At 33.5% G+C, this 144,179-nt stretch overlaps 14 protein-coding genes and 1 long non-coding RNA gene across 20 annotated transcripts in view; 12 read left to right on the forward strand and 3 right to left on the reverse strand.

Moving 5' to 3' along the window:
• Nucleotides 1-502: 502 nt before the first annotated feature.
• On the reverse strand, nucleotides 503-2,577 carry LOC134279120 (uncharacterized). Its single transcript, XM_062761472.1, has 2 exons — nucleotides 2,463-2,577; nucleotides 503-2,015 (listed from the first exon to the last, which is right to left on the reverse strand). The coding sequence occupies exons 1-2, from the start codon at nucleotides 2,575-2,577 to the stop codon at nucleotides 592-594; spliced, it is 1,539 nt and encodes a 512-aa protein (XP_062617456.1). The 3' UTR covers nucleotides 503-591.
• A 3,657-nt stretch (nucleotides 2,578-6,234) lies between these two features.
• Nucleotides 6,235-8,730, forward strand: LOC134279121 (LHFPL tetraspan subfamily member 6 protein-like). The gene is made up of 4 exons (XM_062761473.1): nucleotides 6,235-6,604; nucleotides 7,339-7,791; nucleotides 8,184-8,342; nucleotides 8,558-8,730. Exons 2-4 carry the CDS (start codon nucleotides 7,347-7,349, stop codon nucleotides 8,725-8,727), a joined length of 774 nt encoding a protein of 257 aa, XP_062617457.1. The 5' UTR covers nucleotides 6,235-6,604; nucleotides 7,339-7,346; the 3' UTR covers nucleotides 8,728-8,730.
• Nucleotides 8,731-12,786: 4,056 nt separating this feature from the next.
• Nucleotides 12,787-14,198, forward strand: LOC134279122 (uncharacterized). Its single transcript, XM_062761474.1, has 3 exons — nucleotides 12,787-13,275; nucleotides 13,384-13,542; nucleotides 13,769-14,198. Exons 1-3 carry the CDS (start codon nucleotides 13,059-13,061, stop codon nucleotides 13,960-13,962), a joined length of 570 nt encoding a protein of 189 aa, XP_062617458.1. The 5' UTR covers nucleotides 12,787-13,058; the 3' UTR covers nucleotides 13,963-14,198.
• Nucleotides 14,199-14,945: 747 nt separating this feature from the next.
• LOC134279127 (mRNA-capping enzyme-like) lies at nucleotides 14,946-27,336 on the reverse strand. The gene is made up of 18 exons (XM_062761478.1): nucleotides 27,136-27,336; nucleotides 26,402-26,500; nucleotides 25,875-25,984; nucleotides 25,605-25,711; nucleotides 25,365-25,453; nucleotides 25,081-25,156; nucleotides 24,710-24,849; nucleotides 22,484-22,572; nucleotides 21,976-22,079; nucleotides 21,547-21,648; nucleotides 19,370-19,505; nucleotides 18,867-18,938; nucleotides 18,575-18,739; nucleotides 18,251-18,322; nucleotides 16,298-16,398; nucleotides 16,139-16,205; nucleotides 15,806-15,929; nucleotides 14,946-15,361 (listed from the first exon to the last, which is right to left on the reverse strand). Exons 2-18 carry the CDS (start codon nucleotides 26,472-26,474, stop codon nucleotides 15,222-15,224), a joined length of 1,767 nt encoding a protein of 588 aa, XP_062617462.1. The 5' UTR covers nucleotides 26,475-26,500; nucleotides 27,136-27,336; the 3' UTR covers nucleotides 14,946-15,221.
• Nucleotides 27,337-27,578: 242 nt separating this feature from the next.
• Nucleotides 27,579-39,524, forward strand: LOC134279129 (ATP-dependent RNA helicase DDX54-like). Its single transcript, XM_062761479.1, has 20 exons — nucleotides 27,579-27,930; nucleotides 30,742-30,850; nucleotides 31,565-31,635; nucleotides 32,055-32,243; nucleotides 32,513-32,562; nucleotides 32,704-32,745; nucleotides 32,846-32,941; nucleotides 33,264-33,447; nucleotides 33,582-33,713; nucleotides 33,821-34,031; nucleotides 34,375-34,509; nucleotides 34,664-34,755; nucleotides 35,830-35,965; nucleotides 36,241-36,314; nucleotides 36,572-36,757; nucleotides 37,182-37,330; nucleotides 37,567-37,665; nucleotides 37,767-37,873; nucleotides 38,180-38,317; nucleotides 39,288-39,524. Exons 1-20 carry the CDS (start codon nucleotides 27,655-27,657, stop codon nucleotides 39,467-39,469), a joined length of 2,658 nt encoding a protein of 885 aa, XP_062617463.1. The 5' UTR covers nucleotides 27,579-27,654; the 3' UTR covers nucleotides 39,470-39,524.
• A 1,692-nt stretch (nucleotides 39,525-41,216) lies between these two features.
• LOC134279130 (methyl-CpG-binding domain protein 5-like) lies at nucleotides 41,217-51,326 on the forward strand. Its single transcript, XM_062761480.1, is given in 8 exon segments — nucleotides 41,217-41,361; nucleotides 41,746-42,820; nucleotides 43,514-43,812; nucleotides 43,998-46,150; nucleotides 46,152-47,547; nucleotides 47,779-47,930; nucleotides 48,915-49,021; nucleotides 49,316-51,326. Coding segments are annotated over 7 exon segments (5,241 nt in total). The 5' UTR covers nucleotides 41,217-41,361; nucleotides 41,746-41,810; the 3' UTR covers nucleotides 49,440-51,326.
• Nucleotides 51,327-58,709: 7,383 nt separating this feature from the next.
• On the forward strand, nucleotides 58,710-59,030 carry LOC134279140 (doublecortin domain-containing protein 2-like). The gene has a single exon (XM_062761504.1). It carries the CDS (start codon nucleotides 58,710-58,712, stop codon nucleotides 59,028-59,030), a length of 321 nt encoding a protein of 106 aa, XP_062617488.1.
• Nucleotides 59,031-72,117: 13,087 nt separating this feature from the next.
• On the forward strand, nucleotides 72,118-72,504 carry LOC134279114 (protein rpi-1-like). The gene has a single exon (XM_062761466.1). The coding sequence runs from the start codon at nucleotides 72,118-72,120 to the stop codon at nucleotides 72,502-72,504; it is 387 nt and encodes a 128-aa protein (XP_062617450.1).
• An 8,068-nt stretch (nucleotides 72,505-80,572) lies between these two features.
• Nucleotides 80,573-114,235, forward strand: LOC134279134 (uncharacterized). Its single transcript, XM_062761490.1, has 12 exons — nucleotides 80,573-81,051; nucleotides 85,581-85,641; nucleotides 94,290-94,381; nucleotides 94,534-94,671; nucleotides 95,030-95,191; nucleotides 102,025-102,099; nucleotides 102,268-102,365; nucleotides 102,587-102,711; nucleotides 104,214-104,246; nucleotides 105,295-105,354; nucleotides 107,729-107,971; nucleotides 108,248-114,235. The coding sequence occupies exons 1-12, from the start codon at nucleotides 80,744-80,746 to the stop codon at nucleotides 113,924-113,926; spliced, it is 7,074 nt and encodes a 2,357-aa protein (XP_062617474.1). The 5' UTR covers nucleotides 80,573-80,743; the 3' UTR covers nucleotides 113,927-114,235.
• A 105-nt stretch (nucleotides 114,236-114,340) lies between these two features.
• Nucleotides 114,341-115,949, forward strand: LOC134279115 (serine-rich 25 kDa antigen protein-like). The gene is made up of 2 exons (XM_062761467.1): nucleotides 114,341-114,349; nucleotides 115,536-115,949. The coding sequence occupies exons 1-2, from the start codon at nucleotides 114,341-114,343 to the stop codon at nucleotides 115,947-115,949; spliced, it is 423 nt and encodes a 140-aa protein (XP_062617451.1).
• Nucleotides 115,950-120,051: 4,102 nt separating this feature from the next.
• LOC134279131 (uncharacterized) lies at nucleotides 120,052-130,029 on the forward strand. Of its 4 annotated transcripts, XM_062761483.1 has the most exons (4): nucleotides 120,052-120,096; nucleotides 120,396-120,530; nucleotides 121,943-122,059; nucleotides 128,522-130,029. In XM_062761483.1, exons 2-4 carry the CDS (start codon nucleotides 120,407-120,409, stop codon nucleotides 129,841-129,843), a joined length of 1,563 nt encoding a protein of 520 aa, XP_062617467.1. In that variant the 5' UTR covers nucleotides 120,052-120,096; nucleotides 120,396-120,406; the 3' UTR covers nucleotides 129,844-130,029. The 4 variants fall into 4 exon arrangements, with proteins under 4 accessions (XP_062617467.1, XP_062617465.1, XP_062617468.1 ...); XM_062761481.1 differs by lacking the exon at nucleotides 128,522-130,029 and having other exon boundaries at nucleotides 121,943-123,612; XM_062761484.1 differs by lacking the exon at nucleotides 128,522-130,029 and having other exon boundaries at nucleotides 120,396-120,458; nucleotides 121,943-123,612.
• On the forward strand, nucleotides 127,047-128,491 carry LOC134279123 (uncharacterized). Its single transcript, XR_009994575.1, has 3 exons — nucleotides 127,047-127,262; nucleotides 127,454-127,588; nucleotides 128,396-128,491. It is a non-coding gene; the product is annotated as an uncharacterized LOC134279123 (long non-coding RNA).
• Nucleotides 130,030-130,431: 402 nt separating the features above from the next.
• On the forward strand, nucleotides 130,432-133,633 carry LOC134279132 (uncharacterized). 3 transcript variants are annotated; one of them, XM_062761486.1, is made up of 3 exons: nucleotides 130,432-130,545; nucleotides 130,793-130,926; nucleotides 131,849-133,633. In XM_062761486.1, the coding sequence occupies exons 2-3, from the start codon at nucleotides 130,803-130,805 to the stop codon at nucleotides 133,291-133,293; spliced, it is 1,569 nt and encodes a 522-aa protein (XP_062617470.1). In that variant the 5' UTR covers nucleotides 130,432-130,545; nucleotides 130,793-130,802; the 3' UTR covers nucleotides 133,294-133,633. The 3 variants fall into 3 exon arrangements, with proteins under 3 accessions (XP_062617470.1, XP_062617471.1, XP_062617472.1); XM_062761487.1 differs by having other exon boundaries at nucleotides 130,432-130,530; XM_062761488.1 differs by having other exon boundaries at nucleotides 130,433-130,571; nucleotides 130,802-130,926.
• A 2,891-nt stretch (nucleotides 133,634-136,524) lies between these two features.
• On the reverse strand, nucleotides 136,525-140,835 carry LOC134279133 (isocitrate dehydrogenase [NADP], mitochondrial-like). Its single transcript, XM_062761489.1, has 11 exons — nucleotides 140,683-140,835; nucleotides 140,187-140,278; nucleotides 139,805-139,970; nucleotides 139,535-139,695; nucleotides 139,127-139,270; nucleotides 138,830-138,969; nucleotides 138,549-138,700; nucleotides 138,109-138,221; nucleotides 137,661-137,758; nucleotides 137,360-137,452; nucleotides 136,525-137,170 (listed from the first exon to the last, which is right to left on the reverse strand). Exons 1-11 carry the CDS (start codon nucleotides 140,786-140,788, stop codon nucleotides 137,098-137,100), a joined length of 1,338 nt encoding a protein of 445 aa, XP_062617473.1. The 5' UTR covers nucleotides 140,789-140,835; the 3' UTR covers nucleotides 136,525-137,097.
• Nucleotides 140,836-141,065: 230 nt separating this feature from the next.
• Nucleotides 141,066-144,179, forward strand: part of LOC134279136 (NAD(P) transhydrogenase, mitochondrial-like) — a 13,762-nt gene continuing 10,648 nt past the window's right edge. Inside the window, exons 1-4 of the mRNA XM_062761491.1 lie at nucleotides 141,066-141,191; nucleotides 142,145-142,297; nucleotides 143,036-143,528; nucleotides 144,019-144,179. The exon at nucleotides 144,019-144,179 is cut by the window's right edge and continues 27 nt beyond it. Coding sequence (XP_062617475.1) covers nucleotides 142,172-142,297; nucleotides 143,036-143,528; nucleotides 144,019-144,179 — 780 coding nt within the window. The 5' untranslated portion in view covers nucleotides 141,066-141,191; nucleotides 142,145-142,171. The remainder of the gene's footprint in view (nucleotides 141,192-142,144; nucleotides 142,298-143,035; nucleotides 143,529-144,018) is intronic.

The raw sequence follows: 144,179 nt of genomic DNA on the forward strand, positions 1-144,179 counted from the left end.
CACTCCTCCATGACACCTGATCCCACCTCTGATGTTTTAGAGACCCGTGTTTGCTTTGCTTCTGATTTTGTTTAAATGGATTTTTGAGCTCCATTACCGCTCGTTATCTAAAAAATTCCACACCTTTACCTGAAAATGATTTTTAGAAAAAATACGAACTCAGTATTTGAAAAAGTATGAACTAAATTGTCCAAGGTTATGGTGTTCTATAGAAGAAAAGAAAACTGTGTTTATAAGGATGTACAAGAAAAATATGTATATTTATAGAAAACAGAAAGATGCAATAATTTATTATCTACATCTACTTCCGTACTTTGACTAAATATATATTTTTTTTTTGCGAAATAGATAAATTATTCAGTAATGAGGTTTTTGTTATAAATCAACTAAGCTCACTGCTACACAAAAATTCAATTAAGGAAATATTTTACACTTCATATCAACTAATCACTATGTTACCGCAATAGTAAATTAAGATTTTTCTTTTCCATATTTCCATATTCCAGTTTTCCTTGTTGTACGTCAAACTCTTTAATTCAACTTCCTTTCCAATAATGTTTGTCCTTTAAAACATTAACTCAGTGGAATTAGTTATTTAAGGTATTTTGTAGAATAGAGCTTTCCAGATCTGGTACCGAACCACAATTGATTTTGTTTATCAACAGCTGTTGAAATAATATCTTCAGATGTACCAGTAGCTATTTCATGCATGTAATCCAAATTTGAATTTATGATGAAGAGGGAAGCGTTTGATGCCATGATAACGTTCCCAAATCTGTCCACTGAGGCACTCGCAGAGTATAAGGTTATGTTTGCTTTGTTCATCTTTCTTGATGAAATGTGATCAGCTTCCAAAGGCATAAAACCGTCAGAGTTTATGCGAATGGCAACTATTTGACCATTTAGAGAAATAATCTGATTTATATTTCCTGACGGCTGTTGTGTGTGATAAACGCATTCAACTTCTCCATTCATATTAAGTTTGATAATAAAATAATTGTTATCTTTTGCAGCAACAACGTATATTCTCTCATCTTGACACAAAATTCCACAAAGATGTGAAGCGTACGAAGAAAGATCAGCAAGAGCTTTGACATCTCCTTCTCTTGATATAAAACTTATAGTAGGTTTGGCATTGACACCATATCCCTCTGTTACAAGAATATCACCAGAGGGTGTGCAACAATTGAATACGGGTTTGAAGTCTAATTCAAAAGTTCTGATCACCTCACCTGTTGTACTTCGAAGCTGTACAGTATTTTTCAAATGGTTCACCCATACTAGATTGTCTTCAGATACACTGATTCCATGTATGTTGGCTTCCATTTGATCTAATGTATGGTGCTTTTTTACCGTAATTTTATTTAAAAACAAGTTGGAAAAAGATTTTGCATCTGATACAGTATTTTGTACTTTCTGAACGTACTTTCTGATACGTTTATTTTTCGGCAAAGTTTGATTGATCGTCTTTGCTTTTGACTTTTTAAAGCTTTCAGCTTTAGAATTCAGGCGACTTTTTGATCTTGATTGTTCTTCCTTCTTTGAAATTGGTTTTCTATTATGGGCCGAACCTCTTACTATTGATTTCGTGGTCTTTTTCTGCGTACTTTGGGTTTTAAATTTTTCAGACAGATTTCTACGTTGAACGTCTCTCTTTTTATCCCCGGTTTTCTTTAATCCTAACCTCTGTTTAGAATAAGACTGCTTGTTTACATTTCCTTTCTCTTCTTTGGTGTGGTAAATTGAAGACCGAAGCACTCGCTTAGCAATCTTCGTTTTAAATCCTACATCAGAACGGACACATTCTTTCGATTTTTTCCCGCGTTTTCTTTTCAATGACTCCTTTGCACTGACATCCTGAAGCAGTGCCTCTTGATCCTTTCCTTGACCTACATCTTTAGGATGACGTTTACGTTTTCCAGCTGATGACGTGACCTTTATTTCAGTTCTTTGATCACTATGGTCTGTCTGGACCCGTCTCCGTTTGGCGTTTTGGACTTCTGTCGAATTAACATCTGAAAAAAAAAACACCCAACATTTTCTATCACTGTTAAATATGTAGAGATAAAAGAAATTTACAATTAAACAAAGATATTCAATTAAATTTTTTTTGCGTTAAAAAAATCAATATATTAATTTAAATGTGTATTTATATGCTTTACTTTTGGCAACCTTCTGAAATCTGTTGAATGCTAATTAAACTTACAAGAATTGATATTGTTAAATGACAAAATGTTGAAAAATAGTAAAGCACTTAAGCTAGCCTTGAATAATACATATAACGCTTTTTAAAAAGAGTTTTCAATTATCAATTGTGAATACATAGAAAACAAATTGAACTTTTACTCAAGACGACTTTATATAATATAAAAGAAATTTCTAGGCAAAACATTAGATTCTTTATGCATCCACAACAGAATTAAGTAGTTGACTATTCAATGATAATGATTTGTTTGACATACCTTTTCCACATTCATACTTTCGTTTCCGGAGGCTATAGGTTTTCCTGGGTTCCGTCTCTTTGCCTACAGACTTGTCTCTGAAAGCAGCTTTATTTTGTCTTTGACGTTTCTTCATTCTATTTATCTACAAATCACACATACATGTACTTTACATGGATCAAAATGTTTCTCATTCAGACATTGACAAGCATTAATTTCCTTAGTCAAGATATATTATAGTAATGAAAATTAATGTTATGGTTACTGACATATGATATATTTTACATTTACAGTCTTCTTTATTTTGGAAGAACATCGTTAGTACATGTAAGTAGAATTTATCAAAATTTTCTTCAGTTACACTTCTGTGATGTCTTTAAATAGTATTGAATTCATTCTTATTAAGAACATATTTCTATTATAAGTAACAGTGTTTTTTAAACCAAAAATTTTGTATAACCTATTTTGTGTTACACGTTAATATATGTATGTCTCATAATTTTGTATTTCTTATGTTAATGTGTTATTTATCATACCGATTTATGTAACGCATTTTTGCATTCCCTATGTTTATGTGTTATTTGTCATAGATTTATGTCACAAATTTTTGCATTTCCTATTTTTTGTGAGTTTCATATCATAAATGTATGTCACATTCCTTAAAGGATGCCAATCTGCTTGACTTTATGTAGTACCGTCAAAGCTGCATTGCAGCATGCAAGTTTATCAAACAATACAGTATAAAGTAATTATATACAGGTTTTAAATGTTGAAAACAATACATCGGTACCAATTAAATTCAATGTATGGATATGTTTAGAAATGACAAATCCAATGCAAAAAGTACATTAAATGGCATAATAGATTTGGATATTTAAAACCTGTACATTGAATGCTGGACGTGGTACGTACATTATGAATGTTGACAAAATATATCAACAGCAATTAGATTTTAATCGACAGAAAAAGATTATTTCCAATGAAATGTACAATTATGCAATGCAGGTAACTTAATATACAGGTTTTAAATGTTGAAAACAATACATAATTAAAATAGGCAATTAAATTTTTAATTTAATGCACAATATCCAAATTTGGTACAAATATTTTAACAAATATTCAAACAATTGTATAAAAAATGGAATGTACCTTCATATATTAAAATCTTTGGAAATGACAAATCCAATGCAAAAAAGATTTTTACAAGTGTAAATCCTGAATAAATGGAACTGAAACGAAATAAAATTTACATGTTTAAATTTTTGTTGTATTAATTAAAATGAAATCAGGTTACAAATTTTAACTTTTCATACACTTGCAAAAAATCATCTGAATCCTTTACATTCAGCTTCTTCTATTAAAAAATCCCATGTAAAGAAACATTATTCCATGTGTTAGAAATCTGTAATTTAAATAATTTGAAAACAATAACAATCTTATTCAAGCTATATTTGTATAAACTAGGTGTTAATTGTTGTGGATATGTGTTTTGAATGGAGAAGACACTACAGAATGTGTTTGAAATTAAAAAAAAACATACTTTTTGTCAACGTTCTTGTTGACGTTAAATTTTAACCGAATTGGTAACAAAACATGTTGCTTTAAATTTTGGCTAACATTAGTTCTATTTAATCAAAATTTCGACAAAAAAAATATATATTTTGTATTGATCTATAATCTTGTAATAATCATATGACGAGGAGAAGCATTGTCTACGTATTTTTTGAATGAATTTCATGAATTAAATGTTACCTCAAACGTCATAAAAGGGGGTCGCCGTTGTTGTTCTCAAAGAATGTTTCGTATCACAGTGTCCCTTAAATCCTGATTGTTAACAAAAATTTGCGATAGTTTTTGTCAAATCTTGAATACCAACTTCAGAATCTGCAAACCTACAAGCTTCTGCTTGTGTCTACCTACTATAGAGTATTTACCACCCTTTGGCCCGTATTTTGGAGAAATATGTATTACTTTCTCCATCCGATGAGGACATCCTCACTCATGAAGCTGGGAAGTGGTCAGAAATCAAGTGAGCTATCATTTAAATCTAAATTTTCCTGGCACTGTCCATTAAGTTAAACAATACAGCTATTGTTTTCACCCCCACTCTCTGGACAATCAAGTGTGTTGCGTAATCATAGCAAATACATAACCATCACCTGGGACAGTTTATTAAGTTATCAATAGACAAAATGTTTTAAGTAGGATAAAGTCCTCAAACTGTCCATTCTGTAAGAGAAAAAACTATTCTCAGCCCTTCGGGCCTCGAACAGTTCTTTCTCTCACAGAATGGACAGTTTTTGGACTTTCTCCTTTACATAAACATTAGGATCCAATATCCTGGGAAATAAACATACACAAAATGGTTACAACATAAGTCGTGACTTCAGCTAGTATATTATATAACATCTAATTTTGAAAAATGAACGATTAGATTCTTGCAAAAGTTGCTGATTAAGTTAAACCTTATTAGTGTTTTGCAAGTTAAATCGTCATTTAATTAGTAAAAATTACCTGACAGTGTTCGGTCTTTCAACGTCTTTAGCATGAATATACATGTTCATCAAACGCCCTGATTTAACAATGAACGATAACTCGGGATCGAAACATAGGCACTCAGAACGTTTAATTTGTGTACTGAGTATTTAAAGTTCATTCTTTAAAATGAAAAATAGCTAAGATAAGCATTTTTTAAAGATGTTATATTTCTGTATAAAGCAATATGACATCTTTTAATAATTCTCATTTTTTATTGCATATTTATACAGAAAAATATACAGTCAACACATTAAATACTCAATCCAGAAACCAAACCTTTTTGGATAAAAATTGTGTGCATTAATTCTTATTTTGAAATTTTGCTGAAGGATCAATTGCAAAATCTCTCTCTCTCTCTCTCTCGTATAGTATTTTGGTAGATGAAATGATTTACTGAATTTTTTATATAGAGAAATCTATCAATCCATCAATCATTCATGTATAGAAAAAATATGCCACATACATATATACGGAATAATAAACTGAATATTCATATGAATTGAAAAGAAAATGAATAATTAATGTTCTCCATATCATGATGATGGAAAACATCATATATCAAAAACATTAATGTTCATACAGCATTTAAGTTTTCAAAAATGTATAGCATAATTTTTCTTATAAATACCCATCGGTACTTTTAGATTGGTATTTATAAGAAAGTCCCCATAGTCAAATTTCGTTTTTACATGCGTTTTTGCTTGTAGCGTAAAATGAACGAGTTTAATCGGTGCTTTTAGATTAAACTCGTTCAATTTAATTATGTTACAAGCAAAAAAAGCTTGAAAACACAAAATTTGGCCAAGTCACTGCAAGTGATCATGGGACAAGACTAGACTTTCTTGAACAAATGTAATATTTTTCTTGACATTATATATTACTACTGATAAATGAAATTTTGGTAACTATACATGTATGCAATACTTTTTTCAAGTCAATTGATTATTAAGCAGTCCATTGAATTTTTCACGTAATATTGTATTTATTTGTAGATGGCCATGTACATGAAACCAGAAAGTAATACATGTATAGGACAAAAATCAAATGCATCTCCTGAATACGTCGTGCGTTGGAGAGGAGGAAAGATGTACTTTATAAACTTAAAATACCCAGACAAGCACAATGATATGAACATAATTAGGAATTATTCATATTATGTTCTGTCGGATTTATTTTTCTTAATCATTATGTGATTTGTAATGAGATTATTTGATAGATATAAAAAAGAATAAATTTATGAGGTCAATGAATTGAAACCTGTATGTTATAGAATTATAGAATCTTAACTTTTGTTCGCGGGATATCAAGTTATAGAATTTACTATTTGTACTACTCTTTCACACAGTACAAAAGAATCCCTGTTTATTGAAAACTGAAAAGTTGAAGTATTGTATGTAAAAATTGGTTAGCCATGCGCGCTGTGATGTGGGGAACTGTTAATTTTAAAGGGGTATAGCGTAATTATATAATCAATGCAAACGTGAAATAAAATTTAAATCACATTCGATCAGTAAGGAGAAAAACACTTTATATGCGGTTTTATCATTTCGACACTTACGAAGAAGGTTTGGTTCCAGAAATCGTCAATACAAAATGAGGAAACAAAAGTGATATTTCATATTGAGGTAGGAAAAAATAATTATATATTACTTACTTTTGCTTGAAAAATGATGTGACGAAATATGATGATTTTTTTTCATATTTTCCCATTCGTATTTTACTTACTATGATAGTTTTTTAAAAACATGAAAAAGACATCAATTTTGAATAATTTTAAGTTTAATTATCAAAAGAACTTGTTAATGTTAAGAAAATGTTTTTTATGTAAGCATTGATGCATTTAAGATAAATTTGTTTGTTATGTAAATTTTTATTGGATCATTTAAACTATGCTGTTAAAAACACTTTATTCAAATATGCACATGCTAAAAAGATCAAATATTTGGAAAATATACTTCTTGTAAATTTTCCAAATATTTATTCTTTTTCATACTGTATTTTGTGGTAAAAAAGGGTACGTATATTTGTTTTCTTTTTAAAATTGAAATTAAAATTAACTTTTTCATAAGTGGAAATTGAATTTTAAAACATTCTTGAATAAAGAAAGAGGGTATGGTATGTGCGTGGTATTTTATTCAGATAAATCATAAAGTTATAATAAATAGATTGATATTTTCAATTTTCCGTTATTTACATAAAGTTATTATACAGGTTTTAATAATTTTATTCATTTTAAATAAAAATATTTAAAAATCTATGTCCATATGAACCTAATGAAATGATTAAGTTTAAAGTTGTTTATTAATTTGACATTACACAATAATAAATTTACTTAAAAAATATTGCTTTTAATTTTCAGATTTAAAGATGTCAAACAAGATCGGTGACCCAAACTTTTCTAATAATAAGAAACTCAACAAGATAAACTTTGTAACACCGTTCACCAAATCCTACCACCTAAACCATAAATGGGATCTTAAAAATGGTTACACCGTGCGGCCTCAAGAATCCTACTTAAAAAAAGACAACTTCTTGTACATAGACGATGATGTCAGTGAATATGATGACGAGGAACCTACAAAATCGTCAGACGGAAGGACGACGGACGATTTAGGTACATGTGTCACAGCTATCGGCATCATATGTGTCATTTTCCTGCCGGTTTGTGCTATTTTAGTCGCCGTTGGAGCGTCCACGCCGTATTGGTATGACACGGCGGGAACACACAGTATGGGCTTGTTTCAGAGGTGCGACCTGTCGACGTCAACATGTGAATACATTGATACCTATCTCTCAACCGCATCTTCATATAGTAAGTATTAAAAAAAGTTGTTGCTATTCTTTTCCAAAGCATTCAACGAATAATGTTAATGTACATGTTGGACTGTTTGATATTTGAGAAAGAAATTTTGGACATTAAACCGATCGGCAGGGGATGCTCACTCCTCCATGGCACCTGATCTACCTTTGATATTTCGGAGGTCCGGTTTGCTCCGCTCCTATTTTATAACGTTAAATGGACTTTCGAGCTCGAATACTGTTCATTATAGATCTGCAAAATATTTCAATAGTACTTTAATTTTATTAAACCAGTATCATTATATAGTGGGTACAATCTCCTATGGATATATAGTATATATAGTAAAATATTTTTTCAACGAAGAGAAACTCAAAAGATAACTAAAACCATTTAATATTTTGCAGTGGATTTTACTTGGAAATTAGTGACAGGTTTGGAACTATCAGGGGCCTGTCTTTTGTTGCTGGCTTCTCTATTTTCCTGCTGTTATCTGGCGTGTAAAGAAATTGACTTTTCCAAAACCAGCTATGGTATTCTCATCTCCATTATAATCATGCTAGGAGGTTAGTTTTCTATGTAAAGAAATATTGTTTATTCCTATTTTGCAAGGAAATGAAGTAATTTTCTTTTCGGAAAACGTACAAGTAGAATAGTAAGAAAGAAAGACTGTTGAAAGTATAACTTTGAAGTTACTATCACTAAATATTAAGAAAGGACAAGAGGTGCAGACAGTATAAAACTAATAAATATATTAAAGCATATCAATTTATATTTTCAGCGGGGTGTGCAGTTAGTGGCACAGTTTTGATGACGTCATATTACATCACCAATCTACAGACGTGGACATTGGATTGGTCATTTTACACAGCTGCTGTGGGGTCGGGCATTTCATTCCTTGTTTTCTGTCTCTATATTTTATATGTGTTTTTATTAACTTTTGCTGATTAAAATATTTACAACATTAGCGTGTTTTGATATCAAATGCTGTTCCTTCATGTTGTCATTTGCAACCATCACGCAGGTTGCTAATGAAATGAAGAATTCTTAAAAATGAAAAGTGCTTGCTATGACAAGATATAAATTTTAGTATACGAGTAAATCTATATGAAGAACAGAAAATACTATTTATATGTACGAAGTGCAAATCATCACGAAAGCTTTGTAGAAACACCTATTCCGTTACTGTCTTAAATCTATACACGGGAAATAAGGAACACAACACTTTTCTTTATAAATTTCTGAATTTAAAATCGTCAAACTAAAAAAAAATCGTTTTAAAGTAATTGAATGAATTATCTAGTTACCGGAATGTCAAAAAATCTTAAAGTGGACCAAAGTAACATGTTACGATTTCAGCACGTCTGTAGTGGTCTGAATTGAGGACAAATTCCTTGCTCCAAGCTTAATAAAGATATACATGTAATTAAGTCCACAGATAGGTGGTCTGGCGGTGTGCAGATTTAATGATACAGTCCTTGGCAGAAAGGAAACTTACGTTTTTTAATGATTCAAGGTTTTATTCATTATTAAATAAATGTATCAATTCCAAACCCAACATGACAGACCGATGTAAAGGTTTAATATCTTTCATGTTTTATCTGCGCTGGCAATCAAAATTAAAGTCTATGTATATTTCTAAAAGGTACTCTAGTGTTCTTACCTTTTAGAAACGGCAAAATGAAATAGGAATAGAAAAAGGGATTCAAATACGTTTGAGCGATAAAGTCTTACCAATTTAAAAAAAAAAATCACTGCATTTACATATTATACTAGTATAATTATGTTCCCCAAACGAAGTTGGGGAACATATTGTTTTTACTCTGTTTCTTATTATTATTATTTTTCTTCTTCCTGGGTACTTTTTTGTCCGGGAGTGATCTTGTAAACTACACATCCGACTTAGGTAAAATCTTTTAGGGTCAGTAGGCATGTTATGTAGATTTGCGGAACGAAGGTCATTTTGCGCGCACGTGCTTGCAAGAGCGTGCACGTGCAATACGTGAAATGACCGATTTAATTGATATTGCCGTAACTTTTCACATTTTTGATGAAATGCTTTGAAACTCATAATATAAGGATATATTAGTAGCATAGACAATATGACATGGTCAAAATAGCAAGATCTCACGCGCATGCACGTGCGCTTCGCTATGATTGGCTGAAACTAAAGTCTCAATATCTTTCTTGTTTATTGACGAAATCCTTTGAAATTTTTATCATAGTCATGCATTTGGATATCCTACAACAAGATATATAGCAATTGTCATGAAAACACGTGCATGCACGTGCGCTGCAATTTGATTGGCTTAAACTTTAAATAGCTATAACTCCCTTGATTTTCAACCAAACAGGATGGGGTTTGGAACAAAGATAGATATAATGGACCTCTACAAGACGGTATGGTCACCATGCACATGCATACACGTGCATGTACATGTGCTGCAATCTCATTGGCTGAAACTTTAAACAGCTATAACTCCCTTGGTTTTCAACCAAACGGGTGGGATTTAGAACATAGATAGATGCAATGGACTTCTATAAGAAGAAGTGGTCACCATGCTGATGTATGCACGTGCGTGCACGTAAAATGAGTAAAATCAAAATACACTTGAATTAGCGTATTTTTTAATACTTTTGGATTAAATACTTTAATATTTAGTATATTTAAATATATAGATTGTTAAAACAAGATGATATGGTCATTACGCACATGCATTCACATGCGCACGCGTGCAATGCTAAAATTTGAATGAACTTGGTACACTTCTGGGTAAACGTTGTTAAAGTCTCAAATACATAGAGTTTGTCTTATTTAATGAAGCTTACAGGGGATATGGCACCAAAAGGGAGTTGGGGAGCGTTTGGGGAACATCTGTAACGGTCCCCGTTACAATTAGCACTAGTTATTATTCTTATTCTTATTATTTTTCTTCCTGGGAAAATTTTGTCCGCGAGTGATCTTGTAAACTACACATCCGACTTAGGTGAAACCTTTTTAGGGTAAGAAGGCATGTTATGTAGATTTGCGGAATCAAGGTCATTTTGCGCGCACGTGCTTGCAAGAGCGCGCACGTGCAAAACTTCAAATGACCAATATATAATGGATATAACCGTAACTTCTCTATTTTGTGACGAAATGTTTTGAAACTTATAATGTAAGGATATATTAGTAGTATGCACAAGATGACATGGTCAAAATAGCAAGATCGCACGCGCATGCACGTGTGCTTCGCTCTGATTGGCTGAAACTAAAGTCTCAATATCTTTTTTGTTTTTTTATAAAATCATTTGAAATTTTGAACATAGTCATACATTAGGGAGATCTACAGCCTGTAATATAAGATTTTTCATGAAAGCATGTGCATGCACATGTGCTTGCAATAGCTCGCACGTGCAACACGAGAAATGTCCAATATAATTGATACAGACGTAACTATTAAAATTATTGATGAAATGCTTTGAAACTCATTTTATAAGTATATATTAGTAGTATGCACAAGATGACATGGTCAAAATAGCAAGATCGCACGCGCATGCACGTGTGCTTCGCTCTGATTGGCTGAAACTAAAGTCTCAATATCTTTCTTGTTTCTTGTCATAATCCTTTGAAATTTTGAACATAGACCTACATTATGAAGATCTACAGCATGATATATAAGAATTTTCATCAAAGCATGCGCATGACCGCGTCCTGAAATCTGATTGGCTGAAACTTTAAATGGCTATATCTACTTTGTTTTTTGACGAAATGCTTTGAAATTTAAAAATAGTCATGCATTAGGACATCCTACAATATGATATAGAAAAAAATAATGAAATCACGCGCATGCACGTGTGCTGCAATCTGATTGGCTTAAACTTTGAAATGGCTATAACTCCCTTGTTTTTCAACCAAACAGGATGGGATTTAGAATATAGATAGATGTAAGGGACTCCAACAAGAAGGTATGGTCATCATGCACGTGCACGCACGTGCGTGCATTTGGAGCGAGTGAAATGAAAAATACACTTGAAAGAGTGATTTTTCATACTTTTGGACTGAATGCTTTAATATATTGTATATAAAAATATGTAGATAGTGTAGACAAGATGATATGATCATAACGGACATGCATTCACATGCGCACGGGTGCAATGCTAAAATTTGAATATAATTGGTATCCTTCTGAGAAAACGTTGTTAAAGTAAAAATGCACAGAGTTTGTCTATTTAATGAAGCTTACAGGGAATATGGCACCAAAAAAGGAGTTGGGGAGCGTTTGGGGAACATCTGTAACGGTCCCCGTTACAATTAGCACTAGTTATGTTTGTGTTTCTTGTCCCGCCAATGTACCATTGTTTTCCCTAGCTAGAAGATGGAGAATCATATATGTTCGGTATTATGAAGGTCCATATAAGTTTTTGGATTTATCAGAGATAATTTGTGGGAACATCTGATTTTCATTAATTATACAATGATAAGAAATTTCACTTGACGATTCAGGATGATATGAAGAGACATATCATCCTCCATACACTATTTAGGAGAGGAAAAGGGGAGAAACAAATTTATTTCTTTCTAAGTTCGCATTTAGTAAAGCTTTTCTCATACGAAGAGTTCATTGTTGGTCTCAGTATTTATTCGTTAATTAACAATAAATGTTATTGAAGGGTTCAAACCATACAAGGGAACAAAACGAAATATAGTTGGTCATGTAAATGTGTATATAGGTATAAATGTTTCTGAGTAGAGATGCAATTTGTATGAAGAGAGGTTCCGGTAGGTAAAAATAAATATTTACACTGTTTAAGAGTACAGAATGGTATTATGACCGTTGTTAAAGCCCTTTGTAGTTTCGTTTGTTCTTTTGAGGACGAATTCGATCTCTATCATAAAAGATTTCTCTTATGATCTACATAGAGCATTGAGCGCTTCATCGCATCGCTGAATGCTAAAAGAAAGCCCCAAGAAAGAAATATAAATTGACGTAATGGTGAGATTTTCCCCTTTATTGAACATAATTGAATATTTTAGTGCCATTTAGGTAGAATTTTTAGGTACATTAAGACATTTGTTCATTTCCCGAAACATGGTAATGGTGACGCCAACAAATGATATATTCCATATTTGAGTCATGAAATAAATCAAGGATATAAGAAGGAAATATTGATAAATACAGACCAAGGAAAGTGATAATGTGACGTATGTTCTGTCATACCTGATCAAAGACTTTCAACGAATAAGCAGAAGTTGAATAAAAGTAACCAGTGTTTTCAAAGAGGACCATTGTGACGTCATAATGTTTGGAACCTATGACGTTCCACCTGGTGCACAGGTGCTTGGAATGTTATGTCCATTGTTTCTGACCATATCTTTAGTTTTGATTCTGGTTGGAATAGGACTACCATACTGGCTGATCTTCGGGGGAACCTCTTACGGAATTTTTCAGATTTGCACGTCATCAGTGACATCGTGTTCTTTTTCAGTTACAGAGCTCTCTTCTTCCCACCCAGACAGTAAGTTAAAGCAAAACCAAAATATTTATTAATATTTCATCTTTGATTTTCTTTTTAAGAATAAAGTCTTGATAGAAAACTCAAACTGTGTTTTATTTCCTTCTACAGGCGTGACGTTCTGGAACATCATGATCTCGTTGGCTGTGTTTGGGGGACTCTTTATGTTCCTTTCAGAAATCTTGATATTTATCTATCCTTGTAAAAAAGTGATAAGCCACAGTAAACTTGGTATCGGGGCCGTGGCTTGCTTCTTTTGCATTGTGGGAGGTGAGAAAACGCTTTAAACACCAAACTTCTGACTTTGTAAATTTAAAATAAAGAGATAAAAATATCGTGACATGAAAATATACACATACATGTAACGTCAAGTACTTGTGGATCAGGGAACTTGAATTTGAAAGAGGACGATATTCATTACTTTTGGAGATGGGAAGGTTTAAACAAAAAAAAAGAGTTTTAAAAAATTAATGACAAACATTTGATTTTTTTTCAGCGACATTAATCTTGGCAGTGGTTGGTTTAATGATTGGTGCAGCGAGTGTTTCCGTCACTGACGTCACTCACGTTTCCTTGGCAACCACAGACTATCTTGGCTGGTGTTTATACGTCTCTGGTTCCGGGGCAATCCTTGCTTTGTTTACAGGGATATTGTTTGCAATTCATTTATTCCTGGCTTGTTATTACTGAGAGGAAAAGGTCGTGAAGATGAAAATAAGAGAGTTTAATGCGTCTACCCTCACTTTAACCAGGTAGCACCTATGGACTGATACAACCTTGTTTGAGCAATAATTTATTGCTCTTTATATTAATCCTTTTTGATGTTTTATTCATGCAAGCATGTGCCAAATATTTATTGTGCTTTTTATTTTCATATTTAAATTCTTTGTACTTGAAAGCTGAATATGTCTGTAAGTTGTGTGCTTTTAAATAAAAGTCAACATTCACTACAAATGAATTCAGCATGACAGTTTTATTTTTGTTGTCAATGTAATGGCAAATTATTGTTATGCATCATATAACATTGCTTTTAAAGAGTTGTGATTACTCAATGCAATTAAATTCTGCATGTCATTGCTGTAATTTCAATAGTATTTTTTATTCATTATTTGGAATTGCTGTGGAAAATGATTTCAAAATGAAGAGCATGAATGTCTTCCAATCTCTGCATTCCATGGATTTTTTTTCTCTCTAATTTACACAGGGGTAATCAGTTCAAGATTCAGAGGATGGATATTATGGAGTGTTCACAAACAAAGTCTAGAAATGCATACATTATTCAACAGATTCAAGTTCATTTTGTACATTAAAGAAAATCATCTTAGATCTCATTTGCAAGAAATGCCCCCTGCTGTCACCAGAAACGGTTGTGTATTTAAGCTGTTTTGTCAAATTGTAACAGAGAGATTTTATTGCATTTTAAAAGTGTTGCTTTTTCACATCTATTTCTATATCTGCTAACCTTTTAAATATACATCCTGTTACTTTAAATAAAGGTACTGAAAAAAATCATTAATTTAATCCTACATTCAATACATGTATAAGGAAGAGAAATCAACAAGCTGAATTATTATTCTAGAACCTTTTTTTCCTTTTCAATACATATACCTCTATTCAATACATTTTAACTTTTAATTTTTTTTAACAAAGAGACAATTAAAACAAACACACACTAAGGATAAAACTGAAGCTTTTTTTAAGTAAGCACTGGAACTTACAATAACATTAGATGGCTGCATGAGATCACACTAGATTCTTGTTTGTCTACACAAAAAGAATGCCATAAATGAGCCTCCACTAAGAAAATCATTTTTTTTTATATCCATGGATGAATTCATACATCAAAAGATGAACATGTCACAAGTTTTGATCTTGGCACAGTTTCAATGATGATAAAATGATAGGGAAATGTTTAGGTTGATGTAGATGAAATTTGGTAGGTAGAGCTGTCAGCGTTTAGGTATTTTAGCTGGCGGTGGCATCAGGTCTTTATTTTGCTGTGGTCGGGGAGGAGGATTATAACGTTCATGTTCAGCCACATGAAATAAGATCTCCTTGGTTACAGGTGAACGAATACTCTCCCACACACCTACCAAAATCAAAACAAGCCAGATGAATAGAAAGATAAATGCTTTGATTCATAAAATATTGTTATTGCTGAATGCTGCTGCATGTATAAGTATTTATTTAATATCAAATTCAAACACTTGTGTTGCAATAAAAACTTATTTCCAGAGCTCAATTTCAATTTTTTTCAATTTTTTACATTAATAATAAAGTTAACATACAACATTAAGTTGGGATTTTTTTCAGAATTTGTGTTGGTAAGAAAACCAACAAAAATCTTGGCATTTCAGTTTCAAAACATTCCAAATTTAACCCTTATCATTTTAGTAACTCAAATTTGTGATCAGATTGCTTACAAGTAGATCTAACAATAAAAATTTTTGAAGTACAGGTAACATATCAATATTGCTGTTTATGCCGAGTCAGCAATATTTAAAATATTGATCAGCATAATCAATAAGCCAACCTTGAGCTGTGGCTATGCTGTTGGGGAATGATTTATCCGTTCTCTGCCTCATAAAGACCCAGTCCTTTCCATTGTAAGAACACTCTATAATTTTACCATCCAATTCCTTCAGCTCTTTTGTCACCTGTTTGAAGCAGTAATTAAATTTTAATCTCAGATACAGGTACAAATAACTCTGAATTTAAAACTGGACAAAATCCTTTTCCAGTGAGAAATGATGAGAAAAAAACATGGGCAAAGATAACCCTGTATATAGTATCATTTTTGCAAAATATGAGTTTTTGAAAGCACATTTATTTATCCATTTTTTTTTATCTGAGTTTCAGCCCTTACCTTCATCTGTGCCAATGGGGCTTGTTGATGTAACACATACAAGTAGCCCTTGGTGGTGGGTAACATTCTGTAAAAAGATGGAAATAACATAATGAGGACATGCATCACTGTCTCTGATGGTGTAAATCAGAGAAAGACCATAAATTTAATTCTACTCACCCCTCTCCACATTCCTTGACTATCTGAAGTTTAAAGTCAATGGAATTCATCTCTGGAGGTTTCCATTTCAGTACATTCATACATCTTCCAGGTTCATAAGGCTGAAGGAAAAGAAATACTCAAAGAATCTTATTTAAAAACTAGAACTGTCCAAACGGGACAAAATACCCCCCGCTGGGTTTTTCAGAAGTAAGTTTTTCCATAATAAAGATATGTATCAAACACGAATTATGAAATTTTTATTTCAGTGACTTGAACTTCCCCAAATAACCTTGGGTCAAGGTCATGACACACCCTTGGGTCATGGGCAATCTTTCAGTGAAATGAGAACCTACCAAGTTTATCCATTTAAAGATAACCGGATTGAATTAAAATTTTTATTTCAGTGACCTTGAACTTCCCCAAATAACCTTGGGTCAAGGTCATGACACATCCTTGGGTCATGGGCAATCTTTCAGTGAAATGAGAACCTACCAAGTTTATCCATAAGAAAGATAAGGACCGGACTTGAATTATGAAATTTTTCTTCCAGTGACCTTGAACTTCCCCAGATGACCTTGGTCAAGGTCATGACACACCCTTAGGTCATGGGCAATCTTTATGTGAAATGAGAACCTACCAAGTTTATCCGTAAGAAAGATATGGACCGGACACGAATTATGAAATTTTTTCTATCAGTGACCTTGAACTTCTCCAAATGACCTTGGGTCAAGGTCATGACACACTCTTGGGTCATGGGCAATCTTTGTGTGAAATGAGAACCTACCAAGTTTATCCCTAAGAAAGATATGGACCGGACACGAATTATGATATTTTTCTTCCAGTGACCTTGAACTTCCCCAAATGACCTCAGGTCAAGGTCATGACACATCCTTGGGTCATGGGCAATCTTTGTTTGAAATGAGAACCTACCAAGTTTATCCATAAAAGATATGTATCAAACATGATTTATGAAAATTTTCTTCCAGTGACCTTGAACTTTCCCAAATGACCTTGGATAACAAGACACACCCTTGGGTCATGGGCAATCTTTGTGTGAAATGAGAACCTACCAAGTTTATCCATAAGAAAGATATGGAACACGAATTATGAAATTTTTCTTTCAGTGACCTTGAACTTCCCCAAATGACCTTGGGTCAAGGTCATGACACACCCTTAGGTCATGAGCAATCTTAGTGTGGAGTAGTAGATTCTAATGTCCCTCTGTAAGAAAGAAATGGACCGGACACGATTGCACAGACAGACGGACAGACGGACAAGGTGATTCCTATATACCCCCCCCCCAAACTTCATTTGCGGGGGGTATAACTATTTTAAAAATCTTCAATTTGTCCTTAAAAATGGGTATTTTATTTTTAGAGATAAAAAATTTTAGCGATTTTAAAATACTCACTAAAGAAGCTATTACAAATAGAACGCAATTACTTTTTAGCGACATTCAATTTTAGCGATCTCAACACCCTCGCTAATAATGCCAAATTTAAATCCTTGCTAAAAATTCTGCTTATGCGGTATTATTTCAGTGAATTACAATCTTCTTTGATTTCAAAAGGTGGTATATCTCATTTTTTTCCTTGCAACGTAAAGTCTTGTAAATTAGCAACTAAATGTCAATGAATTTTTAAGACAGTCAGATCTGATATTAATATCAGATTTGAAATTTAATCAGTAAGTAATGTTGAGAGTGGCTAGTGGGATTCTCTTACAATTTAAGCATATTTGTTAACAATGAAGATTGAAAACAGAGCTTATAGATGTGAGCAAAAGTCTGCTGTATTCTCCATTTGTACCCACTGATTCAAAAAGGCTTTCGTTTTTTTTTTTTAAATAATATGTATCTTAATATTTAGAAAATTTTTGTGCACATCTGTAATTAAGAAATATAACTTCTACTGATTCAGATATAGTTTTTGCTTGCAAACCCTATAGTTAAACATTGATACATGTACTTACATCTGGCACTGGTTGAAAAATAAGACCATCCACTTCATGACTCACTTGACTGGCAAAACTGCCATCTAAAATCTAAAATATTATAGTTGTTTTAAAATTGACACTATTTTCATCTTGCAATTATCCAATTTAACTCTCTTCTGAAAATTTTTTGTGAAAAAAAAAGTACTTATTCATATTTGTTGGAGGAACATAATAAATAGATAGGGTTTTTTTGTCATTTCTTTACCACAAAAAATTTGAGAAAAAGAAAGAAATTATCTGTGTTCACACTCAAGCCCTGTCCCAAATCATCACACAAACTCTCCCCCCAAAAGTACTCACTTTCCTACAGACGGAAACGTCCCAGAAAGGTTTGATCCTGACACTGAATGGTTCCTTGGTCTTGTCAAACAAGCCCTGTGTGATCGCGGCATGTCTAGCTCCTATAATCTCTTTCTCTATACAAACCAAGCGGGTGTTAAAGTCAACTTTACCCACCTCTTTTCCCTGTTAAAAAAAGGAATTTCCCCATCAACTAGGGTTTACATGTACAGGGTACTACAAAATTCTTACACTTGGAAAATAATTGTAGCCGTATTTAATGCATATGTACATGTACTTGTAAATAACTAACCTCAAACCTAACAATGTCGTATACCAGATACCGGGGGACTGTTTTGCCTTCTACCACATCTAGAATCATCTCCTGAAATAAATAAATATTGTTCAGAAGTGGAGGAACAAAAAATTAACTTTCTAAACTGCTTTGAATCTAGACTCTCATGTTATATACAAGTATTATAAGGAATAATATCTAAATGGGGTAAAGATTTGGATGGTTAATACTGAGCAAGTTTAATATTTTGCAAATTCAATATTCCTGTCCAAGCTTATTTATCTGTCAAAAACTTTTAATACATGTACATTAACCATTCAAGATACAGTTAACTTATAGATATATCAATACATGAGTATACATGTATATCAGACTGAGATTGTAATCAATTCATCTGATAAATATAAATTCCCTCAAAAGCTAAATCTGGAACAAGTAAGCAGACAATAGTACATGCAGTACTGTTTTGTTTAGAAACAAATATTACTCTATGGGGATGAATTCTTAAATGTTCCGTTTACCCCATCCAGCAGTGTGTCTCGTAGATGTGCACCGAGTTCTTTCCTCCGTCTGAAGTTCAGTCCAGGGATGTGAAATACCGTGTTATCTCGGTCAATCATGTAAACTTCATTTGGACCATCTACCAGTGTCATGTACCTTAAATAGAATTCATAAAAATGATTTTTATACCTGACAATGAGCAATAAATAGCTTATGTATTTCACAAATGTTAAACAAAATCTGTCAGAAATCACACTTGTAAGAAAGATTTATAATCAAATGGAAAGATTTTTTGGAAATACATAATATATTCTGTAATATATACATTTGTGGTATCTCTCCATTATATAAACATACAGAAAGAAAATATCTTCAATTCTGTATGAAGTTTGTCAGAGGTCAGAGGTCAATACGTGACCTAATCACACGGCGCAATAATATCTACCGGTACATAAATTATAAAATGACCTGCTCTACTTGCTTTTCGTGTATAAAAATGAATAAAATAAGCAAGTAAAATGATAATTATTTTATTTTAAATGTAAACAAGTATTTCATACAGTTTTTGGCTACCGATTCAACCTGTGTACATAGAGAAAACTAGGAGCCTAGCGTTTGTACATTTTTCTTCACTTTTGTCAGCTGCACAGTCTCTAACGTTCATCCTTATTTTTTGGATAGACCTTTGGTTAAATTTTCATGATAAACTTTTATTTTATCTTTAAATTTTACTCACGATAAATGTGTAAATCTGTTGGAAAATATCTTTGCAATGAACAGCTGGCAAACACCTCGGTGTTTTCGTAGTTCAATATAAAGCTGTCGCCAGTGTCTCCGTGTTCATCAGTGTTTTACGATAAGTATGCCTTTAGTTACTGAAACCGTGGAATATTTTTGATTAAATTGCAAATTAACTGGCTCGGACAAGTGTCTCAGTCCATCGGATCCATCCATCCCTTTCCAGCAACCGAAATTCCTCCAACTTTTTATCGTCAAACTTCGGACGTGTTTCTTGTGTCTTTTCAGCGTCGATTATCATTTTCACAAATAAAATATTCCCAGACAACAATCTGTTCACTATTACTGATCACAAGTAGCCTTTCACAAAATATTCCTTTCGAAATAGATTCCTTAGCCTAATGAATTTGAAGCGTAACCGCCATGCAAGCCGATTTACACCTTGCGTCATTTTTCAAAATCTACGACGGACGGTTAGTGCAATAATTTAAATTCGAAAATATTCAATTGTCTGTCTCAAATGTATATATAAGTAATAAATAACAAGTTTATTCGGTACGTGATCAAATCTTCTGAGAAGGTCTTCGGCCTTCACAGGATTTGATCACGTGACCGACCCACTTCAATTCCCATTGAAGTTTATAAACTTGTTATTTATTTCTTAAATAAATATGTAGGACTCCAGAGTGCGATGGTCACGCCAAAGTCCAATGGTCTGCGCCAAACCCCGATGGTTTGACATGCCAAACCCCGATGATGCTGAAAACAATTAACGTTTATGACGTCATAGTACTAAATCGTCAAACTAAAATGCAGCACCAAGCCAAGGTTTTAAATAAGTATTAATAATTATCATTATGCGAAAACTATAGCCCTTATATCTCAGATAGGTGCGAAACTAACCTTAATCACTCTAAAAGTGTGTAGGCCTAACAACTATAATAGATATCTAGATATCTTGTGATAGGACATACTGATAACACGACAATTTTGCAAGGACTAACCCTAAATCAAAACGACTTAAAAGGACTAACCCTAATCATTCGAATGGTGTGCAGGGATTAATCCTAATATCTCTGAAACATGTAAGCAATGTGCAAAAGAAATAAAAGATTTCTATGCAAAGATAAATTTGGAAATGATGGCATTTGAATGCAGGAAAACGCCGTCAAGGATCGACATCGAATTATTGTGACGTCATAAATGTCGATTTTTTTCTCCACACCATTGGACTTTGGCGTGTCAGACCATCGCACTTAGGTCAGCGTGTCTCAAAGGAAACTAGCCATCGGAATTTGGCGAAAGTACCGAAAACAAACCATCGGGGTTTGGCGCAGACCATGACTTTGGCATCACCATCAGACCTTGGCCTCTTACAAATATAAACAGAAAAACAAAAACTCTTATGCCACCTTTCTGCCGTTTTCAGACATTGAAACATTAGACAATGCCAGATTACCTCGTTCCGTCTGCCTTCCAGCTGACCTTGTACGGCTTCTGTTTCAGAAAATTCAGATTATTGATATCCATGGAAACAGGCTGAGAGCCTGGAAAGCCAGATCTAGGAAGAGAATTTTCATGACCATTCATAACTTTGAAAAAAATTATTTTGCTCCCAAAATTCATAAATATATTTTGCAAAGAAATTTACATTTTAATCGAATAAATGCAATTTTTAATTCATTGATTTGGTTCAGTTCCCCAATTTAGATTTCCAACTAATTTTTTTTCAACTTTCTTTCCATAAACCATTTATAAGGTAGTAAGATGCCATGAAACAAATCATACATGTATTTACAAAGACAAGAGTATTCACATGGATGTGAAATCTGTAAAATTCTTCTATCCATGCCGTATGAAATTGAATATGATCTTGTAATTGCCTTACTTTTTCCATTCACACATGTGCTGTACTTTCCTCTGAATTTCTGACAGTTTTGGTTGAAGTGTTAGTTGACTCACTCCCTTGACACCAGTCATAAACTTGGCATCCTACAACATAAGGATGTTTTGTCATAATATAAATTGCAAAAACTGATCAGCAAGGGATACCTTATTACTTATATTTACATTTGTGACTGATTTATTTAAAATAGTCAGGCACTGAAGTTTAAAATCCATAAGAGATTTACATTTTTTCAAAACTCAACGGTATAATTTGAATGCGTTGAGCACGTCGATCAATTATGACATCACTATGAATTTATGTAGATCGCTTATGACTAAACAATCAATTTATGGTCACATGACGAACGTGTTTTACCGAGATGTAAAAATGCCTTGTTCAAATAGTGTTATATAAGGGCAACCATTTGCAAATGTAAATATTTGTTATTAAGTTAATTTGTATACAATGTTACCAATGTGTTTTCACAATAATTTCACGTTCGACAGACCTTTTTATGAAACTCCTTTTTTCTGTTCTGCTGAGGTTCACCATTTGTGTGTGATAAAGATCTCCCATCATCATCTACTGTTTCTTCCTCTGTATTAAATTTTTTTAAACATAGGTAATCAGAGATTACAGAGCTCACCTCAATGTTGTCTTTAAGTACGGCAAAGTCACACAATTAACCAGCAAAAAGTGTACATCCAAAAATGCAAAATTTATGCAATTTTGATTTTATACTTTGGAATAGACCTATATAAAAACTTCAAACTAGTTCTCCATCATGAAAACGTAATTAAAATCCAGCATCTGAAGCAAGTTTGAGAGTTTTCATCCCTTGATGCATCATTTGTGCAAGTTTGGCTTATATAAGCCTTATAGTTTCTTGGTAATAGACCTGCATCCATAACTTTTACGAGGTGTCCATTATCTGGAAAATGTATGTCAAATTCAGCATCTGAAGCAAGTCCATTAGTGTGCATCCTAAGATGTACCATCCATGCAAGTTTGGTCATTATAGTGCTCATAGTAATGAGACCTGCATAAAAAACATAAACCTGTTCACTCATGCGGAAAATGTAGGTAAGATTCAGCATCCGAAGCAAGTCTGGTACTATGCATCCTAAGATGTACCATCCATGCAAGTTTGGTCATTATAGGGCTCATAGTAACTTGGAAATGAAACCTGCACCCAAAACTTTAACCTGTTCACTCAACCAGAAAATGTAGGTCAGATTCAGCATCAGAAGCAAGTCTGGTAGTATGCATCCTTAGATTTATTATCCATGCAAGTTTGGTCACTATAGTGCTCATAGTTACTTGGAAATGAGACCTGCACCAAAAACATAAACCTGTTCACTCATGCGAAAAATGTAGGTAAGATTCAGCATCTGAAGCAAGCCTGGGGCCCACTCGATTGGGAATAATTAAATTTTCACCTTATGTGTTTTTATACTGTATGCATTTACGAAATATAAATATTCCCTGCTAAATTCTTTGTTTCCATGGGTCCACTCGATTGGGACCCTTCTTATTCCAGAATTATAACCATTCTGTCTGCTCGATTGGTTTGGTAGGGTAGACATAGAAGGCCTTCTCAGCCTTCCACGTCAGAGATGGAAGGATAGCTGAAGGATAGCATTCTAATATGGCGTCAAGCAGTTTGGTGAAAACGGGGGATTTTTATTATTGTAAATAAACCTAACTTAAAACAAAATACAGTTGCAAAATGTATTTTTATCATGTATGAAGGGTACGTCTGTTAAGAAGCATTTTTTCTGTTATGTAATTGCAGTAAAATCAACCATTGAACACAGTTTCATAATATGGGGTGCAGATTTGAGCCATAAATAGGACCCTGATTTGACCATGATTGTTTTATTTTTTTTACATGCTCTTTAATATTCTTCTGTCTCAGACACTTGATGTTTTAAATCTTTCTTTAAATAAATAAAAAAAAAATTCCCAATACTACTATATTAAATTAATTTTTCCACTCTTAATTATCTCAAGTTTCCCTTTCGAACTAACATTTAACATGCTTTACAAAAACCGGATTCAAATTCTTGAAATTCAACAACTGCAGTAATTCAAAACATCGCAGATAATATTCCATCCTATTCAATATCCTTCTGAACACTTGATTTAGACATACATATTCCAACCCTTCCAACATTCCCCTTTGCTTCTAGAAGGGTCCCAATCGAGTGGGCCCCTGGTAGTGTGCATCCTAAGATGTACCATCCATGCAAGTTTGGTCAACATAGGGCTCATAGTTACTCGGAAATGAGACCTACACCAAAAACTGCACCAAAAAAGTTAACCTGCTCCAAAAACATTAACCTGGTTATTCCTTTGCTGAAATTGCAGCATCTGAAACTTTGACTGGTACAATGAAACACATAGAAACATCTTCCATGCATGTCTAATCAACATAGGACATAGAAGTACTTAAAAAGAAAACTGCTCCAAAAAACTTAACCTTAACCCGGGACGCCGACGCCGACACCGACGCCGACGCCGAGGGTATTACATAAGCTCCCCCAACTTCGTTGAGGTGAGCTAAAAAATGAACTGTTGTATTAATTAAGACAAAGCACATTTGTCTTTGGAACTTGCTGAAAAAATACCTATCATAAACAATTTTTCCAAATTCTTCAGTATAGTTTGTCAGTTATGTGATTATGCACACTCATCTTAACCCCCCCCCCCCCCTCCTTGTCCCCCAACTTACCATCACACCAGTCTGGCAGAGCTGGTGCTGGAAATGTGTTCTCTACCTCGTCATATCGCCGGAATAACTCTTGTAGATAATCCTGTTTGTAGATACCTGGAGGCCTTGCGCTGGCAAAACACTGGATAGCAGCCTCCACTCTGAAAAAATCAGACAAACTTTATCATCCGTTTATAATTTTTTTTCTTGATACATGGAAATCACAAGAACTGATGAAATACATGACATTCTTTCAAACTGAAACTCGAGAAGGGAGTGTAGCATCTTCAATTTATCAGATTCGGGGCTTTGTGGAATCTTTCAGTACCATAAAAATATTTCTTAACATTTAAAGATGTTTCTTTCCTAATCTCCGTCAATACGTGTCTTACCCCCAGGACAGCTGTTCCACAAGATATGATACAATAAGGAATCCTGTCCTGTTGAAGCCATGTGTACAGTGAACACCTACAAAACCACAAATTAAAATTAAAATTGCATGGTTAAGAAAGTACTGGGATATAAATAACTTGCAAAACTTCTGTAAATTTTTCAACACATTTAACCATGTGCCCCATTGGTCTGAGTGACTTAAGTAACCTAATGCCCTGCTCTCACACCCCTATCCAAGAAAAATTCAGTAAATAAAGGTAACAAAAAGCAATTATGACCATACCTATGATTTCCAAAGGTTTCTGACTGATAAACTTTGCACACAGCTGGATGAATGCTTGTGTCTGATCCTCTGAAGGAGTTTCGCCATGCCTATAATAGAAAAAAAAACTTGAACTTGATTCATTTGTACACAGTAATGCTCTACATAAAAGCAAAGTGCTCCAGTGTATTGCGAAAATAATACTTCAAAAATATACGAGTAGTTGGGAGAAAAAAAACCCCAAATCTTATTGTGTCCTACCCTCTGCACTGCAGTTTGACATATCTGCATTCATACTTTTCCTCTATCTCTTTACTGTTGTAAAATCTTGTGGTATTGGTCAGATCAACCAGCAATCCCATTTTTACCTACAAAAAACCATGGAATGCATGAAAATTATTCAATCAAACTTTAAAAACTACATATAACTGCTTATCTTTTGAAACAAAATCTTTATGAATATCCTTCAAAAATAATTTTCACAGCAGTTGGATACATGTTGCATGGCGTGAAGAATCATTGACTGTTTACTTTCATAGTTTTCAAGGATCCAAAGAGGAGGTCTAGGTTGAAGACACTGTATTCTGGTATCATGTCATTATAACGATCATCCAGTGGAGTCTTAAAAGGCAGGAACTTATCTGTCAATTTACAAAAAACAATAAACTCCAAGGTAATTAAATTGATTCATCTGAAAATAGATAATTTTAATAAAACAGTTCAAGAATATTGTTCACTAAAAGACATTGCTGGTTTCCGAGTTTTCCAAAAAAATGTAAGTTGTAATTTTTTAACGAATATAGGAAAGTATATTGGCATTTGTGACGTGTGAAAGTGAAGCTCATGGAATTAATGCATACATATTGTACTTGAAACATTGTGAATAAAAAAAAATCTTTTGGATACAATGCCATGAAAAAACACAATTTAGTTTCAAAAGAAATAAGAAATATACTTTAAAAAAATCAAATTTAGGCTATTTTTTAGCATACTGCCAAAATGCTATTTGACAGATACATGTATATATATACAAAGACTGGCTGTGGTGTGCTATTTACCCTTGATAAGCTTTCCTTTCCGAGGACAATTAATCCATCTTGGGGGTGGACCCAATTTCTTATTTCTATTCATAGTGGAAATTAGTTCACTGCATGCCTCTGAAATAAATCAATAGCACATATAAAATACATTGTATGTTCAATCAGAACAAACTACTACATTATTTTAAGGAATGAACTTCTGAGAATCACCAACATGTTGAAATAATGACTATCATGTATATTCAATTGACAAATCTTTAACATTAACCAGTCTGTGACTGATAATCATTTTTTTCAAAGTGGACACAATTCTTGATATATGTCCAAGAAATCACAGTTTTATTGTGTACATTAAATAACATTCATATTTACACCATATGTTTAGCTATATTCTTAGTCTGCTGTTGTTTTTAGCTAGATTCTGAACTTATTTTTGTGTTGTTGTTTTCTTTTTTTAATGTTTTAGACAATGACTTTCATAAATGTTCTTTGATGGTATAATACACAGGCTTTTTCATTCAATCATTGCAACATAATGTAGCTTAACTTTTCTTCATTACAAAAAGCTTTATTATGGAAAGACTAAGTAAAGCGTCGTGTAAGTATATTTGTGGCCTTTTCTCATTTTATAAATTTTTGATTTAAATGATCTTAATTTTGCATTGGTTTTATTTTCTGAAAAAAAGTTCCATGTAAACAGTAAATGTAAACAGTAAAGGTGATTTAAAACAAAATAAATCCAAGGCACTCACGAAGTAAAATACAATCTGCAGCTTAAAAACGTGGATTTAGAGTTCCTTGTACTTTGTGTTTATTAATTTTCATAATCAAAACATTATGTCAGTGTAATAAAATAGAACAACGTCCAAAGGTTTTCACAAATTTAGCAGAAAACAAAACTGCTAAATTCACAGAATTTTCCCGTTCTCCATCTTGTTTTAAAACTAGCCCTTTCATATGATATTTCGTAGGGATTCCGTATTTTAAAATTAAACTTATTCAAGCCAATTAATTGAAATTTCTCTCATATTTAAACAATATTTTATATAATTGATACAATATTTGTATATATAAGTTTAGACTTTACATCAACTTTTTGGATTGTGGTGTTATCCGAATTTACTTTTGTACAAGCTGACTACTAAAGATTTCAATATGGCAGCGCCCATAAATTTGTGCATGTGATGATCATGTGTAGATTTTTTACCGCAAACAACTAATTTTAAAGATTGCCGTCTCTGTGATATTTATATTTAAAGTAAATAAAGAAAATGACAAAGTGGAAGAAGAAGAAGAGATCACAAATTACAGAAAATAGCGGGAATAAGCTCAAACCAAGTCATAAAAAGAGCATGGTACAAAAATCAAAATTGAAAACAAAGTCTAATTCTAAGGAGAATGGTAACAGACTGGATGGGAAAGTTAACAAAGGTGTTAAATTCAGAGATAAGAAAAAATTCAGTAAAAGACGACCTCATAGTGAAAAGGAGGAGGAAGAGGATTTGGAAGTTGTTGGCAATAAACAACAAAAACGGATTCATGTTCAGGTACACTTCAAGTTCACTTTAACCACCCTAACAAAAATATCGATAGCGAGCGGCGCAAAGTGCTGCTCGTCACTGCAAGCTCTTAAAGCAATGCCTGGGGGAAGAGAAAATTCTGACTTTGCACATTGATCAGGTCCAGTACAATCAGTACATTTAGCTACGTAGGTAGAATTACCTACGTAGCTTTATTTACCTACCTCAGGTAGCTTTATTTAGCTATTTCAATGTAACTTTTCTTTTTATGGAAAAGAGACAAAAAATCGCAGTTAAATGACTATTGATATTTATACTAGGGTGACTTTAAAAAACATTCCAAAGCAAAGATAGTTTAAACATCGCTGTGTTTGGTCAATTTAGAGCAAAACATGTAATTCCATTGTTTGGTTATCTGTCCGTGCGGTGAGGCATGACTGAGTATGATTACTTCACATTGTGCTGAATAATTACCGACCTATTATCCTGTTAACCAGAACTGGACTTCTTTGTCATTTCATTCAAGGAGTTCTAACTGTCATACATAGCCCCAAAACTTTCAGAACTTTGATTGCAATTGCGCAGAAAAAGACACTTCTTCAAGAGGGAATTTTTCATGAATTGTTTTCAGATGAGTTCAAAGTTGAAAATGATCACTGCATCAAAATGATAGTTTTTGCACATCCTGAGAAAAATGCTTTTTTATAGAAATAAATTCATTTGGTAGCAAAAATCAAGCTACCTGAGGTAGGTAAACAAAGCTATAGGTAATTCTACCTACGTAGCTAAATGTACTGATTGTACTGGACCTGTTGATCCAAATGCTATTTTTTTTTTACAAAACGTTCTTCATTAACTTTCAGCACTGTGCAGACTCCTTTTTAGGGCTGCCACGATTAACCGAAATATTGGTTAACCGCAATTCACAATCTTTCAGTTCAATTCAGTACGTTTTTCAGGGATTTCGATTAAGTTTGAATTTTTCATACTAACATCTGATGTTGTTAAGCGCATTCTGATTGGTTAATCGAAAGAAATGATGGCAAATCATATTAAAGTAAACAAAAAACACGAAAATGGTCGCGAAGAAGTCGACGGGGGGACAACTTCCAAGTTCCATTTTCGACAGAAAGACGGCACAGAGGATAAGTGGATTTACTAAAAGGCAACACCCATCAGCCACGTAATTCTGAATCTAAAGGAACTGATACAGTGCTGCAAATTTCCTTATTTCTATTTATATTAACATCGTTTTGAAAGTGAAATTATTTACTGACATTCTTGTTATGAAGTAATGTGTTTAGGTGGTTTGATATCATATTGGCGAATCAAAAATTTTAATCACAACAGGGATCTAACCATTTTTATTGGGACAAAATAGCCTTTGTAAGCAAATCACCAATACTTTTATGTTTTAATAGCATAATATGTAATCATTGGTTTTGTTTGAAGGATTTGTTTGCATGTTTCATATTTTAAAACTAGTGACCAGTATTATTAATAATTTGGATTTCAGACATTTAATTCTTGCATCATACTTAAGTTTGTAATTAGAACATTAGGTATTTTCTTTGTTTTCTTGGTTTTACTTTCCATTTTATCTTAATAAACCTTATAAAAATATGAATCATTATTTATTAGAATGTCTTATGATCATGATGTTCAAACATTACAGATTTTTTACAAAAAATGAAAAAAAAGGTTCTATTTCTTATAATCGAATCGAAATTATTCGAAAATCGAGTTTTTTGTTTGAACCGAATTGATTTGAAAATTTTCTGATTCTTGGCAGCCCTACTCCTTTTTCATAATACAATTTACATACGTCATGTGACATCAGAGTTGAGATGGACCACATGTCACGGGTATTAGGTTCAAATCCTGATTTGATCTGTCACATTTTTCTCCTCTTCAGCAGAGTTCTTGAAATCTTTTTTTCACTGTCAGTCATTTGGACTGACTGCCATGTGAAGTTTGTCAGTCCAGACAAATTTCTATCAGTCCAAAAAATCAATAAAAAGATGAAAACTGTATTTGAATTTAATTATCAATACAGTGTGTACCCAGCGCCAATAAACACTGCACACTTCATGCCGATTTGATCGTCGTATAACAACTTACATTGAATTCTCGTGGGGTCCATTTCTTCATAAGTTTTTAATCTAGTTCAATTTTCTCACCTGGCTGACCTTAGCTCCATCTGACAACAAACTAGTTTACCAATCATAGTTTGGAACTTGCGTTCATCGAAGAAGCCATTACAAGAAACAGAAAAGCGTTTGAAAGATTACAATCGCTCAATTATAGGGAATTTGAGCAAAATTTGGTCGGATTGACGAAGTTCCTCTGTCAACACTTACCGGTCATTTGGACTGACATAGAATGCAAAGTTATCGATCCTTGGTCATTTTTATCAGTTTTGCTGACAGGACCGAAAGATTTCAAGAACTCTGCTTCTGGTACACAAAGTTTACTAAAGTGAGCCCAACAAGAGAAACTTAAAACTTGGAGTGAATAGATACTGGAAATTGTGTCTGACTAAAATTAGTGCAATATATATAGTATAATTATATGTTAAAATTTACTCAATTATAAAAAAATTAAATATATTTTGATACATTTAATATTCATCAGAATGAAACTCACCTTTACAACGTGACTAAAGAAAAATGTATAACTATAATCATGATCTCTCAGGATTCAAGATTTTGGGGGTAAAATCATATAGAATATTTGGTTGGGACTTTAAACTCATTCCAGCATATCCTTGGTATTTAAGATATTGATGTCCAAGATACTGTCATAATAAATATTTGATTATTGATAAATCTTAAACAGGAGGAGGAAAGCTCAGAATCAGATTCAGAGTTGGAAATGCAAGACACAAGGAAATGGCTGACAGAACAGAACAGAAAAAAGAAGAAATCTGGTGGATTTCAGTCCATGGGTAAATAAATTTTATTCAAACCAAACTTAGAATAGTACTATAAGTGTCTTACTTTTGGCTATGTATTTATGTCGCCCCAAACGAGGTCGGGGGTGACATACTGCGATTGTATGCATGTTTTTGTTCTCCAGGCTGTTTCTCGGAGATGGCTGGGACAATCTTCCTGAAACTTTCCTCAAAAGATGCTCACTGGTTGTAGTTTTGTTGTGTGGTCATTCTATTTCAAAATAGCTACCGTTGCCAAGGAAACGTGTGAAAAATAACGAATTTTGTCTGGAAGTGTTCTTTCTTGTCCTTTGAACATTCATCATGAAACTTTCTCATATTAATGATTAGTAATTGTAGTTGTGCGATTCGCATTTAAAATTTTCAAATAATCGATTGTTGCCATGGTAACCAGGGGAAAGTGAAAATTCTTTAACATTGATTTTAAAATCAAAGTACCGAAAGGACTGACACGAGTTGTCCAAGCTTAGCTAATGGGTATTGTTTTAGTGATGAAAACATGAAAGTCTTGTCCAGTTCGGGGCGACAATCTAGTTTTGTAAGTCCCTTTGGTAAAAAGCATCATCCACTACTTCATGTGCAATTAATGTTAAATGACGAGCACATAAACACACTGTAAACATATACCGGTATGCCACCAACTGTATACCATGTGTATCAGAATTGTTTGATTTTTCTACATGAGAATCATTTGCTTGATTATTGCAGGTCTGTCACACTCAGTTTACAAGGGTATTTTGAGAAAGGGATACAAAATACCAACACCTATACAGAGAAAGGTGAGCTACAGATATAGATTTAATAATTTTATGAGTGGTTATTGAATCAAACATTATTTTATGTTCATATTTTACCAAAATTTTGACAACCCAGATTTCTCTGCAGCTAGGGAAACTTTAGCCCCTTTATATTTGCTACTTTTGCCCTCATAGCAGTTGGACAATTTTTAACAGGGAAATAAAAAGGGAAAATTGGCATACAGGGCAAAAATATCCCTTTGAATAATAAAAGGAAACAGTCATAAAAGTTCTATATAGGAGTGGCCTGTAGATGGAATTTTCAAAATTGTAAACTACATTTTATTTTATCTATAAATGAAAATGAAAGTGAGTGAACTCTTTAACTGTTCTCTAATTCTGACTAATAACAGTGAGATTAATTTTCCTTGTTTTATGAATTACTCAATTTTTGTTTGTAGACTATTCCATTAATCATGGAGGGTAAAGATGTGGTTGCCATGGCAAGAACAGGAAGTGGAAAAACTGCGGCCTTCTTGATTCCGATGTTTGAGAAACTCAAAACCCACACAGCAAAATCTGGAGCAAGAGCTCTCATCTTATCCCCAACCAGGGAATTAGCACTACAGACTCTAAAATTTACAAAAGAGGTCAGTAACAAGTTCTTTTTAATTTTTTGAATTAATAAATCATATTTGGACCAATTTTTAGATTTGTTGTATTTGTAATTTTATAAAGTTCCTTCTGATTGAATGAAAGAAAATGAAGCTTTTATTAATTTTAATTTTAAGAAAAAACTTCACTGGTATTGGTCATTTGTGTTTATTTTCTACAAGTAATTAAATAAATTTCCCTTTCTTTGCTTGTTTTGATCTTTTGTACTGTTACGTAAAAGTAACATGTTGTCTCTTTGTTACAGCTAGGGAAATACACAGGACTGAGGGCTGCAGTGGTTCTTGGAGGAGATAAGTATGAACATATACATGGTATATATGTACTTATTTAGTGATTCTGATAAACCTCTTAACTAGAAATTAATAGATACTTTCAGTAGCAGAGAGAAAGTTGTTTTAATAGAATTATTACATGCACATGTAATTTTTATTGCAGGATGGATGACCAGTTTGCTGCACTACATGAAAATCCTGATATGTGAGTAAAATATTGTGCACTTTGACCTATTTACATGCATCAGTAATAATCATCAGTGGTTGCATCCATAGTGGAGGGTTAATTTTAATTATGATTTCAGAGTCATAGCCACGCCTGGCCGTCTGTTACATGTTTTGGTTGAGATGGAAAAGAAACTCAAGTCTGTGGAGTATGTGGTATTTGATGAAGCTGACAGGTATTTATTTTCAGATACATACATTTAATACAATATTAACAGAATTTTTACGGGGAATTTATTTTTGGTATTATATGTAAGAATTTTGAAGTTACTAAATTGGAATATCACTAATTATTCTTCAGCATTGATGGAAACCCCCCTCTTTTTTTACATTTGAAAATCACTAAAATATTAGTAATGAAAGATGCATGTATATATATACAAAATTTTAAAGGACAAATCACTATTCAGATTAGAATCTCCCTAAGAATCCCATCCAAACACTGTACCAGGTATTTGTTGCTGTTGGTCCTTCATGGCTGTAATATAACCCTTGTAGGTTGTTTGAGATGGGCTTTCAGGAACAGCTGAATGAGATAATCCACAGACTGCCTGAGTCCACACAGACAGTGTTGTTCTCTGCTACACTACCTAAGCTACTGGTAGAATTCGCTAAAGCAGGCCTTCATGATCCCACTCTACTCAGACTGGATGTAGAAACCAAACTCAGTGACCAACTGAAGGTAATCCTGAAGTTTCAGCTAGAGCATTGTATATACATGTATTTGTATTTGTGAAATAAAAAATTTCAGTATTTTTTATTTGGTGATGAAATATATAGAGTACTATCAGAACTTTTCCTTGTAAAACTTTGCAGCAATCTTTCTTCCGCTGCCGAGAAGAGGATAAACCAGCCGTACTGCTGTACATACTCAAACATCTCATTGACCCAGACCAACAATCTGTCGTGTTTGCTGCAACCAAACATCATGTGGAGTACCTACATATGGTTATCATTTTCTTCGGTCACTTAATATAGTCACTCTGTTCATCTTTGTAGTCTAAAATGATAAGGAAGATTTATTTCAAATACTTATATGACTTTTTCTATTCCAGATTTTGTCCTGTGCTGGAATTGACTCCACCTATATATACAGCTCATTGGATCCAGCTGCTCGTAAAATCAACGTGGCCAAGTTCCAGCATAAAAAGGTCAAGGTCCTAATCGTTACTGACCTTGCTGCCCGTGGGATTGACATTCCGCTGCTGGACAATGTCATCAATGTGAACTTCCCCGCTAAATCAAAGCTGTTTGTACATAGAGTGGGTTAGTATTGCTTCATTCTGTTTACTTCCATGCTTTTGTGTGTACTATAGACCATAGAATTTTCGTGATACCTTATTTTCATGATATAGGTAGTAAGTAACTATGAGTAAGACAGAATTTTCACAAATTCTGGTAATTTTGGTATATAATCTATCCATATGTACTAATAAGAATGTATGCCAGAATAAAATTTTTATGAGGTTTCTTTCTTGCATGATTTTGTAAAAGTAAAGTTCTCACAAATAAAAAGTGCTTAGAGTATTCATTGCAATATAATTTGTTGTTTGCCATCCTGTTGACATTTATAATAATTTAATACATGTACCTGAATTTACCTCTACAGGAAGAGTAGCCAGGGCTGGCAGGGAGGGTTATGCTTTCTCTCTCGTGGCGCAGGATGAAGTGCCATTCCTTCTGGACTTGTTTATTTTCTTAGGAAGATCCTTAACTTTAGCATCACCACACAAAGTCTTAACAGGTCAGGGTCAAATAATGTCTAAATTAAATCTCTGTACATTTAAAAGATTTATTGCCTATGAATATTTGTCTTGTTTGAGAGGTAAAAAAAATCATCACTCTATTTAAGTTTTTCATGTAAAGTCTTGTTTAAAAACAAATCTATAATATTTCAGATGAGGATGGGGTGCTGGGAGATGTTCCACAACTAGTTATTGATGAAATGGAGGAACAACTGAGACTTTGGCACACTGATCAGATTGACTTGGTGAGGAAAAAAAATAAAGCAAAAACTTGGCAAGCTTTTGGCAAATAAGTAGGGATGTCAACGAATAGTCAACTATTCGACTGTCAGTCGAATGGACTGACGATCGAATAATGAAACAACATTCGAATATTAAATAAATGCAAGAAAAGGGGATGAAAATGAAATTTTCATCTCAAATTTGAAAAAGGGTCCTTCCTCAAACTATACAGCTGTATAGTGTACGTCCTCAGACGAATAAGAGCTCAAACACAGTCACAGTATATAAATAATTTTCCACATTGTACATATAGAAAAACAGTAATTACATACCGCAATAATTATTTCTCAATCACTGACTTTTTTTGTTATCGTACGTGGTAAATTATGCAACGCTATACTGGACTATGAAAATTATTTAAATGACTTGTACTAATTATATTTATAAACTCTAGGAATTTCAAATGCTTAGGAACACACAGTATTTGCATAGCCGTGAAGTTTTAAAGTTCAATAATTATTAAAACAATAATCTTACATAAAAGACATTTTGATATATAGTTTAGGCAATCATAAATTAAACAAACAGTATTTAACATTTTCATTGGATATTTGGATAGTGTGTGTTTTTAATTCCCCATTTCCAATTTATTAATAAGATTTCAAAAACACTGTGCTATAAAAAAAATTAAATGCTCCGAATAGTCGACTATCGTTCGAATAATGCAATCGAATGTTCGACTAAGGAAAATTAATATTTTGATATCCCTACAAATAAGTTGATGATACAAGGAAAACAACATTTTGCAAATTTCATGCTGAATAGAATGACCTTCTTAGTATATATGTCTATTGTTAAATTGAATGTTGACTGATGTTTTTCATGCAAATTGTTAGGCCATGGGTTTGTAACTTGCAAAAACTAATTAGAAATCAACCTTTCTTTTTTATCTATGTACGTGTATTATGAAGTCCAAAGAATTTCATTTCTTCATGAGCATTTATTTCAGTATGCAGAATTCTTAAATATAATTAGGCTGTTAAAATGATTTTCCTCAAATTACATGCACACATATATATAAGTTCTTTTTCTTTCAGGTAAATATGAAGAAGGTTACTGGAAATGCCTTAAAGAAGTACCTTAAGTCACGCCCCTTGCCAGCAAAGGAGTCGATAAAGCGATATAAGCAGATACTTCAGGCCCCAGACAACATGGGGATACACCCGGTGTTTGGTAGATTGATCTGTTAATCAAACTGAAATGTTGATAAATACTTTTAACACATTAAAATGACTAAAAAGCACATTACATGTAAGTGTACTGCACATTCATCTGGACTATGGTTAACAGTACTGTCCAATGAACATTGACAAGCTTTATCAATTGCATAAATTTTAAAGTTCTTTATTAGATACTTTGCATAAATCATTTGTGTTTTCATAAAGCACCAGTGCATGTTGTAATTGTACAGATTTTCTAATTGACTTATTCATTTATATGATTTGTAGCCTCTGAATACAGCACAGAGGAACAGGAGAGGAATAATCTACTGAACGCTCTCAAGTCTTACAAAGGACACACTGTGAGTGTTGGGGTTTTAAAAAAAATTGTTTTAGTGAAGGTGTCACTAATTAAATATAGTTTTAAGTGACAGTAAACATCATCCAATAAGACATCTTTACCAGACAATAGGTAATTAAATGGATGAATACAATCATCCAAAGCTACATTATATGTTAAATCAGTAAAAGAATAGGTTTTCCCTTCTAATGTAAAAGCTATGAATAAAGATGATTTAGCCAAGAAACTTTGAGATAAGTTTTTCATTTGGAAATGCAGACAATTTTTGAGACCAACACATCCTCCAAGAACAGAGGCTTTGACGTGATGAAGCAGAAAAGAGCCTTTCACCAGACGACCATTCAGAGAAGAAATGAGCAGACGTCAGAATCCATGGAGACAGAAGCAGACGACAGTGATGGGGCTGAGTCAGAGCAGGAGATGGCAGATGAGGACAATGTACAGGTATATGTGTACCAGAATTATTTAGAGTTACTCCCCTTTAGCTGCACAAATTACCAGAAAGCATTGTCCATCGACATTTAATTAAGGATCCTAAATTAAAATTTATGTGCACAGTATTTCAGTTCCTAATGAAATGTTATCTTTTGAATGTCCCAGTAGAGCAGTGGTAGCACAGTTGCTTCTTCACTATTGCCACACAAATCAATCATTAGATTGAGCAGGGTGGTAGAAAGGGTATGGTGGTCCCCTTGCTCAGATATAGGGATTTTCTCGATATAGCTTTTGCCTACTCTGTGGCCCCTTATGCTAATGTATAAACAAATAAAGAGGGTTCACCATAAGTTTTTAAATATTGTAAACTGATCATCATTTTATTTTTACACTTTTTTGAAAATTTTTGTGCGTATTTTCTGTTTTCAAATAGGAAACATTTCGAACTGTCATTGGAGGAAAAAGGAAGGCCAACAATTGGGTGTTCGATCCTGAGAGAAAAAAGAAGCATAAAAAAGAAAACATACGAGATGAAGAAAATTACTTACATTATCGCCCCAAAGATTTTCAGTCAGAGCTAGGGTAAATGAATAAAGTTATATACATGTGTAAACTAAAGATACAAAAAATTACAATTTACTTAGGATGCTAAGTGTAATAAGATTTCTTTAAAAAAAAAAGTAGCACTGAAACTTATATGTGTCCTGATCTTTTAAATAACTTTCAATTTGAAATAAATTTAAAGGGAAAAAACCCAACATCACTACATGTACAAAGTGTTTTGGGTATAAGTTCTGAAAGATTGTGCTTTTTTAAAGGTTGAGTCTGGGAACTTCTTTTGACAAGGAGGCCTCAGGAGCCATGTTAGATTTGTGTGATGAAATAAACAAAACCAAAACTACAGCTTCAACAAGATGGTGAGATGTCAAATTTCAACCATTTTTTTTAAAGAAAATTGTTTCATACAGTGTTTTTTTCATGAAAGAGGAAAATATACACTATGCACATTTTTCTTTAGGGATAGAAAGAAGAAGAAATTTGTTAGTACCAATGAACAGGCAGCGAACAAGAAGAAGATTAGAACAGAGAGTGGAGCACTGATATCAGCCTCCTACAAATCTAGAGCATATCCTTAATAGCACAAGACCATGTCTGTGTTCTTGTTATCAGAGTCAACATCAATAGTGCCAATTGATCAAAGATTACTGTAAAAATGGAAATCTTAAAAATTGTGCAAGAATTTTATAGTTTCAATGAAAAACTGGTTGAAGCAAGTTAAGATTGGGATTTCATACAAGAAAAGCACATTTAATAGTGTATTTTATTCTTTCTCACAATGATTTCAAGCCATTTTCTCTTAGCTTTTGAGGTCCTGAGACAGTTTAATGTACTTGTATTTAATTTTATAATTGTTTCCTTAACTGCTGCTTACTTACAAAGACTGGCTAGATAGAAACAAAATGGCTACAGCTAATGAGAGTGGGGATGAAGAGGAAGAAACCAGCAATAGGAAGAGGGAACCAGACAACAGCAACAGGTTAAAGGTCATAGGAACCAAGCGAAGGAACTGTAAGTAGTGGGAAAAAAAATTATTCCTTTAACAAAATTACATATACTGTATAGGGGATTAATTTCACAGGTTGTAATTTTCACGTTTTTCTCTCATCTGACACGATCGCAGTTTCTTGAATTCGCGGAATTTGGTATGTAATAAAAGTAACTTCCCTTGTATCCATTTAATCCATACCATTGCTACATGTAAACGACATAAATCAGCGTTATGTCTTTATTTCACGAACAACAGGGTAAGTTATTATAAAATTGTTAGATTTTATAAACAATTAATTAACACAAGTGCAGATAAAAAATAGTCCCTAAATGTTAAATGACTCTTATATGCTATTACGATGAGTGCATGTGCACCCGATTACGATGAGTGCATGTGCACCCGAGATATTCAATACAACTCAGCGAAAAACCACTGGACGGAAAGAAAAAAACTTTTTATGTAGTTCTACGAAATAATATCCTTCCACACCTCCTTTGTCAGTAGGTTCGATATTTATTTGAATGATTTCAAAATGTCGATAAAAACTACATGAACTAATACGCATGAGAATGCAGGTAACAAATACACGTGGTAACATTAGTTACGCAAGGGTAATCAAAACCCATGGCCCACGAGTTTTGATTGATGAAACATGTAGCGTTGGCTATTAAAACAGCTTTTGAACAAACACAAATTATTATCTGCCGATTTTAATTAAAGTAAAGCGTGATAATTAAAATTAATTGAATGACAGTACTAATCGCAATTACTGAAATGACCATGGACTGCACGTACACCTATATAAATCTATCGTAGTCTATTCTCAAATTTCACGGATTTGTTAACACCGTGAATATAGCGAATATTAACACCGCGAGTTATTTTCCCCCTATACAGTATTTGGTTAGTGAAATAAATTTGTCAGTATATATCTATCATATATCAACAAACAGTTACAATGATTTAAAAAGGGCTTTTTTACTATCTAAGGGCATACAAAAGTCAAAGAGGACAACAACAAAAAGGGAAGTCGAGGAGAACTGAAGCACCCAGAGCAAATTCTCAAACAGCGAAAGCTGAAAGCCAAAAAACAGGCATTTCAGAAAAACCGACATAAACAAAAACAGTCTCGCAGAAACTTCAAGGCTCAGAGAGCTAAAAAGAAACATTGAGAGCAATCATCATTTGTGTTCTGTTATTATTGTATTAAAAGTTTACCATACATTCTTTAGTGTTTTTTATAGATATCAATTTACAGAAGGTATACAGATATATCTGATGAACTTGAAGAAAGGATCTTGTAGTGTGTCCTAAAATGGGAGAAATTGATCAAAGCTTTATATAAAGATGATTTTGAAATTGAATGGTTTTTGAGGACTGTCTGACATACAGTTTTTATCTGAAAAAAAAGCACTGTTATAAAAATCTAGCCTATTAAAATGAAGAATATTATGTTGCTGGAATTCAAGCAGGGGAATTTTGTAATTGTCAATTCAACCCTCTCTCACCATAGATCTGAAGATTTAAAGATTTCAAAATATAAAAAATGCAATTTAGGGATGTTTTGAAGAAGATAATCTTCCTCACTTTTTGGATTACTGTTTTTGATCTACTAGTAGTTGAAATGCAGGAGTGTACGTGGGCCTTATAGGTCAGCTAAGTATGTAACAACTCTCCTAGAATTGAATTGGGCTCATCTTTTAAACCAGAGGCCACAAAATAAAAAAAAAAATTGAGACATGATTAATTAAAGAGATTTATCATAACCTATGCACTTAGTCTGTTTATTTAATACACAGAAGCAGAGCAAAGGATTATTAAAGAAATTGTGCATTTCACTAGATAATCATTAGAACCTGTACCCTATAGGAACCCCTGACCCTGGGCCACAGTCATTTCACAATTTTGAATAGGGTCCCTTGCTCATCATTACTTTGCATTTAGTTTGTTTCTCAATAAAAAGAGAAGATTTTCAAAGGATTAAATAAATAATTCAGTTTCACTATATAGTCAAAAGAGTTCTATTCACTGACCTTGGAGCCACATATTTCACAATTTTGAAAGAGGCGCACCCTTGTTCATCATTGCCATTCACTAAACTGTATACAGGGTTATCTTCGCCTATTATTTTCGTCTTTCACATTTGCAAACAATTTTGCTCTGTTTTAAATTCACCCAGTCACAATTCTGTTCAAGAAATGATGCTTTTTTTTTTAATTTGCCCCGTTTTAATTTCGCCCACCTATGAGTAGGGCGTACGGGACGAAAATAAAACGGGCGAAAATTCCCCTGTATGCAGTACATGTATATAGTTCATTGGCTTAATACCCAGGAGAAGAGGAGATTTTCAAAGAATAAAATTAATGTATTTTCACTTAATTATCCTCTAATCCAGGGGCCAGGAAATTCATATTTTTTAATGATGCCCACCCTCATGCTTGTTTGCCTAATACCCACAAGCAGAGGAAACTTCCAAAAGTAGCTCATATGTATGTAAAGGTTCTCACGTGGTACATCAAGTGTGTTAATTATGAACACTTGGATGAATTATGATGATATAATTCAGTCAGGGGTTCCAGATTTACAGGATGCATCATAAAGGTCTTGGTCTACAGAACAGAAATATGTCATTTTGATATTCAGTTGAAGTCCCTTTAGGCTATTTTCCTTTTTGAAAAGGGGCGAGGGTGACTCAGGTGAACGTTGAGGCCAATGGGTCTCTTTTTTTCTTCATGCAATATCTGATAAGCAGCTTCTCTAAATATACTTTTGAAATAAATAGGGTATAAATAAGTATGCCTGATGAGAGTTTCATTCATAGAAGCGCAGACATTAAGCGCCAGTGCGTACTATTATATTTTTTCCTCGGATGCGATCACGCATCAATTCTATGGTCGCATTACAGATTGTCAACACATGCGCAATATTGCAGTCGGCCATTTTAATTTTAAACGATTAAAAATATATTTAGAAATCGATCATTTTTAATGGACAGGCCTGAGTGCCATATTGAATTCTTTATCATTATGCATAAATAGGATTAAATCATTGTTTATTTATATAGGTAGGTATACTCTCCCGTAGGTGTATGTAAACAGTATGGGGCACCTGCTAGAAGACGGGGACACTGTTGTTTTGATTTGTTCAGCTGATTTGTCATGTAAAAGTGAATGACACTTACTAATATTTAAAATAAGCGATGCCTTATATGATGTTTATTTTCATGGCCTGGCATTTTGAGCGTGTCTTCTGCGAAGTCCGCGTTTACAATTTACCGTCAAATAGTAACCCCAGGCTGTTTCATTTTATGGACATTAAAAGTAGGTCATCTGTTTTATTGAACAGAAGTTTGATGTAACAGCTGTTGATAATGGTTTTGATGGAGTGTAATATGATCAATAATTTATTTTGTACAATAATAACCATTTGAAATGTTTTGATGTTTCAGTTAGCAGTCATCATGCAGAACTTTCTAAACCTTGGGATTGGATAACGGAATTGTAGTGTTGAACCATGGATCCCTCCAATGGAGGCCAGAATGCAATGTCTAATGACCCTGGTCTGTATGGTCAACAGACCGCCCTGGCCAGTGCTGGGATGTACAATCAGATGATGATGGGTGGGTACAGCACAAACGCAGGATCCGGAGTGGAAAGATTATCCGTGCAATGTGATATGGTGAATTCACAAGTGAATGTTTTGCCATCCATGGGAACGTTTATTGGTCAGCCCAGTTATTCTAATTGTCTTACAATGCAAGGCCAGCAATCGCCACATATTGCACGACTGGGCATGCAGAACCTCCCAGCTTATCCCAACATGGCCCAGAATGTGTGTGTTCCATCAAATAATACGCTACCAAGTTTTGGACATTGCTTTTTAACCCCATCTTTCAATCAACAGCAAACACAGCTTCCTCAACAAGTTTTTAACACAAACCAAGACAGAATGACCGGTGGATTTCATGTGATTTCTAACCATATGCCGAGCATGGCAATGACTATGACATCAACTGCAAATCCAATATATATGTCTGGTACGACTTTGATAAATAATAGTGCTTATGTTCCAAAATCTAGTGCTACTGAAAGTTTATGTGCTACGATAGCCAGTTCAGTGAGTAAACAGAGTCAAAATACAAGTGTTTACAATGTGATCTCAAGCATGCCGCAGAAGACGTTTCCTCAGCGACAGAAATCTCGGGAGTCGGTGGAGGAAAATGTGGTCTCTTCAACTTGTTCAACGTTAACTTCTCCTGTTGTTCCAGTACCTCCTGCAATGGAGGTTCCATCTCAAAACCAGATGGATGTGACTGAAGAAAATGTGAATATAAAATCAAGCGAAGGAGTGCTGCAGCATATCACGCCAAAAGTTAGTGTTGACAAAGTTTGTGACAAAATTCCGGAGCAAGAGTTTGCCCCTGAAACAGATCTGACACTTAGTGTGAAAGAAGAGACGGCTCAGGTTGTGGTCCCTTTGGGATGGAGAAGAGAGAAAAAAGATGGTGCTATTGTTTATTACAGGTATGAGGAGGAAAAATGTGACAATTAAAGTATAATGCTGTGGAATCGTTTCAATGTTCATAGGCAGGCAAAATTTTACATGTGGTGTGGACGTTATTTCCTGGGTTACTCGTTTATATGGTAGATTCTGATCAATAAGTCATTATGTTATACAGTGATAAAATAAATTATCATGGAGATGTAAATTCATGGATAAAGGTGACACATGAAATCCATGGACATTGAAGTAGCCCACGAACAATTATGATTCCACTGTAGCCAAAAAGATTAATTGGTTGGATTGCAAAACAAAATCCAGTTTATGGATTGATATGTGATGAATGTCTGTCTGCCTGTTTGTGTATACTTGGATAGATCTGGGTTTTTTTGCATCAACATTTTGTTGAGCAGTTGAGCTTAGCTCTGTTGTAGATCATTTTATATTAGCAGCATACAATCTGAAAGATTTACACATTTGTACATGTTGAAGGTAGAAAATAGACGCTCTCAGAAAAATGGATTTCCTTGGCAGGACAAGACAAATAAGAACATTGTAGTTTTTGTACAAGTCAAAACATATTAACAGTACTTGTATATCCATCAATAGATTAAGGTTCTGTAGCATCAGCATTAAGAGAAAATAAATTTTGATGTGAATCGTTATATGCAGGAATATTTTTTTGGAGTAAGACCTCTTTTAATTCTATTTTTCAGTCCAAGTAATGTGCCATTGTGTTCAGTGGAGGAGATAAGCCAGTATTTACTGTCGGACTCTACGTGTAAGTGTGGTCTGGAGTGCCCTGTGATTGTTAGTAAGACGTTTAATTTTGATCTGTCAGTGGATTCTAAGGTCTGGAGTCTGGACATGACCAAGTCTTCAGAGGACCTGATGAATCTCTGTAACCACAGACGTAAAATTATCAACATGGCCACGGCATTCCACGGCTCTATGCTGACCGGTGTGGAGGAGGTGGGGAGCAGTATTGTGACCCAGGGCTCAAAGTCAACTGACAGTAAGTCTTTAAAGGATCAGTTATCAATTCATTTTAAAAATTCAGTTAATTGATGAGGTAATAAACATGATAAAAGAAATATCTAGAGGTTTAAATTAAATTAATTAAATGTTCCATTGATTGCATCTTTCATTGGTGATGATCCAAATGCTTAAGTTTTAATTTGGGAATTCAATCTTTTTCAGAAAGTAAAAGCAAAAAGAAACGAAGCAGAGCTGGTAGCTATAGTACACCTTATGACAGAGTCCGTGTAGCTGACCTGATAGCAGAAAGGGATAGACTAAGGTCCGAGGAGGAAACGCTGGCCAGGCAGTCCAGTAAGGAGTCCAGCGACAAGCCAGGCATGACCACTGTTGGTGTCCAGTCTCCACTGGACCTTGCAAAATCACCACCTCCTAACAGTTCCAAGCCAGGCCTTATGTCTCCTACAATACCCCAAACAAACCCCCTTCAGACTCGACTCCAGACAGTGTCAGACGCTTCACAGTTTTATCCTCCGCATTTATCTTCCTTGCAGTCTGTAGGAATGTTACCAAACACCTACACACAGACTATAGCCGATGCCATGAATGCAGCTAGAAGCAGCAGTGTTCAGTTACCAAGTCAGTCTCCAGCATATTACACCACAGGGAGTGTTCATCCTCAACCAATGGGCAATCTCCCGCCTTTAGGAAGCCCTCCCATGGGCCCCCATGGTTTCAACATGTTTTCTAACCCTGGCTTTGGGTTGCAGCTTGGTTACATGGACAAGAGAGGTAATACTTCCTATCCCATGCCCTATACCAAACCCTCAATGTATCGATTCACAAACCCTGCACTCTCAGACCTTATTGACCCAGCTTCGTGGACAGAGAAAAAGAAACCAAGACCTAAAAAACCAAGGGCTAAAAAAGATAAAAAGAAAACAACCACTGTGTTTGAAAGCGACACACCACCACCCAATGTGGATGTGAGTGTACTCAAAGATCAAGGACATGGACCAATACCCAAGGTCAAAACCTCTACTCCCTCCAGCCAGTTTCTAGATAACCCAACAGGGTATATAGCTGACCAGACATCCATGATAAAGACTACTCTAGCATCTAATTGTCAGGATTCAAAAGAAAACCCCAGCACCTCCCGAGTTTCTAGTGCATTCCCCACATCTAGTTCTTCCAATTTTGGAAGCGCTAGTGACAATCTTGATGTTAGTACAAACGTGGTGGTTCACACGTCTCAGACGGAGAGACCGGAGCTGAGTATTTCTATAACAGACACCACAATGAGAGCCCTGTCCATGAGTGATAACACTTTCACTGAGGATCGCTGTCATTCGTTGTCACCCAGTGACTCTAATGGAGAATGCCCAGCTGAGACGATGATGCCCACTTCCATTGTGCATCACACTGGTAAAGCAGAAGTTCCAAAAGTGGAAGTCAAAGTCTCTGAGAGCATTAAAACCACAGAAATTTCAAGTCTTGCAACAATACCAATGCAGGCACTCAATACCGTTAATTCTAAGCAGAGTGATGGTACAGTGTTACCAAATTTCAGCACCATACAGCAGTTGTTAGGATATAACATGTCCAATCAATTTCCTGCCAGTAAAATGTTGTCTGCTGCTGCCCGGGCTCAAATGGCTCAGAAGACCACTGTGTTACCAGCAGATTTAAACAGTGTTCAAGTGACTCAGCAGTTGCTGTCATCATTTCAGAAGAATTTTATGGAGAAACCTGGAGCCAATGTTGGTCTTGTAGCAAGTGAACAAGAAGCCCTGAAACTTCTTGCCCAGAATGCAACACTGGTCTCTTCAACCGTGTCAGAAATTCTACCAGTGTCACTACATAGCAGCTCAAGTGCTGGAGGTTTGAAAATTTCAGCAAGTGCAAATCCCACATTGTCTGTGGATTCTCAAATCCCAAGTGTCATGTTGCAATCAGGGTCTCAGCCACAAATCAGCACTGCAGTAACAAATGCTTTCACTGTTTTAAACAATACCCAGCAAACACCACAGCAGATCCTTAGTTCCCATAATGCATCATTACTAAGTACCCAGACGACGCCAATTGCATCAACACAAATGGTCTCACCACTTCCTGTGGGTAGTACCCAGTCATCTCAAATCACAGGATCACAACCAACTATGGTCCACACTCAAACTGCCCAGATTGCAGGAACGCAGCAAACCCCAATAATCTACACTCAAGCCAATTCAATCCTAACCACACAAACAACTCCCATAATACACACCCAAACTACACCAATTATTAACACACAGGCAACTCCAATCATGAACACACAAAATTCACAATTTTTGTCTGCTGTTGGAAATATTAATCAAAATGCTGTTATGTTATCCAAATCCAGCTTTGAACTGTGCACAGAATACCTCTGTGTTTAACCCAGTGATGAACCCCTCCTCTCTGATGATGCCAGGAAACCTCACCTATACACCAGAACAATGCATGCCTGCTAACTTTAACCTTGGGGGAGTTGGGAATCAGCAGATTATGGGAAATAACTCCAATGTTTGTATCAAACCTTTAGGACAGTTCATCAACATGGACACAAACCAGATCAAGCAGGCATTACCAACCCAGTCCTGTGATCTCTCCCAGAGCAATCTACCATCAGGGTTACCAACCCCACCAGGTCAACTGTTGGTCTTACCAAATCTTCAGATGCCTCTGGTCCAAGTGTTTGGTAATGGTCAGAAAAATGGAGCACCTGACATCAACTCTCTTCTATCACAGCTGCAGACAAATCTGGCACCCATGTTTAATGCACAACAAGTTTGGAACAATCTGACAACAGGCAGCAACTTGACTGCAATGCAGCTGCAAACTCTGCAACTTCAGCAACAGCTTCTACAACAGATTCAACAGCTCCAAGGTATGCAGTCTCTAATCAGCCAGTTTAATGCCGGTGATATGAGTAAGCTTCCCGCCCAGTTTCCTATGGAAGTGGACAGGAAGGACAGCAATGCTTTGTCCATGGTTACCATGGTGAATGATGTCTCCACGACAACAGAGTCACCTCCTTTGCAGAGTCAAGAAAATGATGAAGAATCCAACATGGAGGTAGGGTCAGAGGTCACCAGTACCCATGTTGGAAATGCTGAATCTCAAAATGTGGATAGCACAGGAGAGGAATCTCAGAATGCAGAAATGGAGGACAAGAGTTCAGACATCCAGATGGATTTGGATTCTGGAACATTACCAAAGAAAGAGCTGGAAAAGGACCAGGAAACACCAGAGAATGTAATGATAATAGAAGACTTCATGGAGAATACAGACACTCAGCATTCCAGTATAGAGGAGGAAAACTGCAGTGTTACCCCAGGGGTGTCTGAAGACTATGAAGAAAATTCTTTCCAAGAGTTTGTTGATGAAGGTGATTCAAGAATTCAGAGCAGCACACAAAGAATTCTGTCAAAAGAAGAAGGTTGTGACACAAGCTCAGTTAGAGTGTCTTTAAGTAAAGAAAGAATGCAACACAACAAAAAGGAGGGTAATGCTGAAGCAGAAAGTAGTATGTTAGAGAGGAAAAGTGATGTAGACACTGAGAAAAAGGCCAGCAGCATACAGGAAGAGAATTATAACACTGGTAATGACTATATGTGTGTGCCAGACTCCAGCCAAACTGGAGAAAACACCAGCAAGCAGTCCTGTGTTCCTCCTCTGGTGACAAGCAGTACAAAACATTCCAAAAACACAGTAGAATCCACCTCTGAGCCACCAGCAATCAAACAAGAAGGTAAGGAAACAATTCAACACAGTCAAATTGTACATACATATTCAGAATGCAGATCTTTAAAATTTTATATTTTATATACAGTAAATGAAATTCTGATGATCTTATTTTGTCACCGAAATAGCCAAGTAATGAAATATCAACTAGATTAGTTAAAGGAATTTCTTCCTTGTATTAATGGGAGATTGGCATGATAAAAGAGAATTTGCTGAGTGATTTGATGTTGTTCTGCAGAGGATTCCAACGTTACTAAAGGGGTTAATGGAGGGGTAACTTTTATTGAAGGAGACCTGATTTGGGGACAGATCAGGGGTTTTCCTTCTTGGCCCGGTAAAGTGGTGCCCCCTTGTGAGGTCATTGACCCGGAACCACTGGAAATGGGAAAGGTAAGCGGTTCCAAAGTGCAAAATTCAAAAAGCTGTCATTGGTTTTAGAAAATTTAATACTGTGTGCAGAGAAAATAAGAAATATTTATTTTATAAGTTACCCTAATCACCCAGGTGACCTGTTGCAATCTGTTTTCACCCATTGTCATGTTATTTGTTTTGTGTTTTGGACATCAGTTGTAAATATCTGAACATTTTCAGATTCTGTTAAACCAATAAACCAATTGCAACCAATTTTGGCATTTGGTATAACAGGGTAAGACAGACACATATACAGAAAATATCAATTCCTTTTTAGTGACTTCTAAACAGAAATTTCACTCAAATGTGTTTAGACCATTCAGAATAACTTGACAAACAAATTTTGTTGAAAACATATTTCTCTTCAAAAATTGTTTTTAAAGGTAAAGACATTTACTTTAAAGTGCATTCATAAACAATTAGGTATTGTTTAGTGTCTTTCAGGACTGAGACATTCAACAAGTTGGAGCAAGATCCTGTTTCCTCTTTTTTCATTTTTTGATATAATCTGTCAAAGTGAAAATTCATTCCGTGAATTTATAGCAATTGCTTGCTCATTAAACTTTTTATGTCCCTATGAAATGATGTATTTTTAGAATAGGAGTTTTAATTAGTAAATTAAGTTTTAAAAGATTTATTTGTGATGATGTTTAATTAAAAATATCGGGGTTTTTATTGGTTTCATGACAGGAAGATAATGAAAATTGTGCATATAATAATCATTATTTGAATATCAATGTGTCCTTACCTATATTTGTTGTCCTTGTCACAAATCTATTTCATTATTTCAAAGTCAAGTTCAGTGTTCACTCTTTTGTGTTTTCACTTTTCAGTTGAAGTCACTCGCTTCTAGTTAATGTATATAGCATTTAATAACAGAATTTTAGAGTTTGTACATCTTTTATACATGGATAAAGTATCTGCATTTAGATTTTGTGATGTATACATGAGTGTGTATTTCAGATCTGGGTGAAGTGGTATGGTGACCACACCTTTACTCAGGTGGAACAAGACAAACTGAAATCTCTGGAGAATGGACTGAAGGCGCACCAAAGACAGAAAAACAGGAAGTAAGATATGTTTACAACTTGGATTATTTATTTTCAGTGATGAAGTTTTAAGGCAATAGAACTGTAAATATAGAAACTGGCCTGTATGCTCATTCAAACATACATTCCTCTGTATCTGCTTGCTTGCTTATATTCTGAACAGTGTACCGGTCTAAAGAGTACCATTCAAAATGCACACATAATGTTTCAACGTAATTATATAAAGGATATTTAACATGTTTAAGATATAAAATAAATTTTTACTTGCCTTTCAATTAATTATGATGGCATTTCATACTTCATGTTTTGTTCTAGGGGTCGGAAGATGAATTCAAATCTGGAGGCTGCAATACAAGAGGCATTAGCAGATTTAGGTCAAATTACCGACAGCAATATTAACAGCAAGGGAAAGACAAGCAAGAAAAAGCGGGTCAGATAGCAGGAGCGAAGAAGAAGGGAGAATGCCATCTGATTTGTCTTAGAGTTTAGATTAAGAGAACCTATTAATTACATGTAAGCTACAGGAAGAATAATTAACAAATTGATTATTTAAGATTGACATACAAGTAAGGTTTATCGATCTTATTTCTATTCATGGTATTTTGCAATCATAATTTTTGTTTTGATTTCATTAATTAAAAAAAAAACGAGAATTAATAGCTTATTGACACGTTATTTTTTTTCAATTTTTTAAGGGGAATAAAAGCAACATAAATGTGAAATTTATTTTGAAAAAATACCATACATGCAAACAATAATGTTAGCATTTCTTTTGTTAATTGATCATTGATAAAAGCCCTTCATCTATGCATATAGTTAGTTTAAGTACAGAAAATGTACTGTTGCCAAAAAACGATATGAGAAATGTCTGTTTTGAAGATATTCTTGAGATAATGCATAATATGTTCTATATGTACTCTTCATACAATCTTGTTTCTCACTTGCATATCATCTTTGTAATGTACTCTTCATTCCAACCAATCAAAAATTGAAAATATTTTTTATTGAATTTTGCAGAAGTGAATTTATAAAAATACTTTGATACGAATTTACTTGATGAAATATATACATGTCTGTATATAATAAGTTCTCATACAGGGGATGTTCGTCCTGTTAGCTATTAATAAATATTTCTGATTTTTGATTGGCTGGAGATATAATAGATCTGGGAATTACTGGGTCCTTGCAGACCATTGGCTGTGATATGTCTACGAAAATGGCTATGTACAGATAAATTTGAGATATATATATTACATATATAAGTATCGTAATAAGGTGTGGTGTACAGCAATGCTTTCTACGCCTCAGTCTCGATGATTTGGAGTTGTACCATTGTACCACTTGCCTGCTTCCAGTTTAAAAGGGAGGCAACTGTTGAAGTGTATTTATAGAGCTCATAGGTCGTAGTTCAAAAGTGAAGTTTATTTGGGAATTGTCTAGAGCCAAAACTGATAAGTTTCTCAAATATGTTTTTCATGCATTCAGTCATTATACTCTTGTTTTGAATTTAATGTTTTAAACACTTTATTTCGGATTGAGGGTTACTGAAATCTAATATATATGTACAGTAAAAGGTTCTGAGAAACTAATTGATCTTATATATCTGTAAGAGGAACATAGTCAAAAGTCTTCAACAAGATTTGTAAAAGTTTATTTTGGGAATTTTTAAAAGTTTCCTTATGACTAAGATTTCCTAATAAGAAAATTAAAAAAATCTAGTTTTACTGTAGTTGCAGAAAGTAGATGTAGGAAAGCATCTATGGTGAAAGTATTTTTCTATGGAAAATACTGTTTAATAATGATATACTTAAATGTTTATCAAAATTATTCCATTATACATTGTAAATAAACTTTGTACAGCATTTAATTGTAGAAAACCATTATTTGTTATTCCTCAGCACCATATCTTCAGTGCGACCTTCTATGTGCCATGCTTGATATATATGTGTGTAATATTAATTATACTTGTGTTGTATAAAGTACTTATATTTACATTTTACACGGGAACCTTGTGTTGATCATAGGGTATATTTCTGACATTTTACATTTCTGTCTACTTGTGTTTTTTTTTTTTTGGTTGAAGGCTGTTGTTAATTTTTTGAAAAGAAAAAAACTCTCCTTGAGTGGGTTATTTTTGATAGATAAATTGCTATGTAATTTATTAGTTATATATAACAGTTACAATGGTACAGTTTATTTACCCTTATTTGTTAATACTACAGCAGAATGGAGCATTTTCAGCTTATAACTTTTTACATATACATATGTGTATGTAAATGTTTGTGTGAAGTTAAAACATTATTTGTGATAACTTTTTAGAAAATAATTTTAGGTTAATGTTTTTGGAGCAGGTTAACATTTTTGGTGCAGTTTTTGGTGTGGGCAGTTAACTATAAGCCCATATTTAAGGAAACTAAGTGCAGTAGGATGTATATACATTTTTTTTTTCATTAAAGTGTACATGTGTGCAATTTCATCTGATTTTTTTTTTTCAGTTTTGAATAGAGATATTTAGATGGAATTTTCATATTCTCATTTTATGTTCAATTTTTAAATGTGCACAAAATTAGGTAGAATTTTTTCAGTCTAACAAGTAGAAAAAGCAATTTTTTTAATTTCAGCAAATTCTCATGTTTTTCTTTTCGTGCATTTTATTGATTAGCAAAACACAATAAGGCAATGTTGTAGAGATATGTTGCGAATTTAAGCTTTCCTTGTTTTTGTTTGCTTTGTTTGTTGAGTCCTGTATGAGCAGGTAACAAGTGCTCATTTCTGTTATGTTTTACACACAAATAATAGTAGCTCAGGAATGGCCCATCAGATCGTGAAATTGTTGACAGTTGCTATGGTTACCACATGTTGAGGGTGGGTTTGATTCCTAGGTCTGTTTTTGTGAAGCAGAGGAAAACAAGTGCTTACTATTGTTGTTATTGGTAACAATGTTAAAGAAATGTACATTTTAAGGTTTGTGCAAATTTTACTTTTAGCATATTAAAATCATAATATATTGCTTTTGTGTGATCCTAGTTTCTTTACTGGCATGTGTTGGTTGAGTTGTTTTTCCATAAAATATCTGGAATATTGAAAGCAGTTTGAAACCAAAATATCTACTACAATGATGCTTACTGAAGTGGCAAAATTTTCCATTTTGAGCTTTGTTTTTGACACATCCATTTTTTCAGAAAGGTGGAAGCAACTTTTGTCCTTGCTTGTTTCAAACAAACATGTACTTGAAAAAAAAACAACGCATGTAACAAGTATATAGGTACAAATGCATTTTCTTTACTACTAGTATATAAATTTAAGTACATAAGCAGTAACAGAAAATGACAAAAGGTAGAGGAGTTTCATTTGTCTATCTGTCCAACAGCTAAATTCCATAATTAACAAATCAGAAAGTCAGTCTACATAACAAACACTGAGTAAACGTATGTGGCAACGCACTTTGAAAAAATTACGCACTTTGAAAATTTTTTTCAAAGTGCGTTAAATTTGGGACCAACTCAACGCACTTTGAAAAAGTTTTTCAAAGTGCGTTAAGAGTGTACATCAATATATTTTACCATGGAGACACTTAACGCACTTTGAAAAAAAAAAATCATATTTTTAGTAATGGAAAGATTTTATTTGTTATTTATCTTTCAAAAAACTTATCAATTGATTTACTTCGAAAAGATGACTGAATTGGACAAATCTTTATCTTTCCAATGCATAGACAAGGTAAAAGTTATGGTTGAGGGGTCAATAAACCAAAAACTGCATTTTCAATGCTTATATAACATTGTATAAACCAAACTTGCACAAATGCTGCGGTCTCGAAGAGCTATGCTCAAAACATTTATATAATTATGTATTTACCTAACTGGTATGACGTTGAAAACTTTAAATATTAAATTTTAATTAAGAAGATGAAAACTTTAAATTTTTTATGTACTATTTAAAAGTATGACAGAGAAAGAATTACTTTTGAAAAATATTTTCATTTTTGGAATATATAATTTAAGTTGGTTAATTGTGTGACTTTGCCCCCTTAACACCTTTACATCTACTATTCAAAGAGGTGAGCTCTTAATCTCTGATGTTACCTACTCTTTTTTTTTTATTTTATGAAAACCTTTAATTTTTTAAAACGTCAATTTCCTTGAGTGGGTTATTTTTAAAAAAGTTATAAAAGATATGTAAATTATAAAGTTATATAAAAAATGTCAAATAAATCCTGTTTATTTACCCTTATTTGTTAATAGTACCTGTGATTATTTGTAAGAATTTTCAATCTTTACATTTTTTTTCAAATGCATATATGGTATGTAAATGTTTGTGTGAATTTTTTAAAACATTATTTGTGATTTTAACTTTTTGAAAAAAATTTTCAAAGTGCGTAATTTTTCAAAGTGCGTTTTAACAAATGTATCTGATCAATACAGATGTGGTGGTAACTTCAATTAGCCTAGCAGCGTACTGTGTACATTGGGTGAATCTCTCTCTCTCTCTCTCTCTCTCTCTCGTAACTTCACATTCTTCTACAGATTAACATGAGCATTTTTTTAATTGTACATCATGTATTCTACAATGTATGCTTTATTTGACCCAGCAATTTTCATATTCTCAAGGATTAAGGAGGAATGTTCAATTTTTAAATGTGCACAAAATTAGGTAGAATTTTTTCAGTCTCATTTAAGTAGGTTAAAAAAATATTGTTCGTTATATAACGCGAAAGTTTCGCGAACGAACGCTTACAATTTGCGTGCATTTACGAATTTTTCGCGTTATAACGAGAAAAAAAAAATTCAACCTAAGAAAATGGGCTCACCATTTCAAAGTTTGCTATCTAACAATTATTACTAAAAATCAAAGTACTGAAAGTACTGTTAGACGGAGGCTTCATGTATGAGAGAACACAAAAGAAATATATATGTCATACATTGCTGTTATGTTATTACACACAAATAATGTGTAGTTTTTTTTTCAATTCAACATTTTTTTCATGATACTCCAAATTCATGAGGTTTTTGGGATATTTAATTTCATCTTTGTAATGTAAACTTGGCCTTGATTAAAGTTCACTGTTATTTGTGAGATACTTTCAATATTAAACCTTTCAAAGTTGTTGTAATTGACTAACAATGTTAATAAAACATTTTAAGGTTTGTGCAAATTTTACTTTTAGTCATATTAAATATATATGGAAAATATATTGCTTTTGTGTGATCCAGTTTCTTTGATGGCATGTGTTGGTTGAGTTGTTTTTCCATAAAATACTGGAATATTGAAAGCAGTTTGAAACCAAAAAATACTACAATATTTGATAAATGAGTGTTTTAATTGTGGCATTTTGATGTTGCCCCTTCCCTGACCTCAAACTTTTTTCAGAATTTCTGGATTCAGCACTTTGCCTCAGCCTGTGTTTCATATTTCAAGACATCTTATTTAAAAAAAAAGACCTACTGTTAACATAATTATGACATAGCTACCAAAATCAAAATTTTCTTTTGTAATAATGTTATATAAGCTAACAGTACAAAAGAAGCAGCCAGGTAAACATGAACAACATAATATAGTACAGTTTGTCTTAAACCTTTGTGATACAAAATGGGGTGACCTATAATTGAAAGCAACACAGAATTTTCTTTAAGTAATACAACTTCATTAACATGCAATAAATGTATGTGGCAGAACACAATTTTTTGAGTGGAATAAAATTACTTTCTTACTTTATGTAAACAGAACAATCAAGTTCATAAGACTTGCTTTTTCACAAGTTTAAATTGTTTTTGGAGAAAAGTATTGCTTACAATTAAAAATATATCTTGACAAATTTGACAACCAATATTTCTGGAATTATTAAATGTAGTATTTTATCATATGACAGATTAACCCAAAAAATGTCTTTCTTTACTCGTATACCAGTGGAAATGGTTGCCCTTTTCAGTTTATCTGTTTAAAAAAAAAAATGAGACATATTTTTAGTAAGAAAAGTTATAAATATATTGTTATTTATCTTTCAGTTAAAAAAACTTTACCAATGATGTAGGTTAAAAAAAATTGACATGAATACCAATGATCAGAAATACATGTAATCTTGTATATAAAAAATAATGAAAGTTTGGGATAACAAAGAGGTAAAACACAAGTATCAAATGCAAAAAGGATAAGCTGCATATGACAATAAGACAACTTATTTCAGAAGATATGATTTTTAATTATTAATTAGGATATTATGTGATAAATCATGTAAATCCTATGAACCAAGATTTGGGTTGTTTGCTACGTTACAAAACATTTTATATAATATCAGAGTTGTTTATTTCTCTCTATCTAATGTGACGTTGACCCCAAACTTCAAACCGCTTGTAGAAAGTTAAATCTATTTTCATGTGTTTCCTAAAATTATACATAATATCAAATAAACAATTCAAAACTAGACTGTTAATATTCCTACATATAAAAATACTATGCATTTGTTTATTCATGATCCTTGTCAGATTAAAAAAACTCCATGAAACCTATTGATGCAAGCGTCAAAAATCGGCCGCAAACCAATTTATTGGTCCTTTCAAAAAGAAATTAGAAAAGGAATGAAAATGAGATTAAAAAAAATCAAGCACAAAAAATTCCATTAAAACTGAAATGCTTGATCTATTATTAAAATATCTTATATTTATATCATAAAACATTTGCATGCGACATAGCAGGATATACATTACAGGTACATCTGCGTCTCCACACTTAGTTTGATACACAGGCGAATTCTGGTGGAAGTTTTTACAATTAAATATAAAACTAAAGTTTAAACTTATCTGTAACTAGAGATAATTTTTACTTTAATAAAAGAAGCAATTGATAAGTGGGATTCCTCGATCACTCTCCGCGGATGTTAACCCCCCCCCAACTCCCTCTAGATCCGCCACTTCATTTCTTCTCGTTCTTCTTTTGGTGTGAGAACCGGCGGGAAAAGGCTCGGCATATTGTAAAACATGCTTTATCATCGTCTGTTGGAACAAAATCTCCTAATATTCTGTCTGATAAAAAATTAATAGTAAATCACATTTTTTTTTTTACATATTCCGTAGGAAATGTATTTATTACACGTCATTTTAAAAAATATTAGACAAATCCTGTTTTTTAGAAAAAGTAGAACTGTTTGTTTATACTTGTATGTGACGCGATCTTTGTTTTAGACTATGCCTATCCTTGCGGTCGGTGTAACGCAGAGTCGCTCTAAAAATAGAATTCTCAAGGTAATGAAAACAATCTCTCTCTCTCTCTCTCTCTGGGAAATCTTCCTGTTTACATTCCATGGGCAAGACAATCCCTATACACGGAGGCATTTTGTCATACAGCCTCCATCATGTATTCTGGAAAATTTAAACATTTTTATTTGGCCCAGCATAGGCGTCACCTTCGATGTATTTCTTGTTATGAGAATTACCTGTTATCGTAGCAACATTTATACACAGATCATTATCCTAGCATTCATTATCAGTGGGGGAGGGGGCGATGCCCTTTGTATTAATTAAAACTTCTCACATACTTTTGGGGGTCAGGATGATTGAATTTTTTGAAACATCAGTCTCATTTATTTATCAAATTGGTAAACATTGAGTTTTCTTTCTAATAAGGTATGTGTCAATTGTCTGTTAGATATCTAAAGGTGGGTTAATCAGAAATGATAGAAATTGATAAATTGAAAGATTAATAACGTTTATCTGGAACCGGTTGAGGAGTGTCGTTAGAACCTTAATGTAGATATTTGATTAATTATACGACTGATTAGACAGAAAATGTATTGATGTCCAGATATATGAAGTATGGGTTGAGATATCAATTCTTATTAAGGACATCTTGTCTGAAGAAGATGGCGTTGCTTACTCAGTATTTCTTCTTAAGTAAATCGAGGTTCATTAATTGTCAGGGAGAGAGAGAGAGAATGTATACTGAGTATTATATTGCTATATCAAGTTTGAAAGATGTCTTGGGGCATTTATTTCTGTATTAAATTTATTAATATTAAAAAAAACAAAAAAAAACAAGTATTTTGCTCGTGTACAATGACAGATATTCAAGCTTGAAACTATAAAAAGATTACTCAAGTAAAATTATAAAATTAGCGTACTCAAACACATTGTCTCAAACCACGGTTTGGAGTCCGCAGGGAAGGATCGTACATTTTTGGCCGTGGTTTGCCACGACAACTTTTAAACGCAACATTCCTAAAACTGAAGAAATGGGGTTGGAAGGTGTATTAAACAACCGTGTACCCTCTAGTCTAATATTTTTTTTTTTCAAAATACATCTAGTCTCTTCACAGCTATCTCTAAGTCTTTTGTAAGCTGTTGCTGACCAATACTGGTTTTCACAAACACGATGAAGACCATGGAAACCAGAAATATCGGTAAAAGAGCTATATACCTAATACACCGTTTTGTAATGAAAAGAAACCGTATGGAATAAGAATACATTGCGAACATGCTAATAATGTTTTGACTCCTAGGTTACATCCATTGAAGCACTGGGAGATCAAGTCATGAATTATCATTGATGTATAGAGGGCGGCGGCGGCATTTCTTCCATAATAAACAGCTGTCCGCATCAGTAAGCTTGTTTTGGTCCTCTTTAATTATAGCAATGACGGGTATAAATGAACGTCCTTGTATAACGTATTCAATAATGCGAGTGCAACGAGTGTCGGTACTTGACGTTCGATACTCCAATGTATACCAAATGATTTGTCAACTGCTTTGATTTGTTGCACAAAGAACATGCAACATGATCTTGCTTTATTCTTGTATTCCTTTATCGAGCCCTGGTCCCAGCATTTGTACCCACTACGCAAAGAGGTTGCTCAAATGTCAACAAGCCATTGAAAAACTTAGCTCCAGACATTGGACTGATAGATTTTAACTGTAATGATATACGTATTTATCTACTGATAACTTTTCGATCCAGCTTGTTCGAGAAATAAAAGCAAACAAGGATCGAAGAATAGGCGAATAATCTAACCTGGCTTAAATGCCTTATACATTCTTTACAAAAACCTAAATCCTGTCGTTTTATGTGACATATTCATAGCTCTTCAGGTAAAGAGGAGTCTTTCTATGGAAGAGTTGATTTCAACACAAAAATTTCATTGTTGTCTTTCACTGCGTGATTTCATTGTGGAACATTTTTGCATGTTGGTTGACTTTAGACGCTAAGGTGTCAAAACACGTATCTTGATTCCGTTAAAACACAGGAAACTAATTTTTCTGCCCAGCAGTTTTCATGTTTTGCTTTAAGAAACCGAAAATCGATGCGAAGTGTTTCTTAGCCATGTCGGGAATTTCTCTAGAATCTCGGGATTTACCTATGCCGCAGTTTTAGTCAGGATTTGATTGACAAATAAGAAGGACTTTGTTTACATCTGGGGTTTGCTTAGATACGCGACATCCAGAGCTTTATTACAAGAATGGTCTAACTAGCGACACAACGGTGTGTAAGTATTGACATTTTCATTAGTAACTTTGTCGAAGATCAACAGTGAAGAGCGCTTGTCCCTGACTTTTAAATGGTTTCAAACCCCTATAAGAAAGCATCTCCACTCTAAAAATCACTGCTCAAAAGATTTTTCGCGGTGGTGTGTGAAAATATTTGATATAGAAAGACGAGAGGGAGGAAAAGTATAGATTATTGAATTTTATATACACATTGTGATTGGGAATCTGCCAGAAAAATGATGGAGGATCGAGAATATGGGGACATGGACGTTCCCAACTATATGAGGGGAGCTAGCAAAGGATTCACCACGCATTTCTATATCAACGGAGATGAACATTACCAGAGCAAATCTCTGCTAGTCAACCCAAAAAGATATAGAAACTTTGACACGTTTCTGGACGATGCAACACGGTCTTTGAATCCTCGATTTGGTGCAATTAGGAATGTATATACCCCATTAGGAAAACATAAGATTTCGAGTTTTGATGATTTGAAAGAAGATGGGCAATATGTAGCAGCAGGGGTAGAGCGCTACAAGAATATTGGAAAACCGTAAGTACCCTGTAATCATTGTATTGTTTTAAGAAATTACATGATCAAATTAGGTAATGCATTAAATCTAAAAAATCGAAATGTGTAGCTGGAACACAGCTGAATTTTTATTGGGTCATTCCCAAATTTTGACTGATAAATTTCTGAAGCTAGTTAGAAAGAACTTTCCATTATTATAAACTTTGTTTTGACAATATTAAATTCAGCTGAAGAAATTCCTTAACAACCTTCAAAATACATGTCAAGTAACAGTAAATACTAGAACAGTAGTAAATACAAATTGCATAATGGTAAACAAAAACTGAAGACCGAAAACATAATAATATATATTATTAATTTGTGCATGGAAACTGTGTTTAACTTCGCGAATATTTTATGTTTTTTTTTCCAATCGAGTCATACAACTTAAATGAAAGTTATGTTTAATGTAAATTATGATTATTTCTGTTTGTTTGTTTAAACGAATTGATTTATCTCCATCCTATACAAAAAGCCCCTTGTAATGAGATTAAATTTTCCAGTAGACTTTGCAAATTAAATTATATCAAGTAACAATGCACTCTGTAGTCGGTCTCTATTTCAGATTTGGGATTGAATCCCTAATTTATGCAATTCAACGGTCGAAGTTACATGATATTGTTAATGAAATTTCTGATTTAAAGGCAAAAACTATTGTTCCCGGAGACAATTTATCTTATAATGCTCCTGACTTTGCCTAAGACACTGATAGCTGTGAAAGACTAGAATATCTTCTAAGTTCGATGCTAGGGTAAAAAGACATCCAAGGGGTGTCATTGAACAGAATTCTTGGTAAATACTTTTATATCCACAAATTTGCAAAGATATACTTACCGATATTGTGTATGTGTTGTGTGTACGTATTTTAAAAAATGAAGTTAATTGATTTGCAGTAAGAGCCACAAACAAGGTGTTTGCCAAACTATGCAAATGTAAGATAAAAACTAAAGTTTAAACGTTAAATTAAAATCAGTTCATATTCTTGACCCAGCAGGTACTTGTAACAACTTTGTTTTAGTGTTAGTATATACATTTTGATTGTCCCCTCTCCTTTATAACTTATGAAGTATTTACTCTGACAGATAAGTTAAATTCCTAGGAATAGGTTATGATAAAGGTTAGCTGTAAAAGCATACTTCTCACGTTTACCAAAGATAGTGATGCACAAGGGAAGACTCTGTGTACTACGAGCCAGTGTCTATCATTCCAAATAATTGAGGGTTTAAAGCATATAAAATCGGTGTATTAAAATCCTATTCATCAAATTTTTATGCTGAATATTGAATGAAGGTATATAATTTATTACTTAAGAAATTTCATTTCGCTTTGACATTTACATGTATAGTGAGACATGCCAAATAGCTTGATGCACACGATTGGCATCTTTACAAAGACCAGTGTTCCTTATTATTTGTATAGTATGAATACAGCATTCACTTTCAATTTGGGCTGCTATTATGTATACGTTACCAATACGATAAAGTCTCCTTTTTTAAGTATCCTCAAAGAACTTTTTAATAAAAACAATATCTTGAGCGAAGACCTTTGCTGAATGTGTGATGGATTTACAAATATGCATTAGGATTTTTTTTTTGTCTTTATACAGATCGTTAAATATTTTCTTAATTGTTTCAGTTGCTTCGTCAACCAAGTTTTGGGCGGGATAGACTTTGAAACTATTTGGGCAGAGCATGATTTTTTTTAAAAATGAATTTCCTCCCGTCATTGGGTTGTTATTTCCTGTGTTTGTTCGCGTTCCTTATAACTGCTTTGATTTGAGGTCTGTTTGTCGACATGACGACGTCTTGTACGATTGCCTGCTTTGTTGATATGACAACATTAGACATGATTGTCCCCCCTTCTAGCTCATTATCGCCGAAAATGGTCGCTATTATACTGTGTAAACTAAGAGGCTGTGTCGGAGAAATGATTGCACGCATCGGAAACGTTGTCGGAAAGAATCAATTTTTACAATGCTGTTTGCACATATCTTGATCAAAATTTGGAGGATCTAATTAAGCGTCAGATCGATTAAGAGTTGACGGGCCATAAAAGAAATCAGAAATTATATGGTACCAGGGATTCCAAACATAATTTTAACAGCCATTTTCTTTCTTTTCAGCAATATATCCCAACCTAGTAGGAATTTCTTTAAATATTTGTCGTTTAAAATTGTTATTTATCTCACCTGAACTAGTTAGTAAAGGTTCAAATTTCCCAAATGATTTTTATGTTCCAATGAAAAATTGTGACCCCGTATTATAATTCCTACTCTAAGTATCTCTGAATCCACACAACATGGGGGTGGTTCTAAGAAAATTTTCACATATATAAGTTTCCTCTTTCCTGGCCGAGTAGTTATTTGGAAAATTTTAATGACCCTGCTTTATTTTTAAACTTTTTATCATCTCACTTTTGCAACAAGACAGCCCTTTGTTTTAACAATGTCCAGCCCCCTTCACCAAAGGATGCCAACTTTGGTTAAACTGATCTTGTGGTAAGAAGAAGTCAAAAACATAAATACTAAGTATTTCGGACGGACAGACAGATAGACAACATGTGATGACTGATAGGCCCAAGTAAGCTAAAACATCGAGGGTATAAAAATAAATATCTTTTATATAAACACACATTGGGGCCACTTCTGGATTTTAGGGCTACTAGAGCTAGATTTCAAAGGTTTCTGTGTAACATATACTTATGTTCACTTAATTAGAACAAACTGAAATCATACATTGCATTTGCATGCAAATGCTTCTTTATAATTTGACTTTGTATCAATTTAAGAAGGTGGATGCACTGTTGATTTTGGTCTAGATAGAAATCTCTTGATTTTTGTTTGGATACATTCGATTCCTGATTTCTTCCACAATTAAGTGATCTCCAAAAGGCTGAGACGATTGGGAATAAAAATACACCGTTTAATTGCGATTTCTTGTCAGATTCCAACACTAATAAGGAGTCATAAGTTCTTTAACCCAAACAATTTACACCATCAAGTATCAAAGAAATCGTTAGCGATATCCAACTTGTGAAGGTATTACGCAACAATACTCTAATCTCCGATAGGAAACATTATTCTTTAGACCAATATTTACCCAAGTTCGATTTCTCCTTTAATATGTTTTTGTTGGCTTCAGACACTTTCTTTCACTCTATTTCAACCATTAAAAAGCCAACTAGAAAGGAACGTACTTCCTGTAAATTTTCAGGAAAACTATAGAAACGTTTTGCGGTCTTTTATTTGAAGTTTTTTTATTCCCTCAAAGAAAAGTCTGATTAAACGAAAGAAATGGGATTATGTAATCCCCCCAAACGAAAATTATTAAATGTGATTTCTATAAGAGAAGGTGAAAGTAGAATAAATATGTTTAGTAATTCCCTTGACAGGAATTTCTGAATGTAAATGAAGTTATTGAAAGATTGTAGATGTAGCACTAAGGTATATGAAGTGCTACATTTAGCCTTAAATCTATATAAGTCATATACGCCTTATCCATTTGTCAACGTCGAGAAATCCTGGTTCATTTTTATAATTAAATCGAAATTAATCAAGATATTAATTAACCTGTAATTGGAATAACTGTCAAAACATAACAAATCACCATGGATACAAAACCCGGTGCTCTAAATCGATATGATATGATGACGTTTTATGAATTGTGGTACCTAATTCCTCCCTGTCTGCTGTGGTTATTTTATTAACGTGGGTAACGTGAACCCTTTATTGTGGTCTTACCGCGAACTCATTAAGGTCCCTCACACATTTTCATAAACCTTTTCACATGGAAAATATAACGGATCTTTAATTAGATTCTTAGTTACCTTTAACAGGCAAAAACAGCTGCTTCCAAGTATATAAAGCATGTTTCTTACTAAAATAGTCATTTTTGAAGGGAGAAAGCAATCAGTTGTGTATAGTAGTTAAAAAAAAGATACTCTCTTAAGATCAAATTTACCGTTTTAAATACCGAAATGTTATTTGAATTGTTGATGTCAAATTTTAAAAGGCAAGCACTCGTTTTTGTTCCACAACACACTTTGAACCATAAGCACCCAAATTAAATCTAGATAAAATATTTTAGTTTGGGACGTCATATTCAATCCAGAATATACTTACAGAAAGTCGGGTTTGTTGTAACCTTAACCGAAATATGGCCATTGTTTGTTAAATGCCTTAAGTTGTAGACGTGTTTAGATTATACAGTGTTATTTAGCTGAATTTTATTAAAATCTGGTCCCACAGTTGAACAAACTTAAACATAATTTAAATCTGGTTCCATAAAAGCACATAAATCTGATACTAAACCTGTCGCTCATGTCAGGGGCCTCATAGACAGATCTCTTACATAAGGAGAATCCGAAAGTTCTTAAAATGAAAGAAAACCTGGATTAACTTTAGTGATAATTAATTAATCTGATGTCAGTACACCTATATAAGTATTTGTAATACTTATCCTGTAATTAAAGATTTTATCTACTTCGATACTATGTACGTTGCTATGGAAACGCCTAATTGAAATTTGGTCTCTATTTAGCGCAAAAGTTTTAAAGTGTCTGTTTTTCTGTATGTTGCCAGTAAGATGGTTCACGCAGACGTAAATCTCAACTTTACAATTAAGAATGGTAGGCCTGTAGTTACATATTTAGGATGTATATGCCAATATCGGTATCATTTGTCGGTTGGTGTCCAAATGGCATTTTTTGAGAAAGGCATAAGTTGTTGAGACCCCTTTGAAAAATTTTGTCCTCTATGTATTTGTCTTCACAAATTTTTGTTTTTGATCGAATTTGTGATACGTAAATACAGGCATTTTGTATTATATTTCTGTCGTCGGCACACCTGAAAACCATTCCAAGAATTTTCAGTAATGTCTAAGTTAATCTGAAAACAGAAAAAAGCTATTGCATGATTTCAAAATCGACGTCATAACAAAGTGCATATTGTGAAGACTAACTGTAAAAAATGTTATTAAGAACTTGTGTGTAAATTTTAAGATTATTTCATGGGAATCTCGTAAATATTTGTTACTAATAGACATTTAATAAATTTGTGGAGACATTTCAAACACCATAGTATGTTCTGTGATAACTCGAATTCCATGTATTCCCAAACACATCTAGATCCCCTATGATGTGGCGCAAAAGCACAGAAAGTATACTCTTTCATTGTGGATTTATTTCAGGACAAGCATACCTGTACTTCAGATACCAAACACTGATTGGTAAATTTTAGTTGTCACCTTTTTATATCACAGCAGAAAATAAGAGTATTTTCATGTCCTAAATGGGGCCACTTAAGTCGAAATCTCCTCAGAGAAGTTCAGGTATGTTTAAGAGACAAAGTAAAGGTATACGAGTGATAAATTATTCCTAGGTGATTATTCATTGAAGGCTGAGTTGTTCATTTATTATGGACCATATATCTCCCCTGAACAGCCATGGAGAGTTATGTGTCCGGGAAACTAAGGCTCCGTAAAACAGGGCGACAAACACACTTCTCCGTATCCGGCAAATCTCGCCATTATGCCATCCAAAACGAAATCGGAGATTAATCAAAAGTGTTGTCAAAACAGTAACACAAAACTCAAATTATCGGAGGCAAACAGCATTCCTAATTAACTGTTAACATATGCGCTTTTTAATTTCACTGATACGACTGATACACTTTAAAAATAACTTTTGTGACACCCACAGTTGTACTTTAGTATTCAAGTACTAGTTTTAAATTTAATTTTACCGGGAAAGTTCTAATTAAATACTCAAAACTAGGAACTCATTTTTTTTTGCATGTTGTGTTCAGTGAAAATGAAGGGAAAAAATATTGGAAGAATTATAAAAATCATATTACATATACAAGTGTTCAAATTCATATTGTTTCCATATGAAAACATTTTCAAGAATACCTATAGTTTACAAAGTTAGTTTGCTAAACATACAGCATACGGTGTAAATGTTGGTTCCAGCAAATCCGTCATACAATGCAAGAGATACAACTTAGTAAGAATTCAGTACCTTTAGGAGAAAAACTTCCTATTGTCATTAGTTGGGGGAAATATCACTCTACAATGCAACAATTAAATAATCATAAAGCTAAACCACCAACGGGGTACATTTCAGAATTAAATTTGTACATCTTTAACCTTAAACCAAGATTTAAATAAAATCACGTTGAGATCAAAGAAATTAGATTAAAGATTTTTTTAAATGATCAAACAGACGCTTTTTCATATTAATTTTGTTTTCTTTGAGACTAGCGTGTACACTCTTGTAGTATTTAGATTAATTTAAAATAAAAATTAACGTGTAAATATTAGAGCATTCTTTGACCTCGGTGCCATCAAATTAAGAACGAGAACTGAGAGGAACACATTTTGCTCCTTTTAATGGTGCTCGTCCTCGAATCGAGCAAATTAAGATTTGAATTTTCTATACCCAATAAATTTTACAATTTATCTACTTTTAAATTTGTTACAAAGCAGAAGCAAATACACAAGAGTAGAGGTATAGCTAAGGATTTATTAAAAATACGACCAACACAGGGTCGGCCTATATTTGTCTTTAAATCCTTTTGTCATTATTTGCTTAACATAGACCTAACATTTATTGAAATGTTACAATGGTTTGAGTTTAATGTTACAATTTCTTTCGAGGTAAACATGTCTTTTGGCATCAGGTATTTCACCACGTTATCATTGTAGCGACCATTGCTGGCAACAAACAGAAATGTTATAAATCAGTTCGTGGCGAAGATCACCCTTACGTTAAATTACGCCTTAGATTCTGCAGGATTTTGTTCACGCGAAAGTTGCCTTTACTATTACAATTAGTACCTATAGACAGACTTGAGATATACCAGATTTAATCAATACCTTCAACCGTACGATTGTCATTATTTTCTTTTGTTTTTTTTATCGTCACATTTAATAATTCATACATTTCAAAACAACCCCATTGATTAAACTTCTTATACGTATTAGGCAAGCATCTTTAAAGTTGAATGAAATGTTAGCTTTTTGGATAATCAGGCATTTTGGTATTATAAATCAAATGCCAATTGTTATGTTATTATTAAAAAAAATATATACGTGAGTTGGTCAATGGTTTCTATGGTTATTGTCTCATTGTTTTCTGTTGATCACTGCAGGGGCCCAGATAGTGGAAGTTCGCATATTGATACCGGTATTGAACGCAGGTTCGAATGTCCTACTGGGCACGCCTAAATCTAGCAGTTCTTTTCCCGACTTTTGTAAAGTACAAGGTTGGTAAAGGGTCGCGTTCTGGCTTTTGAATGACACTTAAAAAGTTCGAGTCCACTGTCTGGTGGCAAAAATATTAGTATTATTCATAATCATATACAGTCACGTAATTTCTTCGCGGAATTTTTAGGAGAGTTAAGCTTTTTAATACCTCGTAATCGAAGATCGGTGGTACACAGTTTTTGCCCTGTCCGTCTGTCTGTCTGCTTGTTCACAAAAACTTCAACATTATCCAGAACTTTTAATTGGTTGGAGCCAAAGCTCTATTTGTGTACCAATATATTTGACCTTTTGACCTTGACCGTGGAGTTTGACCTAATTTTCGAGATTTTACCCAACTTGAATCTTAGCCACAACTTTTAAACGAATAATGCTAGGGCTTTCCTACTTTACACATGTCTTCAGTGTGTTAAGACTTTTCCATGAATTTAAATATTTTTAGTCCTTGACCTTTGAGTTTCACCCACTTTTTAAAAACTTTGACCTTGGACATAACTTTTGAAGAATTAGAACTTGGACCTCCATATTTCAAAGGTATTTTCCAGGTGGCAAGGCCTTCCTTTGGATACAAACAATTTTGACCATGACTTTTCAGTTTGGCTTACTTTTGAAAAACTTTAATTTTGACCATAACTTTTGAACAGAAACTGCTGGTGTATGGTCTTTAATATATCACATGTGTATTTCTCATGGCAAAGCCTTTCCCTGGGTACCTTTACTTTGACTCTTTGACCTTGGATTTTGACCCTCATTAGGTCACCTGAGTAAACTCAGGTGACCTATTGCTATCACTTTTCGTCCGTCGTCGTTCGTCGTTCGTCGTGCGTCGTGCGTCGTGCGTTAACATTTGAACATTTTCAGCTTCTTCTCTGAAACCACTGAACCAATTTCAACCGAATTTGGCATATAGCATCTATGGGTGAAGGGGAACAAAAATTGTGAATTTCATGGGCCCTGCCCCCCTGGGGCCTGGGGGGTGGGGCAAAAACCACTAAAATTAGTGCAATCTTTAAAAATCTTCTTCTTTACTCCTGGACATCAAGCAGTCAAACTGTTTGCATGATTGTAATCAGCATTGAGTCCTCTACCAAAATTGTGAAATTCATGGCCCCGGGGTCAGGGGTTCTGGTGTTAGGGTGGGGCTAAATAAGTATATAGTGAAATTTCATGAATTCTTTGAAAATCTTCTTCTCTGCTCCTGGGTATTAAATAAACTAACTAAGTGCATAGTTATGATGAGCAAGAGTGCCTCTACCAAAATTGTGAATTTTATGGCCCCAGGGTCAGGGGTTCTGGTATTAGGGTGGGGCTCTATAGATTATATAGTGAAAATACATAAATTCTTTGAAAATCTTCTTCTCTGCTCCTGGGTATTAAATAAACTAAATAAGTGCATAGTTATGATGAGCAAGAGTGCCTCTACCAAAATTGTGAATTTTATGGCCCCAGGGTCAGGGGTTCTGGTGTTAGGGTGGGGCTCTATAGATTATATAGTGAAATTTCATGAATTCTTTGAAAATCTTCTTCTCTGCTCCTGGGTATTAAATAAACTAACTAAGTGCATAGTTATGATGAGCAAGAGTGCCTCTACCAAAATTGTGAATTTTATGGCCCCAGGGTCAGGGGTTCTGGTGTAAGGGGGGGGGGGCTCTATAGATTACATAGTGAAAATACTTGAATTCTTTGAAAATCTTCTTCTCTGCTCCTGGGTAATAAATAAACTAAATAAGTGCATAGTTATGATGAGCAAGAGTGTCTCTACCAAAATTGTGAATTCTATGGCCCCAGGGTCAGGGGTTCTGGTGTAAGGGGGGGGGGCTCTATAGATTATATAGTGAAAATACATGAATTCTTTGAAAATCTTCTCTGCTCCTGGGTATTAAATAAACTAAATAAGTGCATAGTTATGATGAGCAAGAGTGCCTCTACCAAAATTGTTAATTTTATGGCCCCAGGATCAGGGGTTCTGGTGTAAGGGGGGGGGGGGGGCTCTATAGATTATATAGTGAAAGTACTTGAATTCTTTGAAAATCTTCTTCTCTGCTCCTGGGTATTGAATTAACTAACTAAGTGCTTTGTTATGATGAGCAAAAGTGCTTCTACCAAAATTGTGAATTCGATGGCCCCAGGGTCAGGGGTTCTGGTGTAGGGGGGGGGCTCTTTAGATTATATAGTGAAAATACATGAATTCTTTGAAAATCTTCTTCTCTGCGTCTGGGTATTAAATAAACTAAATAAGTGCATAGTTATGATGAGCAAGAGTGCTTCTTCCAAAATTGTGAATTTTATGGCCCCAGGGTCAGGGATTCTAGTGATAGGGTGGGGCTTTATTGATTATACAATGAAAATACACTAAATCTTTGAAAGTTATCTTCTCTGCTCCTTGGTATTAAGCAGATGAACTACCTATGTGTTATTGATAAGGGTCCTAATCTTCCAGAATTGTGAATTTCAAGGCCCCAGGGTCAAGGGTACCATAAAGGAGGGGGGGGGGGGCTGTACTTATATACTGAAACTGGATGAATTGTTTGAAATCTGCTCCTTGGTATTTATCAAATATTTTTGAAAAGCAAGGGTGCCTTTTCAAAAATTGTGCAATGTGTGGATCTAGGCCTAAGGGTCAGGGGTTCATGTGTGATTGGGGCATTACTGATCATGCTGAATATTACTGATTACTTGAAATGCAGTTTTGTTCCTACCCTGCCTATGGGTATTAAGTAAACAAACTAAGCAACTGCTAAGTGTATTGTTATGATGATCAATGGTGCCTATTTCAAAATTGTGAATGCCATAGCATCTGGATTAAAACATGAATCAAATTCAATCACTGGAAAGTTGTTGCATAATGCTCAGGTGACCTATAAGGCCCATGGGCCTCTTGTTTTAAAAATTTTAACCCTGGCCATAACTTTTTAATGGTCAGTGCTTGGACTCTCAGGTATATTCATTGAGAATTAAGACTTTCTTTGGAAAAGATTTTTCATCCCTTGACCTTGAAATTTGACTTGCAGTTGAGAAATTTCAACCTTCTCGAAAAGCTGTCATACGAATGCATCTAAAGAAACAAGGTGTTTTAGTTCCAATTATGCAATTGGAGTTAATAAACTGTTTGAGATTACAGGTAATTGATAATCATTAGTGGGGTTTTCTGTTCCAACAAATGTGAAAAAACCCCAATATTTTTGGGCTTAATTTTGGTTGTTTTTGTAAATGTGTTATGTTTCCATGCCTGAAACATACTGCACAATACATATAGCTAAGAAACATCCAGGAATTTCTAGAGGATGTTATACACAAATGATTAGGTTTAACAAGCCCTCTCCTTACACTCAATGTAATCCGTAAGTCAACAATTGAAGCTGATAGTTAAATGACGTAGTCATCCCCTCAAACATTATCATCGATTTCTCCATTGTAATCGTACATCTTCCAATAAAAGCAGTACATGTATATATCATTCGAAGGACTTGTTTCACAAGTGTAAATCAAACATCGGAAATTTAGGCGACTCGTGTCTTTGACCTAAATTTACACAATACTGTAAACTGATGAAATGTCTTTATGTCCTATAAAATGCTTTCTTGCACGGCATCCTAATCCAAAGATCAAACCTGAAGCATTTGATGTTTCATTTTCTGTTAATCTTTATTATCTAATGTGTTTTGTTATCTGTAAAGATGCCTCCTTTGTTTGAAATGATGGTCGAAATTGGCTTTAGTATTTTTTTCTTTTCCGCTTTCATAAAAAACAGTTATATACTAAATACAATACACACTTTCATGTGTCTTAAATATTTTTTCACCCTTGCCTTGATCGATACTGGACAAGTTTAAGAGAAGGAGAGACTACTTAGATAGACCTTTTAAAGTCCACAAGCGAGTTACAGTTCTTTACTTGGAGGGAAGGTAGTCAACTTGATTTCAAGGTTTCTTTTTGAAATGTGTGTGTTTGGTGTGGGGGTGAGGTTGAAGTAAATTTTTTTAACAATATTGAGTAATATTAATGCATACAGATGTTTGGCTACTTGAGACAAGAGCTTTTCTAATGTTGATTGTTGCTATGGTTCAGAGTGCCCAGTTGATTTCTATTGAATGCTATTGATCGTCATTTGAGAAAATCATTTCAACTCATACAGCCCATAGACTAAAGGTAAAAAGGTTTCGACAGGAAAAGATATTTCAATAAGTTTATTATGAAGATGATTTAATGTGATTACGAAATACATTAGTATTCACTTCTAAGAGATAATAGATGAAAAGCTTTTGAGTTCGTCTCTCTGGGCATTAGAATTATTGCAGTGTCGAACACTGGCGACTCAAAAGAAATTCTATATAGAAAACTTGAGTCGATGAAAGAAAAGTATAGGTGCAGCTTTATTCAGAAAGCATCTGCAATGAAAACGTGATAGAATAATTTTAGATACTGTCATCATTTGGGGGAAAGCAGAATATTTATAAGAACAAATGGGAAAAAAACCCACAAAGGAGATATTTCACCTGATCCCTAGAAAAACTTTTTAATTAAACATCAAGGACGCAACCTAAAAAATTAAATTTAGTTGTCCTGGCAAATTTCAAACTTGGTTTTACATTTAGGAAAAGGACATTGCAGTCTATAAAAAATTATTTATGTAGTATAAATATAAAAATGTATAAACTTTGATTTAAAATTCCAATAACGTTTGAATTCGGAATGGACTTTATGCTACTTTATTTGGAAATCTTTCTCTTTCTCTCTCTCTCCCGCACAAAAACCCCTGGAAATATTAAAAAAGAAATAAAAATCTATTTTAAGGAGGCTTTTCTTATAATATTATCTTATTGCAAAAAATGGTTGCATTGTGAAAGTTGCAAAATATTCTGCAAGTCTAGTTTGAGATAAAACAATCTGCAATAGTTTGATGAATCCCTTATCTCATAGGGTCAAAATAAACCATTAGTACATTCCATTCACCTTGTTTTAATGTACATATTGTCAATCACTATAAATATCTATCTTCAATCTTTCTTATCAATTCTGCAACGCAAAACATATATTGATTATTCGAACACTTCACAATGCACACTATAATGATATAGCAATTCATATTCTGTACATTTACAAGATCTTTAAGTCAAGGGATCAACATTCTCCAAGAAATCACTAGTGAATTCATTTCAGCATTTTTATCATTTTTTCCCTATCTTTTTTTAAATTTTAGTTTTTTCTTTAAGGTCAAAGCACTGTTCATAATGATCTCAGCGAAGCGATCGCCACCTAGCGGTAATCAGTGTCCATTGGTGATCTGCATCATTGCCTCTTTTTTAAACTCAGACCTTGTGTTTGATGACAGAATTCAATTCCTCAGATATAATTCTTATTTTTAAATGACTGTTAGATTTTACTCACTGATTAATTGATACAGCTTGCACCGCACCATCAGATAAGGTTAGCGCCTTCAATGCGAAGCGTTTGCCTTCTTTGCGATTGTTAAATTCTTTAAAGCCAAGCAACGCTTGAAAAGCAACATTGGATGCAAACAAAACGTGCCGTAAACCTCGCAAAATGTTTCTAAGTGAATGCACTTACTATCAGTACTCTTTTAATAAAAACTTATTATTATAAACTTACCATTTGTAAATGTATGTAAATGAATAGATAGAAATTTTGCCACCCGTCCGTAAGAGGTTGTGAAATATCTTGTCCCAATGCTTTTTGATGTGAGCCATACTCCCCCATATTCAGTTCTTATCTGATCTTGAATCCAACAAACGATTATAAACAATGCGTCAGATTTGCTGTAACTTGTCTGAGTATAAAATAATTTGTGATTAAATGAATCAAGACCTTAATCTAGAGAAAAAAGACCCAAAACTTGGTACAGCGTGTTTTACTATGAGGAAAGCGAATCCTATTCCTCCAATACAGAAAAAGCGACCGGAGTTACCCCCTGTTGACGAAAGAGAACTTCCCTTCGGAAAAATCATCAAGATGTACAAAAACGGTGACAAATTTTTCACACCAAAAGGAATACTTCTGAATGAAAATCATGTGAAAACTTGGGAAATATTTCTAGACACGGTGCAGAACAAACTGAAGTTCGATCGACCAGTAAGATGTATCTACACCCCAGAAGGGGGAACAGAGGTATACGACTTTGAACAGATACAGGATGACCACGCGTACGTCGCTGCTTCCGGCAAATTTGTACCTTTGAGGTAAGAATGTCAGGAATGAAAGTCCGGCATGGCGCTGCCTGGTCGCTGTTTGTTGGTCTGTACTGCCGTGGTTTCCAGGCTCTTGTGTTTTATAGCCCCTTGTAGAACAATTAATTAATAATAATTGCAGGTTTAATGGGGTAACAAAGAGACGATGTCACCTGCTCTAATGAGTTTTAGGCACTAGGCCAAATTACTTCTACAGTTCCCAGAGACTCTTATGCAGCAATATTTTTTGGTGTCGGTTGAGAAATTTGATTGTAGATACTCGTTATCTCAGATGCTATGCTCTTTTGTCTTGAAGCCAACTCTGCTTTCTGTTTCTAGCTGTATCGGTGTTCCTTTCATTTATACACATGTATGTTAACTTATGTTTGAAAGAAACTTAAAACATCATCATAGTTTTACAAAAGAACTTGCAAAACTAACACCAAAAACTTAATTAAGTTGATAGTGAAAGTTTGCAAAACAAAATGATTGAGTTTGAAATTGTTAACATGAAAATTATAAAAAAAAAGTTTAAAACCATTCAAATATAATATAAATATGAAAGTTATAAGCTTAATGGATTTTGGCCTTTCGTAAAACGGGCCCCTGGCTGTTGGTCACGAGGTGGGATGTTCAGAAATACTACTTAAGTTACTGCTGTATCTTAATTTTTAGGCCTTTAAAGGTTTTTTTAAAAAAAACTGTTAAATCTAGGGAATTAGCTTACCTAATTAACTATTATTGCATGTCCACATCTCTGGAGGGTTGATCAGTTTTATACTGTCATTGTCCTCGCATACTTACTCAGTATTAACGCTTACTTAAAATGTCTTATGAAGAAATTAGATCTGATATGATTGTTTTGTCTTTGACAATTTCGTTTCGTACTCTCTTGATATCACGGTGTCTGAGAACACTGTATTCTTTAAATGTGTAAATCTTTTTTTTTTTAAAGAAAAACAAGATGGGTTTGTGAAAATCTGATACCTGTAACGGCAGATCAAGCCAAAATTCTAAGGTCAAAAGTTCAAATAATGTTAATATCCAAAGAAAGCACTTAACACAAACAATATGAAAGTAAAAGCCCTACTATCAACTATTCAGAAAAAATTTTTTTTTGAAAGGAAGACCATACTCCAAGGTCAATGTCATGACAAAATGTTATGGTAACAAAGAAAAGTCTCGACACACAGCCATAGCAGCAATCATTCAAATGTTGAAGCCAAGGTTTTTCATTGTAGGTCAAACTCCAAGGTCAAAGTCATAAGGTAAAAAATGTTGGTACTCAGAGAATGGTCTTTTGATTGATTGATTGTATGTTGTTTAACGTCCCTCTCGAGAATTTTTCACTCATATAGAGACGCCACTACTTGCCGGTGGAGAGCTACAAATTGTATCCTATGCTCGGCATCAGGATCATTGAGCAGGGAGGGATATTTTTCGTGCCAGCACCTACTGCGACACGGGACCTAGGTTTATACGGTCTTATCCAAAAGACCGGTCTCCACGTCCCACAGTGGGATTCGAATCCGCGACGCAAGGATAGTTCCTTACCTCGCGACTCTAGAGCAGACGCTCTAACCACTTCGCCACACGGGCTGGGCATGTGAAATATGAAAATCATTTGACGTACCATGCAAAAATTATGGCAATTTAAGGTCAAAGTTTGATAACTTTTTGCAAAAGTAGTTCAAACATCCATGTCAAGAGGTCAAATATCTTGGTGCGCAAAGAAATGTTTTGCCACAAGGCATACACCTGTAAAAATTGAAAACCCTACATTCAACCATTCAAAAGTTCTGCCAAAGTTAAAGTTTTCGACAAGCATACAGAGAGATTAACATACAAACAAATGGATGAATGCGAAAACAAAAACTTCATGTCCTAAAATCTTCCATTAATTACAAGAGTATATAAACTCAAAGGTCCTGTAATTCATTTGACTTCTTTAAAAAAAATCCTAATATCAGGCAAAATACCAAGTTAATAATTCTTCCATGCTCTGTAGCTTTTATATATGAAGAGATCGTGCTAAAAACACTAGCATGATTGAAATTTTGCACGAGGAGCGAAATGATAGGGGCAAATTGCTTAATTTTGGACATCGCTCAATATCCTTTATTTGACACGTCTCCTTATAACCATTTAGCAGCTACGAGAATTTTTCAAAGAATGTTTAGTCCTCAAATATATAAATTAAAAAATCGAATATGAAACCGCCTTTATAAAATTAAATCACGTGAAATGACAGAGAGCACTTTACTAATAGTGCTATTAGCTTTTGAATATCGTCCCCTTGATTTGCCACCCAATAATTGAAATTCGGCAATGAAATGCAGAGTATGGTTGTCACTTAATATCCCTCAAATGTTGACTTCTCTTTTCAAAGGTTCTTATGGGATAAATAATGATGAAAAGATTCCATTTTTATAAGAGGTTCTATAATGATCTTTGCAGCAAAGTGAAAAGGTTATTGAAACTGAAGACTATTGTAGTGTTTATAACGGGACAAAGACATGGTTCCTGGGCCTTCTTTCTAGTACTTTCTCATCTCAAGTTTTCTTCTGCATGTCGTTGATTGAGTCTTCTCTTGTAAGACAAATAATACAAACGAAAACATGTAAAACTTCCATGGTGTTTTTCTTCATCTTTGGCGTGGAACTAATTCCTTTTTTTTATATATGTGGAGATGTTTTGTTGTTCGTCTTTTTGTACACGATGGGTGTATTGAGAAAATGCTCAGTTTTGAATCTGCTGGTTCCATTTTAGTCTCTTTTTTAAAATTTAATTCTTTGAAGGCACGTCTATACATAAATAACAAATCAACCAATAAAACAACAATAAACAGCTTCTCTTTTATTTATCCTTGAAGATTGCTAACTTGTTACAAAGCTATAGCTAGCAGAGTTTAGAACAGCAGTTCATTAGAGATTAATGAAGTCAGAATTTTGCTAGCCTCATGCTTGTATTTTATGGACAGGTTGAGCATACATTGTATTTGAATTTGTCATTTTTCAGTATTACTTCTTTCACTAATTTAGCTTTCATACTGGCGAAGCTGGTATTTAACTGTTTAAGGATTGGTCTTTATAAAAATTATGACCTAGGTGATCATTATAACTTTGTGGTAAAGGCAAATTATAAAGCACAAATGTTTTCATTGTCTATTGAATGCCTTTACTTGACTTATTCTTGAATTATTCTGCATACCAAGTAATATGCATGCAGTGACGTTCATCGCGGTCCATGGCATGAAGTCCCAGTGACTTTATGTCAGTACCATTTTATTTTTGAAATTCAATAAGTATACATAGTAAAGCTTAAATTTTAAACTAAGGAGCTTTATTGAATAAATAAACTCTACATCTATATTTTAGGTATTATTGACAAGTTTATGTGGATTGTGTTGAATGATCATGCTTCTGGTGAAGCTAATTCTGGGCAATGAACACTTCTACATGTTTAATCTTTGATAAGCTTTTGGCACTTGAATGATAACGGAATCTGGGTTTGTGAAATATTAAACTTCTCTTTGAATTTATTTTTTATGGAAACCCTTTTTCAGTGAGTGGAGTGACATAACTGATTCTCAGTGTATAGGTAAATCATTGGTCTAGAGGTGTATTCTGTTCCGTTATTGTTGTGTTTGTGACGAAAGAGTGTTAACTTTTGTGTATTCAAAATTTGCCGACAAGCTTTGTGGCTCTGCCATACAAATTTACGTAAAAGCTTTGAATGAATTCCAAAAATTGAAAACTTTTTTGTTGAAAATAACGATGCATGGTTCATAAAATTCTTTTATAACTAAGCATGCATATTATTTCTATGTACCAAAATATCAGTTCTCAATAAAGAAGGCGGATAATGAAAAATCTTTTTTGAGTTTGCTGAGTAAATGCCTTCAAAACTGCAATGCAAATCAAATTAATTTAAAAGATTTATAAAATAGACGATTTAAAAATCCATTCTGAATTCTTAGCTCATTGGAACTTCTATGTGTTGTCATGACGACCACGTCTCTTTTCAATCCCACAATCCACCAGTGAAAGCTCGGAGAAAGTAGAGACACCGTTGTAGGGGAGTTCTGTCATACATGTAGTGTGTTATTCTAAACAATGTCGTGGGGAAAATATCCATCAATAGAGGAAAGAGATTTAGTTCACGGTACTCCGATCAAAGTTTATAAAAATGGTGATCCCTGGTTTCCGGGTAAAAGAGTTGTTATCAATCAACGACAGCATCCGACTTTCGAATCGTTCCTTAATTACCTGACAAGCAACCTTAAGGAGGAGCGGGCGGTCCGGAGACTATTCACACCGGACCATGGCACCAGGATAACGGATTATGACCAGATTAAGCCGGAGAATGTTTACGTCACATCTCATTCTCTCAACAGCAACGAACATCTTCGGAGAATTAGGTGAGGTGGCCGCCAATTTCTTTCTGGGGGTAACCCATGTTGGATTTGATGTTTACCTATGCATTTTTAAACCCTTCTTTTAAGTCTGTTATGTTAGCTGTTGGGATCTTCTACTGCATAGTTCCAAAGTTATTCCTCTGAAGAAGCTTTTTATGTAGGCAGTAAGCCTTCCTCATGAAATATTAATTTAAAATCAAGGCTTGACGTGAGGTGAAGTTTTCGAATAAATATTGACTATATTTTGTATTTTCTTGGTTTAGGTGAAAAATGAACTTATTTAAGAGTAATATTTACATGTAAGGAGGAAAACAAATTGAGTAGTGGTGTTTTTGAAAATACACAAGTTGATAATGGTTTTCTCTTGTTTGCAAATGTTTTGATATATTGTTATGTAGAAAAGCATTTGTGGTTTTATAGCATATTGAAAATGCATATCTTTAAGTGGCAAAAGACTTTATATTTTGTGGCGAAAAAGTTAAAAGAGAGCTCTTTCAAGTTGAATTTGGAAAGTTTTTAAAAATTATTTTTATTATTTTTATTTATTTATTTTTATTTTATTTTTTTGTTTTTTATTTTTTTTTTTTTTTACATTTTTCGCGTGAACTACAGTAAAATTTTATTTGCACTGGCTTAATCAAATATAGGTCTGGGTCATGTTATTTAATGCCCACTGAAAGCGATTTGCAATTTGTGTACGAATTGAATGCAATAATATTTACACAGAGAAAAAAATGTGAAAATCGCTTTTTGCATTTTAAAAATATGTTGTATTAACTGCATACGAAAAAATTGTTTAAAGTGGGATAGAATGAACAGTGATATGAACAGTTTTCAATGTGTGCCGAGATTTTTTAATTTAATTTTTTTTTAAAAACAAAGTGGTCTACACGCTGTTAGTTTTAAATGAAATTGACGTGGTATGTAAACAAAAGACACGGGTTGCCTTAGATCCATGGGTTCTCGGTTTTCATGTCATACAATGCTTTTGTGGAACCCGATCAAGATTATGCCACTGATCAACCAATAATGAATTCCAAAAACACTAAGGGGTCTATATTCGGCCGATTTTAAATCGGAGAATGTTAGTTTACGTTTGGTTGTAATGTGAGAAAAAAAATCAATTTAAAAAATCTATCGACTTGTAAATTTTTTTAAATTGGAAAGTGTTATTTTTACGACCAATTGTACTTTAAAATCTAATGATCAATTTTAGTAACCTATCGAAAAAATTTAAAAAGACACTTTACGGATTTTCTTCTTCCTTTGTTCGCGTCCTCAAGGTTGCAGAACTGTCAAATTCAATGAGATCTTCACTAGGAAAGAAATGAAGGGTATAATTGGTGGTTGTTACAATCTCGGTGCAGTGAAAACACTAGTGAAATACTTTGACCGATAAGTGTTTCCATTTAAAAAGAAAAATTAAGTGACGTCTTCTAGAGTGATTGAATTTATAACCAAATAAAGCGCTGTCATTGTATTTGCTCGGTTTCAATCTTGGGTGCATTTTTTGTTCGAATTTTATTGATTTGCCATTTTTTGAGGAGGGTCATGACAGTCGGGTGTCTATGAACAAAATCATATACCGCCCTGTCCTCGCAGACAACGAGATTCCGCGAGATCTGTCCTTGGAAACGTCCATCCTTATCTCACCAATATAAAGAACCATGCACCTTGCATAAGCATCTTGACAATTTTATTTTGTTCTTTATGAAAATCGAGGATTTTTAAGTGTAATGGTTTAAATTATTTGGTTTTAATTGATGTTTTTGATTTTTGAAAATGAATTTCTAAAAATATTTGATTAGCGACTCAAAGGAACTTATTCAGTCCTGAATGGTATTATCAGTTATTGTCCCTGAATCTGATAAATATCACCAAATGGAATTAAACATAGTTCTCGGCTGTCAATATATCTATCCAACTATTCATCTACTATTGTCTGACTGTCGATCGCGAAAAACCGTATCTAAGTTATACATTTTGACCTTTGAAACATATTAACACCTCCGTGGTCACTTTTGCTATGAGAAAGTAAAATATGGCCCAGATCATAAATTTGGAACACAGGCACTTGTTTCTGTAATAAATTTTCAACCCATAATGTCACTGTTATTATTATACTATGGGTTGAAAATTTATTACAGGGTAAAAAACAAATCCTTTTATCATGGACCTATATATAAAATACTAACTATAGCTCCCAGCTTTTATAAATAAATGTCAGACTAGAGTTTTTTCAGTCTCGTATAAATCGTAATAAAGACTTTGTTAAATTTAATTTAACTTAAAATAAAATGATTAAGTCAAAGTCATATCATTTATAACACTGCGATCAGGCAAACGATGTCAATTCTCGGTACTAATTTCCCTATACAAATAATGATATGTTATGGTGGTTGTACATACAACGTATAATACCGAGAACAATGTTATGTACATGTAAAGACTACGAAATGAGGATTTTCTTTACCATCAACAAAACAAAAAAAAATTAAACGTGTACATAATTTCAGTCTTTTATTGCTATCTTTTTTTCGGCAAGGAACTAAACAAGAAAAAAAAAACTTTATGTAATATTTTCATGAATATGTTCAGGCACAGATATAATACCATGAATTATGCAAAAATATACACATTAGGGAAAGTATATATATTTAAAACATGCATACGTCAGCCTTCATGTATACATATGTATTCGATAAAGATGAGTTTGAATATCAATATTAGGCTAATATCCTCTGATATTTAACTTTGCCCACTCGATCTTTCATATTGTTCATATTCATATGAAACAAATGATAGTACAGGCACGTAGCAACAGGGGGGGGGGGGGGGGCTGCCCCCCATCCCCACTTTTTTTCCCAACACTACCTTTACTATTGAAAATGTCCATTGAAAGGTTGGTTCCCCCCACCTCACTTCTTACCACAGTATATAGTGATATCAAGGAAATGTAGAATTGTATGCAAAAAAAATTGGAAGTGGAAGGAAGTTGGCCTTAAAAGTTTGGCCACTAACCCTTTTTTTTTTTTTTTTGCTTGTCAACTTTTACAGGTAAGCAAAAAAAATTTTTTTCTCTAGTTGCCCCCCACCCCCCACTTTCAAAAACGATGCTACGTGCCTGTAGTAGACGTATATATTATACATAACATATTATTATATAAGTATAGATATAAGTATGAAAGTATCAAAATAAAAAAAAATACTTGGTAGACTTTTTTTACAACAATATTTTTTACTAAAAGTAAAAAAAAAAATAGATGGACCATTAATACAGAGTAAACTCTGTATTTCACCCATTTGTAAATATTCAATGCAGAGTTGTGAATAAGATCTAGTGATATTTTCTCTCTATTTAATGAAAAACAGTAAACAAATTGACTTCTCTTCAACTGCCTGAATTGGTGTTTAAAAGTCGATTTGTCGCGATTTACACAGGAATTCTCTATTGAGGAAATTTAAATCACAATGTGAATGCGATTTGATTGTAAATCATTAATTTCCATTCAGCTCTTACCTGATTATATAATGGTTATGTTTAAGACGTACTTGTTTTTTAATAAACTATTTTGTTATAAATATCGGAAATGATTTAATCCCACCGGCATATGTTTTATATTTTATTTACACTGAACACGTGGTTGCTAAGGATTATTGGGTCAAAGGTTGTTCCATGTAAACACACTGTATCCCACAATTCACCACAGGTTGATCAGCATTGGAAATGTTAGAACAGCAAAAAGATTCAATAAGAGGTTAACAGAATGTCTTGATAACTGGAATTAGTTGGTAAATTTCTGTGACTTTTGGTGATAAGATTTTGCCATCAAACGAAATGGCTCACACGACTCATTCGTCCTTACCATCAATCGAAGAACGCAGTGTTACAAATGCAAAACGTTTCAAGTTTTGCAGAAATGGGGACAAAAACTTTGGACCTAAAATGGTCACATGTAATGAAAAGAAAGTCAGGAATTTTGAAAAATTTCTAGAGCAGCTAACAAATGATGTTAAATTAAACACGGGTGGTTCTGTTTATCGAGTTTACACACCACGACATGGAACTAGAGTCACCGATTTGCAACATTTTCAGGAAGGAGAGTGTTATGTGGTTGCTGGAAAAGAAAAATTTCTTCCTATGGGGTAAGGGAATTTTTAAGCGAGACCTCTTTCCCACGAAATAAAGGTCTATGCTATTTATTCACAATTTATTGGACGATTGAAAGTGTATCTTAGGGTATCTTGCTGACTTAGTTATGGTTATCTAAGATAAGACTTATTATAATTATAATAGGTAACATTAAATGATTAACATTTTTGGCAATCTTAAAAAGTAATGAAGTTCTAAGAGAGGTGTCAAATAATTTTTTTGTTGTCAAGAAATCTACCACACACAGTGCATCATCTTTATAAATGTCTTTTGAAAATTTATTCTTATATAACCCAGAGAGGTGTTAATGGCATTATAATATACACTAGGCCTAGTAGTGTCCTGTCCAAAAGAGAAATATATTTTTAATACAACCATAAAATTGACTTTATGATGCTTACTGGTAATCAGAATTGTCCAGCTGTGTCTTTGACAGGACTGGGGGCGATCTGGCATTTTTACAACAAAAATCTTTCAAATGTTAATACTAGTTGTCAATATAGAGATTAATTAATATTATTTGAAAGATTTTTGAAGGTAGGGTTGTCAAGAAACATCAGTATATGAATTTTGGATGCAGAAAAATGATGGGTCCAGGTTACCCAACAGGTTTAAATAAATTGTGTTTTAAATGTTTAAGTACTGCAGTTTTAGTTTAATTTTCATTTTAATTTTTCCTTCTCTCGCTATCATAAACGTTGTGTATCTGTAAGAGATTGGTTACTATGCAGTCACAGATGAAGTCTATGTAGTATTTTTGAATAGGTTAGTTTGAGTGATAACTGTTAAAATATTATGAGACTGCATTATCAGATGATTTTTTTTAAAAAGCTCTGTTTTGTTAAATACTATAATGCCTAACACTACATTGTCAGGCTTCTGCTAAGATCTCTAGAGTTGATCCAAATACTATTGAGAGCAAGTGGTCTGTGACAAAATACCAATACACAAGGCTGGAACCTATCCTAAAAATCTCATCTAATGATAGAATTAAGCAGTAGTTTGAAGTGTGCCAAGGAATATTTGATTTAGATGTGCAAATCTGAATGCTATTTTAATTGTTGCAGGTTTTAAAGTCTGCTTATAACCTCACAATTGTCTGTAAGAAGTATCAAAATTACTTCGCCTCTAATATAAGATTTGAATCCTGTCCCCATTGTAAAATGGGGGGTTTAAACTCAGGGATTTATCAAGGCTGTTTTTACTACCGGTAAACGGTACCTTTCCCCTCTTGAAAAAGTGAAAAAATTCCCCTTTACAGATAGAAAATTCTCTTGATTAACCAGAGAATATGTAAAACATCGTACTGAAATTTTCCGTTTTTGTCCGATTGAAGTTTAACAGCATATCCTAATTTACCATCCAAGTCATTCATTCGCCAAATGCTTTTAAAAGAGAGAGTAGAATATTCAAGCTTCTATTTGATATTGATCGGTAAACATGTGCCATGGCCATGATGTCAAAATATACGTCTGGATTGCAGAGTTAAAAAGAAAAGTGTAGATGAGTAAGACGGAGTTTATATTACTATGGATCGGAAGAATGGAGTAACAACAAAAACAATGTTAGTAGTGAAACAGGAAAAACAGAATTGATTTGTGATAGATATTGAGAGAAAAAATTAAATAAAGTATTGACCTGGTTTAATTTTTTTTTTGTTATTTAATATTTTGTCTAAAAAGTGAAGTTTTTGTGGCCTTTGTAAAGTTCTACAAATGGCCCCAGATTCTCTAAGAATGCAGGATTTTGCTCCATTTATTTATTAATAAAAAATTTTCGGGGGAGCATGCCCCCGGACCCCCCTAGAATACATATCAGCCTGCGGCTCTCATTTTTCCCCTTTATATTAGTAAAACAAAAAAGTTAGATAAATCCCTGAAACTAATTATTGATCTGAATATAATGCAGATCTCAAACCTAATGAATGTAAGTTGGAAATTATTAAGTTTGTTGACCAGATGTAATTTTAATTCCATCAGTGCTTGCTGTTGTGAAACAGTATAATATTGGATGGTGATAAATGTTATAAAATCATGTACACTGAGCAAAGAAAGCAAACTGAGCAAAAATATGGACCTTAATCTGGAAATACCAGCAGTTGGATTAGGTGCCTAGGAGGAGTAAGCATCCCCTTTTGAATAATTAAACCTGCTACAATTCCTCTTAGGTTATTAAATTCAGGAGTTGTATATGTATATGGTTCTTGCTGCCTCCTCTTTCGTAATCAAGGAAAATTCTGTAAAATGACCTAACTTACCAACAGTAACAGCAGATTTTTACCTTGTAAATTAACACATCCCCGAGTTGAATAAATGAGTACATAAATAAAAATAAATATGAGGGTTAAGTTTGTATATATATCCCAGTGTTTTCTCAACTGATTTCTTCATAATTACAAGTTGTTTTTTCTTGTTAGCATACTCTGAGGCACTGAAATCTTGGTCTTCAGTTTGTAGCTGAAGACAAAAAATCAATCCATATTTTAAAAGTTAAGCTAGCTTGGCTTCTGTGACTGGAAACTTGTCTAATTGGCCACCTCCTGCAACGGTATTGATCTGTAAAAGTATGTCATGTAATGTACAGAGGGAGAAAATGTTTGCTCACAGAGACATATTGGCACTAGGTACATGTACATTTGAATATGTAAAGTTATTGTATACATACATAATTATTGAGTTATCTAACAGTCATTTAAACATGGCCTTGAGAATGTTTTTTAAAGAACTGTAGCATGTTTGAATAGTTGCCACACCTTTCATGATAGACAAAACTCAATTTTATGAATGGACACATATAGTGTATTATCTAGTAGTCTCTTGTTACAGCAGTGTAAATTTGATGTCCCCAGAATTACATATGGAATTTTTGCTTGGAAACAAAAACCATAAGAGCAGCATCATTTTTGAGTTGCTCGATCAAGTGTAAACATTTCAATAGCTTAGTAATACACTACTGTTTCATTACAAGGAATGCATGTAAAGATGAAAATTTCCTGAATGGATCACAACCAAATGCTCATGTCTATAATTTAATGTAGCCTAAAAATAACTGCCTTCAGCATCTTCTCAGATCTTCTTCAGATCAGTGTGCTGTGTACAAATATGACACATTTAGCCTGTTCTTCAGGGAGACATTTTTTTGTGATAATGTCGTCACAACAAAGATTTCAGTACCAAGCATCATAAATAATTTATTGCTATAATGGATAGTATCATCTTATGTATCTAATCATTGATTGGATCGATTTGGTGAGATTTTTTTGTGGAGTACTTAACGTAAACTTTTACAGTAAAACGCTTATAATGGCAGGGTCCGACAATTTTTGCTTCGGTTTAAGTGTAATATGTTATATACGCTAATTGTTCAATAAATTTTAAAGTCAAGGGGACTATAAATCACTTTGCTTTAAGCAGTATGCTTGCTATAGGTGTGTTTTACTGTATTTTGAAATATGTTCATATAGGAATTTTAAAAAGCATGCTTATAAAAAGTTCTCTGTACAATGTATCAATATCAAAACTGTGTGAAGTTCACAGTTCCTGCAGTTTGTTTTCAGAAGCTGAAACGTTTACAACCATGGTACTCTGAAAGCATTTACTTTCACTTTGTTCCAGTGTTTGATTAAAAGACTTACAAAATATGAGACTCTACTCATTTGAGCATAGCTATAGAATTCTTTTGATGAGCATTATTAACTAGAAATCAACAGTCCTAAAGGATGAAGCAAAAGTTTCTATAGACATTTTTTCAGGATGTTTGTTTCATGCGGAGTGTAAATTTAAATACTGTTCCATTCCTGTTGAATTGCTAAGAAAAATTGATTATGAATTGATACCCCCTGAGCATGTTTGAGTATAGTTGATGGGTTAATTGTTACTTGTACCTGGATACCCCCCTCCATCTTAATTTGTGTCCATGTTTGTGTACTGAAACAAGATTGATGGCAAGTAATGTATACAGTGATGGAGTAAAAGAGGACTGTAATTGAAATGTTGTGTAAACCTCTTGAATTAGTGCCCAAAAGAAAAGTATAGGATTTTTGTATTGATCCCTGATTACTGAGCAAGGTAAATGAAACTTGGTCAAGGGTGTTAAAATGCTGATAATTACTCTGGCTCTTCTATAATAAATAATAATTTATTTGATTTCCATAATTTTTTTTGTTTGATTGAAGGTTGTTAAGAAAACACTTTGGTAACATATGAGGAAATATGATGTGTAAATGTGGTAATCACTATTTCAAATCTATATCAAATATCTAAACTTAGTATACATGGTATATTTTCAATTTTTTGTAACATATGCTATACACTCAAAAGATTCTGTAAAATAACTATTTTTAACGAATTTCGTGAAAAAAAATATGCTAGTTTGGATTTGCAGATTTTGTGGTCAAGTGAGAATCACTGTATTTGAACACTGAGGGGGTATAAATATGTAGGTCTTTTCACTGTAGAGATTTGATCCTAATACTTTCTTGATATCAGTACATGTAGTTAAACATTTATGTTTTTATTTTCAGATACACAGCCATAGAAGGTCATAGTCCAAGGCCATCCAAAATAAATAAAACCAATTTTAATGTAAGTAGTGAAAAGCAATGTTTAATTTGTATGAATTTGGTAGCAAATATCAGGTTGTCTATGACTTTTAAACTTTTAGAAAACGTTTTAGAGATATATTATATAAAGGTGAAGGTCAAAGTTTTATATCAGTTCAAGGTTTCAATTGGAGTTCAACAAGAAGGTCATTCTTTGAAAGAATGTTTTTTGTTAAATTTTGTCCATCTGACTGTTGTTTTGCCTAAGTTTTTTAACCATAACATATTTTAAGTGATTTCTGTCTGTAAATATTGGTTTTTTAGCATGAGAATAAGAAAGAGTTGGATTAGGTCATTATGCATGTATAGTACAAAAAATCCAAAACATCATGAACATATCTAATACAGCCAAGTAAACCTTAGAGACTTTAAGTATATATACATACAAATAGAGCTTAATAAGTTGGGGTTGAAGGATTAAAGGATTATGATCATGTTTCATATAATCTAACATGATCTAAAAGTAGAAATTCTTTTTATAACATGTGCTCATTTTAAGCATGGAATGCCTTTCCATCATATGAAAATAGATTTGTACTTTTGAGTACATGTAATCATATGTGCTAGTAATAATTTTTTAATTTGATGAGGTCAAAATGTATGTTTCTGAAATTTTACTTAAAAAAAGACAAGTTTTACATTATTTTCAGAGCTGCCAACCCTTACGATTTTGGCGTAAGTCTTACGAAATTAGCATCCAAAATACGCCTTACGATTCTCTCTAATTCTTAGAGTTTTTCTATCAAAGTTTATAATATGGATTTTCATAACTGGTCGTCTGCAGTTTCTATTATTATAATTAAATATTTATAATCCTTACATTGGTTGCTTGTTCGTTGACACATTCACATTTTAGCATGGCCGATCGCATTCATGTCAATGTTTTTACTTTTGAAACATGTAATCAAATGTGTTCAAATTTTTTTTTTTAATTTGATGAAATCAAAATGTATGTTTTTGAAATTTTTTTTCAGAATGTTGGCAGTTTTATAGCATTTTTATAATAATTAAATTCTAAATATAAAAAACTGCAGAGTTATTATAGAAAGGCCCATTTCAAAATAACAATGTGTATTCTGATGAACCTACCAATACATATATTAAAGTTAGAATATAGGCGAGGGGGAGAAATTAACTTTCAACCTTGTGAAACATTTTATTTATTGTGGTTCTGATGTATAGTCAGTATAGTTAAGGCCACTTTAATAACTTGTTTTTAAGACATTTTTTTCCAAATTAGGTCAGTAGGTCAGAAAAAATTAAATAATACATTATTAGAATTTATTAACCCCCTCCTCCTATATAAGAAAAGTAAAATTTCCTCTTTCAACATTGCTCAAAACCAATTCTAATTATTCCTGACTTCTTCAATTGATATCATTAGTTGGTTAGATTTTTTGTCCACCACTTGTATTCTGGTAGTGAGATTTGGGCATTCTAAACCTTGAATATTCATTTTATTAATAGAAAACCTCCATATCAAAAGATTACTTTCCTAAAATTATTAGATTCAACTTTAAAATGAAAATAACTAACAAAAAAGTATTCTTTACTTTTTATGGGAGTAAATATTGAGAGAAGGATAAGACTGTTTTAAATGTCTTTGATTGAAGCTAGATTGTGATTTATCTGGAGTCAATAGTTGTGTTCAGTTGGAAGTAGGAAACCCATGAAATTACAAGTACATACTGCAGAAATTTGGCATCATACAGGGATTCCTTCTTTGGTGTTCTCTATTTTCTTCCTATGATTTTGTACTCCAGAGTACCTTGCTTAAGATTGAATGATTAGTCTGTAGCCCATCTAGGAAATGTTTTATTAAGCTACTGGTTAGTATATACCAGTATTTTTGAGTTATTGAGTATGAACAGGCTCTTTTCATTAATGCAATAATGAACACAATATTTGGCATCTTCATAATTCCAATAGAATAGAATTTATATTTATTATCCATCACTGATTAAAAAATAATCAGTGTGTTTAATGATATTAAACTATAATGTAGCAATTGGTAGACTAATATGTAACTATTGAATTCTTGAATGGAGGAGCAATATTGTGTTTCTTGGGTATTGGAATACCTGTAGTCACCAACATTGATTGGTATGTTTCTCATCAATGATCATATTTAAATGTCATGATGAGAGATTTGGAGATAAAGATGATAAAATGCATAATCAATAGTGTCCTTATAAAGACTGGCTGGGGATAATTTGATTATGGGGGATACGGGAGGTCAGATTAGCTGGGTAATCTATTATGGCTGTCTTATCCAGATCTATAAAATGGAATAGCTCATTTACACATCTCACCAGCTATCTCTCTAGAGAAACACTCATGAAAACCTTAACCATGCTGAAAAATTAGAGAATAAAGATTTAGGATGTCATCTGTTTGTGATAAAAGAAGTTTTTTGCTGAAGTGTTTTACAGAGCTTTAGGGGGTCCCTTTTGATATCAACAAGGATAAAAACTAGAATCTGGAAAGCACATCTGCAGATTTATTTGTATTGATCTTCAACATGTTCAACCAGTGGATGCATTTATTATCTAAGAAAGACTTTGCCCACAGTTTAAAGTAGATTGTTCATGTTAGTACTATTATTTCACAAAGTGCAATTGACTGTTGATCAATATAGTTTGAGATGAAACTTGGATAAAGTTTTCTTGTTTTGACTGATATTGGACTGGTATATAATATTAAACTCTTAAAAATGTTTCACTTCACATTCATAGTGCAATGCAGTATAGACAGTCCTAAACCATCTATTCAAAAGTCAAAACTTTAATTTTATGATTTTAATTTTTATTGTACATGAGTAACTGAGAAGACAATTGGTTTACTTAACAATAGGTTTCGGTATTTGTTATGTATACATGTACACACATAGAAATCAGTTTATAGCCTGTTAAACACCCCACACCCTTAGTGGTATCTAAGGACATCATTCAGGACACAGCCATGAGACAGTTGTAAAATATTATTTTCTCAAGTTCAGTTTAAATTCCTTACACAGGTTAAATAAAGTTAAACATTTTTTGACCCTCTTTATTTCAATTTTTTTTTTTTACAGAAGTCATTAAATCAGTTTTTATGGCCCAAAACATGCTCAATAATGGGTATTCCAAACAGTGCCCTTTTAATTACTATTTACTTAAGGTCCCTCAAATGTTTTGCTTTAATTTAACTTCCAGATTCATTTCAGACTTTAAAGACACTGACATTCACATTTGCAATGGCTTCTTGTTGGTTTTAATAATTTTTCTTGAAAGCTTAAGGCTTTTTAAATTGCCCATTTGATTTTTTCCTTACTGACTTGTTAGTAAAGGAGGATTAGTTCTTTTATGGTAAATTCATTTTCATTGCAATATGAGTTTGATTGTTTGTAATAAAGATTTTCATTTTCAATTTGGCATTGTGTGTCCATGTTGATAAAGTGAAAGTTCTATTACTTAATTTTTGACTATTTATTCTCTGAAATCAACTTCATTTCCCTTCATGTTCCATTTTGTGTTATTGTATTAATGAAGTACTTAGTTGGATTATGACTGGCACAATGTTCCAGAATTTCTTGCTAAATACCCTAAGCCCCTCTGACAACATGTAGGTACTTTTGATAGTTGTCCTGTTGCCAAACACATTGTAATGACAGCAAATGGACTGTAACATGGTTCTACTGTATATTGCAAAATCTTCATTGGAAAGTTTTTTTTTTATTTTTGCATAGGGAATGAAATCATCTTATCTTATTGATTTTGTCTTTGATTACTTTGCACTTGGGACAGTCCATAAAGAGGGATTACAACACACACAGACAAAAAAGATTGAGAAAAAAAATAATGCAAACACTTCCAACAAGGTATCAGGCAACTTGATTAAGTTTATTTTTGCAAAGTATTTCTGAAAAGAATTCCAGACCACAATAAGATACTTTGGAATATCCCAGACGTGAGGAAGATAGAAATTTTTTGATTGGTCATATATTATCTGATCCTCTTCATCAAAATGACCCGAAGATCAACAATAAATGGTCTCCTGCAAGGAGACATTTTTCTTGTGCTCTTGTTGAAAATGAAATGCATATTTTTGTTACCTATAAATGGATACCATTAGGTAATATAATGAAAGCTTCAGAAGATTTAAAATCATTTAAGTTTATCTGCTGAATTATATATTTAATTTTGAAAATTGATTTAAAAGGCCTCTTGACCAAAATGTATCGAATTTTTCGGAAAAGATTTTATAAATGATAGCTTTATATTTAAGTTGATATAAGTTAAATATGACAAGGCTTTAACTGGCACAAAAAATTAGATCAAAGGTATGTCAATTGAACTGTTTGGCACTCTAATGTCTCTCTTTGGAACATGTGTTCAATAAGATGGAAAAAAAACCCTCCCCCACTCAACACACAAAGAAACCAATGACAAGAAACAGCAAGTAAGAAAACACACAAAAAAATCAATTATATCTACAGATTTTGTACTCCTGTGTAAGAGAGCCAGCTATGGTTTGATTTCTAATTTTTTTTATCATGTTAGATTCAGAAGTGACTTGACATTGTCATTTACGTAGCCTTAGTATTCTGATATGCATATGCTGTTACTTTATGAGAAAATAATTGAAATGAAGTTTGAGATTGTAAATCCATACATCTCTTGGAAACTGTTAATGTAATTTTGTATTTTCACCAGGTGTCTTGATGTCATTCATTCACAAATATCCAAGTCTTGATTTACATATTATTTTTATTAGATCAGCAAAAGAAATTTACTAAATATATAGCTGCAGGTGCATAGTATATATTTCCATGGAAAAGTTTCTTATTGTGCAGTTTGTGCATCAGATCTTGGCTGGTTCCCAGTTGCTAGTCTCCTCTGAAGCCTGTTTTGTCAGTGTGTTGATCTGTGTTTGTCAGATTAGGAGAAACGATTGACTAACAATCTCCGGCTACAATGGAAAGCAAACACTTAAATGTCAGGTGTATATTCTAAACTTCACAAGGCAAACATCTCAATATAAGGGTTTCTGTGATGTTTACCTTTGTTGCATGAAGGACCTGTCTACTTGTCCTCCACTGCATTGGTGTTGTCATTCCAGGATTGTCCCTGGCAACCATACGCTGGTATATTACTCAGGTAGCAGGGTCTTGTATCAGGTGGTCAAGAAATATACAAGACAACAGATTACAATTTAACATAGGTTTTGCCCCCTCCCATTTACCACCACCAGAGAGAGAGGCAATAACCAGTACATGCACTTTATATCCTGGCTGGCCAATATAACATCCATTCAATGTTGCTCTAGCTTGTGTCCACAAAATAGATGTGTTTTTTAAAGTACCAGGGTACCTTTTTGTTTAACTTTAACCAAAAAAATGGTTTGGACATTTGTTTGAAACCTTTTAAAGATTCCATGTTACCTTATTTACTTATTATTGACAGCCCATGCCCATTTAACAAAATTTAATTGGAAAGTATATTTTAGCATGTTTAAAGGTATGCAATGGCTATCCTTTTGGAAGTCTTTAAACATGTCCTATCATAGTAAAGACATTGCAAAGCATGACTTAATACCAAACTGTTTAATTATGTATAGACTGCTGTCAGGCATTAGCATTTAAATAACTGTTTTTATGCAATTACTTATAATTGCTAAGGATATATCTGGTACTTTTATTTTCAAGACAGTCCTGTATTGTAATTAAACCAAAGAGCATGGGAATGTAATTTAACAAATGTCAGAATTCCTGTCTAGACTAGAAATCTCATAATCCAATAGTAATTGCCTGAATTCCACTTTGAAAAGGTGAATCCGATTTCCTTTTACATATACATGTAGATTCACATTAATTTTCATTTCCAAAGTCAAATTTTCTTATTTACTATGTAGTATGGCAATGTAGTACTCAACATGATTAATAAGGACTTCAAATGAGAATGAAAAAGGTTGACAAGTCAAATGTCATGGTCAGATAATATTAACCCAAACTCATATATAACATGTATTGTGTATTTGATGTAAAATGCAACTATATAAAACATAGTACTACGTAGCTCACCTTATTTGACACAAGTTTAGGGACTGTATACTGTAAACCAAGTATTATGGTCATTTTTTAAAAGGAAAATGCGAATTTATTTCCGCGAACGAGTGGTCATACTTTTTTTTTTATTTCCACGAGTATGTTTGAATCAAATTAAAATTATGGTTGTGGTTAATGGAATCTCTAGTTGATCTCTGAATGTGAATGTTTCCGTTTTTTTCCTCTATATAATTAAGCAAATTTACTGCAAGCTGATCTCTGCTTTATCTCTCAACAATTAAGTCATCAATAAACCAAAATTTTTCCCGTTACACATATTTCATTGAATTTTACTCTCTATCTCTATTGCGTGTATATACACGCAATCAAGTGTGAAATTGATGTACCTTACTGGAAACAACCAACGCCTTGGGCTGGCATGGAGGTGTAAATTGGGTGTTTACATAGATGATACTACACCTGTGGGTCGTCCTTGTTTTGATATAATTAATTGGTTATTAATTACAGGGTATATTATAAACAAATTTACAACTTATTTCGAATTGAAACCGAGACGATAATTTTTTGAAATTTAATTTATAGATGTTCGTTTCAGTAAGTTCCGATAGACTATGAACTTTTATTATGATTAAATCGAGTCTAAATAATTGCAGCATGGCAAATATTGCACAACAAAATTCCTTTCTCAAGGACTGAATACCGATTAAGAAAAATCTGGTGAACACTGGTGAAGGTCCCGATCAAGCCGCGGGTTAAGCCAAACCGTTGCTTTTCGGGTTTCATGTCAACATGAAATAAGAACAAATAAATACTGAAACTTTAGAAATTCGTTTTATTTATTCTAAATACAATCATTGTTGTTGATATCACGTAAATTACCTGTCAAATACGATTGAAAACGTGCAATGACTTTATTTACATATACTTCCGGTATCTATAAAAGTAGAATTTCGGTGATCGGAACTGAAAATTCCGGATTTTTTTTAACTTTCTATCTCTCGAACCCCTCGATCTCTCGAACTTTTCTTGCGGTCCCTTGAACTTCGAGAGATCGAGAGTCACCTGTATATCCGGCCATAAACTAGGTAAAATGGTAGCGTGAGGTCTGCTTACGCATTATTCAAGACATTCTGTGCATTGCATCCATTTAAATTCTTATATCCGCCCCTAAAGTGGGTAAAATGTTTACCATGAGTATACTTCATACGCATTTCACAAAGCTCAAATGAAAATCGGGGGAAAAAATCTAGGAGATTAAAATTGATTTAAAACTCTCAATTGTAAAAGTGCCTCATACTAATTGGTTAATCGACGCTTTCTAAGATCTACATAGCCAAGGGGCAATTTTTATAAATGGTTGGGATAGAGCAGGACTGGGCAATAATTAACCGTAATTAACCAGGCTATCTCTGACTCGTCTTAACAATAAATGAACAATAAAAACACAAGCTGAAATTATTATTGACATTTTAATCATTTTTAGACAAATAGTTTTAGATTTGCCATTCGTTTTTATTTTTTCTGAATGTTTGTAATTAAATTTCAACTGCTTCTTGTACACTAACAGTAAAGATCTTCCGTGATTACTTGTTGAACCGTCGGGATCGGTATTGAAAAAAGGGCAAATAACTCTAAATAAATCATGATATATATAATGAACAACGCTTCGGACGATAAATATCCGCGAGAAATGCTGTTACTCGCGTACATAGCGTATATTAATACGCACGCGTACAATACTTGGTTTACAGTACTTTGGCTTTAAAAGGAAAATGGAAAGAAAACTATATTGATCATTTCTTTTGGGTATTACGAGCAGGATACATTTATGGTTTTGGTTAATGGAATTTATGAATGAATGCAGAATGTTTCCTCTTAACTGTCTTCTTCTATGACTGAATTTTTGTCAATAGACAAGCTGATTCACTGCTTTAAACCTCTTCAACAATTAAGTCATCAATAAAACAAACATTTTTCTAAAATTAGACAAAAATATTATTACACCAGTGATTCTATTGTATATTAATGCAAGAACTAAATATGTAATACAAAAACCACACAGTTTGCATTTGTCTATATAGAATAATACACAAGAATTCCCAAAGGGTAAGCGAAGATCAAGTTCACTGGAACAATGTCAAACAAACCAATAAAATAAACCTCGATATTTTCATATATAATACACTGAGTATGGTATAACTTTGTGGAACAAAGTGCAGCATCCCGTCTCTGTGTAGATATTCCAGCAGAACGAACAATATGATTTTTTGTGATACACTTTAGGCAACTAAAAGAAAATATGACAGAGTTCATAGTTTGTCAAAGAGCAAACGGATTTTGCAAAACAGTTCTTACAAGACCTTTAACAACTAAATGCTATCATGTTCTGGTAAATGTTCTATTGGACATAATGAACATTTTTTTAATAATACAGATCTTATTGAATTGTTTAATATTGATATACATGGACATAGTCTTGGTTTACTCTTCATTATAACAAAAAAAAAATTTATTAGTTTACACTGTACTCATTCTTATTTGATGTAAAGGAAACACTGCAATGCATTTTTTTTTTACATTTACAGAATAGGATTGAACCAGTTTTTCACAGCAAAATACGACAAGATGCCAGATTTAGACAAAGTCAATCTTTCGCTAGCAAAGCCAAGCGTATCACGTAAGTATAATTATACCTTTCAATAATATAAAGTCTGCAATTTGCAATTTCTTCGATAAAATTTATTGAGGAACTTGATTGTTTATTGAAGAACATATTGAAATAATCAGAAGTGATAAAGCTGTAATTTTGTTTGGACATTTTTTTGACAGGGTTGCTATTAACAATGATGAAATTGATCATCCTCATGTTATATTAATCCCTGCCAAGAAAGCCAATGATCTCCCCAGTATCATAGAAACGGTGGCTAAAGACCTGGAGGAGAGGGGTGTTCACCACCGAGTCGAATAGTAAGTGGATATATATAGACACATTACAGTGGAAAAAGACATTCTTAGCTCACTTATTTTGTGGACAGATATGTTTTACAGATGTATAATGTACAATTGAACTTTGGCATCTGTAACACTAATATCTCCAATATTGTGAATATGTTGAAGTATTTTGATGTGCCAACATCATTTTCTTCCTGAATTTTGATGTGCCAACATCATATTCTTCAGGAATTTTATCTCTGATATCTTAAATCTTTTGCTATTTTAAAGTTTTTATCTTGATTCCATTGAGTTAGACATTTTGAGGTTTGACTGTATTTGGAACAGTTGGTTTGTAACCTTGTACTTCAACTAATGGTTCTGTTGATTACAGTTTAGTGGACACAGATTCTGAGGTAGTCTGTACAAATGCTGATGATATCATTGAGGATCACATATACGTCGCTTGTAACAAAGCCAGTCGATATAAGCACAAGACATACACCAGGGACGGAAGGAAAAACTTTGTAGTCATCCCCTCACCACGCCCCCTACAGTACGTATAGAGCTTATATTTCCTATCCAACCATTGCACTCAAAATATGCACACAAAATATTGTATTGAGTAGTCCATATTAATTTCTTTCTCTTGCCTGTCCTGCCTTTATCTATAGTGGACTTTTATATTGGTATGCCAATTTATTGTTTGGTTATTCACAGTTGAGTTTAAGGTATTATGATAGTAGATGGCTTATTATATGAAATATTAATTGATTAAAGCTTTTTAATCAAAATACAAAAAAAACATAATTCCAAAACATTCTGCATAGCATCTTATCAGTGGAAATATATCTTTTATCTTTTATTATAGCATCTTATCAGTGGAAATATATCTTTTATTAAATGAAAAAAAAATCTGGCTTGGTACAGTTATTAATTCAGTAATTTTCCTTATGTACCTGGCTTGTTAGATCTTACTGGACAAAAAGATCAGTGTAAGCTCTAAAACAACACACCTTCCTGCTTACTTCAACTCACCTATTGCTTTGATACACCAGAGAAAAAAAACAAGAAAAAACCACAAAAACAAATAAAGGCATAAATTGTTTAGGAAAGAAAAAGCTTATTTATTAACAAAATATCAGGTTGTTTTCTCTAGTATCATAATGGTAAAACTACTAGTGTAGTCATTTTATATTGATGCAGATGAAAAATGTAGAATGCTCTAAGATATTGTAAGGTTTAGAATTTAGCAACAGTTACATTGGTTTGTTACTTCCTGACACTGTGACATCAAAATTTGCACACTGATCTTTTGATCCTCTTGTCCTCATGAAAATATCAAAATTAAACCTAAATGTTTTTATGGATCAAATTTAAGAGTCATAAATCAAACTTTTGAAAATTTAACAGTTGAGAATATTTATTCTAACATAAGGTAAAAATCGTATTTTAAAACAAAATGAAACTAAAATAGCCATACTTAGGAGAATTTTTTTATAACGTTGCAGGAGACCTAAATTTATCTGGGAAAGGTGAGATAGCATAATCATCATATATGCTACTTGACCATCCATTATATCAGATTTTTTTCTAGCTGTATTTGTTAGTTTTTACAGGCTAGCATAGATTTCATCTGCAAAGCTCAATGAGTTTTTTTTTTATCAGAGTGTATTTGTATATAGATCAATTTTAAGCTATTAAAATCCATTTATATTCTAGATAAAACCCTTGCATTAGACATTTTGTTTAGATTTATTAGACTCTTTGCATGAAAATATATCACAGTATTTCATGTAGTAACTGCTTAGAAATAATTCTTTCTATCATAGAACATTGCAGAAGTTAATAAATCTAGTACTTAAAGACGTACAACACACTGGGGGAGATAACTCTTGCGATTTCAATTGAACGTTTGACGTGACGTCAAATTAACGTAAAAAATAAAGCGTCAAAACGACGAGTAAAACGATCCCGATGTATATCAATCTTGAAAGAAAATTGGGATACGGGGCTTGGCTGTGATTGTGCGTACCATACTCAATCAATAAGTATTTTTTTAATTAACCCGATTAAACTCCGTAAAAAGCAAGACGTAAAATACCATCCCTTAATGTTTATTTCATTTCATTTCATATGTACAATAAATTGTATTTTTGATCAAAGCGCAGCGTTTTTTTTTATTCTGAAAATTTTATTTTACATTGCCGAAATTTTCATTATGTACAATTGGCTATATAACATTCCGATTAATGGTCTTCATTACAATTTGTGCACACACGATATAAATATTGTTTTTCTTCTTTAATTCAATAAAAACAACAATAAATAAACAATAAACTTTTTACAATGTAAAATCGATGTTGTTCTCAGACCCTTACTGATCAAAGAGGAACAACTCTGAAAATGTAGGAGATGTTTATTTTCCTCCCTTTATTCACGGTTTTCCACAGAATCAGATACATTTACAGCAAGACCTGATAAATCCGAGAATTGAATACTATAAACCTCATATACACAATGTAAGTATAGAATTGAAAAGAATTGTTCACTTGTACTGAAATTATCTGCATCTATGAATATCTTATTGCAGCAAATCGTAACTTTGACTTTCTGTCAACAATGTCGGTTCGCATTTCCTCGAATCAAAACAAAACGTAGCCTATAAGATTTTTAAAAAAATATCAATGTGGGATTTGATATAAATTGAAATAAATGAAGAGTTGAATGTTTGATATTTTGAAGTTAATGTGGACGAATACGGAATTTTCATTTTAACGTTAGAAGCGACGACATTGAAAGAAATGCGTACAATATCATGAGGGGTGTATGTACATCTAACGCAAATGTCGATGTATCCCCACGGCCACATACTGTCCCGTTTGAAATTATGACATGAAAGAAACTACAATTATTCCATTTATATCACAGGAGAGTTGAACATACACCATTTTTATAATGAATAAAATTAAAGAAATAAAATTAAAAATCAACATATTCAAGTTCAACAAAATGAATTGTAAGGTTTCATGTGATATGGAATGCATAACGCATACGTATATGGACTAAACACTAAAATCTTTCAGTAATTTTTTCCTGATACATATAAAAAGAGTAGTCAATATTTATTCTGCATTCATGAATTTAAAAACTAATGCATACCTCCGGGATCCTAGAAAATACCAGTATATTTGCACTGTAAACGACGTTTCGTCAAACGCTAATGGTCTGCGACGCAAAAAAGGAAGGGGTGGGGGTAGCAGGGGTATTCAAAAATTGCCTAAAAATCTACATTTAAATACGCTTTACATATGAGAACTTTTAAATTTGTGAGTTAATATATTTTTGAAGCAAAAGCAATATTCCAATTTAATTTTTTTTAATGTGTATTTGTAGATTCATATAACAAAGTGATCGACCCCCGTCTGAAAGACGCGAGGGAACGTGATTTATTGAGAAAGGGGGAGGGGGTAGTTTTAGCTATTAAATCAAAATATATCGTACAAAAATTATACAAAAAATTATGAAGATTATTTTTACTACCAGCTACCTAAAAGAAAGTTTTTTAGTAAAATTAAACGACAGGTTTTTTCACAAAAAAATTTTGAATTTGAAAAATACGCAATTTTCAAGGCTTAAATAATTCATAGTTTTTCAGTTTAAGGTCTCTAAAAATTATTTTGATGATATGTATATCAAAAAGATGACAATGTTTTTGTGTTAAATGGTTAAGGGAATAAGCCAGTGAAATTTGACATTTATATCGAACCTGGCTTTTTTGAAAATCAAGGTTTAAGTAGTTCATTGATTAAACATTTTCTCTCCTTGTAAACAATAAAGGGGGGTAACTTTTAGTTCCTGTCCAAAAACCACTCGAACGATTTTGTCAAAATTGTGCATATATGCAGTAGATATAGTCATGTACTAAATATACAAAAATAACGAAAATTGCAGGAATTTTTTGGGGTAGGTGTGTTGTACATCCTTAATTGTTAAAGGTCACATTATTATGTCACTGGCTCCATTGAGTGTGTTTATTTTTCTTTTCTATATATGGATATTTTTATCATTATTTGAAATTAATAGAAAATTTTTAAACACAAATCATAAGTTAAAATGAGAAAATGCTTTTATTTGTTGTTTAGCTCCCCCATAACCAACCCCCTCCCATCAAAACAAAGGGGGAAAAAAAGAAAAACTGTCCTTTTTCACTAAATTCTTTGACAATTAAGACACTTTGATCCTTGTAATTTGGTGTAATAAAGAAATTTTATGAATTAAATAAAATATATTTCCTTTTTGCATAGATTACATATCATCTAAATCTTGTTTTAGAAGGAGATTGATGCCCAATGAACAGATCTTGAGAATATTTTTGATTTCAAAATGTAACGGATTTAATTAATAAATATAACAGATTACTATATGTAACTTCAATATACAATACCATAAAGCATAAATATACAAATATGCTTTATATAGTGCATTGTGGTTGATGGTTTGCATCATATCTTTTATAACATTATAAAATTTATACAAACAGACATAAAAGGTTTGTAATTACTGCACTGACACTTGACTGCAGTTATAGTGAAACATGAAAAACACCACAATTGTTAGTGATAAAACACCACATGAGTTAGTGATAAAACACTACAAGAGTTAGTGAAAAGTTACACCAAGAGGTTTATAGAAACACTTAGATTGTCAGCTCAGTACCAGTGTACTTTGGTTTTGACTTCATCTAATTCTTCATTTGCAGTTCTAATCAGTGATTTTGTATATGTTGTCAAAAATGCATGGTACTTAATAGTTATAGATAATATAGGAGAGAAAAAATATATCATAATCTTGTAGAGTCTCTTGTCGATTTCATGTACAGTTATTTGCATGTTTGTATCATTTTGTTCAGTTAAAAATGTATAGTCTGCCGTCATTAGAAAATTTAATTATAATACCCCATTTTTATCTACTGATAACTGTAGGTACTGAATATATTCATTTAAAAACCCATTTTATTTTCTTTTACCATCTATGTATTCAGAATCATATTGCTCTAGCTGTCTTAAGTCCTTCCTATTGCATTTGTACATGTACTGCTAGACTTGCACTTGATTTGAAGTGATTTTTTTCTGCAATTGATAACAGAAAGCTATTTCAATTGAAGAAATGAAATTAAAGTTTTAAGCTGACTAGGAGAACAATATAATATTGTCTTTGATCAAACTTTTGTTCTAGCTCAAATGTGAATGGTTCTCGGGAAAACAAGCGACCTAGGTAAACATCCTGCAGTGAAGTTTTGTTTTTATACATGCACGCCTTTCCCACTTTCCCCCTTTTCTAATGTTTTTATGGTCACCATGTAATAAATGGGTGGCCATATAAATATACTGTAATATATTACCTATTTTTGTATTATCAGCAAAAACAGCATGCTTGGTTTTTGTCTAATTTTTCATCTCATTTTAAAATAATTCATGTTTAATTCTCAGTTCATTTTCTCCATTTCATTTTCATTGTAACTTTGTGATATCTTTTTAACATCACACAGTTTTTGTTCAAGTCTTAAAATGGTGTTGTATTTTGTTTTGTTTTGTTTTTAGGGGGTTGGGGTGGGATGCTCTTTAATGTTAAGAAAGTTTTAAAATTTGATTAAAAAAAAAAAATTTAAAAAACACATGTCGTCAGATCCTTTCTTCATTTATTTTCAACATCTCTTAATTTAATTAAAATTTTTTAATGAAAACGTATGTGGGTAAATGTTAGACCAAGTCCTTTTTATTCAGTCAGGGCAATTAGGATGTTAATACGATAAATAAAAAGGAATTAAATATATTGCATGCACCTCAATTACATGGATCATTGGTTTAATCCTAGGATTTTGAATAAGTAAGTTAAGTTAATCAAACAGGACAAAATTCCCATCATGCTGGGCAAGATTTATATCAGCTTGCTTTATTATGCATAGCACTGTATTAAGTTTTATAAGGTCTACGGGATATGTATAGCCTTACCATAAATAAACTATTATATATCATGTAAAATATATATGGAACATATTTATAGTCTAGTATATATGGAGGGTGAGGGGCATTATATATTTATTGAATGCAATAATTATTAAACTTTCATTTTTTTCCCTGACATTTTAAACCCAGTACTTATGTGTACTTTGAATGCAAAAAAAAAAAACAAAAACAAAAACAAAACATAAATAAATTTAAGCATACATTTTTCATTGTTTTACTGTTTTGTTCATTTTCAGTGAATTTCATACATTAAGGTATATCATATCTAACAATTCATTATCATTATCTAACATTATCATTTTACCCATTCTCTGCTTCACTACCAAATATAGTAACAATGCTGCATTCCTCATCATTCATTTCCTAACAGACATAACTTTGAACATAACAACATGTTCTGTCTTATGTGACCAATAACATGTATATAAGCTTAATATATAGTTACATTAAAAAAACGCAAATTGCAGCCTTGCTAAAATACTTCAAATGTTTAAATACAAACTAAATGGTTAAATACAACCTATTTCAAAGGAGTTGAAAAAATGAAGCAACCTTTTAAAAAAAACATTTCAAAATCTGTGTGGAAAAATCAACAGATTAACATGTATGACCTTGTTAAAATTATATTCTAGGGATGATAAGTAATGAGAGAGTAATTTTTTTTAAGATAGCAGTAAGTGATCCCTGATTAGGAGAAAGTATAGGTAAAACACCTCAAAATGTTGTTCTGACATTACTTATCTATCTGTATCCAAGGACAAGCTACCTTAGCTACTGTATTGTCTCTTACCCAGAGAATGTAATTTTAATGGACTTTAAATGCTGTAGATCTCATCAAAATTGCCTTTACTTATTTTGAACACATCTCTAAATTTGTAATTTCTGTATCTGTATTAAATGTTTTGTGATTATTTCATTATCAACAGAATAAGAAGGATTTTTATTTACTATTCCAAAAGAGAGAGACAAAATTATCAATTTGTTATAGTAGCTCCTTCGTAATTTTCTGAATACCTTAGCGAGAGAATTATATCTTTTGGCATTGAACTACTGTCGAAATTTAAAGCTTTGAACAAATTGGTCAGAAGTTATTTTGTTATTGCTTCTTTGAACTTTACAAAATGTTTATTCTTCCAGAAGATAGCTTTAATTGTGTAACACTGTGTATTCCTTATGGCTTTGTGTTGATATTTTGTGGAAATGAATGACTGTGCAAAGATAATCTTCATAAAAAGTCTTTGTTTATAACCCTACTTAACACATGTATACTCGTGTCTTTAAAATGTTTGACATTGATGTGTGATTGAGAGGGAATCCCTGAGTGGTCATGTCAAGTGAAGTTTGTTGTATTTTATTACAGAACCCTTCCTCCCATTGGTTCCAAAAACTACAAAGGTTCCCCTGACAACTCAGTAGCATCAAACCCAGAATATAGGTAAAAAAAAAAACAAACCAAAACCTGCCACATTCGTGGTCAAGCTATAGACACCAAACAGCTCAGAGTCAAATGTTGTAGCAAACAAACAGTCAACATTCAATTGTTGTATCTCAATTAATTATATCAAATTAGTAGATATTAACTTTAAAACTTGTTTGACAACAGGAGGAAACCCAATCAAGCTAACGGTGCAATTCACACAAAGCCACAGAAACATAAACGTACCCCAGAGAAGAAACCCAAGCAGACAGACTATGATAAAGGTCAGAGGTCAACTTATGTTCAGAATGTTGTCCAGCGTTTTGGAAGAAGAACAAATTATTTGCATTTTTCCCAAACTATTTTTTCCATCTCATGTTGTAAGATCTTGTTTTCATGATAAGCCCAAGTTACTGCTTGCAATTGAAAAACAACAATTCTGTTATAGTATATATTTTAGAAATGAATATACTGGCAATAAAGAATTCAACCATTCTTTTTGCAGATGATGGTGGTGTCTTTAAGGCTAAGGACACAAACAAACACACAAAGGGAGCTAAGGAGGTAGGGGAGACAAAAGATACACGGACAGACCTCCCCATAGATCAGGTCCCCGCGGAGGAGGTGAAGGTATCCCAGACCCAGGGGTTCACCCCCCAGTTCTATTTCTTCAGTATAGATCTGCAAATTAACCAATGCTTCAAGACTAAAATGCATGAAGTTAAATTTTTAAAAACAATATTATAGTTTAGGTTCAATGCAATTAACTGTCCTGCTTTTGGTGTAGAACATAATATTTAGAGCATTTATGAAATATGAATCTGATAGATCCTTTTGACTCATATCTGCAATAGTCTTTTTGATTATTGCTAAAAAAAATTGTGGAAGAGCAGTTATGAAATCATTTGGGTAGTGGGGGAGTAATGTAAGAATTAATATTGAATGAAAGCTTGGAACCCTGCCAGTTCAAAAGTCTTTTTTGGTAATATCCCATGTTAGATATAGAAATAAAAATGACAAAATGCTTCAAGCACAACATCAATTCTGATAAGATAAGAGGGGATCTTATATCGTATTTTAATGTCAAAACCTCCCCATCTATTCTTTTTCTAATGGTGACTATGGGTCTTGACTGTAGCTGAGGTCTGTTGGGTGTATATATGTACTTGTTATGTCTATCCATGCACAACTACATGTAGTTGTAGATCTGTTCTCACACTTTGTAGTGTCTTTAACCTCTGTGTGCTTCATGCTTCATTCATTCTCACCATGCATAGGATGAATTCCTGTTTGAAGAAGAAAACACAGCCAAGGTTCCCAGCGAAATAACATTAAGTCGCAGGCAGTCAGATGAAGGTGACCAAGAAGATGAATACGTTGATTATGTCGATGATGATGATGATGAAGAGGTTAGACAGGCGATGACAAAAGAACTAGTTCTTGATGTCATGATAATGTGATCCATAGATAATTGAGTGTATAGGAAAGCTAGTCATATTGTGCAGGAAAGAACTGATCTTGTCTGTGTTTTAAATTATCATTCTTCATTTTCATTTCATTCTAACTGCTTGTCTCTTTTATAACATAGCCTCTTTGTTTTTGGTGTTTGCGCACTACATTTGCTTATGTAAACATATTTGTGCTTATGACTGTATATTCTTAGCAGCATATATTATGTGTACTTTAATTTCCAATATGCAGTGAAAGTCCTTCTTTCTATGGAATCATTTTTCTCCCAGTTTATAAACTATAAATACAATTGTGATGGATTAACATTACCTACTGTGGGTTAACTTTAAATAAGAATAGACAGTGTTCACCAATAATATCATATGATTAAGTTAACCAACAAAAGGAAATTTTTCATGTGAGTATGTGAGTATAAGTAAATTTGGTTTGTTTTGGATTAATTACAACAATGTGGAAGCATGCACATTTGTCAAAAATACATCCATGCTGAAAGAAGGACTTTTCTGTAGTCAGTGAATTTACGCATGCTGTAGATTTGCCTTGACTTTTATAACAACTTGATGAAAGCTTAAAGATTGGTCTATTCTTAAAAGAAATGTTTTCGAATATACTTGAATATTTAGACCACTGTTTGATAATGCTGCAATTGCTTCATTTTACAGGATGAAAAGATCAAAAGTCAGCGAACACCAAAGGTAAGTAAGCGTGTGTAGTGTGTGTGGTTTATAATTCATCGCCATTCTATCATCTCTTGGACATTTTGTAAATTCGTAGGGTTGTTATTAAAATCATGCTGTCATTAGACTGTTACACAAATGTTTTATCATGCAAATCATGCTTTCAGTGACCTTGTCATTTCAAATCATGCTTTCAGTGACTCTGTCATTCAAATCATGCTTTTGGTAACCTTGTCATGCATATCATGCTTTTGGTGACCTTGTTATGCATATCATCTTTTCAGTGACCTTGTCATGCATATCGTGTATCTTGTGAATCATGCATTCATTTAGATTTCATGCAAATCATTTATTGGGTTGTAATGCAAATTGTGCATTCAATAGGTTGTGAGGGAAATCATGCATTCATTGAGATTTCATGCATATCATGCTTTCATTGGTTTCATGCAAATCATGCCTTCATTGAGGTTTCATGCAAATCATGTACACATTTTGTTCTGTCTAAGCATTGGGGTTTTTGGCCATCAATCATGCACACTAATATGTTATCCACTATCTAGGTTCATACTTTGAAGAATCAAATTAGCTTTTGTTGAACAATTCAATGGCAGTAATTGCCTGTTTTGGAGACTTCAGTGCAAGTCATTAAGAAGAAAAAAGGGTTTATGAACCTCTTGTTATTTGATTTATGTTGCAATATTAATAAAGTCATACCTTGACATACTTTTTAGTTTTGCCATCTTTATTACTCTGTCCACTATTAAAGCAAACAGCATGACTCTTTTGACATAAAACCTTTAACAGTTATCTATTGAATTTAAAGAATGCCAGAAGTAGACTAATGAGCAAACATGAGACAAACTGAGCTGTTCATTTTCATTTTGTGTTGTTAAGGGTCTCATTTTTCATAAATTATTGATTTCATTGCTGTTTGTTGTTGTTGCTGCAGTCATCTACATGTATCATGCTGTTTTCATTTCATGTTCAATTTTAATCAGAACATGTATCAATTAACTAAAAGATGAAATTTCTAATAAAATACTTCTTTTCTTATATCATGAATAAGGCACCCCAGAATTCTATGAAAGATAAAAATGCAAAATCTAGTACAAAACCAGACAAAAAGGTAAAGAATAAGTCACAAGTGAGGAAAGATTATACAGCTTGCAAATCTTTTTTGATAAATTAATACAAAGGATCTAACAACGTTAAGTTATTCACAGTGCCTTTCATTATAAAATCACATCATCATTGCTTTTTATGTTTTTTGACTTTTATTTTGTCCACATGCACTATATTTTTATATGGAGATTTGTGACCCAACATTAACCCTATTAAACATTTCTTTGTCAATGCCCTCCCAGATTTCTTCATTCTTCCATGTAGATGTAGGTTTGCTTTTTATATACTGTGTAATTGGTAAACAAATGGCATTTTTTAAGTCAGTTATTGGCAATTATATAATATTTTTGCTTTTTTTATAATTTACAGTCTTATAAGTTGGAATTGAATATAACAATTGCTCCACCAAAGTAAAGGTACAAGAAATTGTAGGTTCACCCTACTTTCACTGGTCACAACATCTCCCATTTCATTCCCATGTCAAGAGATTTTAGATAAATTTTTCCTGGAATATATTTATAAGTTGAAATCTTCAACACCAGGCACCCCACTCTCTGCCTATTTACTAATCTGTACTACCTCGTAATTTTAAAACCACACTCTTACTAGAAACAGCAGGAAAATTATGCAAATTTGGTTAGGCAGTGCATGGTTGCTTTATTAGGTTAATAATAAAAATAATATTTTCTTTTATGTGTAATTCAGTATATTTTCCTGTTTCGAATATTTGTGTATTTACATGTCTTGTAAAAGTAACCCAATGTCTGTAACTTGCCGTAAATCCCATATTGTAATTTTTTTTTTAAATGTAAAAGCAATTTGCACATCTTTCTTTGTAATTTCCTTTTCTACTTTCTGCTTTTATTCTTTACAAATTTGTCTTGGCCTTTAAATTATGAATATTTATTAGATAGAGGGTAAGGGTAATTCCTACTGCATATGCAGCTAATAAATTTAAGTTTTAAACCTTTGAAGCTAGTTTATGGAGGGTGGTAGGAGTTGTAAACAATGGGTTACTTCAGTGATATGCAGTATAAACAAATGTATGCATGTCGTAGAACAGTAACAATGCATGAATTATTATTGAATCAATAAAAATATCTCAGACCTTGATGTAGTTAGTGTTTCATTACTACATCCACTACTACCCACGGCCAGAAACCTAAATGTTGGTTAGCATGAAATGCATGATAGTACTTAGTATCTCACCCTTGCATGGTTTCCCAGAACATTATGCATGTCCTAGAGGTGAAAGGAAATTCCTTTTTCTTCTTTTTTATTTCTGGGTCAGTTAGCTTTTATTTCTTCTGTTTGCATTCAGTACTTGCTTAATTCTCTTTTCTTGCATGCATACAACATTGCAATATCCATAAAATATCAATCCCAGATTTTTTGGAAGGGGAGACAATTTTGCATGATTTTCCTGTAAGTGTTTTCAAACAGTTTAACTACTAAATGGTGAGGACTCATTGCATGAAAAAGTGAATCAATATGTCACCTTTTCTTTAAGTTCTGAATTCAATTTGCTTTGTGCAGTCTTAAGCATGAACAATGGAAATATTTATCTGTTAAAGCTTTAAACTTTTGGCCTTTACAGTTTTTTTGAAAAGATTGTCAAATTGAATTCAGCATTACAGTGATTTTCTTGTGAAGAATTTCCTGTAGAAAATGATTATTGAGGGTGTGTGAAAAGGAAAAGATAATTGATGCTTAGAAAATATTTACCATAAAGTGTTTGAAGTTATAGCTAGAAATAATGCTGTAGTTCTAACTTTTCTACATTTTATTTTGGTGTTGGTTGTAACCAAGTTTTGATACGCTTTATTTGTATTATATCGGGCATGCATTTTAAATTTAAAAGGTAATTCCATTTTTTCTCATTTCTGGGTTAAGAAAGGATTAAGAACATGAACTTGATAACTTATCAGAATTATTGTTGTAAAAGGATTAAATAAATTAAGTACCTGCCTGAATTAGTACATTTTCAATCCTACACATAGAAAAATATATTCAGATGAATTGTTTAAAGTTATTATTTAAGATCTAGTAAGGAGATTTTTTAAAAAAAAATCAGTTTTATGATGAAAATTTGAATTTATCAGTAGTGAAAATTTCTTCTTCCTGTCAATAGCAGAAATTATCTTGACTTAACACATTCTTAATTCATGTTTGCTGCAGATTTGTTTGAAGTAGATAGCTACTAATATGCTTGGTGTTGAAGTGATGTAGAAACAGAAAAAAAAGCAAAGCAAAAAAGGAGCAATTTTACTCCAGCCCCATTTTCCATCAAATACAAAACCCTTGGCATGAGATTGAATCATACATACTTTTAAAACTTGATAGCAGTATGCAATAAATTCCATCCAATTTTACATTAGGAAACAACCCAAAAAACCAACAGCAAAACAAACAACAACAACAACAACAATAAATCTAATACAAATCAGAAAACAGCTGACCATTCACATGGTTCAAAGGATCCTACCCCTAAAAAACATTCAGGAACGAGAGGAGAGTTCAACAATGTGTCTCCTCTGCCAGACATAGGGCAGCAAAACAGGTCCTCAACGCCAGTGGGACGAAATGGTCAAATGTCTCCAACTCAGAAAGAGAAAGATCAGGTACATCACAAATTGTGATATTCCTAGAATTAATGTAAAGATGAATGCCACAGACAATAGGGGTGAACGAGAAGTAATATTTCTTTTAGTTTTTGTTTTATTATTTTAAAATTATAGTATAGAATTATAGATGAATATTATTAACTGAAAAGATGACAGATAAATGCAGTAAAATATTCTTTTCTATTTTATTTAAAAAAAAACCTGTGGAAAAGGTAATTTAAGTCTATTTTTTTGAAAGGAAGCTAAATTAATACTTGTGTACTATTTGTTCAGGCTGCAGCAAAAATACAAGCAAATTACCGAGGCCATAAAACAAGGCAAGAACTTGCCAAACAGAAAGAGGATGCCAACAAAAAAGATGCTCTGAACAAACCAGCAGATACCAAAAAGGATGATAAGAAGCCAGATCAGAAACCGAAAGCAGATACCAAGAAAAAGGAAATGAAAGAAGATGAAGCAGCAACGAAAATTCAAGCAGGATTCCGGGGACACAAAACTCGCCAAGACCTTAAGAAACAACAAGGAAATCAACAGGTAAAGGATGCTAAAAACTCTTCAGTTAATACAGGTAAGACCACCTCTAAAGGTGGACAGAAACAGAGTGAAGAAGACAAAGCAGCCACAAAAATACAGGCTGGATTCAGAGGACACAAAACAAGAAAGAAATTAGCAGAGAAGAAGGCAGAAGAGGAGGAATTAAATCAAGCTGCAACCAAGATCCAAGCCAACTACAGAGGCCACAAGACAAGGGAAGAACTGAAAAAGAACCAAGCACCTGCCACCAAGACAAATCAGTTTAATGAGGAGGAGGAAAAGGCTGCAACCAAAATCCAAGCTGGCTTTCGAGGTCATCAAACTAGAAAACAATTAAATCAACAGGTATGTTACCCAGGAGCACCAACTGCAGTTGTTGTTAAGTCTGTTAAACCTAAATCATCAAATTATCTCATTAATAGAAATGACACTGAAATAGAAGATGAAGAAAATGAATTGAAATTAATTGAGAGAAGGCGTAAAGCTGTTACTGATATTCAGGTCTGTGTAAAAGCCTTTTTGAAGCAAAATTCTAGGTTGTCATCAGCATCTTGTCTGTCTCTGGGGTCAAGGAGTTGGTCTGGTTTTTCTCAAAGAGAAGTAGATTTTGATGGAGATAGTGTTGATGTGGCAAAATTTAAAGCTAAAAAGATATTCAGTGGCTTTGTTACTTTTCTCCAATCTTCTTTTAGGGCTTCCCTTGTAAGAAAGGCTCAGAGTGAGAATGAAAGAATGCTGAAAGAGAGAGAAATTAAAATGATTGAAGAGAGGAGAAAGAAAGCTGTCAGTTTAATGCAAAGTGCAAGCAGAAGTTTAGTTACTCTTAGTTTGCAGAAAGAAAAGACCAAAGAACAAGAGATTCTTTTGAAAGATATGTCTGAATGGAGTAGTCAGAAAATAAGTTCTCTTGCAATAATACAGAGAAGATGCAAAGAATATGTTACAATGCGAAACACAGGTAAGCATAAAGAAAAAAGAATTGTGAAGGATTCGACTGTAATCCAATCAAACTTTAGGATGTTTCTTACAAGATTGGCACTGAAAAACAGATTGCTTAGAAAAGAAATCCTTCAGGTAAGATCCTTTGCACAGGAAGAAGTTTTCAATATATTCAAGTCCATGGAAGAGAAGGAGACAGCAGTGATGAAAATACAGGCAGGGTATAGGGGAATGAAGGTGCGAGAAAGCTTAGTAAAAATTTCAATTTCCCAAAGCTTGACAAAGGAAGATTCACAGGATGAACAAAGCTATAGAATGAATAAAATTGTTAAGGACTTGACTTTTATCCAGTCAAATTTTAGGATGTGTCTTACAAGATTAGCACTGAAAAACCGATTGATCAGAAAAGAAATCCTTCAGGTAAGATCCTTTGCACAAGAAGAAGTTTTCAATATATTCAAGTCCATCGAAGAGAAGGAGACAGCAGTGATGAAAATACAGGCAGGGTATAGGGGAATGAAGGTGCGAGAGAGCTTCAATAAGATGTCTGTTCCAACAAGCTTGACAAAGGATGATTCACACAATATTGATAAAGTTGGAGAGGGTGGAAAACAGAGTGCTTTAAGGCAGCATCCTCTAATACAAAGAAAAAAATCAGGCAAGGAAAGGGACATCATTGATGCAAAATATTTTGAAGCCATTACATTCTTACAAGTTAGTGTAAAGAGTTTTTTACAAAACAGAATGGTTATGCACACTGTAGATAATGTAGAAAATTTGGTAAATTTGAAAAATATCAAAAGAAGAGATGATGGGGATGGAAAGAGTATTTCCATAGTGTTTGATGAACTGGAACCAAATGAAAATCATGATGGTGCTGTATCAAATATTGCTTCTGCTCCTTTGGAGAAAGAACTTGTTTCGATAAACTCTCCAATTGAAGAACAGGAACGACATGCAGGAGATGGTGCAAGTGTTTTAACTGTACCTATTTCACCAACTGAGAAAAAAGATGATGGGGACAGGCAGAGTAATGCAAGTGCCCACCTTGGAGATGATGGTGATGGGAAAAGTCTCTTTCAGGTGGATGTAAACAATACTTTAGATTCTTCTTTAAAACTGGACAATGTTGAGGAAAAAAATCAAAATAAGAATTTAGAAGAGATAGAAATTGAAAGAGATCATGCAGCATTAAAAATTCAATCTGCATTCAGATCATTCCAAACTAGGAAAAGATTGTTGAACAATGTTGAAATTACAGATAGGTCAAAGGACAAGGGACTTGAAATGGAGAGAGCAGCTATTAGAATACAAGCATCATACCGAAGGTACAGTTGTAGAAAGAAAGTTCTAGAAGAACAAAACTGTGAGGATAACAACACAAACGATTTTAAAGAAAACGAAGATGGAGTCACCAACTCGCAAAATACAGAATTTGAAGATGATGGAGATGGAAGAAGTCTTCATAAAATGAGAACATTGAGTAGAAATTCATACAGCAAGGAAAAGCAAAAAAGTACTAATAGTCTGAATGACTCAGTATTTAGAGATGACAGTGATGGCAGGTTTGAACATAGACAATCTGCAGGATCCAGCTTGAAAAAGCATGGGGCTAGACCCCTGGCAATGAAGCAATATGAACAGGACATGGCAGCAACTAAAATTCAGGCATGTTACAGGGGATTCGTTGTCAGAAAATACAGATCTGCAGACCAGTTAGAAAGTTATCCCAGAGGGTCTGTTCCAGAGGTGTTTAATTACGTTTCCATGGTGGAAAATGAAAAGGTAAGTACAAAAAATGAAACAGCAGTAACTCCAGCTCTATCTGAAGTCTCACATGAATCTGAAGAAGATATCAATGTTGTTGACATCATGGACATCAAGCAAAAAGCAGCTTCCAAAATTCAGGCATATTATAAAGGATATCAGTATAGAAAGATGACAAGAAATACAAAGAAACATGCTGAGCATGACAAAAACATTACTGTTTTACAAACTAGTATTAAAGGTGTCCTAAAAATCAAAGGAGATACTTTTGACAATGCCTCCTTCTCTACATCACCATTCTCTCCACGAATGGACGAGCCTCCAAAGCTTATAAAGAATGTAACCAGTAGCTACTCCAATGAAACAATGAAAAGACAGATGACAGTTCCTCAAATAATACAGAGAGATGTGAATATAACATTAATACAGTCTGCATCAAGAGGAATTGTTACAAGAACTTCTAATCCAGAAGTGGAGAAATGGATACCTCAAGATGGGACTTGGCAGATTTGGAATAGGGATAAAGTAATCCCAGAAGATGCAAAGAAAATTGACAGTGGCATTTTTAATTCAGGTACATTTATTTTAAATCAGGAGGAAAGGAAAGACAGTACAAGTCCAGGGGAATCAAATCTGTCGTTTACAACTTCAGTTATAAGACGTAGTCAAAGTGACATAAAAAGAGATGTTGAGAGTGACCTTGGTTACAGTAAATGTTTAAGGAATGGAGAAAGAGATCAAGGGAGTAATGAACAAGAACAGGGGAAAGATGTAAAGAATGAATGTAGTGTGTATGTTGATAGTGGGCAAGAGAGTATTGGGTATGTTTTGGAGAGAAAAAGGAACTCGGATTTGAGAAATGATGATGGTGATGGAAGAAACTTTTCATCACTTTCTTTAAAAGAAGACTCTAAGAAGGCAGCAACAACAGGAATGTGTACTCAAGAGATTAAAATAAGTGGACAAAAAGAATTAAGTGATAATACAGCTGAATTTATTCATGACAAAAATGACAGAATTAAAGATGAGCAATATCAAAGGAAACGCACAGGCCCAGTAAGGGTTGTCCGTGAAAGAAGCCTTGTCATCACATCACATGACAAAGACTCTGAATCTGCCTCTTTAGATTACTTGGATAGTCATTTGTTTGACATAACATACAGAAATAGAAAACGTCCAAAATCTTTGGAATTGAAAAGAACTTTACCCATTCTTCCAACTCCTTTGATATTTAGATCCAAAACGGAAGTTGTCCACTGCAAAGGAACTGAGAGGAAATTTTTTTCAGAGGAAATGGTTGCATTTTCATTTCCAAGGAGAATGAGAACAAGTTTAATTGCTAATGATCCTGATTTTGAGAGTCTTCCAAGTATACAATCAAGATCTCAATCAAGTGCTAGTAGGTCTCTGTACTTCGATAACTCTGACTTGTTTAAGGACAATGAGGAATGCAGTAGAAGAAAGGCATCACCTGCAATTTCAGAACCTGTGGCTAAATATCCATCAAAGGAAAAACTTGATGGGGAATTTAAAAAGGGCTCTACATCTAATCTGGGAAATAAGCAGGTCTCGTTTCATCTGCCTGAGGAAAGAAAGAATGAAGATAAAAATGCAGACTTGGTAAGAAAGCAAAATGAATATGGTGTAAACAAAAATGAGGAAAGTGAGAAAGTGAAAGACTTTATCGGAAAGGAATTAAATGATATGAAAGAGAATGAAATGGCGATTGTGGTAAAACCCAGTACAAATGACAGAGAGGTAAGTTCTACTAGAGAAAGTGCAAGATCAGATGATGCAGACGTTTTGGGAAATGTAAGTAGAAATAAAAGTGAGAATGATTTGAAATTTGACAATGAGATTGAAACTGGAGAGAATGCTAGTGTGACAACTGCAAGGGGAACCCCTACTGAAGAACAAAATCTTCAATCTAGGTGTAGTAGTATTGTAAATTCTAACAGATCCAATAGTGGGAAAACTGTATTTAGTGATGATGGCAATGGTAGTATGAATAGAATGAGAGTTAGTATGAAGACTGGAGAAATTAATGAGGTAGGGTTGCAAAAATCTGACACAAATAGACCCACAGAGATGTCTGGTGTAACTTCAGAGAGCTGTATAATCAACAATGACAATCCAGTATTAAATGTTGACGAAAGTGGTACAGTAGAAAAAGTTAATGCAGGTGTTGTAGGGGAAGAAAAAGATAGACCTATTGATGTTAATTTAGATGATTGTACAGTAAAAGGTGACAATCCAACAGCAACTGATGATGGGGATGGGAGTAGAAAAAGAATCCATGATACTGTTATTGATTGTAAGACTGAGAAAGAGAAGGAGAACAAAGAAAGTGAGGTTAATTCAAAAAGTCTCAGAATAAATTCAGGTCATACATTGTTCAGTGATGATGGGGATGGAAAGGCCAAGGTTAAGGCAATTGGAATTGGAAATAGATTTCCAGAAAAGGTCAGTGGAGAATCCATGGATTCTCAACAGATAAGTGCTGATATGTCAGGTGGGACTAGAATCAGCAGTGGGACCCCTGTTCATAGTGATGATGGGGATGGAAGGGCAATTCAGGGTAGGTCTATCACAATTAGGGGCATTAAAGGATCCATCATTCCCCATCCCACCCCTTCTCAAGATGTACCTATCCCAGTCAAAAGAGAAGACAGGTATGATGTAGATGCTATTGACAGCCTTACTCAAATGTGACCCAAAAAAAGTACAAATTGCTTTCTAAATTTTTATTTTGTATGTCAGTAATGGCTTTACAAAAAATAGTTTTACATGAGTTTTATAGGGTTTTGTTTCATTGTCAATGTTCTGAGATATTTTGATTGCAAATTGCACCTTGTTTTTTCTGCAACTTATGCACAAACTCAACTTACACATAGGATTTTAATATTTTTATGTTGTAATTTTAATATGGTATTTTGTAGATTGCATGAGCTTGTAAAGTTTTTCGTTAATTCTAGGCTTTTTATATACTTTTATATAAACAAATGTTATTGAATATAAATTTTGTCTTACCAGCATAACTATATATTTCAGAAGCAATCATGATCTAAGGAAGATAATAATTTGGAGGTACTTCTTTAATTGGACTCTTACTGGATATTGGGTAGAATGGCAGTGGTATACATGTACATAGTAGTTTGCCTGTAGACGACCCGCATATTAGTTGCTTATTTACTAGCAGTAGTTTAGTTTACAAAATTTATCTTAGATCATGATTTGCTCTGTAATTTGATGTAGGATAATAATGAAAATTTAAATTAAAAAATTTAATTGTTGTATATCTACATTTTTTCCTTGTATAAAATGTTGAATTTATTCTTGTTGAATTGATAAGATATTGCATGTATATTTTATAGGCATGAATGATACTTAAATGTTAGTGTTATTTAACTGCATGGATAGCGATGTCTTTGTAACCCATATTAAATTTAGATTTAGCAACTAATATGTTGGTTAAAATAAAGCATGACACACTGTAAATTGCTTTTGAGTAATGTTGTTACAATATAGTTCTTGGCAAACCTCCTTTAGTATGGACCATGCACATAAAATATTTTAATTTGACAGTTAAATTAATGTTTAAGAATGTTTTAATAATGTCACTTGTATTGTAGTATCTCATGTTTGATATCAATGTTTACCCATAGATATTCCCATAAGTTAATATTGTACATTATTGTGAATGAAATGATTTTTGTAAAGTACTATGTAGTCTTTTTAAAAAAATATTCTGCTGTATTGATAAGAGTGTGGAAGGTCACGTTGGGTCGTTTTGTATGACCTTTTACCCCCACCTTTTGCCATGGGGATCTATCACTTGTGTGGTTGGTATGTCCAGTGTGTTTTCTGCACTTTAGCATCATCTGCTTTTTGTGTGTCATCCATTGTCAAGATTTCATGTCTGGAAAAAATGTACCTATGCTAATGTTATTTATGCATGCAAATTTTTCTTTTATATTGTTTAAGGCAATGTTTGATCAAAATCTCTTACATATGTCAATTCAAATTTCAGAATATATAGAATGTAAATCCAGTTTCATTTAAAATAATGTAAAAATTGATAAGACTTCAATATTTTTAAAATGTCTTTCTAAGTTTCAGCAATGTTTTTTTGGATGCAAAGAATAACTGCTTTAGAAAGCGTTGAAATAGATAAAAGCTAATACATTTAGAGTGCAGATATTAGTTACTTGCTTAATTTGAAAATAAATCAAAAATTGATATATATTTTATGAAAAATTACAAGCAAACTTGACTAACTTGCAATCATTTTAAATGAATGCTTTTATTTTATTGTTGACAGGATGACAAGGCAAATGCACAACAAGATCAAAAGCAACAAAATGCACCTCCTGCACAGAACAAACCCCCTGCACCCACTCAAAGTGATCAGATTGCCCCAAAGGGAGATAATGCAAATAAGAAACCCGAAAGTAATGCTCAAATGGGCGACAAACCCCCAAGTACTGCTGATTCTAGCAAAGCTCCTGCAAGTCAAAAAACTGATAGCAGTGCTCAAAAGGGGGATAAACCCCCAAATACAGCGGATTCAAACAAACCAACTACTCAGAAAACCGATGATAGCACTCCAAAGGGAGACAAACCCCCAAATACTGCTGATTCTAACAAACCGCCGGCAGCAGCGGGTCAAACGGACCAATCGGCCCCTCAAGGGGGCAATACTGGCCCCGCAACAGGAGGGGATAAGACTAACTAGTAAAGAGTGTTGTTATTGGGGAACATTGTCTAGTTTATGTATTTACTGTGTGTTTTTATACACCACAACATTCCAAGAGATGATAGGCTGGCATGACTGTATAGCTAACTTGAAATTAACAGCTTCTGAAGTACAAATAACCTGATAAAAGATAACAGATAATTTGTCTGTCTGGCCTTGTATTTGTCAATGGTGCAGTAGATCTTACACTGAGTTTCTATGGTGCAGGCTTTTGCATTAATATGTGTGCATTTCTTTGTTTGTCTTGCTTATTTAATGCTGAAGTTCTTTTTCAAAAATTAAAAAAATATTTCATTAATTAGAAATCTGGCTGTACTTATAATATTAAAAACCAAGCTTTTACTCAGCAAAGTTTTTAATACTTAACTCTAGAAAAAGAACTTCTCTTTTGACTGCATACGTACTGGTAAATGTTGAATGGGCATGCGCATGAATTATCACACCATTTGCTTCTTTTGCAGAAATGAGGTGACAGGAGGATTTTCATTGGTTGCTGGGATATTATCACCATGACTTCCAGAGAATTTCATTGTTTTTATTTACTAACCCTACTCAGTATATATAATTGCATGATTTGTATTAGTGTACAAGACTTTATTTATAAACCGATTTTGAGTGGCAAAGAATAGAGTTATGTTGGTGTGCTTGGATGGAGAAAGGAATTAAAATCCAACATAAAAGAGGAGGTGGATAATTTGTAGCATTGTGTAGATATCTCTCTTACCTATCATATTTACATGTTCCCATAACAACTTTGTAGATGACCATTATACAGAATATTTAATGTGAACTGTGATATGTATATAGTCCCTGTTTCTTGGTTGTATCACAAATGCTCAACCTATTGCCCTATTTTTATCGATATTTTCCATATTACATATTGTATTATACCCACAACACCCGCAGTAATTGTTGTGTGAAACAAATTGATATATTTTTGTTTTTTCGTCATGGAGTAAGATAGAGTATTATATTTTTTGTCATAGATTATTTATCCATTCCAAACCATTGGGTTATTTAAAACGTCATATCATTTTACACGTTATTATTATTCGGAATTCAGAGTATTGAACCTGTAGGATCTAATGGCACAATATCAACAAGTTGTGAAGGCTTGTACGTCCAAATGCCAGAGAGACCAGAATTTATCACATTCCGTCCAGTTTATTTTTGAAGAACTTTATTTTTGTCTGTGATACAGCGTTTTATTAACACAGAAAAGTCCCCATATATTTCCTGCACACATATTAATTTACAAATTTAATTCTGGTCAAATGTTTTCTTTCTTTTAAGCTCTATGCACGTTAGGACAATCAATAAATAAAAGTCCCTATGTGTTTTTAATTTCGTTAAACAAGTGATTTGTAAGCTTAAATTTAAAAAAAAATGTTTCTTCAGCATTTCTTTTGTATTTATGACTATGGTATATTTATATTGTAAAGTTATAAAGGTACATGTAATGTTCTTCTGAAATAAAAATTTGATATTTGCTTCTTGAAGCCTTTTATGTCCATGGTGCAATATGTCCGGAAACCAGCTTGTTTAAATGATCAATTCTTCTTTAACGATTAATATGTGGGAAAATACTTTAAGAAAGTAAGAATTCGATTGCATGAAGTTGATATGAAAGGGAAGCAAAGAAAAGGAACTTGTGGAGTAGATTTGAAAGAAGGAAAAATATAGAATCCTCATAAACATAAAGATATGATTTGTCAATGAATAAGAATTCTTTTGTGGGGGTAAGGGACAGAAAGGGTTTCTGGAAATCGGTTTGTAGGAAAATTATCTTTCTTTTATTTCAACAAAACTTGGGACGAAATTGAAACTGGGCAAAGATAAAGTGGCACAATATTAAACCCTGAAAAGGTAGGGAAAAGTAGGAAAAAAGGGACTCGGGTGAGTGTACATAGTAGCCCATGAGTACCAAGTGAAGTTAATGCGAACGATATATCCCAGTGGGCTTGAAATAAAGGATAAATCACAGTCTGACGCGTATGTATCATTTTTGGATAATTTACTAGTAAAAGACAGTGATAATCAAGTTATAAAGCTTTATGATAAACGCGAGGACTTTAACTTCTCAATCGTCAACTTCCCTTGCTTGTGTAGCAAAATACCCTTATCACTTACATACATGGTTAATATCTCCCAACAGGTCTATAAATGCTGTACAATTAGATTCCAAAGCGAGGTAGGTTATTGACAAACAAGATGATAAAGCTGCAATATTAACAGTCTCGTTTACGGTTTCACCAAAGGCCAACTTGTCCAAAAATTTATTTTATCAGTAGCTTCAGAACTATTTGGTTTATAGAGTTAAAACTTCCACAATTTATAAATATATCGTTGATTAACAAATAGAAAGTATCACTTGATAAGAAATGCGTTAAAAATTTATTGAGAAAAGTTCTTTACAAAAATGCTTATATAATACACCTAATTAACTCCGTACTTTTAGTGAAAGACAGACATCATTGCAGAACAATATATGTGTATCAATGAAGGGCAAGTTGGACTTCGATAGCCTCTGAAAAGTTGTTTTCCCTGTTTATTTTGTCGAAATGTTAAGATATTAAACCGAATGTACATTGCAAATGGCAGATTTTATAGGGGTCTTGTCTGCATACATTTCATGCTTTCAATAACAGCCTTTCAGAGACCATTCACGTCCAACTTGCCCTTCATTGATAAAAACAAAGAGTATCGTTGCTATTGTGATTTTCATTAAAAGTACAGAATTAATTAAGCAGGTGCATTTTTTGAAAATGTGCAAAGTTTTAAATATATTTGTTCTCAAAAAAAAAAAAAAAAATTAAAATATTTGTTTTTAAGTGATACTTTCTATCTGTTAATCAATGATACATTTAAACACTTTAAAAGTTTTAACTCTATACTTCACAAAGTTTTATAGCCATTGTAAAAATAAATTTTTGGACAAGTTGGCCTTTGTTGAAACCTTAAAGTCACCATTTTGCTCGATCTATGGTCGGTACAATGACTTTAAGTCAAATTCTGACTGACGTTTTTCATACTAATGCTTTGGCCATACACTGAATTGTTAACGGAATTTTTCTGTCATTTCCCGACCAAGGAGTACATGGCGGAGTGAGCGGCAGGGGATGCTCACTCCTCCATGGAACCTGATCCCACCTCTGAAGATAAAGAGGTACGTGTTTGCTCTGCTCCTGATTTGTTCTACTTGATGGAATTTGCACTTGAATACTCTTCGTTATCTTCATATATTTCATCAAAAAGTAGAATCTGTTATATTTCTTGAAGGTTCCTCTGTATTCGTAAGAGGCTTATTATTTACTGGAAGGATATATTTGCTTATATATTATTGTCCATATCATTTAAATAAAATTTGAATTTTAAAATCCAGAAATGTAGACATGATACACAAAATTATTTTCAATTAGCTAATGTATTCTAGATATTATTTGATAAAAAAAAAAATGTGTTGAGTCTCCACTGTTGAAGATGCAGTTCACCCAAGTTTCTAACCCTTCAAGTTTTCCTCAAACATTTGGTTCATGTGGTATAGATAGTGAAAGAAGACAATAAAAAGTAAAGCTTTAATTGATATTGATAAGTTTCAATATTATTTTTCGATACAGCCTCAAAATTGAAGTTTCGATGCTTGCAGTCATATCTACATCATAATGTTAAGATACATTTTCTGTAGGTTTTTTTTTTTTTTAAATAATATATGGGTAGTGGCATGTATCTTCTCAAATTCAATTCTCAAACTAAGCAATGGTACATGAGGTTCTAAGATACACGTAAAATGGCGGAAATGCATTCAAATGAAGTGGCATGTTCGTTATCAGATTCCAGTCTTGGATAAAATTATTTTTTAATGTATTCTTAACTAATGCACCAATTTTGCATGATTTATCAACATACTGAGCATTCCACATTAGGTCCAAATTACAATCATATAAAATATTCTTAATTTCCATGAGCCATTTTGAATTTTACAAAATTCCATGTATATATTTGCTATCAAATATAACGTCTATCAAGAGTTATCGTTCAGAATTATGCGACGAACGACAACTCGTTTTAGATATTGAATTTCATATTCGGTGGACCTGAAAGACTGGTAAAAAATAAAGGTGAACAGGTGAGTTTCCAAATATAAGAATGTTGTAATTTATTTAAAAACTTTAATAGTTTGTTCATATTCAGTAACCAAATAGAAAAATACGTAATTTTAAAGAAATAAACGGTTGTTGATACTCGATCATTAGAGCGTAACTAAGGTATATAAAAATAAGAATCGAGGAATTTACATTCGAGAAAAGTTCAGCTGTCCCGACTCCGTATCATCATTCACTGTAAAAGAGATTACAGCAACTAAAATTTGAAATTTCTTTTACATTTATCTGGTAGAAATGACGTACATGTATGTGTGATTTGTAGATAAATTAAGAATGAAGAAACATGGAAGACAAACTAAAACTGCTGCCAGAGACAGTTCTGTAGGTAAAGGGACGAAACCCGGGAAAACGTATAACCTCCGGAAAAGAAAGTACGAGTGGGGACAGGACGGAGAAGGTGTGGAATCACTTTTATTGATAAGATTACTTAAGTTTTCCCGATCAACATTTGTTATTTCCATTCATATGTCGAATAAATTTGGGTAAAAGACAATAAACGGTCTTCAACATCTGATTCCTGTTAGGATGTACGTTTAACAAATAATAGACTATATAGATTTATATGATCTAGCTAACAACTATATTGTTCGACAAACGAGATGACCAGCTTTTCCATCATAATTTTTCCTCATTTATATAATTATCATATTCTGCTGTCAGCTATACGTATGGATTTTACGTCTCAACTTATTATTAGTAATGGAAATCTAACAACCAAACTCCATGATAAACGTGATGACTTTAACTTTTCTATCGTCAACTTCCCTAACTTAATATATGCAGTAATACACCTTCATCGCCTGCATACGGTGTTATATCTCAGTTGATTCGATACGCAAGAGCATGCTCTGCGTATGAACAATTTCTAAAACGATTAAATTATTGACAAACAATTAAGTTAATGAAACAAGAATATCAGCAGTCTAGTGTAAAGTCACCATTTCGTAAGTTCTTTGGTCGATACAATGACCTTCTCAGCAAATACAATTTATCATTGAGTCATATGCTGACTGATGTTTTTCATACAGAAAATTTCCTTATTTCCGATCATGACAAGGAACACATGGCGGGTGTGACCGGTCGGCAGGGGATGCTTACTCCTCCATGGCACCTGATCCCACCTCTGATGTTTGTTCTGCTCCTATTTTGTATTGTTCTACGGACTTTGATATTGAATACTGTTAGTTATCTTCATATCCTCCATATCCTTCATCGATACTCGTGCTCTGAGTATGACAGATTTTTGAACGGTCGAGACAGACTACTAACGGATAAGTGTTTGTTACGGGGATTTTAACAGCATTGTTAAAATTCAACATTTTGAAATTTCTATGATTTTAGTATGCATTGATTTTGCAAGCAAATATAACCTTCCTTTAGGTCGGGGTTTTTTTTGGGGGGCTTGCTATGGGGCGCCGTTTTGGTATTTACTGCCAAAAAGTGATATCACCTATTCGAATTGGTGATATCACCTATTCGAAAAGGTGATATCACTTATTCGAATAGGTGATATCACCTATCTAAAAAAGATTCCAGCCCAATTGCAAACTTATTCGAATAGGTGATATCACCTATTCAAATTGGTGATATCATCTATTCATTTTCAATAGGTGATATCACCTATTCGAAAAGGTGATATCACTTATTGGAATAGGTGATATCACCTATTCGAAAAGATTCCAGCCCAATTGCAAGCTTTTTGTCGATTATAAAAAAAAATTATGTGTGATACAAATGTTGTAAAGTAAATTTTGAATTGTACATATCAAACTACTATTTTAACAATAAACTAGTACAACGTACTTTCAGATGAAAGATCAATAAATATCCCAAATCCCAAACAGAGACGGGTCCAGACAGAGGATAATGAGGAAACGACAGACAGAAGTCCAACACCCTCGGCTAGACGTTCAAATCATCCTACTAGTGTAAATAAATCAAACGAAAAAGGGGGAAATTTTCATATCAACACAAAAAGACCAATGAAAAGAAAAACTGCGAGGAAATCAAAAGGTACCCATCTTGATGTAGAATATCAAACGAAGAGGGCACAGATAATGCTTCGATCTTCCATTAAACATACTAAAGACAGCAAGGAAAAAGTAAATACGCACACTAATTCTAAACAGTTTCTAAAAGTAAAGAAAAACAAGGAGAAAGAAAGCCTTTCGCGTAGAAATCAGAAAGCAATTTTGAAAAAACAAAGTAGGCGGAGCAGGATAATAAATCCTGGAGTAAAAAGTCCGACCCCAAATAAAAGCTTTCATCAAAAGAGGATGGTCTTAAAGGAAGAAAAATTAGGAACTAACAGTGACCTGAATTCTAAAGCCGAAAGCTTTAAAAAGTCAAAAGCAAAGATGATTAAACAAAATTTGCCTGGGAATGAACGCATATTGTTTAAGACACAAAATACTATAGGATTGACAGACGAAACATCTGCAGAAGAATTTTTCAAAATGTTTCTAACGAAAATTGACGTTAAACACCATCCTAAGGTAGGTCTAGAAAATGAGATTGGATGGATACATGGAATCAGTATATCACAAGACAACCTAGTTTGTGTGAGTCATTTTGGATACACAGTGCAGCTTAGAAATACAACAGGCGAAGTCATGAAAACTTTTAAATTAGATTTCAGACCTGTATTCATTTGCTGTACGCCCTCTGGTGATGTGTTGATTACACGGGGATATTGTGCTCGTAAACCTTTCATTACCTCAATATCAAGAGAAGGAGATGTAAAAGTGTTAGCCGATCTTTCTTCCTTCGCATCAAAATTATGTGGAATTTTATGCCAAGATGAAAGAATATTTGTTGTTGCACGTAGACCAAAAGATAAAAATTCCTTCATTATCAAACTTACGGAGAATGGAGAAGTTGAAGAAGTATACCCCACGCAGAAATCCTCAGATGATTTTAATCAGATAATTTCATTAAATGGTCAAATAGTTGCCGTTTACAATCATTTGGGTGGTTTAATCCCTTTGGAAACCAATGAAATTTCCACACGAAAGCTAAACAAAATTGACATACCGGTAACTTCATATTCATTGAGTGCATCCGTGGACAAGTTCGGGAACGTTATCATGGCATCAGACACTTCTCTTTTTATTATCAATCCAAGTCTGGAGTACATGCATGAAGTAGATACTGGTATTTCTGGAGACATCGTCGCAACAGCTGTTGATCAAGAAAATCAGTTGTGGTTCGGTACCAGCTCTGGAGACCTGTATTCTACGAAATACCTGAAATGATTGTACTATAAAATTTACTTTTCTCTGACCGATCTTTACATTTCCTTCAAAATGTTATTTTTCTTTTTTTTTTCTTAAAGCAGAGCAAAAGAAACGCAACAAGCAAATGAACTTTTTGAATAAGGATTTTCAAAAATGATTATTGTTAGGTTAAATTCGAGTTAAAAACATCAGAGATTGATGAAAGTGTAACATGATTATCTTTAAACTTTAGAAAGTAACACATGACTGTTGTTAAAACACCTCCTTCTCAGCCATTCCATCACAGCTTGCAAGACTGCCATGCAAAACAATTGCAGCTTGATTTCCACGATGCAATAGGTTCATCAATCTCGAGATCTGAGAGGAAAAAAATGCTAATGATACATATGATACTGTTGAGGCGTGTTGTGGTGTATTTTTGGATCTGCAACTCTCCATCACCGTTATTTTCAGATTTTTCAGCTAAAGTAATGAAAATACGTACTTATGTCATTTTTAGGAAGCCTATAAGCATTCTTTCCGGAAACGAAAGGAAATCTTATTTTGCGGAATATTGCTGAATTGCGTATGATGAACAGATACAAACGCTGAGTCAAATGTTTTATTAAACATGCAAATTTTGATTTCTGTTGAGCAGGCCCAAACTTAACTTCCGGTTATGGCTTGAAAAATCATTCAACCGTTAAATTATCGATATTTATAAAGTTGAAGATATCTATACTCTAGATACAAAATTAAATCATATATTTAATTTTCCCTCTAAAATAGGATGTTGCGTTTCAGTATATTTTATTTGACGTGGACGAAAATTGGCAGAAATTGATTTTTAGCTCACCTCAGTAAAGTTGGAGGAATTTATTTAATACCCTAGGTGTCAGCGTCCCAGGTTAGGGTTTTTGGAGCAGTTTTCATGAAAAGTATACTTCTATGCCCTACATTGATCAAATATGCATGGAAGATGCTTCTAGTGTGTTTCATTGCCCCAGTCAAGGTTTCAGATGCTGCAATTTCAGCAAAGGAATGACCAGGTTAATGTTTTTGATTCAGGTTCAGGTTTTTGGTTCAGGTTAAAGTTTTTGATGCAGATCACATTTCCAAGTAATTATAAGCCCTATGTTGACCAATTTTGCATGGATGAATCATCTAAGGATTCATAATAGCAGGCTGGCTTCTGATGCTGGATCTGACCTTTATTTTCCAGATGAGTGAACAGGTTAATTGTGTTTGGTGTAGGTCTCATTTCCAAGTAATTATGAGCCCTATGTTGAGCAAACTTGCATGGATGATACATCTAAGGATGCACACTAATAAACGTGCTTCGGATGCTGAATCTGACCTCCATTTTTCGGATGAGTGAAGAGGTTAAAGTTTTTGAAGCAGCTTCATTCTAAAGTACACTGTAGGTAAAGCCCTATGTTAAGCAAACTTGCATAGATGATACATCTAAGGATGAACTCTAATTGACCTATTTCTGTGATATATTGACAACGGTTTTCTAAGCCTTCTACTTAAACGCTCCAAGACAAGAGTAAGCTGAATAAAAAAAGTCGTTTCGAATTCCTTCCACTGACCATCAGTTCAATTTTATACAGAAACCACCATGATACATTGAAATGATTAAACCAATTAAGATTTGAAAAGTTTGCTTTGATATTTAATGAGAAAAATGAAATTTCTTTAAAAAATCACCATTTTCCTGTTTCAATGGTAACGGTGGATATTTAGAATTTTTTGAATGTTTACTGAACAAACAGTGTCTTCTCATAATTTCTGTGAATTTCCATCACAATTGTCCAAACCACCTCGGAAAACAAGTGCGTATTTGAACCCATTTCTGTTTCTTTAATTCCTAAGACAACTATTTTCAAAAGATTTTATATTTTAAAATATGAAATTAGCAATTTTGACAAAATTGATTTTGAGGTCAAAACAAATCAAGGTCATAAATACTGTTAAAACACTTTCGTTTCCACACGATATCTCTAGAACCATTAGAGCTATTGCAATGAAATTTTACATAACAACTCCTTGTGGCCTAAAGAAGACCCCTATAGATTTTGAGGTCAAAAGGTCAAAGTTCAAGGTCGTAAATTTATACATTCTGTCTGTGTGTAACACTATCATGATTTCAAAAAGATTTTGGAGCTTATGCAATGTAATTTTATACCAAAACTCCCTAGGACGTCTCTCGCCCCTCTCAAATGGCATAGTAATAGTATTACATGTCGCTATTTTTCTGAGGAGAGTTTTAAAGTGCGGACTTTATGTTCTTATTACATCTATTAGAACTGTTTAATAAAGGCTAAATAAATAAAACACCATGGATTGTGTAAAATTTTTAGAATACCGAACATGAAAATATGAATATATAACATGTATGTGATTTCAGTTCTGCATATACTTTATTTCATGTAAAGCGATTCCGTGGTCTAGTGGTTATGTCACTCGCTTCAATTGTAAGACGTCCCGGGATCGAATCTCGGCCGATCCTATCTTTTTTTTTTTAAATACTTTTTTTTTTTACTAAAATAGTATTCAGCATGTGAAATGAAAAATTTATGAGGTTATAAAATCATCATTACAGTGTGATAAATATTCCATATAAAAAGAATCTTCTATACACATAATAAAGAATAAGCAATCAAATCTTTATATGCATATTGACATACATGTATTTTATTTGCTTCAGTATACAGACAAATTCAGTCAGGGGGATCCGATTTTTTCCCTAAGCGGGGGACATGAATTCTTAGCTTGTTTAAAATAGAAATTACTTTGACAAAAAATGTTAGGAACAATCTTTACAAGTTTCAAACAATTCTCTGATATAATTGCCTGAGCAGTTCGTGAGAACGAAGTTAAGCAATTTTTACTTTTCAATCTGTTCCCATGGCATAAATAGTCAATCTGAAGATTTAAAGTGCGATTACAAAACTGCAATTACTTGTTATCATTTCTATTCGTACGTCTCCATGACAACGGTAGCCATGTTGAAACTAAAAATGTATTCCACACTAAGACACTAATACAGCTGGTCATCATCTATGGAGAGACTGAGTCCCCGCAGCATTGCCCAAGCATTTTGCGAGAAAGTCGGTAAATAATTTTTTTCATGCGTACAGTAGCAATATGTCCCCCGAATTCGTTCGGCATGACATAATGATACATTTGAATGAAAAGTAGGGATTAAGACCACATAATTGCCTTGAAAATTGCTTTCCTGTTTTACGTGCTTTGTTATCTTGAAATTTGTAATTGGTTCTGTGCAATATTAAAAAATAAAAATAATATCGATATCAAAAATAAAAAATATTAATAATTCATTTCTAGGGAAGAATATGCAAAAGTTGTACTTAATTCCATACAAATTAGACTTCAAATCTTTGAAAATTTTGGAAACAGTAACTTGCGTACTTTTTTCCAGTAATGACGAGTTAAAGGGCTGTAATATACAATACCTTTTCATTTTAAATGATTCGGTATCATGGTAACCATGAAAGAAAGCGACAGTTTTATTGCGTCAAATTTGTTCACTGTAGCAGAGGTTTTCTGTCCTATCCATGGTTACGGAAAGGGCGTGGACCGAATATCCTTGGCTAGCGGATTCTTAAGAACTTTAGTTCTTAAGCCCCTCTGAAAAAAGGTTTTTATCAAGGTATTTTGTAGTCATCCTATTTATTCGTCATCAAGCACTAAAGATATTTATAAGTCTGCATGTGCAAACATAGACAATTTTATATCGTCTATAAACAAAAGTCAACCAAGAGATATCGTTCAGAATTGACTGATGAACGACAACTCGGATTAGATATTGGATTTAGGACAAGGACATCCTCCCATTTCATATATATTCGGTGAACCTGAAAAATCTTGATAAAAGAAAAGGCGAGCAGGTGAGTCTTCAGATAAACTAATACATGTTCAGAATCTCTAAATGGATGTTGACAATTAAATAAACATAGTTTATTAATTAGGTCTCAGAAGAATGAAAATAAGAATCGAGGAATTTACATATGAGAAAAGTTCAGCAACTTAAATTTGAACTTTCTGTAAAAAATAAAGAACATGTATTTGTGATCTGTAGAGAAATTAAGAATGAAGAATCAACAAAGGCAAACTGAAGCTGCCAAAAGAGACAGATCTGTAAGAAATGGGATGGAACCAAGAAAAACGTATAACTTTCGGAAAAGGAAGTATGAGTGTGAACAACACGGACAAGGTGGGACAAAACTTTAATTAATAAGATTACGTACTGTATACTGAGATGAAGGATATGGAGATAACGAACAGTATTCAATATCAAAGTCCACAAGACAAAACGATTAGGAGCAGAGCAAACACGGACCTCAAAAACATCAAAGGTGGGATCAGGTGCCATGGAGGATTGAGCATACCCTGACGATCGGTCACACCCGCCGTGTGCTCCGTCATCAATTCAGCGTATGAATTATGGACTAACAGTTAGTATGAAAAACGTCAGTCAGCATTTGACTCAATGATAAATTGTATTTGCTGACAAGGTCATTGAATCGACCATAGAACCTACGAAATGATGACCTAAACGAATTTTTTGATCAATTAACAATATTATTCTTTATTACTTATTATTATATTATTTCATTTTCATACATATCTTGACTTCAACCTTGTCGATGCTCCTGCTCTGAATACGACCAATTTTTAAACTGTCGATGCAGGCTACTGAGAAAAAAGTTTATGTTAGGGGAATTTCAACAGCCTCGTTTTAATTCAAAATTTCGTAATTTCTTTTATTTATGTAATCACCTTGTAAGCAAACATAACCAATCATTGTGTCGTATTTTTGCGGAAGTTTTTCATACAAATATAACTGTAATATTCCCACTACTTGATTATGAGGTCATAGTGGATCTAGCACCCAAACATTAATCTAAAGTCATCTGCTAGATCTTGACCGTAAGTCTAGTTTTTCTAATGAGGAAAAATCCCGTATAGTAATTCATACCGTATTATCTTTTGATTATGAAGAAGTACAATGTACTTTCAGATGAAAGACCAACAAAAATCCCAAATCCTAAAAAGAGACGAATCCAGAGAGAGGATAATGAGGAAAAGACAGACAGAAGTAGAAGAACACCTTCGGCTCGACGTTCTAATCATCCTACAAGTGTAGGTACTAGTAAATCAAACGTAAAACATGGAAAACTTCAGGATGTCAAAACAAAAGAAACAATGAAAAGAAAAGCTCTGAAGAAATCAAAAGGTGTTCATCTTGATGTAGGATATGAAACGAAGAGAGCCCAGAAAGTGAATCTATCTTCCATTCAACACACTAAAGACAGGAAGGATAAAATAAATAAGCACACTTCTTCCAAACACTGCCAACAAGTTAAGAAAAACAGGGAGAAAGAAAGTCTTAGGAATCAGAAAGCAAGTTTGACAAAACAAATTAAGCAGAGCAGGACAACACACCCTGGGGGAAAAAGTTTGACCTTTAATAAAAGTTCTCACCGAAATAACATTGTCGTAAAAGAAGAAATATTAAGAAGTAACAATGACCTGAATTCTAAAGCTGAAAGCTTTAAAAAGTCAAAAGCAGAGGTGATCAAACAAACTTTGCAAGGGAATGAGCGTATACTGGATAAGAAGACACAGAATACTGTAACATTCACAGAAGAAACATCTGCAAAAGATTTTTTCAACTTGTTTCTAACGAAAATTAACGTTGAACACCACCCTAAGGTAGGTCTAGAACAAAAGTTTGGGTGGATACATGCACTCGGTGTATCTGAAGACAACCTAGTATGGGTGAATCATTTTGGGTATACCGTGCAGCTTAGAAATACAACAGGCGAAGTCATAAGAACTTTTGAATTAGATTTTAGACCTGTATTCAATTGCTGTACACCCTCTGGTGATTTGTTAGTGACACAGGGATATGGTGCTACTAAACCTATCATTACCTCAATATCAAGAGAAGGAGATGTAAAAGTGTTAGCCGATCTTTCTTCCCTGGCAACAAATCTGTGTGGAATTTTATGCCAAGATGAAGACATATTCGTTGTTGCACATAAAGCAAAGGGTAAAAAATATTTCATTATCAAACTTACGGAGAATGGAAAAGTTAAAGGCGTATACCCAACACAGAAATCCTCAGATGATATCAATCATATCATTTCATTAAATGGTCAAATTGTTGCCATTCGCACCTTTGGGGGCGGTTTCATCCCTTTGGAAACCAATGAAATTTCGTCAAGAAAGATAAACAAAGTTGACATAACCTTTTATTCAGCGAGTGCCTCAATGGACAAATTTGGGAACGTTATTATGGCATCAAACACTTCCCTTTTTATTATTAATCCAAGTCTGGAGTACAGGCATGAAATGGCTACTGGTATATCTGCAGAGATCACCTCAACGGCTGTTGATCAAGAAAATCGGTTGTGGTTTGGTACCAAGTCTGGAGACGTTTATTCTACAAAATACCTGAAATGATCGCACTAAAAAATTTACTTCTCTCTGACCATGCACTTTCCATTTTTTTACAGCCGAGCGCGCTTAGTGTGAATTATGATTTTAAGCTTATAACTGTGTTCTATCCACAGCTCCTCCAGTTGAAATTAAACGATATTTAGGTTTTATTTCTTATTTCAGAACTACATGTTTACGTTTTACATTTTAAGAAAAGATTTCTTATAGACGTGCTCTAAAACATTTCTGAATACTATATGCATTTGAGAATTTTTTTCTTATTCTTTTAACTTCGACTTGTGATATGTAAATTAAGTGCAGTAGTATTTTTTTATGTATATTTTTATGTGATAAGTGAAATTAACTTTGTCATATAAATTAATTAAATTCATTAAAATATTTTAATGAATTTTATGAATTTACGGATTATATTTAATCATGTTGTCTCGCTACCTTTTGTAAAGAAAGCTCCTCTGAAAAAAAAAGAGTTTAAATTAAAGCCTATGGTGGTGGTGGGGGTCATTTTATTATCTTCGTTATAAAGCAGTAAAGATATTTGTAATCTGTGTAAACATAAACAATATCATATCGTCTATCAAACAAAATCAACCAAGAGTTATCGTTCTAAATTGGGTGACGAACGACAACTCGGAGTAGATATTGGATTTAGGACATTCCTCCCATTTCATAAATATTTGGTGGACCTGAAAGGTAAAGAAAAAGAAAGTAGGTGAATCTCAAGATAAAATTAAGTAGTAATTAGTTCATACACTTTAAATGGATGTTGATCATGGATGGATAATGGGTGGAACTCAATCAACATAGCTTAATTAGGCCTCAGTAAAATGAATCGACTTCAAGGAAGATACATCGACTTATCACCATTCACTGTAAAAGAGATTATAGCAACTAGATTTTAAATTTCCTGTTCCATTTATGTTAAAAATGACGTACATGTATGTGTGATTTGTAGATAAGTAAGAATGAAGAAACATAAAAGACAAACTAAAGCTGCCACTAGAGACAGGTCTGTAGGTAAAGGGACGGAACCCAGGAAAACGTATACCCACCGGAAAAGAAAGTACGAGTGTGAACAACACGGACAAGGTGGGTCATCACTTTTATCAATTAGATTACTTACTGTATATACTGACAATGTTTTCAATAATTTTTCATACATATGTCGAATCAGCTTATTCGATATTCATGCTCTGATTCCGACCAATTTTTGAACGGTCGAGACAGGCTACTGACAAAAAAAGTTTATATTACGTGAATTTCAACTATTATCAATGTAATGAATTATGAAGCCTAATATAACCAGTCGTTTTCGCATTTTCTGACGTTGTTAAGCTGTTAGGCTTTTTTTACATACTAAATTTGATTGCATAATTTTTGGCTATTTGATCAATACTTAGCGTTGACGGCGAGTGTTACCGATCAAAGCGATACCCCTGGTATTTTTTATCCCACCTTTGGAAATTCCGGGGATACTTGTTTTATCCCCTTATCGCGTACTCGTATAGACCGACCATTGTTCGCTATTTTCACTCTTTATCTAATATATTGGGGTGATTAATATATCTTACTTTTTGTCTTGGATTTTTGTTTTCTATCAAGAAATATTATAAAGACAATATTTTAATTTGATATGAAAAAAGTGTGTTATTTTTATTGCTGTAAATCTTAAAATAAATTACATCTTTAAGCCTAGTTCTTCCTATCAGGAAAAAAACATAAGCGCTCCCAATGTACTTCTGTAAATTACGAAAGATAAGTATACCGGTATATATATATATATGTAAGTCTACCCCTCTATACTATAAAATCACACATTTTATAGTATAGAGGGGTAGACCTATTTATCTTTTGCCATTTTCAGAATTACATGGGGAGCGCCTATGGAAAAAAAATGCTAATCCTATTTTAGCTATTTCTCTATCATAAAGAACGATTCCCGTTAAGTCATTTTTTAACTATACAAAGCATGTTAGTAATTTAATTATGTAGTAGTACAACTTACTTTCAGATGAAAGACCGACAAAAATCCTAAATCACAAGAAGAGACGGATCCAGAAAGAGGATGATGAGGAAGAGACAGATAGAAGTCCAACACCTTCGGCTAGACGTTCAAATCATCCTACAAGTGTAGGTAAATCAAACGAAAAACAGGAAAAACTCAAAGATGTCAAAACAAAAGCACCAATGAAAAGAAAAACCGTGGAGAAATCAGAAGGCACCCTTCCTGATGTAGGAATTCAAACGAAGAGGACCCAGAGAGTGCTTCGATCTTCCATTAAACAAACCAAAGACAGGAAGGAAAAAGTAAATAAGCACGCTACTTCTAAACAGTCCCTACAAGTAAAGAAATACAGGGGTAAAAAGAGAATTCCGCGTAGGAATCAGAAAGCAAGTTTGAAAAAACAAAGTAGGCAGGAAAGGACAACAAATCCTGGAGTAAAAAGTCCGACCTTTGCTAAAAGTTCTCATAAAAGTAGCACAGTCCTAAAGGAAGAAAAATTAGGAACTAAGAGTAACCTGAATTCTAAAGCTGAAAGCTGTAAAAAGTCAAAAGCAAAGGTGATTAAACAAACTTTGCCTAAGAATGAACGCGTATTGGTTGAGAAGATGCAAAATACAGTAGTATTTACAGACGAAATATCTGAAGAAGAATTTTTCAAATTATTTTTAACGAAAATTACCGTTAAACAACATCCCATGGTAGGTCTAGAACAAAAGGAGGGATGCATACACGGAATCAGTGTATCTGAAGACAACCTACTATGGGTAAATCATTTGGGAAACACTGTACATCTTCGAAATACAACAGGCGAAGTCATAAGAACTTTTGAATTAGATTTCAGACCTGTATTCAACTGCTGTACACCTTCTGGTGATGTGTTAGTGACACAGGGTTATGGTGCTACTAAACCTATTATTACCTCAATATCAAGAGAAGGAGATGAAAAAGTGTTAGCCGATCTTTCCTCCTTAGCAACAAATCTGTGTGGAATTTTATGCCAAGATGAAAGAATTTTTGTTGTTGCACATAGAGCAAAGGGTAAACAATACTTTATTATCAAACTAAGGGAGAATGGAGAAGTTGAAAGCGTATACCCCACACAGAAATCCTCAGATGATATCAATCATATAATTTCCTTAAATGGTCAACTTGTTGCCATTCGCACCTTTGGGGGCGAATTCATCCCTTTGGAAACCAGTGAAATTTCCTCAAGAAAAATAAACAAAGTAAACATAAACGCATATTCAGCGAGTGCTTCAGTGGACAAGTTTGGGAACGTTATCATGGCATCAAACACTTCCCTCTTTATTATTAATCCAAGTCTGAAGTATATGCATGAAATAGCCACTGGTATTAATGGAGGCATCGTCTCAACAGCTGTTGATCAAGAAAATCAGTTATGGTTCGGTACCAGGTCTGGAGACCTGTATTCAACAAAATACCTGAGATGATTGTATCGTAAATTTACTTTTCTCTGACCGATCTTTACATTTCCTTTGAAATGTATTTGTATTTCTTAATACAGCAGAGTGAGCATAGCCTGAATTATTTATTACCTTATAACAGCATTATATCCACAACCAAATAAAATAATTCTACTTAAATTTGCACGACGTGTATTCTTTTGACATATTAGAAGAGGATTTTTGCAGACGTTTTCGAATAATCTGCTCTATAGCATTTTTGTATAAAATATGTGAAAAATTTCCTTTTCAACGTCCACTGGTAATGTGATACGTGCATACTTTAATTATTTGTATGAATTTGTACATTAAATTACATTATACTGTATCACCTTCTTTATGTTCCATGTTTAACTGAACGAACCCCTTTCATCTACACTTGATCTGCGATTAGTCTTGTGATATTGCATCCCTCTTCTGTATTTCCTTCTTTAATGCTGTGTTCAGTATCTCATGAAGTAGTGAGGAATGGTAATGTCAGTACAAGTACATGTTTATGACAAGCTAGTTTTCTTCGCCAAAAACAGCAAGGCCTTTTTCGATTCTGTATTCTGTATATTTCTTCTCTGCGTGTATTGTATAAGTCTAGGACATCTCTATATCGGTGTTTTAGAGATCTTGTTAGCTTTTCCCCTAATCCCTCTATAATCTTGTGCAGAATCTCTTACCTTGCAATCATACTTTAATCATCTTTATGTTTTCGTTGATAATACCTTTTTCCGATATAATAATTTCGTTTAAAGGTATTCTAATAATGGACATCCTGTACATTATATACCTATTAATATTCTCCCTCCTGTGTTGAAGTGGTTTCAGCTTCAGTCTTGTTCATGACCTCCATGGGGACTTATTCATCACTGCCACAATAGCCTTATGAACGGAAACATGGTTGTAACATTACTCTTTGTAACAATCACTGGTTCCTGATGTATTTGTCATGCTGTAAATTTTGAATTTACAGGGTGGCTGTAAATACAAAATTTATTCTAAGACTTAAAATTTTAATATGGGCTAATATCTGAATCCTTTGGAGTTGATGACTTATTGGTCATATGAGGGTTATTGTCTATTTAAAAAAGTTTATTCCATTTGCAAATTTTTGAACACAGTTTTTTGGAATTATTATAGGTAAGAAGTCTTTCTTCTAAATCTCCATCAAGATTCTCAAACAGCGGTTGTAATTACTAAAATACACTCTTATGGTAGATACTAGCATCCCCAACTAGGAAATCTGTCTCCTAATCAGTTCTAGTTCTGTAAACCCTTCAATTCAATCTATAAGTAACTTGACAACTATACATCACAGGACCAACTTGTTCACATCTTCAACAGAGTAAACCACCATCATTCAGGACTAAACTACATGAGGAGTCTCCAAAATTGCCTCAATCTCTAAATGCCCTCTAACCTCTTCATCTTTGCCTTAATTTCTCCTAGAAGTCTTATAAGAATTTTGTTCTTTCTGATGTATTTCGTCGATGTCCTCTTTTACTCTAGTCATTTTAGAATCCACAGCTTCTCAAGAACCACTTGGCCAATTTTAACCAAACTTGGTACAAAGCAGTCTTGGGTAAAGGGGAGCTTCAATTGTTATAATGAAGTGCCAAGTCCCCTTACAAGGGGAGATAATCAAGCAAAGACAAAAATAGGGTGGGGTTATCAAAAAATCTCCTTTTTCAAGAACCACTGGCCCAGAAAAGCTGAAACATATGTGGAAGCATCCTGGGGTAGTGTAGAATCTAAATTGTTCAATTTATGACCCCCGGGGATAGGGTGGGGTCACAATACGTATTACAAGGGGGAAATTTGGTCAAGAAGAGCATGGCCAAAGTTACTCAAGTGAGCGATGTGGCCCATGGATCTCTTGTTGCCTTTATCTTCACATGAATTTTCTTTGTGACAAGGCCTTTCTTTTTACCATGACCTTCTTCTTATGAGAAGATTTTTAAAATTATCTCTGATTGCAAGGAGACCTGGCCCTTCATTTTTACAATTTTACCTCCCGTAACCCAAGGATGCTTTATATCACGTTTGGGTAAATTTGGCTCAGTGGTTCTTAAGAATAAGTTGAAATATGAAAAGTTAACAGACAAATGGATCCACGGACGGACAGACGTACATGGGACAACGGGTAATTAGAAAAACTCACTTGAGCTTTCAGCTCAGGTGAGCTAAAAAGTATATATGGATCTTTGATTGTTGGGGGCATAATAAATGCAGATTTTTATGCCCCCATTATCGAAGAGTGAAGACCCGTCTATTTCACTGTTTTCTGCAAAATCTTTAACCTAAACTTGCCCTTAACTTTTGATTGGTTAGTGCTATGTCTTTCCTATTTCACATGTATATTTCTTGAAACCGCATTTCTTTGGGTAGCAACATATTTTACCTCTTAACCTTAGAGTTTGGCCTACTTCTGCAAAATTTAACCAAACTTTAACCTTGGTTTTAAATTTTGAACGGCTGGTGCTAGGGTTTCCAATCTTCGCACATGATTGGTTAATTGTATATTACTTAACGTCCCTCTTGAGAATTTTTTGAACATTCATGTGGAGACGCCACCACTTACCGTTGGAAAGCTACAAATTTTTCCCCTTGGTACTGCTGGCGCTTGAGCAGGGAAGGATCTTTTTCATGCCAGCACCTACTGCAACATGGGACCTCGATTTATACGGTCTCATCCGATTTCATATCATTTATATTTCACAAGTGTAATTCTTGAGGACAAGACCTTAGCTTGGGTAGCAACATTTTGGCCCTTTGACCATGGAGTTTGATTTTTTGAAAACATTAACCTTGGGTATAACTGTTAAAGGGTTGGTGCTAGGAAGTTTATAATTTGCATGTGTATTTCTTGGGATAAGATCTTCAATGGGACACCATTGATTAAAGGGAACATTAACATCATTCATGCCCCCAAGGTTTTTAATCAATTTCCAGGGCTGCATTCATTAGTGTAGCAGCTAGTGAAGATGCTAGGGTAGATATATGTATATATGAATGACATGCACTTTCAGAATCAATGGTTGTTACTGCTAGTTGAGCATATTTAAAATCCTAGCAAACTAGTTCAAAAATGTATATTCCCAACTAAGGTCATCAAAAATTATGTTTTCACTATGGCCTTGATGGATTTTACAGCCATAGACTAAAAGGTACACCTTTTTATTAAATTTTTCTTAGCAACTCAAATTCATAATTACATTGAAGAACAGAAAATGTATTACTAATTTTTATTTCACTCAAAAGGACAAACTTTTACAACCGTCAGTGGTCCGTTTAGGAAATACTTAATACTCCTGATGGAATGTTGCACATATCCTTAATTCCCCTGCCTGCAGAACAACAAAGCCACAGGAAGGAAAAGTGTATCATTGTTTGTGTAGAAAATTAGCACTCTAATTGTATTGGCACATTGGTGTGTGTAAAAAATAATAAAAATTAGGAAATTCCATACATGTCTACATAATGGCAATAATAAGACATGTATAAAGTCAATGTCCATAAATAAAGCAGAAAAATTTGCATATTAAATGTTAACAACCATCAACAAATGACTGGAGATATATATAGTTTGACATGATTATACTAATTAAAAATGTTTTTGGCCATGATCTGGAGAAAATTCAGATTTCTATTCCTCACAATCAGGCTTGACCAGAAATTTGTGCTGCCTTTGTAAGAAATCAGACCATAATTCCATTAGACTATAAAAAAGAGGTACACTGAAGTGAGTGTTGATATTTATGGATCACAGACTTTGATTGTTAGAGCTCTAACACGTCACACACATCACATCTTCTCCTGGGTCTCCCTAATGGCCTGCAGGAAATCCATAGTGTTGAGATAATGCTCAGGCTTAACACTGCAAAAAACAAATACAATCATTACCACAAAACAAGGAAATTACACAGGCAACATCATACATGCAATCAAGCATGTATTTCCCTAACATGCACATTACCTCAATAATCTCAATGATATTAAAGAGATTTATTAGAGACTGTGATTTCAGTATATTTTATTAAATATATCATAAATAAAATCCTCTTACTTCTTCAGCCCATATATACAGCCTGCCAAATCCTTGGTCATTTTTCCACTATCTACAGTGTCTACACAGGCTTTTTCCAACTTTTGTGAAAAGCTGTTGAACAAAAATTTGTTACATTATTGTAATGAAATCCATTGATTTTTCTTTTTTTCAGAAGCATACATGGCATGTATTTTACACATTATTGCACGGACAAAACATTCATTACAAGGTAACAGCTGCATATTCATTAATATAATCATAAAACTGCTCAGCTTATACAAATGTAACATATGTCAACTTATAAAATAAATGTTCTTACACAACAAGGTCCTGGTTTCCATCCAGTTTGCCTCTGTGTTCTAATCCTCTGGTCCAGGCATAAATACTAGCCACCGGGTTTGTACTGGTAGGGTTTCCCTAAAGATGCATGTATATTATTTTAATTATACATATCAACATCTTTTCATAAAATGACATTTAAGATCTGCACAAACATACTTGCATTGAATTTACTGTGGATTTCTAACTTAAATTATTATTAAAAGGACTTTTTTATCCATTAACTACACTAATGGTGAACTTGCTTATAATGAATCAACACATAAAGCGTTGTGGTTATTATTCCCCCCGGCTTTTAACTATATTGTGAAATATTTACGATATGATGATAATCTCAATCCCTGGCATTCTTATAAACATTTTTGGTTTATTCTACTTATTCACATTTTTAAAAATCAGGTAGAAAAAGTATATATCAGGAGTTGTACCTTTTGATGTTCCCTGTAGTGCCTTGTCACGGTTCCGTGAGCAGCCTCGGACTCAATAGTTTTTCCATCAGGGCAGACAAGTACACTGGTCATAAGACCCAATGAACCGTAACCTGAAATATGAATTAAACATGTACCACTGTCATTGAACTATTTTAAATAGTAATATTAAGCATCTATAAAAAATCATTTCAAAAATATAACATCTGGTATTCAGTACAATATTTTACATATCAAAAATAGACAGAATTACGCATCGAAATTTAATCTGCATTTGCAAAATATAAAAATTAAATTAGACAAATATTGGTGTAGGAGTATTATGAAATAAATTAAATGATTTCAAAATGTATATTGGTAAGATTTTTTGGTACAAAACTAGTAGAGGTAACAAAAACTCCTTCTATGTCATTAGAAAGATGACATGTCGTAGTTGTTACCTTGGGCGACTACGTCCGACTGTACGTCTCCGTCGTAGTTCTTACAGGCCCACACAAATCCTCCATCTGACTTGAGGGCCTGAGCCACCATGTCGTCAATCAGGCGATGCTCGTACCAGATCTTCAGCTCATCAAACTTCTCCTTGTAGCCTCTGTCAAACAGATCATACAAAACATGGAGAGATGCTCTAATTCAGAGTATCACATTTACTTTCAAAATTTATCTGCTCAAAGGTTTGATCGAATACTATTGATGAAAACTTGAAAAATGTTCAACTTACTTGGTTTCGAAGATGTCCTGGAAGATATCCTTGAATCTTCCGTCATATCTCTTCAAAATGGTGTTCTTTGTACTCATGTAAAGAGGCCATTTCTTCATAATGGCATACTGGAAACATGTGTGGGCAAAGTCACTGATGCTCTGGAAGTGAAAGAAGAAAACAATGAACCATTATCTATTCTACATCCATTTTGTGTTGTTAAACTCACTGAACATACAAACTGATATCAAGTCACACTGTTTCATGGAAAATGAAAAAAAATCTGGCAAGCAAATGACAAACAATAAAATTGCTAACCTCGTCTGTATTGTACATGGCCATGGTACAACCTCCACCATTTTTAAATTCAAACACGGTTGTCCTTTGCTCCTGTCCTCCTTCAGGTGTGTAGACTAGTTCAATTTTACCATTTCCAGGCACTACCATGTCAGTGGCTTTGTACTGTCAAAGAGAAACAAAGAGGTCAGAATACATGTTCTTTACAGAGGTCAGAAAACATCTTCTTTAACTCTCACACAATCAAATTCCATAAAAAAAAAAGAAAAAAGTAAGCACATTTAGTACATCAAAGTGAAAAACACAATTTTGTCAAAAGCTATTGTTATAAGATAAAATTCCAGAAAGGAAAAGCAGCTTTTTAACAATTTTACAGAGTTATCCTTCTTTGCATAAAGCCTTTTCTATGTAGCAGCAATTTTCACTGACCTGGTCACCGTGAGCATGACGACCAATCACAATTGGTCTCGTCCATCCGGGCACTAAGCGAGGAATTTTCTGACATATGATTGGCTCTCGGAATACTGTTCCTCCAAGGATGTTCCTAATGGTCCCATTTGGACTCAGCCACATCTTTTTGAGCTTAAATTCTACAAATCAAAAACAAAATTCTAAACATTAAAAAAAATCATTTTTAATTGTCAATAGCTAATATTTGAGAAAAGATCACAAGAACTTCCAACAAAACACATAAACTACCTTCTACACGAGCTTCATCAGGAGTGATTGTTGCACATTTGACAGCCACATTGTATTTCTTGGTGGCCAGGGCAGCATCAATGGTGACCTGATCATCAGTTTGGTCTCTGTATGGCAAGCCCAGATCGTAATACTTCAGATCAACATCAACGTATGGCAAGATCAACTATTTCAATCAGAAAATGTTTGTAAGTGCAGAGTAAATAAATCAATATCTTAGTGACAACCCTAGGAAATGGTGACTTGGTTTATTCATTATTCATGAGGCTTGAAAAGTCATTATACATTATTTCATCAAGTCTGAATAAAAGACACCTAAAAAATCGCAGAAAATTATTCTTTCTTTGTAAAAGGGAATGTCAAACTTAGGATGTCTCCTTACAGTTTCCTTAATCTTTTCCCAGATGATGCGGGTCATCTCATCACCATCCATCTCAACAACTGGGTTAGCCACCTTAATTCTTTTGGTTCCATCTGCATTGATTCAAACAAAAAAATTAAACCGTAATTATGCAAATTTTACCCTCATTTAACATATTTATTTCCTCACAACAGTCATACTACTTTTAAAAGTGATATGCATGGTAATTTTCAAATTCTAAAAAAAAAAAAAAGTAGATTAAATTAAGAAGAGGAAAAAATCACTATATATCATAATTTACCATTTTCAAATAATTGGAAATAAGCTTTTTAATTTGCATCAGAAACATGATAGAAGTGTCTTTTTCAAAAAGCATTTTAAGCAATCATTTTTGCAAAAGAAAACCGTTATGACCTCCCCTATTCTTATCCCAATGTCAAACTGACTTATCGAAGACATAGCACTTGCAGCCTATATTCGATTTATAAATGGCAAATTTTCATATTAAAACACTCACAATCCCTCTGTTGTGTTGCATTTAAAGCAACAGGCGCTGCAAACCGCTGTAATTTGCTACCAGAGCGCCAAAAGAGACGACCTGCGTTTACGACTGAACTTGCCATTTTCCTCCAGAGCAAGAGAACTACTACAGGAAGTGCGACAGGACTTTACATTTGAAAGGGGGTCATAGGATATTCGCTGATGCGTAATTTTGACGTTTTGTGTAAACTCAAATCTAAAACTTCAATTAACTTAAAATTTATCATTGATTTTGTTGAATCAAATCTTAAAACCACAAGTAAATGAATCCTGTAGCAAATATTCGAGTTTGAATTATTTTTTTATAAAAGCTAAACAACCTTTTGCAGAATGGGTACCACCTCACTAAGAATAAACATGTGACTTTTTATCGGAATCTCATTGGTTTCAGACAAGACGATTCCACGGAGGCGGCCATTGCAGAAAACACCGGCAGTTTGCAAGGTGCCAAAGAAAAGGGACAGCATGGCCCTCTAATCGTGGAGAGTAAGTGTGATCGATGTGTCAGTCAGCCTCATTGTTCTACTAACTTGTCTTCTGCGCAAAATGTCACATCATGCTGTCATATTTTATGTGTTTGCATTAAAAAACTTCATCGGTCTGCTTGTTGCTAAAGTTTTTGACCTTTCAAGGTGGTTAGTTAGATGTCAAAATAAAAATGCCCCCTTTGTATTTTGATTGTTTATTATTATTTGTCATTGTGCAACAAGCACTGCTTTTTAGCACTCATTCGTGTCAAAACCTATTATCAAAACACTTAAAAATTAATAAGCACATCATATTGACCTTTTATTGTCATGCATTGTATAAATGAAACATGACATATTTGCATTGCATTTTATATAAATAATATTTTCTTAAAAGCATAGCAGTATTTAAATAATTAAATGAAGTCTTGAATGTGATGGCTTGCAAGTTTAGTTACATACTGACTGGTGGAAGGCACAGGAAAAAGAAATTTGTTGACCTCTTAAGCAAATGGGAGGATTAGCTGAGCTAATATATCTGTATTCCATTCATTTTTCTTAAAATACAACAAAAAAATTTTGGACTGAAATATTGAAACAAAAAGAATATAAAAGAGATGTCAGACCAAAATTTTAGTCTTGACCTTTTCCATTTTTTATTGAATTTATGATTTTTTTTTATACCAATGAATGCAAAATTGTCAATACTTGAAAATGTGAATGCAAATTGATTACAATATGCACACAAAAATAGTAACATAATTAGCACAAAAACTGATAAATTGGAAATCACCACAATTTATATCATAATTTATTTTCCCTTAATGACAATGCTGAAGTCAGTCTGTAAAATTCTTAAACAAGTTTGTGGGGGTCCCATTGCCACAGATAGACAGATAGATAGACCTCAGTGAGGTTGAGAGCATGAATGCCTTCAATATCTATAAACATTAAAAATCTTTTATTATACAGGTACACCGTACTGGTGTTGGACTCAACATGTTGTTTAAACTTCATACCTCTGCCAAATTGGTCAATTTAGGATCAAGTGTGAAAAGTCTTTCATTACGATGCTGTCGAGGACTCAAGAATCCAGGGAGGTCTTTCTCTCAGAAAGCAGAACAGGTTGGAATTTAGATGCTTGCAATATGTTTACATGGTTATCTACACCATGTTTTTTAACAATTTACCATTAGATGTATATGTCAATTTAATAAAGAAAATTAAATATTCTGGGAAGATACACATAGAAACACAGGGGTGTGCAATTACAAAAATAAATTACTAGCCCGACAGGCTAGTGGCGGTAACAAAGTCCTATCGCCATGATTATTTGCCAAAACATCACTAGCCCATTAACTACCAAAGGGTGTTTTCTGAACAATACATGTATAAGTATAACATAAAGGTTAAAAAAACCCATTTAAGTTGAAATAAATAAAACAAATAATGGTTTGCGCTTTGTAATTGTCAGGTACTTCCCCCTATTTATTTCGACTATAATTGTCACTGAGACAACTAGCGATAGGAACACACAATGCATATAGGTTAAAACAAATTAAAGATTTTGATTTTACAGAAAAGTTAATTTGTACCTCAATTCAGTCAAGGTCAATATATGTTTACTTTCGTTTTAGATTTACTAATGCAGTATAGATTTAAGATAGCCCGACCTCTAAAATTGATAGTCCCGGGCGTCGGGCTATGGTAATTGCACACCCCTGAAATAACGAAAACTTGAAAACCTTGAAGATAAAGATAATAGTTATATTTTAAATTTAAATTATATAAATACAGTGATTTTGCAATTTATTTTTGTAAAAATGCTAATAATAAAATACATGTACTTCCAATTTATGATAGGAAGCACCAAAGGGAACTCCATATAGCAAGCTTTCAATTGGAGTCCCAAAGGAAATCTTCAAAAATGAACGCCGAGTGGCAATGTCACCAGCCACCGTGACTACACTAACGAAGAAGGGGTTTGCGATAAACATCGAAGAGAATGCGGGAGCAGAGGCAATGTTCCAGAATGAGGATTATGCCAAGGCGGGGGCGAAGATCATCTCCAAAAAGGACGCTTTCCAGTCTGACATAGTATTCAAAGTCAGGGCGCCTTTAACAGAAGAGATTGCCAATTTCAGAAGTGGATCAACCCTTGTCAGTTTTCTCTACCCCAAGCAAAACCCAGATCTTGTCAAACAGCTGGCTGAGAAAAAGATCAATGTATTTGCGATGGACATGATTCCTCGTATAAGCAGAGCTCAGGTTTTTGATGCCCTTAGTTCCATGGCTAACATTTCTGGATACAAGGCAGTAATTGAGGCAGCTAACCACTTTGGAAGGTTCTTTACAGGTAGAATTGCAAACTCTGTAGATGTAAAAAGGGCTATTTTAAAGTATTCAAGAAGTAGTCATAACTTGAAAATATTAATGACACACTCTAGCTGCTAAGCAGTTTTATTGAATCCAAAAATGTGCATTAGATAACGCCATAAAATATGTTAAAAAAGTCTTAATAATACACATAACATATCAGCTGCTAAGCAATTTTAATGAATCCAAAATGCAAAGGTGTTTGTAAAGGGGGTGTTGGTCTTGCTGCTATTGGTTCAGCCAAAGCAATGGGGGCCATTGTCAGAGCCTATGATGTAAGGCCTGCAGCTCGTGAGCAAATTGTTGCAGGTACTGCTGAGAAAAGGATGAAGTTGTGGAAGATTTGTATAAACATACATTTGTTTTCCATAAAATATGTTAATTAATAAGATCCTATTCCTACTATTTATTGTAAACATTCTTCATAACATATCAACAATATGATGTTGACATATTTTGCCCAATTTTAGGTCAGATCACTGCCGCAGGAAAAGTACCTCCAGCAAAGGTGTTTGTAATTGGAGGGGGTGTGGCTGGTCTTGCTGCTATTGGTTCAGCCAAAGCAATGGGGGCCATTGTTAGAGCCTATGACGTGAGGCCTGCAGCTCGTGAGCAAATTGAATCTCTTGGT

The sequence above is a fragment of the Saccostrea cucullata genome, unplaced genomic scaffold (genome assembly GCF_032062105.1).
Source record: "Saccostrea cucullata isolate Sc308-1 unplaced genomic scaffold, CSIRO_AGI_Scuc_v1 ctg126, whole genome shotgun sequence".
Taxonomy (NCBI): domain Eukaryota; kingdom Metazoa; phylum Mollusca; class Bivalvia; order Ostreida; family Ostreidae; genus Saccostrea; species Saccostrea cuccullata.

Coding starts and splice junctions, on each gene's coding strand:
- LOC134279120 (XM_062761472.1), bottom strand. CDS start 2,577: ATGAAGAAACGTCAAAGACAAAATAAAGCTGCTTTCAGAGACAAGTCT. Junction 2,016..2,462: donor AAAGTATGAATGTGGAAAAG/GTATGTCAAACA, acceptor TTTTTTTTTCAG/ATGTTAATTCGACAGAAGTC.
- LOC134279121 (XM_062761473.1), top strand. CDS start 7,347: ATGTCAAACAAGATCGGTGACCCAAACTTTTCTAATAATAAGAAACTC. Junction 7,792..8,183: donor CTCAACCGCATCTTCATATA/GTAAGTATTAAA, acceptor AATATTTTGCAG/TGGATTTTACTTGGAAATTA. Junction 8,343..8,557: donor CATTATAATCATGCTAGGAG/GTTAGTTTTCTA, acceptor TTATATTTTCAG/CGGGGTGTGCAGTTAGTGGC.
- LOC134279122 (XM_062761474.1), top strand. CDS start 13,059: ATGTTTGGAACCTATGACGTTCCACCTGGTGCACAGGTGCTTGGAATG. Junction 13,276..13,383: donor CTCTTCTTCCCACCCAGACA/GTAAGTTAAAGC, acceptor TTCCTTCTACAG/GCGTGACGTTCTGGAACATC. Junction 13,543..13,768: donor CTTCTTTTGCATTGTGGGAG/GTGAGAAAACGC, acceptor ATTTTTTTTCAG/CGACATTAATCTTGGCAGTG.
- LOC134279127 (XM_062761478.1), bottom strand. CDS start 26,474: ATGAATAGAAATAAGAAATTGGGTCCACCCCCAAGATGGATTAATTGT. Junction 25,712..25,874: donor GATCCTTGAAAACTATGAAA/GTAAACAGTCAA, acceptor GGTTTTTTGTAG/GTAAAAATGGGATTGCTGGT. Junction 19,506..21,546: donor TGGAAGGCAGACGGAACGAG/GTAATCTGGCAT, acceptor ATTCTATTTAAG/GTACATGACACTGGTAGATG.
- LOC134279129 (XM_062761479.1), top strand. CDS start 27,655: ATGACAAAGTGGAAGAAGAAGAAGAGATCACAAATTACAGAAAATAGC. Junction 27,931..30,741: donor AAAAACGGATTCATGTTCAG/GTACACTTCAAG, acceptor AATCTTAAACAG/GAGGAGGAAAGCTCAGAATC. Junction 37,874..38,179: donor AGCCTCCTACAAATCTAGAG/CATATCCTTAAT, acceptor AACTGCTGCTTA/CTTACAAAGACTGGCTAGAT.
- LOC134279140 (XM_062761504.1), top strand. CDS start 58,710: ATGATGGAGGATCGAGAATATGGGGACATGGACGTTCCCAACTATATG.
- LOC134279114 (XM_062761466.1), top strand. CDS start 72,118: ATGAATCAAGACCTTAATCTAGAGAAAAAAGACCCAAAACTTGGTACA.
- LOC134279134 (XM_062761490.1), top strand. CDS start 80,744: ATGGCTCACACGACTCATTCGTCCTTACCATCAATCGAAGAACGCAGT. Junction 94,672..95,029: donor GTTCACCACCGAGTCGAATA/GTAAGTGGATAT, acceptor TGTTGATTACAG/TTTAGTGGACACAGATTCTG. Junction 102,100..102,267: donor GCATCAAACCCAGAATATAG/GTAAAAAAAAAA, acceptor GTTTGACAACAG/GAGGAAACCCAATCAAGCTA.
- LOC134279131 (XM_062761481.1), top strand. CDS start 120,407: ATGAAGAAACATGGAAGACAAACTAAAACTGCTGCCAGAGACAGTTCT. Junction 120,531..121,942: donor GTGGGGACAGGACGGAGAAG/GTGTGGAATCAC, acceptor ACGTACTTTCAG/ATGAAAGATCAATAAATATC.
- LOC134279132 (XM_062761486.1), top strand. CDS start 130,803: ATGAAGAAACATAAAAGACAAACTAAAGCTGCCACTAGAGACAGGTCT. Junction 130,927..131,848: donor GTGTGAACAACACGGACAAG/GTGGGTCATCAC, acceptor ACTTACTTTCAG/ATGAAAGACCGACAAAAATC.
- LOC134279133 (XM_062761489.1), bottom strand. CDS start 140,788: ATGGCAAGTTCAGTCGTAAACGCAGGTCGTCTCTTTTGGCGCTCTGGT. Junction 140,279..140,682: donor TGCAACACAACAGAGGGATT/GTGAGTGTTTTA, acceptor GAATCAATGCAG/ATGGAACCAAAAGAATTAAG. Junction 139,696..139,804: donor TGATGAAGCTCGTGTAGAAG/GTAGTTTATGTG, acceptor TTTGATTTGTAG/AATTTAAGCTCAAAAAGATG.